The sequence below is a fragment of the Astyanax mexicanus genome, chromosome 19 (assembly GCF_023375975.1).
Source record: "Astyanax mexicanus isolate ESR-SI-001 chromosome 19, AstMex3_surface, whole genome shotgun sequence".
NCBI classification, from domain to species: Eukaryota; Metazoa; Chordata; class Actinopteri; order Characiformes; family Acestrorhamphidae; genus Astyanax; species Astyanax mexicanus.
The window spans coordinates 11557059-11701237 of record NC_064426.1 but is presented as its reverse complement, the minus strand read 5'-3'; the positions used below and the strand labels follow the sequence as shown (position 1 = coordinate 11701237).

The following is a 144179-nucleotide window of genomic DNA, read 5'->3' as shown; positions in this document are numbered from 1 at the left end:
ATTTATTATAGACAATCTTGTTGCAGGTTCCTTCTGGGGAGATTCACTGATACAAAAGTATAAATTGTATAGTGTGATAGATACAGTAAGTTGTGTAGAAAGTTGTATAGTGTAAACCTATCAAAAAAATAGCACTTGATTGCAGTGATATTTTGTTAAGGATAGGCCCGTTTCAGTAGTTTGTTTTTTAAAATCATTCTGTTAAACAATACTTCAAAAGCAATCTATAATTTACATGATTTGATTTTCAGTACATTTTTATTTTATTATTACTTTTGTTAGTTTTGACCATTGTTTTTTTTCTTTCTTTAAAGAAAGGGTACAACAATTTTGTCCACATGTGTATAAAGCCAGTTAGTTTGCCTCACCTTTTTTTCTCTGCATTGCTGCAATTGTACACAGTAAAAACATTGAGTGCTGAATTAACTCCCTAAGAGTTCATTTAAACTTTTTTCCAGGTTTTATGTATCTCCACACTCCACACAAGATTAGTTCATCAATATTTAGTAAAGTTTGTTTGAGTTGTTGGTTATTAATACTGGGTAAAACATCCCTACTTCCCCTGTACCAGTCTATTTTTCATTGCATGAGAAAAGTAATCCAGCACAATGTTACAGCATTGCAGTTCTCAGTGAATTGCCAGGATTTGAAAGTGGTTTTAAAACTTGCCAATGAGTTAAAATTACACTTTGAAAGTATAACTGTTTCTATTATTACTTCTAATTTGTTATGGTTATGTTATCGTTTTAAAAAGACAATGTCCAAAAATACTTTACATTTATAAACAATTTTATTTGAGATTTATGAAAATGTGTTATTTAAAACCCTCTAAAGCTGCTTTCAATAAAAATATTTGTTTAGATGAAGCTATCATGTACAGAATGTCAGTGTCAGTGTGGGGAAGACTTCAGATTTAGTTTATTGGAGGATTCTAATAAAGTAAAACCACTGGAAGACAGAACAAGGGAGACAGACATCAAAGTCCAATAGAATTATACAGCCTGTTTGATCTCCCTCTGTTTTCCCTTCTTTAACATCCCTCTGTACTGTTTACTCTCTGGTCTTCATCAAGCTCCTCCTCCAACACAATTTCCAGGCTGAGCAGAGAAAACTAACTATGAAACAAGGCTATGATTCTATTAAACTAACAGTACAACTCTATTTCACCAGGTAATGCTCATGCTATTGTCAAAAAATATTATTATTATTTTGTCACCTCAAAGAACATTATAACCAATTGTGTTATAATAACAGAAATACAGCTCAACTGAGCTTAGCATTCACCCTCCTTAGTTCAACATTGCTGAAAGCATATATATATAGTCCTTTGCATATTGTTATTATTTTTTTATTTTTGCAAAGGATCATTCACTGTTTTATGGCTTCTTCTACTATTAAAAGTCAACTTCAATTTTTAGAGAGTTGTATAGCATGTACTATGACAAATCATTTAGATAAAGAGATGCCCACTTTTGCCTTAAATTAAAAAAATACGTAACCATAAGATAGACAGCTATTAAAACACACTTAGAAAAACTAGAGAAAACTAGAAAAATTAGAGACTTTGGCTGCTTTATAAGGATTTTTAATGGGGCTCAAGTTACACTTGTGTGATAAATAAACTTGTAAGTCTGTATAGATCACGTTTGCTGTAGGCCAAAGACTTACAGTCACTTCTTGACTGATTTTGTAGGTACAGCCAGCTTGAGTGGGTGTGAGTGCGTTAAGTTTTATTTTTCACTTAAAATAATAATCTCTATTTTTCTTTTCTCACAACTTTCTCTATAGTTACTTCACAGGAGCAATGCTATTCTCTAGCTGTCAATTATGAATATACATAAAATAATATTCACTCAAATACAGTATGTGCAGTTCTGAACACATCTGGACATAGGGTCTTTGTGTGTGTGTGTAAGTGCAAGTGTGTGAAAGAGAGGTCAGGGGCACTCGTGCCCATGGCGTCTGGAAAGCTCGTGACTGTGCCTGTTTAACTCTGCTAACAGAGCAATCGTCCTCAAATCCCATCACGCAATCCACAGATGGCCCACAGAACACAGAGAACTAAACAACAGCGGAAGCCACAACCGGACCAGTGGAGGATCTGGACAGACGCAATACCAGGGATCTAGCACCCAGGCGTACGGGCAGCCAACTGGGAAGATCAGGTGAAAGTCTGCGTTGAGACCAGGGCACAGCACATCCAGCACAAACCTTCAAACCTGAAGACTTTAGAAGACAACCATACCTGGTCCCCTGGTGAGAACTTGGGGGTACGCACCCTTATACCTGTCTGCCTGCTCGTTGTACATCTGCAGAAAAGTGGTGATGTGGTTATTTTTTTTCTTAGGAATTTGCCCAACTCTTGGTTGGCTCTTTTGCACGGACCATTACATGTTGAGTGAAAACATGAAGTTAGATTGATGGACACACCAAGGTGTTCAAAAACGCTTATCAAACTTGGGAAGTAAACTGGGGACCGCTTTCTGTGAGGATACCGTAAAATCTAAAACACTAAACTCAGTGTACTCAGGAGGAATGGTCAAGGGGACTTGCGGAGCAGGGCTTTCTATGGTGGTGGTTGAGAGGGAGATATGGCCAAAATCTAAACAATGATCAAAACAGTAGGGGGACCAAGAGACTAATTCACGGGAAACCCAGGAAATGACGAAATTATTTGTATGTAACCATGGGAAGCCTAATGCTAGGGAATTATCAGAGACTGGTAAAACAGAAAATGTGATTTCCTCAGTGTGTGGGGAACTAGTGAGCAGGGTGACAGGGATAGTCTGTTGGGGGATATTTTGGAACGAAACCAGGACCTCCAAAGTGAGCTCACGAGAGACCAATTCTTTATTAGGGACACTCACAGCAGTAGCACGACAACTCCACGCTCTGTATAACTCCATTGGCGCAGTATAATTCTGTGGAGTCCACGGGTAGCCTTAATGTGATCAGTATCCTTGCAGTACAGGCAGATGAGATTCTGGAACCGGCTGGCGCTCCTTAGGAGAGATACGGGTGGTGTCACAGTACATGGCTTCAGCAGGTGACACAGGGCTAACTTAAGTGCTACTAGTGAGCGCACGAGAGGAAATGGAAGAACGGGGATAATGGGATAACATCAGGTCATAAACTGGTCAAGCCTAAGGTTTTTATCCGACAAGCTAGTTCAGACCTTGACAAAGAGACAATTCTGAAACACAGTGAGTAAAGCAGCCTCATTCCACCCATTACCAGCTGCTATAGTGCGAAACTTAAGAGCATACTCTGCTACTTAGCTAATGCCTTGGCTAAGAGAGAGTAAATGGTCACCACTAACTAACCCTGCATGTGCGTGATTAAAAACCAACCGGAACGGAACCAGAAAGTCAGAATAAGAAAGAGACTGAAGTGAAGACCAGCTTCAGGTGCCGTGGTGCTGAGGGGAACTTTATCCAAGACAGACAGGTAGAGAAGCTGGGAGTTTCTGTGGAGACTCTAAACACACCTCTGCTAGCCCAGGTGCTGGGTGGAAGACTTATCGACTGTGCTCCAATCCCCCAACAGGCTATCCCTGTCACCCTGCTCACTAGTTTCCTACACACTGAGGAATCACATTTTTTGTTTTACCAGTCTTTGATCATTTCCTAGCATTAGGCTTTCCATGGTTATATGCAAATAATTCCGTCATTTCCTGGGTTTCCCGTGAATTAGTCTCTTGGTCCCCCTACTGTTCAATGCCTTACCAGAAAGACAAGAAATAACAAAAGCTATCTTAGCTTGATCAGTGTAAGGCTGGGAGTTACTAAAGTAAACAGAGCATTGTAGTAAAAAAACACCACACAGGATTACCATTGTAAGGTTAAGGCTTACACACAGGAAATACTGTACTGTGAGATACTGGTGAACTAGTAGCTGGTATAGCCTGCAGATAAGAGTGAACATTAGCAGCAAGAGACGAGAAGGGAAGATGCTGGCCTGACAATATCAAACAAACAGAGGAGGAGAATGTATGTGACTAGGTCAATTTATTGACATTGAAATATAGTTATAAAAGATACACCCAGTAGCACCAAATGTAAAAACACAAACACAATGCACTGTACCAAATCTGCCAATTATAGTAATTAAATATCCAACCAGAATTCTGCTAAAAGTGTCTAAATGACATTTAACAAAAAATCCATATGCTATATTTATATATTTGATGCTGTATATTTGAGAAAGAGTATTTCATAAAAGCCTTTTAAATTGGCAACTGACAAGTAGACAAGACAACCATACTTGTGCTGGGCACATATGTCATTTGTCCTCTGCCTTTAACCCATCAACGCAGTGAACACACACACTAGTAAGTACACTTAGATGACATACACAGCAATACAGTAAACACCCACAACCCTGTTGTCAATGGCCTGGTGCTCTAAATGCTGAGCCACTACTGCTCTCGTGCAGTATTCAAATAATTGCACAAGTACATCTAAAATCATTAAGATGAGGACCAAAGTAGACATTTCAGTTTTAACCAATTTAATTCAAATACAAACAACAATTCAAATACTGAAACATATAGTAAATATTGTTTGTTAGGTCAAGTAAACATACAAAACCTGTGCAATTGGCATTAACAGGTTCATGGAACTTAACCAAGTAATTTAATACTGACAAAACCTGCACCTGTTTTTATCTTCCAATGTGGACACAGAATATGCTGACTCAAGAAAGTGAATGATCTGTAAGCCTCATCATCAGTTTCCTTTGCTTTGATGGATATAGGGGCTCTGGGGAGTCTCTGGAAGGGTGATGTGAAAGAAAGCCTGCTTGAGTTGTTGCAGTCACAGCAGTGTGAGGAGAGCCGAGTCAGGCCAACATGTAATATGGCCTCTCACTTCAAAGGACCAAAGGAAAATATATAAATACTCCATCATTAGGCAGCTTGTTTTTCTAAGTTAACATTTCAAGCTCAGATTGGGAGCCTGTGATCATGTTTTAAATAAACAGTGGGCTGTGCTGCTTTGTGGTGGTGTTTTTACCTTTTACTCTGCTAAAATCCAGCGAGCCATTACACACTACAACTACAGGAAGATCATTTAGTTAAGTTGGAAATGTGAAATATGAACTACAATGTAATGTAGTTGTAGCAGGCCATACTAAGAGGGTGACTCAAAATACTCTCATCCATTAGCTTTAAGAACAGCATTTGGGTAGTTTCTGTTGTCTTTATGATTATGATAAAAGGGAAAACACAATTGTTTGATAATACATGTCTTAGGCCAACTAATTACCATGAATAAAGAAACGTTTTCATATTATATTTATACTCTCTGAAAAATGTACGCAAGTTCTTCCAGGATATATAAATCTATGAGCACAACGGTTCACGAGAACTGCAAAAATAAAAAAGCAAGTTCTGGCAAGTTCAACCAATCACCAGCTTCCTTGTTTCTAAATGACTGCTTACATGGCTGCTCTCAAATGCTGATGTTTTGTATCTTTATCTTTTTTTTCACCAGTTTGGTGTCACCACTGCCTTTTGGCCATGGCAGGATTACTGGGAGTCTGAATGCTTGAGGGCCTGAGGTCCAAAGTATATTGTTTCCGATCAAATGATTAATATTTTGTCCAAAATTAAACGTTTTTTTTACTTTTGTATGCCTGGGTTTTCTGATAGACAAACAGCTGATATGATGGGTTTTCAGTGGTGCCATAAAATAAACACTTTAGTTTTTTCCTGTTAATTTTTTCTTTTTTTTTTATGAAACTCAATAAAAAAATCTATCAGGTGTGAGTGTGCAGAGTCCTGTCTTATTTTAAAGAACAGAGCCTTCTCTTCACAACACATGTGTAGGGAAATGTATAATGACAAAACCAAATGAGATTTTTGAGGAGTTTAGAGAAAAAAAAGTGTTGTTTATCTCATAAACCAGAAAAAGGTTAGAAAACCATCTCTAAAGTTTTTGTACTCCACCAGTCGGCAGTCGGATTGTGTACAAATGGAATAAATTCATTTTTATTATTCTACATTAACAGTTCTGCTTATGTATTATATTTAACTTTTATAACACCTGAAAATGAAATATACAGTGTTAATATAATATTTGACCCCTGCTAGATTATAAACAGCTATGTTTTTGTATTTTTATGTCTCGTGTTAATATACAGTGGCATCAAAGCATTTGGGCCCAAATATGGGTTTATTATTTATTTATATATTATTATTTATATATTATAAAAACGTAATAAAATTTATATTTTTGTTCTGGCTTTGTAAATAACACTACATGTAAAGTATATTAACATAAGTTCTGGGCAGTATGACCAAAAATGTATATCACTGTATTTTTAAAGATTCTGGTGGTTTCACTGTATATCACCATGTTTTTATTAGAAATATTTATTTACAGTTTTTTGCATGACTGGGATTTCATAAAGGTTTGTGACTGTACTTTTTGGAGTACATATAATATAAAACACTAAGGCTTTAAATTAAGGCTTTGATTAGCAGTGTTTACACATTACACAATATATGAAGAAATCAGACTTTATTAGCAGAAAAACTGAAGTATGTAAACAATAGACCTCAAAAAAAGATACACCAGCAACTTCAACACAGCTTTTACACTAACACTATAAATGGACTAATAATACTTAAAATATAAAGATTGAAATAGCTATTTCTCAAATGTTCTATTGTACAAGTTTAATATCATAAATTTCAAAATGTCAAGGTTAGTGTGCATTAATATGATCCTTCAAGCTAAAGTATTAATATATTTGAAATGGCTAAAGATACTACTTCTTTTAGAATTTTTTTTCACTTTGTATCCAGAGTTTTAGAAAGTTTTATCACTTGTGCTGAATAAATGAATTTGCACCCAGGACCGATTCTGGACTCGTCTGAGGGACGAGGGGAACTCTTTTCTGGGCTGTGGATCAATTGCATAATTCCACTCTCTTTTTGTCTGAGTGAATAATTGCAAATGCCTTGGTCATTTGCTGTTGTTTTTCTATTTTACTCGGATAAAACACTCATACAGTGAGAAACAGCAGCAGGAGCTCCTCAAGTTCTGTTCTCTCTACAGGTATGACAGAAGGAGACGAGCGTTTGACTCCAAAATGTCACTCCAGTGTATTAGCTTATTATGCTAACTGGCTAGTATTAGCTAGTGACCTGTACCAGTATGCTTCTTTGGTGGTGCTGTTCTAAACAGCGCTCCATAGCTCCTCTAGGGTATGGTGGTATGTGAAAAATGCATTCCGGAGGAGATATTAAAACCAGTATACTGAATAACCTGCTATATTGCCCAGCACTAATTCACATCATGTGTGAAAGCCAGCAGCCAAGGCACAGAGAAAACTAACTCGACAGAGCTTTACGCAGTAGCCTCACTCCCACAACTGCGGGGAGCAAGCCAGCAGTAATGTGATGACACTTCTATGGAGAAGAAACAGATCACTCTCACTTCAAAGAACACAGGATCAACCAAGATCAATCTGTCTTCTACAACATGAAAGTCTTTTCTCTTCAAACTCAAATGTGTATACCAGATCATACATCATTAATTCTAACAACGTTGTGATAATTACTCTATTACACAGATACCCAAAATAAGTACAAGCATTTGCGTTTTTTATCTGATGAAACGAGAATATTTCAGCATTTTTCAACCCAGTCTCTATTTCCTGTATAAGCATCTTACTTCAGACAATAATTTTCCTGCAATCTAGCATTTTTGTGAATAATAATTAGTACTCCAAGTTAAAGCTACTCAAAGTCCCTCCGATACTGACTTAAAAGTGAATTTCAAGTCAGTATAAAGCAAAACCATTGTCTTTGATACTCAACAATATTATGTAAATGCAGTGTAACCTCTAAGCAGTGAAATCCAGTGAACCACTGGTGTAGAAATAAACCTCTGGAAAAGATGGCCACAATTAAGGGAAGTGATAGTAAATGAATGTCAAATGCAACAAAATAGAAACAGTGCAATATCCTATTCAGAAAACAGTACAGGGTGTTTTTTTCGGAATACTTTCTGCCACTATTTCTATATTTGCTATAATGAACCCCGCCTACGCGATGCGGGGAGGGGAACTGTGATGATGTTGCTTGGGGTACAGTTCAGAACAGCTTGAGACGGTTCTCAAGCCAGGTCCCGCCAAAAAGACGAAAGTGGGAGGACCAGCGGCCGAATCTGAACTGAAAGTGAGGCAAGCCATGGTGAGAGACTGAGGTCTTCAGCAGAAAATCTTTAACAGCGTTTCAGGGGTGGTATGAGTGAAAATGTCTTTATAGTAGATGGTATACAGAGTTAGCATTGTCCTTGTGATAAGATTTGCAGACCAGTATAAGCTTGACTGAATGGGGAGTTCGACAGGTTTCGTGGCACGGTGAGTTTTCTTTTCGACAAAGGAATGTGACGACCGTGTAAATTTAAAACGACAATTAGGTTATGACACCTGCTCCCATCTGAGTTCGAGGTTTCTGGTCATTCAGCTGCCTACAGGGGTTGAACTCATGAAGTTTATGGTGGTCTGACTGTTCCTTTTGGCCTGACGTGTTTTCATATGTTCCATAAATCAAGGAAGAGAAGCCTGAAAAAGACAAGAGTCCTGCGTATTCCCCCCCAAAAATAAAATTTTGAGCAACACGCAGGACCAATCGTCGTCACAGCAGACAGGGTGGCGCCCAGACGAAGAACACGGACACCAGATGGGATGCAACCAGCAGGCGGAGAGAAGCGTTGACTGAAGAATGCAGCACAGTCCTCTCGACATATAGGACATTCTGGGGGCCCCCTCCTGGAGGCGCAAAATGGTTTAGTCCGCCCGACAGCTACCGGCTACAGGTGTACCATCAGTGAGCCCAGATTTAAAGACCTGGGGGCTAGAGACATCCTGCTGCCCAAAGCAAGAAATCAGGTTATCAAAAGAAAGAAAGAAAGAAAGAAAGAAAGAAACAAACAAAGGAAGAAAGGGAAAAAAAAGGCAGAAAGAGGGGAGGCAGCTGATTGTGGCTTTCTTTCCCGAAGGTGAACAGAGTTTTCTTGTTAAGCAAAAGTCCAATTAAAGTAAATGTAGTCCACTCCAGACATCTGCTGCTGATGTTTTATGCTCACATTAGCTTAGCTAGTTGCCAAACAGGTAAAAAGACAATTATGAGCCTCCTAACATAAGTTATCAACATTAACCAGTTTAGAAACAAACAGTTGATAACTGTTAATTGGTAAATAACTGATCTTAATATAATCAAAAATAATTGTGAACATCGTTTTAGCCATACTTTTTGCCAGAGATAGTGTAAAACTTTATTAATGCTTTTTATTTTAGGTAAATGCTTTTTTTTTTCTTCTTCTTCCTTGATGTACTGGCATTGATAGGGGCCCACGACATGGCGAGTGAACAGGGCCCAGAATTGCCGTCGCGTTCCTTTAGCAATAAATGTACATTGGTAAAGCCGTCGCAGCCCTTCATTGTAAATGTACGTAGTAATGCCGGGCGTAGGGTTCCTCCTCGCCAGCTGGGATCGAGGTAACAAAAGAATCGACGAAACAATTAATCAAATTGAGGGAAGAAAAAAAATTCAAATCGGTGAAACAATGAAATAAGATCAAAGGAACAATGAAATAAATTGGGGAAACACTAAATATAGAGGAAACAATGAATAAAAAAAGAGGAATCGAATTAAATAAAGGAAACAAGGAATTAAATAGAGGGAACAATACATTAAATTGAACGAAAAAATAGATCGAAGGAACAATAAAGTAAATAAAGGAAATAATAAATTAAATCTAATAGTGGAATAGAACGAGGGAACGATGAGTAAGTCGAGGGAAACAATAAAATAAATCGAACATTGAAATAGATAGAGGGAACAGTGGAAATGATCGAGGAAACGAATTAAATAGAGGGAACAATAAATTCAATCGAACAGAGAAATAGATCGAGCGAACTGAGAAATAGACCGAGCTAACGATGAGCAGAGGGAAACAATTAAATAGAGGGAACAATAAATTAAATCGAATGGAGAAATAGATCGATGGAACTGAGAAATAGACCGAGGTAACAATGAGCAGAGGGAAACAATTAAATAGAGGGAACAATAAATTAAATCGAACAGAGAAACAGATCAAGGGAACTAATAAATAGACCAAGGTAACAATTAAATAGAGGGAACAATAAATTTATTCTAACAGTAAAATAGATTGAGGGAACTGAAAGAACGAGGAAACAGTGAAAGATTGAGACAACAGTGAAATAAATAAAGGGAAAATTAATAAAGGGAACAATTAAATAAATAGAGGGAACGAAAAATTAAATGGAGGGAACAATAAATAAAGTTGAACAGTGAAATAGATCAAGGGAACGATGAATAAATCAAGTAAATACATTAAATAGAGGGAACAATAAAATAAATCAAGGGAAGAATACATTTAATAGATGGAATAATAAATTAAACCGAGGGAACCATGTATTAATTCGATATTAGATCGGCCTCACCGGCAGGGAGAGAGGGTGCCCGCGCTGACTGGGAGCCAAGTAATCGCGCTGGGAGACGCCTGCGCTGAACCACTGCGGTCAAGCCAGTGGTTCAGCGTTTCTCAGAGCTGTTTCTCAGAGCGCGCATACACTGAACATTGCGGCAAGCGTGAGAAGGAACACATTTCAAAATAAAAGTCCCCCCCCCTTAATATCGAGACATTATGCTGTGGAGTGGTATTAAAAGGAATCCACATGATATCACAGGTTATGTCTGATATCACATGTCAATTTCATATAGTCCTGATAGCGTCATCATATTATCTAATGACTTCACCCAATAAGAGCATGTATAGTGTATAATAAAAATGGTCCTGAGAAAGAGCCTTGTGGAGTGACTTTGCACTTTTTATTTACTTTTTTATAAGCACTGTTGATGCATTTAGATCTAAAATCACATTTTTTGTAGCCCATGTTTTTACTTGTGTTTTTAATTTAAACTGCCTTTTTATGTCTTATTTTTTAAATTATTATTATTGTCGATCATATTAAATGCAGATAGGACTACTAGGCGATTCTAATATAAGGATGTTGCACGCAATGGCAAAATGCTAGATACACCTTGGCTTAAGTAGAAAAGTAAAATTGAGCTTTTTACCTACAATTCTTAGCTGTTTGAATGACTAAAACCAGTTCAGAATGTTGTTAATGAACAGTGCAACATGAAAGAAGCATAGGCCTTTTATGTAAGTTAACTTTTACACGCAGCGCTGCAGGTTTGTTTTTTGTTTAAAAAAATTTAAGGTGTCCAAACCTTTGACTGGTATTATATATTTAGAAAAAAACATGTATTTAACCGTATATATATATATATATATATATATATATATATATATATATATATATATATATATATATATATATATATATATATATGTGTATGTGTGTGTGTGAACCCTTTGGGATTATTATGTTTTACTATGACAACTACGGACAAACACAGTCTGCTTAAACTTATAGCACACAAAAAATTACATGTTTGCATGGTTGTATTGAACACAACATGTTAACATTCACAGTGCAAGGTGGAAAAAGTATTTTAACATTTAGATTTAATAACTGGTTGATTCTCCTTTGGAAGCAATAATCTCAACGAAACCTTCCTGTAGTTGTAGATCAGTCAGAACAACAGTCAGGAGGAATTTTGGATAATTTCTCTTCAAAAACTGTTTGAGGTCAGCTATAATATTCTTGGGATATCTGGTGTGAATCACTCTCTTGAGGCCATGAGAACACACCACATCAATTGAGTTGAGGTCAGGACTCTCCAGAAGTCATATTTTCTTCTGTTGAAGTCAAACGGTTGTTGATTTACTTCTATGTTTTGGGTCCTTGTCCTGTTGCATCATCCATCCTCTGTTGAGGTTTTGATGATGGTTTGCTTTGCACTAGCGTAATTATAACGTTGTGTGTTCCATCCAAACAACTACATTTTTGTTTCATCTGTCCACAGTATATTTTACCAGTACTGCACAGTATGGAACATTTAGATGCTCTTTTGCAAACATTTTTTTGACTACAGTGGCTTCCTCTGTGGTGTCCTCCCATGAACTCCATTCTTGTTTAATGTTTTCCTTATTGTAGATTTATCAACACAAGTGTTGGCATGTGCCAGAGATTTCTGTAAGTCTTCAGCTGACACTCCAGGATTCTTCCTCACCTCATTGATCATTCGGCGCTGTGCTCTTGCAGTTATCGTTACAGGAACCCCGCCTAGGGAGAGTAGCAACAGTGCTGAACTGTGTCCACGGCTGTCTTACCGTGGACACATGATCATCAAGGCTCTTAGAGATACTTTTCTAACCCTTTCCAGCAACGTAGGTCTTCTGATAGCTCTTTTGTGTGAGGCATGATTCACATCAAGCAATGCTTCTTAAAAACAAACAAACTCAAAACTGGTGTGTTTTTATAGGGCAGAACAGCTTTAACCAACACATCCAATCACATCACATCCTGGCTCCAATTAGCTCTTAAAAAGCAATTAGCCTAGGGGTTTACATACTTTTTCCACCCCTCACTGTGAATGTTAACATGTTATGTTCAATAAATCCATGTAAACATAATTGTGTTGTATTAGTTTAAACAGACTGTGTTTGTCTATTGTTGTGACTTAGATGAAGATCAGAACCCAATTATTGACCAATTTATGCAGAAATCCAATTAATGCCAAAGAGATCACATACTTTTTCTTCCATATATATATATATATATATATATATATATATATATATATATATATATATATATATATATACAGTACAGGCCAAAAGTTAGGACACACCTTCTCATTCAATGCGCTTTCTTTTTTTTTATTTTTTATTTGTATTGTAGATTCTCACTGAAGGCATCAAAACTATGAATGAACACATGTGGAGTTTTATACTTAACAAAAAAAGGGGAAATAACTGAAAATGTTTTATATTCTAGTTTCTTCAAAATAGCCACCCTTTGCTCTGATTACTACTTTGCACACTCTTGGCATTGTCTCAATGAGCTTCAGGAGGTAGATCACCTGAAGTCTTGGCCAAATAGCCCTTACACAGCCTGAAGGTGTGTTTGGGATCATTGTCCTTTTGAAAAATAAATGATTGTCTAACTAAACGCAAACCAGGTGGGATGGCATGTCGGTGCAGGATGCTGTGGTAGCCATGCTGGTTCAGTGTGCCTTCAAATCTGAATAAATCCCCAACAGTGTCAACAGCAAAACACCCCCACACCCTCACAGCTCCTCCTACACCATGCTTCACAGTAGGAACCAGGCATGTGGAATCCATCCGTTCACCTTTTCTGCGTCTCACAAAGACACGGCTGTTGGAACCAAAGATCTCAAATTTGGACTCATCAGAACAAAGCACAGATTTCCACTGGTCCATTCCTTGTGTTTCTTGGCCCAAACAAATCTCTTCTGCTTGTTGCCTTTCCCTAGCAGTGGTTTCCTAGCAGCTATTTGACCATGAAGGCCTGATTTGTGCATTTCCTCTTAACAGTTGTTCTAAAGATTATAACTTCCTGTCGGCGGTGCGAGCAGTCGCAGCAGCCACTCCGGAAGCAAAACACTGTGCTTTTTTCAAACTCGCAACCATGCAAGAGTTTGCTATGAGAACAACTGGCACCCACATTTACGACCGACAGACCCTCCTAGACATGCAAAATCAACCGACTTACAGACGGTCTACGAGCGTAGCTACACGCGCTAGGCCTGCTAAGATTCGCTTCATTTCCTGAGCCTGCTAGCCCGGAAGAGGGCTAGATTGTGTCTACACCAACCTTCCCGGTGCGTACAGAGCAGAGCCCTGCCCCCACTAGGGCTACTCGGACCATATCACTGTGATGCTCATAACAGCATACAGACAGCTCATCAGACGTGCCAAATCAGAGAAAAAGCAAGTAACAAGGCCTCCAGGAGCCATCTCTGCTCAGAGAAGCTGCTACTTCTGATGACTCCATCAACCTGGAGTACACAGATTCAGTGACTGGCTACATCAGCAAGTGCATTGAGGATGTTACTGTCTCCAAAACTATCACAACCCGCCCCAACCAGAAGCCGTGGAGGACTGCAGAGGTGCATGTGCTGCTGAGAACCCGAGACAAGGCCTTTAAGTCAGGGGACAAGACTGACCTCAGAACAGTTAGAGCTCTCCCGTGGGATCAGAGAGGCAAAGCACACCTACGCAAAGATCGTCCTCCTCATTGGAGAGTCATACCTGCTTGACTACCACTTACTGCAGCAGCTGCTCCTCTCTGTTCCTCTGGCTCACTCTCTGTAGAGTCGGAGAAAAGAGCAGGTTCAGGCTGGTTATGGCCAAGGATATAATCTTCCAGATAGTGGGGGACACGATCATACCTTATGGGTCTCGCATAAACCTCGATAAGGGTTATTAACTGTTTCTTTTCCTAATGACATATTCTGCAGTAGACAAGAATCCGGGTCGAAGGACCTTTTGTTCTGAAGTTTTTTAGTGAACTGGTTAATGAAGTCAGCCACTGTAGCATTAATAACAGTAGCAGTTTCTGCAGATAAACACAGAAAACAAGTACATAAACAAAAGTGCAATATTTCTAACTTATCATTACATACAGTATTAGCTAAACTAATAAACTGACTGCAGAGAGGTGAATGGGCTGTTAAATATAAACCCTCGAAAGTTCCGGTAAGATCACAGCAACATGCCTCAGCAAGGATATTAGCCATGTTTTATTAGCCATTGCTCATCATTCTCATGTAATAGAGCTAACGTTACCTCCATCACCTCAAAGTCCCTGTGTAATCCTAACTTTACTAACGTTACCTCCATCACCTCAAAGTCCCTGTGTTATCCTAACTTTACTATTGTTACCTCCATCACCTCAAAGTCCCTGTGTAATCCTAACTTTACTAACATTACCTGTTTACCTGCTAAACATTCCTGCTCAGTCTGTCCCTCGGTTTCTCCATCACAAGCCTGCTCTCCCAGTCTGCTGCTGCTGTCTTCACCTACGGAGGACACGGAGGCTACAGCAGCGAACATGTCTGTGATTTTTACACATTTTGTAGCAGCCACAGTGAGTTTCTTTGCGCGTAATTTCTCCGCACAACTATTTTGTTTCTCCATACTGCCTCTCCTTTAACATACACGCTCAACATTGAACGTACCCCGCAGAGTAAGGGTGTAGAACCGGCAGACACACATGTGCTTTCACTTGTGAACACTTAGGAGTAGACTGGCAGGCCCACGCTTTCTTCTTCACACACACACAATGCAAAGTAGATAGATCTTAGGAGAAGGGCTGAGGAAAAGGATTTGCGATACAGAGAAACCTGGAATGGAGTGAAATTGAACGGCGTGGCAATTCTAATCACAATGCACTGTACATGTATTGTATGTTTGAGGCAGTCAAAGAAAATCCCGGACGATTTTGAAATTCCCCCCGGACATTTTTTTAGGTCTCAAAAGTAGGACGGGAAAAAGAGGACCTCTGGTCACCCTAACTTAGTATATTTGAGAGGGTGTCAATAGTCTCTTTTTTGCAGATTGCAGGAACTGGCAAACTTAGAAAGCTAGCTGATGAAGTAAAGGCTCTCTGAACACTGGATTACCTTTTCTCAGTTTTAGCCACACTGTCCCTCACTTTGGCACTTTTAACAAATTGTGCAGTTTCAGGCTTTTAGCTGCTTCTTCTTGTAGTTTTAGTGTGCCTTACCAGTACTTTTTGAAACATTTTCTGTTTTGCATTTGTAACTAAACTTAAAAGTATAATTTTGTGCTGGGGAGGTGGCATGTCCGTGATTAGCTCATGCACTAAAGGTATTGTGTACCAATGCACAATTCAATATTAATATCAATGACTCAATATACTTGAATCATTTTCTTTTTTTATTTCTTTCATTGGTCCACACACAGAGCAGCCCACTGAGAATTGGGGACAATTTGTAATTTATTTTTTAAGAGCGCAGAAACATAGGGATTTTACAACGTGGAAAAAAAACTTCTCATTACTTTTTATTCAACTCAACACTTCGGCAAATCAGCAAAGTGTTTACAACCTAAATATCTGTTCATCACAAACAAATTAGTAATTTCAATTTAAACCTGTTATTGCACAACCTGACAATGGCCTTTTGTGCCATGACACCCCAAGAGTCAAGTTGCCCTATTTAGAACTAGTTAGTTTATATAGAAAAGGGCATCATCTGCATCCAATAGAGGCTCTTATCTGACAAAAGCAGAGTCTGCACGACAGATATGTTCCTCCTCTTTTTTTCTTTTAGTGTAAGTGTCCTTTTCTAATTTTGCAACCAAAATAGAGTACATGGCAATGAAGGTAACACAAAAATTTCCTGCAATTAAAGATGTACTTGAAACTTCCCTTGAGGGGTATTTTAGATGCTTCAATAAAGATTGAAGTCATTCATGTTCCACATACTGCAAACTTGAAAGAAATGTCTGAGAATCATGTTTGGTCTCAGAATGTGAGTGAGAATAAAGTAGCCTGGTCAAGATTTTGAGATATTCTTCTTTCTGAGAAATTAATTATATATCCAACTATGGGTTTCAGTGTTTTTGCAGATATGTTCATATATTTCCAAATACTGCAGATATGTCCATATATCCTTTTCTTGTCAGTGATCTAATTTTAATCACTTATAACAGAAACATGTATATACATATTTATAGCTGAATTGTTCTTATGGTCATGGCCTGCACCTGTTTCTAAGGATGGAAGTTAGGAGGATTTGACCATCATTCTGGTGGGAGTAAATTACCAACAGTGAGGTTCAGAGACAGCAGGCTTAGGCAGAAGGAGGGATAGGGATGTATGATCTGAAAGAGGATAGTAGTCTTTCTCTCTGACACTCTCACTTTCTCTACAGTGTGCATGTCTGTGATGTGTCAGTAAACTAGGCATGGAAGTCACGTGGGGAAACTCGGCCAGGCCAGTGTTAACCAGTAAAACCTGTGGATCTGTGAAGGGCACATGCAACTAATCAGAGATGAAAGACAGACTTTGACTTTCACAGGGAGCTGGAGTCGGGGGGAAAGGGTGGTGATGGTGGTACAGAGATCTGCATGGTATAGAGATCTGTTTCCATTAGGGGTCACTTTCAATCTTATAATAAGATTGAAAATTTCTCAGTTAATCTCATCTCTATTTGCTTCAATTACACCAGAAAACACACGGTCAATGAGCAGGTGCCATAGGAGTGTTTTTTTCTGATTATTTGCTACAGGTGTTGCTGGAGTGCTCTTTCATTGACCTGGTTTTGCAGGTCTAACAGCTGGTGTGAAACTCAGTGAAGTGTTTTACTGAGCTTTCTGAAGTAACCCACTCTGTACCTTTACGTAAGTGTCTGGGGCTCAAAAACACGCTTTTCACAGTAGATGGTTGAACATCTAGGTGTGAAGAAGTTTCATGAACTGTATTATTGCTACTTGTTGATGGACTTCAGTGAACTTGTCAGGTTAGCATCACAAAAAAGGTTCTGTTAATGTTGTGTCTTTATAAATCATTGGTTGATTGAATCAGCAATTTCAGTTTAATTATTATGTAAACTTTTAATCAGGTTCATTTGAGTAGTTTCTGTTGTCATGATTTTAAAAAGCCGAACACAATGGCTTCATCATATTCTCTGTGAAATTACAAATTCTGACAGGATATGTAATTATGATCAAAACTGTGTCTGGCAAATGAACCCTCTACACATGGTTGCACACAGATTGCATACATACAGTGGTATGAAAAACATTTAATTTTAGTTAAATATATCATATAGCAGACAAACACAGTAATATTTGAGAAGTGAAATGAAGTTTTTAGGGTTTAGAGGCTGTTATTTCTACAAAAGGAGGATCTACTTAATATTAATGTAATTTGTCTGTTGGGTGCCCAAATTTATGCACCAGCCTAATTTTGTTTAAAGAATAATTATACACTTTCTTCAAATCCTGTAAACTTTATTTCACTTCTCAAATATCACTGTGTTTGTCTGCTATATGATACATTTAACTGAAATGTACACACACATAGCTTTTGACGGTGTGTATGAAACGTCAGTTTCTGGACTCCTGACTCCATGCTGCCACTGGCTGGATTATGAGCCATGGGGAAAGCAAGAGAATTGTTAAAGGATCTGCAGGAAAAAAAACTTCATAAAATAGGAAACTGGTATGAAAAACATTGTGAGAATTGAGAATGCCAATTAGCAGTGTTTCGTTTAAATTGTGTTTAAATTGTTCATTTCAGGCTCCAGATCTTAGTATCATTGAGACACTTAGTGAAGATCTCAAGCATGCACGTTATGCAAGACAGCCCAACATGGCATTTTTCCAAGAATAATGGACAGCTTTATCATCTGAGATTTTTTAAATGCCTCATCCGCAACTACCACAAAAGACTTTTATTGTGTAAATAATGATAAATGAGGAAATAAACAGTCCTTATGATTAAAAGGGCAAGCACAATTGTTTGATAATAAATGGCTCAAAAAAATATTTTGTTAATGGAATTAAATATTAATGGAAAGAAAAGAAAAAAAGGGCTGGAGTTTTGAACTGCCTAGCTGAAGGAGCCTGCAATCTGATTTATAGGTACATGTTTTAGTAAAATGAACATTTACTAAACCACAGACATTTCTTCCAAACTCCCAATAAAAATTGGGATTGTAATTTAAAGCATTTATTTGCAGAAAATGAGAAATGGTCAAAATAACAAAATATGCAGTGCTTTCAGACCACAATTATTCACGAAAAGGTTTATATTTATATTTATATACAAGACTTGAGCCCTGCTTCTGTTTTAGCTGCCCTTTGCCATTCTTTTTGTAGATCATTTGATGTAATTTTGCAGATGCTGACTGACATTCTAATAAGTTTGAAGGTTAGTCTCCAGATCTGAACCCACTGAAAACCTCTGGAATGTAATAAAGATGGAGATAGATGGCCACAAGCCATCAAATAAAGCTGTACTGCTAACATTTTTGCACCAGGGGGTCAGCATGCCAAGATACATGAAAGCTTTGATTATAAATCAGGAGTATTCCACTAAATATTGATTTGTTTGAGTATTACACACATCTGTGTTGTTGTTAATATGAACCAATTTGGTTGACATTACTTGAGGTCTGAAAGCACTGCATCTTTTTCATTATTTTAACCATTTCTCATTTTTTAATAAAACTCTTAATGACAATTTTTTTTATTTGGAAGAAATGTTGTCAGTAGTTTATAAAACAAAACAGCAATGTTCATTTAACTCAAACGTGTAAATAGTAAAATCATGAAACTGATCATTTTTAAGTGGTCTCTTAATTTTTTTCCAGAGCTGTATTTGTACCATTACCAGATTACCAGATTTTTTTTTAAATATCACATTGTTTTTGATTAACTGGCCACTGGGGAGCGGTGCCTTGGGGAGGGGGAGGGAGTTCGAGGGTGGCATACCCAATCACCCTCATCTTTTTTTTTTGTTCTTCAATATTGCAATGTACATTATTGCTTGTAATGTGGATAAAATGAAAATAAATAAATAATTGATCACAAAAAAGAAACTAAACTGAATTTACACAAGAAAATACACCCGCTATAATAATAATCTTAATGAGAGCAGACATGTATTTGTATTACGACTGCCTAAAGTATTTTTTCAATCTCGATCACAAATTGTCTACAACTACTCACAGCATAAAATACCGTAAAAAGCTTGTAATTCAGCAGCAGAAACCTGACTGTGCAGGCATTGTTGAACATCTGACACATTAGGCTTGAAAGTGGGAGTTGTGAATTATCCCTTGTTTATGCGTGTGAATAGAGGATGAGTGGGCTATTCTTTTCATGATTAGCATTTAAACAAAAGCAGACTCGTGGTAAGTCACTCATTGAATCAATGGGTGGGCTCCCCCGTTACCACAGAACAACATAAATGACAGTTACACTTCTCGCTTCAACCAATAGGCTGGCGTGTAAAGCGGAGTGGTTCTTTGTGCTTGCGCTCTGGCTGCTCTTTGATCTCGCCGCTTCTGTCGCGGTGAGTGTATTCACGCCCTAATGAAGGAGTTTAATGGGGCAAACGTTTCACAAAGCATCAATCTAGATCTAATGATAAACGAATTATCACTGAGATTAAAAACAGACCTGTAAGCGTCTGAACGTGAACTTCAAAAATGAGTTTAAAACGTGCAAAAGCCTCTACAGACCTAATGCAGCGTGTTCAGTCTCTGAATAAGATAAGATTTTTGTGTGCGTGTGTGTGATTTCGGGGTTGGGGAGTGGGGGTAAGCCTTTCTATCTTTCTATCTTTCTTCTATGAAGTGAGGTCCCAACGTTCTCATATGATACTTTATGTGGCACAAAGAGAATTCCCGAATTCTGCATATTTGCCATCTGCTTCTTATTATACACTATCCCATTCTGTTCAATTAGCACAACAATAGCACTTATTATATATCTGCGATACTTTTCACTTCTGCTTTTATCCGTATTTTATTGGCTTGTGCTTCTTTAAAGACAAAGTAGAACCTAATCTCAATATGCATGCTGTCCTATTCAAAAGCGAAGTCCTAGTTGCATATTGCGTTTTAGTTACTTTTTCAAAAAATACTAAGTAAATTGTCGTACAGCACTGCCATGTGCTAAATATTTTCTCGTGCGTTACTGTATATATATATATATATTTTTTTTTACAGCGCTCAAAAAATACAAGGCACAAGAGTCTCACTCTATAAAGTTGCGCGGATTAGGAAACAGACATTTCAAGGGCAATAAAAACTACCACATCCAATAAAACATCGTGGATCAAAGGAACCAAAGCATGAGCTCTTCTTTTTTCTGTATATGAAAAGAGTGAAATGACGTGTCGTTCGGCTCCGGCAACATATCCTCCCCTACGCGCCGATTGGCCCAGATAAAAGAGGAGGGGGGATTTAAATAAAATGCACGCGCAGGTATTAAAAGAACAGGGAGGGTGTTTGTAGGGCTGATTGTAGGACTGTTTTTGTAGGACTGTTTTTGTATCCTGTATCTCTGAGTCCAGAAGCCCCAGAGAGAAGCCGCTCTGCTGGCAGCGCTCCGCGGGCGAGTGTGGGGTTCAGCTCGGCTAAGTAAAGTCACCTGTTCCGCTGAGTTGTGTAAGGAGCGCCAGCCTGCGCGCTCTTTCCTCAGCCCGTTTAGTGTTTCCCCGCTCAGTCAGGCGCGTGACTTTATCCGGGGGAGATGTGCAGTCAGGAGAAGCTCACAGTGATGAGTCTGATCCGCTCGGCGCTGGTTCTGGGGCTTCTTCAGTCCGGAGCCCTAAGCGCCAAAAGGCTCCGGGGAGGGCGCAGTGAGCGGCGGGTATCCGTGCTGCCGTCAACGTCCAGCCGCCAGCGCGGCGACACCACGAGCACCGAGAGTTTCGCCCTGGACTTCACGGCTGTAGAAGACAACGTGGACAGTTTCATGGCTCAGGTGAAGAACCTGGCGCAGTCCTTGTACCCGTGTTCCGCGCAGAAGCTCGACTATGACATGAAGCTACATTTTGTGGAAAATGCATCAGTCACCTGCAACGACGGAACACCAGCTGGGTAAGTGCAAATGTGGGAGACAGAGAGAGAGACAGAGAGATCTGGTTAACAAGCTAACTTGCCCGCATTTACTTAGTTTTCAACAAAACCAACCACCAGAAAAAGTTTAAATCAAATATTTTTTTTGTATACTGCTTTTTACAACTGTTGTTGTCGCAAAGCAGCTTTACAGATATGTGATCACAAGACAAAATCAGGAAAAACATTAAACATACAATATAATACAAAAAAACAGTGAGCGCGGAGGCAAGAAAAAACTCCCTCAGCGCTGCAGGAGGAGGAAGAAACCTTGGGAGGACCAAGACTCACATTTAAGGTGATTCCATCCTACCACTGGCCAAACCGCTTTTTAAAATAAATATTAAAAAGCCTATATACTTCCACATGGGTCTAATATATTCAGGTGTATAGTAGCACCATTAATGGAAACAGTTCATGTAAATTTGTATGTAATCGGGTAGGAAGAGAGAGCAGCTACTCCCAGGCCTGTTGCAAAAAGTGGATGCTGGGTAGCTGATCTGTGGTGGGTGATAGGGAAGGCTGACTTCAGAAACTTTCCAGCTGGCCACCAACATGAATAAATGTTAATTTCAGGTTGAATGTTGGCCATAACGTCAGATAAGTCCGATATTGTTACATGCCTGCAGGGTTCTATCAGACTGGCCAGACAGGGGACAGGGGAACCTAAAGGTCCAACATCCATCGGTATCATCTCAGACAGGAGGGCAGTCAGTAACTCGGAGGATGAAATTAGTTTTAACTGAATTTATGGAGAACAGAAAATATTAAATATTATCAGAGTGTGGCTAATGACTCTGGAACATCTTAATAAAACTACCTAACTAAAGGGAGAGAGCCAGAAGGTAACAGACACGGAGGCACCGTGAAACTCTGGCAACCACTCACTCCACCGTCCATAAACCTGAGTAACCGCTTGCAGTGGGTGAGCTTGAGCTGTAGTTTTTACCACATATATAGAGACTCTATATATCAGTGACTGTCTATGCGATCCAACTAAAGGGCCACAGTTACCGGTGTGTGTAAAAACGAGGAGCAGTTACCCAGGAAAAGAGGCAGTGGTCCCCAGCCTTCTGTTATGGAGGTCTAAGCTTTAGGAGAATATGCACAAATATGGATTGAATGAACGCAGAGTACTAACAGCAGGCTGCCTCTGTCTCCTCAATTACCACTGAGCATAAAGGAGCTTTTAGTCAAACCTATTCTGAAGTAAATAAATAGATGTCGAATATAAGTAAAGTGTGCATTGATCAATTTGTTATGAAATGATTTTTAAGAATTCAGCTCTGCATGATTTTAGTATGACTTTGCCTACGAATATGTTTAAACTTACAGATTTAAAAAAAACCAAAAATGTACGCACATGATAATTCCTAACTGTTATCTTGTTGAAATTAAAATAGTATTCAATTACTATAAACTGGATTTATTTTGTCATTAGACGTAATTTACATGAGATTTACATTGGGTCCGTTTCCTCATGACAGCGAGTTGCTTTGGAAGAATATAATGCTGATTCGAATGTGGGGGTTAGTAGACGTATACGGCTTGTAAAAAAAAAAGTTCATTTTCATTGTAAAGCAAGTGTTTATCATGTACCTACTTGCTCTTCCAATATTAAATATGGATTTTTTTACACAGCCTTTATGACTTAATTATATTACTTTTGAATTGAAGATAACACATTAGGACTGTATATCATAATGCAATGATAAATATGAACTAACATTGTCATGATATGCTGTTTGATTGTGGATGTCTTTATTACTTCAAGAACACTTACCAACTGCATTTTATTACTGAGAAGGCATAATTAGTTCAACATTTTAGATTTAGTAAGGCCCAGTTCATGAAGTGGTCAATACTTATTTATACTCATGGATTAATATTATTGCATTTTTAGTTACCACTGGTTCTTTCTTAATGTGTCAGGTGCCAAAAACATAGTTTGAAATATAGTTATATAGTCTCCTAGTCATTGCTGGTATAGTTCTAGAAAATATAATGTCCTTTGCCCACTGTTAAGTTGTCCACTACTGGTACTGCTCATTGTTGGTGCCACTTGTAGCTGTAGGTAATGGGTTTATTGGAACTTGTTTCTTTTAGATACTACCTGAAAGAGTCAAGAGGAAGCAGAAGATGGCTAATATTTCTAGAGGGTGAGTAGAGGATGTAAAAATGGCATGGTTTGCATGGTGTAAGGAAAGTGTGTTTCGATATCTCGAAACATGAATAATTGTTTACTACTTTATTTATTAGAGGTTTATGAAAATAGTTTTTACATATTATGTTTTGCTGAATGTGTATATTCTCAAAACACAGGCTTGATTTTAATTAATAGTTTACATGTTAAAGATCAGTGGCAGACAGCAGTAATGTCTTCAGATCCCACTGTTCTGTTCTGATACGTGTTTTCCCACCCTAATAGCATCTCTAAACTTTAATAAAAAAAATCACAATATATGTCTTGCTTACTGTATCTTAATATACGGCTCTGGAACAAAATAAGAGACCACTTAAAAATGATGAGTTTTTTGGATTTTACCAAATTGAGAACCTCTGGAATATAATCAGGAGGAAGATAAATAATCACATGACCTCAAACCAAGCTGGGCTGCTTGAATTTATGCACCAGGAGTAAAGGCATACAGTTACCCAAAAGCAGTGTGTAAGACTGGTGGAGGAGAACATACCAAGATGCATAAGAGCTGCGATTAAAAACACCAAATATTATTCTTCCAAATATTTCTGAACTCCTAAAACATTATGAATATGAACTTGTTTTCTTTGCATTATTTGAGGTCTGATGCATCTTTTTTGTTATTTCAGCCATTTTTCATTTTCTGCAAGTCAATGATCTAAATTACAATATTTTTATTTGTAATTTGGGACAAATATATTCTGTAGTTCATAGAATAAAACAACAATGTTTAGTTTACTCAAACATATACCAATAAATAGCAAAATCACAGAAACTAGTTAAATTTTTTCAAGAGCTGTATTAAAATGTGATGAATCAGAACCCTTTTATTGATATGCATGTCGAATTGCGAAGTTCTTGAAAAAATACACAGCCCTATTATATGTACAGTCTTGTGTTTTTGATGTACTGTAGTATTGTATAGGAAGAGTATTGAGGTTTTGTTTGTTTGTTGGCAGTATCACAGTGCAATTGCCATGCAGTGGTAATACTTTTTACAAGGAATCTGTTTAACTCCTTGCAGGTGGGTGGTACTGCTTCAACAAGGAGAACTGTGACAGCAGATATGAAACAATGAGAAGGTTAATGAGCTCCTCAAAATGGCCCCAGACCAAAACAGGTTGGATCAATAATCTGAATTTTCCGCTTTATAGATCAGTATACCCATAAAGTTATTTTAAACCAATCAAATTCAATTACACATTCCCATGATGGAGTAGAAGTACTCATAACAGATGTGAGGCTGGAACAGCTTACTTTATTATGGTCTTTCTTTTCTTATACAGGCACAGGTATTCTGTCTTCTCTCCCAGAGGAAAACCCACACTGGTGGAATGCCAACATGGTGTGAGTACTTTTTTTGTTGTTTCTTCGTTATGAGCTATGTGGTTGGCAGAATGTAATTATATTTAAGAATTTTCTTTAGGTTCCTTCCGTATTGCTCTAGTGATGTGTGGAGCGGAGCCACTCCAAAAACAGATCAAAGTAATTATACTCTTTTGGTTTAATAAAAATAACATGCTTTTCCTTGTATGTAACTTCATCAGATTCTATGAGATGGTTTGATTGATTCTATGGGTTTTGTTTAGATTATGTTTATTAAAATTTAAATTGCCTGGTTTCATACAACTCTTACTCTTAGTTAGTTTTATTAAAACTAAAGCTGTAGGATGCTTATTTTAAATTTGTGATGTACAGATGATTATGCCTTCATGGGTTCCCTCATCATAAAAGAAGTGGTAAAAGATCTACTGAGTAAGGGTCTGGACAATGGCAAGATTCTGCTCTTAGCTGGAAGCAGGTTGGTCTGTTTTTTATTTATTAGAATTAGAGTTTGTATATTAGAGCTGCACAGTTTGGGAAACGTACTAGTGTTGTGATTGCTTTACAATATCTTGTGATTTAAACATGTGATATAATTTTTATTGAAATATTGCAACATACACTATATTGCCAAAAGTATTTGCTCACAACTCCAAATTATCAGGTGTTCCAATCACTTCCATGGCCAGAGGTGTATAAAAGCAAGCACCTAGGTATTCAGGCTGTCAGTGCTATTGTAACAACTAGCGACTGGAAATGCCAGCAACAACGTCAATGTAATGCTGAGAAGATCACCAACTTTCTGCCAGACTTTGGAGTCCATCGCTACAGACTAGGGCTGGGCGATATGGCCCTAAAATAATATCACGATATTTCATGGTATTTTCGCTCTAACTATACAACTATACAACTATACGATAGATATGACATCACTGAATTTAAAAAATATATAAATAAAAATTACACTAATGCAACAAAATGAAAATAACACTTTATTATTGCATACGATATGATATGGCACACCCCTAACTGAGATATTAAAAGAACAAGAATTTGATCAGATTCGTAAAAGTCAATGATCCAGAATGTCATGATACTAATAATAAAGCACTCCAAATATCTCCATATATCCAGGATTAAAGTAAAATAAATGGTACTATACAGATATAATCTGTCTCTAGTAGATATATAATGAGAAATGAGAACAGTGTGAATTTGTCTTTTGTTAAAAACAGTAAAAAAAAAAGTACTCTGATGTGATAATTAGGGCTGAGTGATATATTTCAATATTTCAAGATATAATGTCGTTCACGATATTAAAAAATGTTGACGATATTATTGTGTACGATACGATATGGCACACCCCTACTACAGAACTCCAAACTTCATGTAGCAGTAGATTAGGTCAAGAACAGTAAAGCTTAGAGAGCTTTTTGGAATGGGTTTCCATGGCCAAGCAGCTCAATCCAAGCCTTACATCACCAAATGCAATGCAGGCCAGTGGATACTTTTGGCAATATAGGGTACATACAGTACAGGCCAAAAGCTTGGACACACCTTCTCTTTTTCAATGCATTTTCTTTATTTTCATGACTATTTACATTGTAGATTCTCACTAAAGGCATCAAAACTATGAATGAACACATGTGGAGTTATGTACCTAACAAAAAAAGATGAAATAACTATAAAACATGTTTTATATTCTAGTTTCTTCAAAATAGCCACCCTTTGCTCTGATTACTTACTGCTTTGCACACTCTTGGGATTTTCTCAATGCGCTTCAAAGGTAGATCACCTGAAATGGTTTTCAGGTGATGAGAGACCAGTTGAATGCCACACAGAGTTCTAGCAGCAGACCCATCTCAAGGACAACTGTTAAGAAGAAATGCACAAATCAGGCCTTCATGGTCAAATAGCTGCTAGGAAACTACAGCTAGGGAGAGGCAACAAGCAGAAGAGATTTGTTTGGGCCAGAAAACACAAGGAATGGACATTAGACCAGTGGAAATCTGTGCTTTGGTCTGAGTCCAAATTTGAGATCTTTGGTTCCAACAGCCGTGTCTTTGTGAGACGCAGAAAAGGTGAACGGATGGATTCCACATGCCTGGTTCCCACTGTGAAGCATGGTGTAGGAGGAGCTGTGAGGGTGTGGGGGTGTTTTGCTGGTGTCACTGTTGGGTATTTATTCAAATTTGAAGGCACACTGAACCAGCATGGCTACCACAGCATCCTGCACCGACATGGTTTGCGTTTAGTTGGACGATCATATATTTTTCAACAGGACAATGACCCCAAACACACCTCCAGGCTGTGTAAGGGCTATTTGACCAAGAAGCAGAGTAATAGAGTGCTGCGGCAGATGACCTGGCCTCCACAGTCACCGGACCTGAACCCAATCCAGAGTGAAGGCAAAAGGGCAACAAGTGCTAAACACCTCTGGGAACTCCTTTAAGACTCATTGAGACAATGCCAAGAGTGTGCAAAGCAGTAATCAGAGCAAATGGTGGCTATTTTTGAAGTTATTTCACCTTTTTTTGTTAAGTACATAAAACTCCATATGTGTTCATTCATAGTTCAGTAAGAATCTACAATGTAAATAGTCATGAAAATAAAGAAAATGCATTGAATGCGAAGGTGTGTCCAAACTTTTGGCCAGTACTATAATTCTGGCCTTCATTATGGTAATAAGTGTGGTGACACTTTTGGTGAGTGGTCTTTTTAAATGAAATAAGCAATCCTCTTACTCTCTGTCTAGGTTGAGATTAAGGTGCTAGAGTGAGGGGTGGGATAAAGAATTGGTTTTACTTCTGGGTTAGAATTTAGGGCCAGACTAAGAATTAGTATGGGTGTTTGGGTTAGCATTGGGGTCAGGATGAGCATCAGGATCAGCTTTTGGGCTGAGTTTAGGACCAGGAGTTATGTTTTGCTTAATGGAAGTATCATATTAAGTGTAGATCAAGATATATATTTAAAATATTTACCCCATTGTATTTCAATGCTTTACTGCTGATACACTGATGTTGTTAATGGGTTAATGGCACAATGTTAAAGGTTTATTAAAAATTTACAAATGACCATTCAGAATAAAGCGTTACATCTTAATATGGAGCAAATAATACCTGGTTAGAGAGCTCTCTGACACTAGTACTGCAAATGCAAATATGGTGATTGTGAATAATGTAGGATCTATTCTGGAACCTGACTGCTTGGGAAGGACAGAGGCAGAACTGGCTGACTGTGTTTGGACTCACTCTGTAGTGCGGGTGGTACTGGAGTATTGCTGAATGTGGACGCTGTTGCTGAGCTACTAGAACAACTGGGCCATCCCAATATCCAAGTGAGGGGACTGTCTGACTCTGGTTGGTTTTTGGATAACAACCAGTACCGCTCCACTGTTTGTGTGGACACTATCAGCTGTGCCCCAACAGAGGCCATCAAGAGGGGCATCAAGTAAGGACATGTCTTAATGTTTCATGTGGTATGTTTAACGTAAATCTGGATGAATAAAATTTACTCCTGCTCCTGACCATGCATTAAGTGTTTATGAGATTTAAAACACAACAAAAGTGTCATATAACATGATAGACAGAGCTTTTTAGTGGTTCTACAGATTAATATCCAGAGAGTGATGACTAATTACTCAACTTGGAGATGCATTTGTTTTTTTTTCTGTAATATTTTAAAACTTTGAAAAGGAAGTCAACTAGATCCATGCTTACCTGTACCTGAACAGATGTTTGCTGTGCCTGGCATCTTGGAAACTGGAACATTACAGTGAGTGTTTGCTAACAGATCAGAATTGTTCAGTCCACAATCAGCATCAGGAGTTGTAAATGGCATAATCCTTCTAATGCCTCATTTTATCCAGTTGGTGGATATAAATGTTATTTGGTTATTTAAAATTTATGGTAATTGATTATTTTAAAAGATAGGCACATGCTCCAAATTTGCACAGCATTCATGGATCTAGTTGAAAGTTTTCTAAAAGTCCATTTTGTATTTTTTATTTACATTTTGCTTTTGTTTTTTTTATGAGGCCCAGTGAGACCATATATGACCGTATATGGCCTGTGACTGTACAGTCCTGTAGAAAAAAAATATACATACATTTTCATTTGTGAATATTCTAATTTTATGTATTTTAAGTAGCACAAAATGTGTGTTATCTTTTTAATCAAAAGAGAATTGCATTTCTATTAATTACATTTTACAAATAAGTGTTATCAAATAATAAACTTATGTCTTAAATGCTGTTTTAGTTATAACCCCTACCTTTCAATGTGACTAAAATGTGTTAGACATATTTAAAGTTTTTCTCATCATATATGTTTAAAATAATGAATATTCATGTTCAGAGACTTGTCACCCCTACAACTATATTATAACTAAAAAACTGTCTCTTCAGATATTGGGGAGGTGTTGTTCCTGAACGCTGTAGACAGGCAAATAAAGAGAGTGACTGGAAGTGTTTCTTCGGTTATCAAGTTTACCCAACAATTAGACGTGAGTCAATGACATAATTAGATAGTTTAATGCTAAATCTACATGTAATATTATATTTTTGTGCATCTATTACGTATCCTGCTATTTTATATCATGATGTATCTCACAGGGCCAGTGTTTGTGGTACAGTGGCTTTTTGATGAGGCCCAGCTGACAGTGGACAACATACATCTGACCGGTCAGCCTGTCCAAGAAGGACAGTGGCGTTACATACAGAACCTGGGCATAGAGCTCAGGAACACTCTCAAAGATGTCCCGTAAGTACAACCTTACTTTAAAACTGTTACATCTACAGATACAGTTAGTGTGCAGTGTTGGGAAGTAACGGATTACATGTAACGGCGTTACGTAATCAGATTACAAATTATGAGTAACTGTAATCCGTTACAGTTACTGCTTCAGTAAATGGTAATCAGATTACAGTTACTCTGCTAAAATAAATGGATTACATTGCGGTACTTTTCTATTTTTGGTCTTCCAATCCAACACTGACAAAACGCAAACACATTCACATAAATCACGACATCAGAATATTCTATGATTCACAACCTCCTGCTCAGAATGTTTTCACTGCAGAAGCGCCCCCTAGCCCGTCGGCGGGCCCGTTCTGACTATGTAAAGTTGAATGCTTATAAGCGTCAAATATTCTAAACACACCGACCAAATAACTGACTCATATTCTTTAGTACTAATTTAACTACCTGCATGCAAATTTACAACCATCTACATGAAACCAGTCGCCAGAAATCGCCAACTGAAAACAGCCTGTTTTTTTTACATTGTTTACATGGGGAACACGCCTCCCCAACAAAATAGCCTTATAACATATTATTAGTATATAAAATAACATCATATTACATTATAGAAAATTCACTTACTATCACAGCATCCACAATACAGCACTGACCCGCAGATAAAATATCCATAAAGTCCTTTATTCGCCTGCTCACTTCTCCTCACAAACATGCGTTTATTTTCAGCGGTCCACAAACCACTATTTTTCTTGAGTGATCGTCTTTTGAACCAATAACGTGAGCGCTGGATCAATCCAATCCAATCAAATCGGGTCATAGCCTTTCTCCAGCGTCACAAAAGTGATTGACACCTATTTCAACCAATAGTCCACCCTTAGACGAAAACATTGGTACGTAATTTTCCCTGATTGGTCTCCTAATGGCTGGGGGAGGGGCATGCCTAACCGCTGTCACCAAATTCCCTCTGCTAAACATAAGTCCGCCCACAGCGCGCATACGTGTGATTTTGTTTGTCATTTCATCAAAAAGTATTAATATTACTCTGAAATAGACTTACATGCATTTATTTTATCACAAACAAACAAAAAAATTACAAACTCTGGCTATATAGAGACAGATTTACTGGAGAGGTTTTGAACACTTTGGAGACGCCTGGTGGACACCTAATATAATGCAGTGTAACTCTTCAATGCATTGTGATATAAATTACAAATTTTGTAATTTGTTTGTCAAGACCCTACTGAATCAGGAAATGTAGAGAATGATTGACTATTCATCACCAACATCCATACACACATTGTAAACTGTAAATATAACAGGCGCTTTTTTTTTTTTTACAATTTCTTCTGCATTTGATGTTCTCAAATGGAACTTAAATAATGGAAATTAAAGTGTTGAAGTGAATTATTGTTTACTGTTTATGATTACACTGCATTTGACATTTAATAATAAAACATTCAAATTATATTTTGTTTGCATTTGTGAGTTCTTAGAAAAGGAACAGATTGTAATCGCATTAAATCCTATTGGACCAAATTGTATCGTATAAAGACATAATTTGAGGTATCGTAAATTATCGTATCGCTGACTAAAATAATCGTATTGTATCGTATCGTAATGAATCTTGTGATTTACACCCCTAGATAATCCTGGCAAAAAATCCACCTGCAGAAAGTGGCAAACCTGCAAATAGTTAGCTTACAGTTGTTGTTACATTGTTTGGTTTTTAATGATTTTATCATCAATTTATAGAAGTGTTTTATAAAATTGTTTGATTAAATGGTTTCATAAGTATTTTTATAGGGTGATTGAAAAGGCTGTTTTATTTGTCTATCTATTAACTGGAAGGAAAAATAAAAGAATAATATGCAAGATGTGGTTGCTACATTCATTCAGGCTTAAAAAAACGTCAATATTGTAAGTAATCCAAAGTAATCAGATTACGTTACTCACTTGAAGTAATGTAACTGATTACGTTACAAATTACATTTTGAGTGATGTAATCAGTAATCTGTAAGGGATTACATTTTAAAAGTAACCTTCCCAACACTGTTAGTGTGTTTGCTTGCACATGTAAACTGCACACTCCTGTTTCTTATATCATGGTAAGGTCTATAAATCTGGCAAAGAAATCTGATAAAGCTGATCTCAGCTGGATTTCTTAGTTCATGTATACTCTTAACTAAAGTATTCTTGGATTTCTTAGTTTGCGAAATCATGAAAATTTGGTACCTGAAAGATGTGAGTACAATTTAGCACAGTACAACGAGATGCAGTCAAAACACTTTCGTAGCGACATTGAAACTAAAGGATTTAAAAAATCTGGATTAATGTTCATGTAAACATGTAAAATGCATTATCGACAAACCCTGTTCTGCAGTAACTGCACTATGAGGAACTGTGAAGCATATTTGTAAAATGTGTGTGAGAAATTCTCTTTGTTTGTTTTTAGAGCCCTGTTTGCCCCTGCATGCCTCTCCCATGAGGTTATCACAAGAAAGTAAGACTTCCTGAAGATGTGTTTATTGATTTGATCTAATAAGACACTGTTGTTTCACTCTTAACTTCTGCCTTGACTTGATAATCCTCTTAGCGTATCTGGAAGTGGAAATTCCTTGAGCAACAGTGCCCTCTTCTGTCTGTTGCAGCTACTGGATCGACATTCAGGTGAAAGGAACATCTCTTCCAAGAGCTCTGCACTGCTGGGACCGCAGTCTCCATGACAACAATAAAAACAACAAGACAACCCACCACAAGGGTTGCCCCATGCACTTGATTGACAGCTGCCCATGGCCCCACTGCAACCCAACGTGCCCTACTATCCGAGACCAGGCCACGGGACAGGAGATGAATGTAATTCAGTTTCTCATGCATATGGGCTTTGACGTGCAGAAGATGGCTCAGCAGCAGGGCATGGACCCCAGCAAGCTACTGGGAATGCTTAGCAGTGACAGTTAAGCGTCCTGGCCGCAGATGGACATCCTCACTTCTCAGGCGGCACTTCCTGCGTCTGGCTGTTAAGATACCTCTGAATTCTGACCTCCTACCCTAAAGTGTTCCCTGACCTCACCGGTACTCCCACCTCCTGGATCATGTTCTGGTTTCCACTGGAGGACTTTTTCTTTCCCCTTTTCGGCACTGACCTTAAGTAACGCTGGACTATGTTATCATTAACATCTTGCAAATTAAATTATGCTTAAGAACATTAGTATTCCACTCAGGCCTGTTTTAAGCATCACAATTGCAAATCCTTTGATTTTACACATGTATTTAGTATACAGCACTGACAAGGTAGATATTCAGATGTTTGCAGTAGTAGTGGTTAATGGAAATTCTAATTTGTGTTTCTTGTTGTTGATTTGTTAGGCCTAACCAGCCTACTGTTAACTAGTGTTCATTTATTAGATACGTTAGTTTCGGGTTAAGCATTGTTTAACTTAATCTTCTGGTTGTAAATATACGACGAATGTAATTTAGCTGGATTATGACCGATTATGAAGTTGGATAATAAATGTTGCCAGTTAATTGTTTTTAAAACAAAATATATATCTATATTACACATTATTAAACACGTGTGTCAATCCAAAGTAAATATGTGTAGAATAGCAGTTAACCTTTGGTGATTAACTCTATTGTGTCAAAGGCCAAGTTTAGTGGGAAATATTAGTCAAGAAGTGCATTCTTACAGCAGCTGTTTTTAGAAAAGTAGGAAAATATTAAGGTAAATGTATTTTTGTATTGTCATGCAAACTCTGGTTGGACATACAATTAAACAAAACATGGGATGCTGTGTTTAAGACCTGCTAATTAATTTTTAAGTACATGCTGCTTCCTCACCATTGTGACCAGAATGAGCTGTAAATGTTTGAACATTAGTTTAAACATGTCTTTTTTACTCAGGTTGGCTTACTCATTTTTATATATATCACGAGTGATTTAAAAAAACTTCTGACCACAATTGCGCTACTACAATAGTTATATGCAAATTAACCTACGTTTAAAATGTACTTTTAGAGACGGCAGGAAAGAGAAGAAGAATCTTATATTTACATCATTATCTTATTGATATTTGCAAACTGGTCAAACGTTTCTTTTAACTTGAACTTGTGATATGATTTATTTTTTTTATAACATTTGACTCACTTGAGAATTTGTTTCTTAAAAGTGTCACACTGTTTTTAACTATTTAAAAGAATTTAAATTCACCTTTTCATAAAAGTAGTTTTTTAAACATTTGTGCAGAAAATAAAGATCTTTTAACAAAAGCTGAGGTAAAAAATGTATTGCAAACTATTTTCCTCTGTAACATTTTATATTAAACTCAAAGCTATGGTGTTTCTTTACAATGTAAATCAAATTTTATAAGCTATATTTACAAAGAGAAATAATTCTTTGTATATTTGTATATTCTTTTTTTGTCATCTGTATGTACATCTTTACATCATTACAGTTATTCCAAAGAACTGTGTCATTGACTCATTACTGTTTTAAGAAGCTCCCCAAGAATATATGAAATGTGTGTTCATAAAAATAGTTCAACTCATCATATTCATTTATTCTTGTGAATTTCTTCTTATTTGTAAAATATGGTTGATCATTAAATATCACAGTGAACAAATTGAAAGTGCTGCGATTAAATTGTGAATAACAGTGAACTAAATTTGCTACCTGCATGCAGCAACAGGGGGACTGTGTTCATGTGACATAACTAGCAGTGTGAGGTAAATGTGCAGAGTGAATGCACACACCAAGCTACTTAATCAGGGGAAAAAGAGTACAGCTAAGCCATGTACTGAGAAACCTTTGTAGTAGTCCTTTATGGTGTTTCACATTTTGGAACATCCAACAACACAAGAGGCTCATAAATGTCATTTAAAAAATAGCTTAAAACAGCTTTTGTCTCTGAGCAGTTGTGTTGTGTAAGGCTTTATACAGTTTTCATATAGTGTTTTCCACTCTATATAATTCAGATGTAATGTTATGATTCTACTCCAATTAAAACTGATGTTCGAAAAAAAAATCAACTTTAAGGCCTACTTTTTCTAAAAGTTCAAAACATCCCTACGGTCCTCCACCCTTTGCACCAACATTCACATACGTAATTATACGTAAAATGTCTTTAGGGTTCTTTACCGATCTGGACCATAAATTAGGACCTTTTCATCATGCTCTGTCATTACTGCCCAACCCCTGAAACATGACTCCCCACATGGTTGCCTGACACAGACATGTGGACACCCACCCCATTCCACTGTGGAATATAGGCACCTATTTATAGAGATGGTGTGGCCTCTGGCCCTGAGCTCAGTATAAACTTCTCCAGCTCCAGTCTCCTGCTCTTTCAGAGGCGAGAACACCATGCTGTGGAGTGTGCAGTAACAGAATGCGAAAGAGAGCTGAATTTACGGCCTGAACGCACTTTTTTATTCATCAACAGAATTAAATTTATGGATTTTTTTAATGGAAAAGGAATTCTCAACTTTCCCTGTGGAATTATATCGTGGCATGGTTGGGGAAACTTCTGGAACTCTTTTTTGAAAGGACTGCACTGACAAGACCTTGGATGTGGCATGTATCTTTCTCTAGATGGAACTTTCTGTTTGAATCCGTGTGAGGTAAAGTTTGTCTAGCACATACTGAGTACAAGTGCTTAAAACAGTACGAGAAATAGACATTTGGTCTATCTAGGTTTGTACTAAATAAAAAACTTGGATTAAAATTAGAATAGAATATAAAACTATTGAAATATATTAATGCTAAGGACATATAAAATATTGTAAAATCAGACACAAGTTGGTTCTGTAATCTGATCCCTCACACGCATACACACACGGGCATAATTATAATGCATGGTGGGAAAGCACTGAAGGAGATTTGTAATTAAGGACATCTATAAAAAGAGTAAAGCACAGGGTCATTTTTTTGTGGAACTGGGTGTGGAGGAGTAGACACCCAGTCTACTGCCAGAGGTGCTTAGACCCATTCTGAGTGCACTAGAATCAGGGCCTGCGTGCCTGTCGAATGGATCCTCACGGAGGCCACTACCTAAACCGGGATGCGGTTCTGTCGGGTCTAGGCGTTGCCCGAATCTGCCAGCTGGTGTTGGGTTGCACCATCATGGCTCTGGTGGCACACAGTGCGGGCTTCAGTGCAACCTATGGAACTTTCTGCATGTTCGTATGGTGCTTCTGCTTTGCTGTGACATTGGTCATCTTCATCCTAGATGTGGTGCGGCTGCACAGCTGTATGCCCATCTCTTGGGACAACTTTACCGTGGCCTACGCCATGCTGGCCACACTCATGTACATCACGGCTTCTGTGGTGTACCCTGTGTATTTCCTCAGCAACGAGTGTCCATCAGAAGGCTGTGAGGTTCGCAATTATCGTATCGCAGTTACCGTCTGTTCCAGCGTCTGCTGCTTCCCCTACGGGGCCGAAGTCTTCCTGACAAGGGCCAAGCCAGGACACGTTGTGGGCTATATGGCCACCATGTCCGGCCTGCTCAAGGTGGTCCAGGCCTTTAACGCCTGCATTATCTTTGGTGCCCTTGCAAACGACAGTGAGTACAACCGCCACATTCCCACACAGTACTGCGTGGTGGTCTACAGCCTGTGCTTCGCTGTCACTGTGGTGGTGGTGATCTTGACCGTCTCAGGAAGGACGTCGGCGCTCAGGTTACCCTTCGACCGTTTTGTCATCATCTACACCTTCCTGGCGGTGCTGCTGTACATGAGCGCTGCAGTGGTGTGGCCTGTCTTCAGTTTTGACAAGAAGTACGGCAGCCCTGGACGCCCAGAAGACTGCCCCCGGGGGAAGTGCCCTTGGGATAGCAAACTGGTGGTGACTGTGTTCACGTTTGCCAACCTGCTGCTGTACTTTACTGATCTGGTGTACTCTCAGAGAATCCGCTTCGTCTCACAGTCTGCAGCATGACATAGCTTGTCTTCTGTTTGCATCGATATAGAAACATACCTCAATAGAAACAATTTTCATACAATTATGACTGCTGTAAAATGAACCTTTCTGAAACCCTGAACAATGGTTTGCTTTCTTGGCTATTATCAGTTAGTAACAGAGGAGAAATTTCAAAATTTTCTTTATTATAAACAACCATAAAAGCCACACCTTTAATTAGCTTAATGTGCAGATATGTACAGAATGTCACCTGCTGGCTGTTGTAAAGTCACTATAACAGTTACTGTTTTGTTGCACTGGACATCAATTTAAACAATTTTAAAACCACAACAAGGGCTAAGAACAACATTTTAGATGCAGAATTTTTCAAAACAAGATTTTATATCAATGCTTGTAAGCAATATTATATTAATATTTATTAATTATTATTAATATAAATATTAAATACTTCTTAGTCTGTATAAAACCTTTTAAACCTTTACTGTGTCCCCAAATCATTTCCTCATTCCTGATTATGATTTTAAAGAAATTGCCATTCAGATCGATTTTACTACTCTAAGGTATTGCATATATGCAAGTAAAATGTGTTGTTTTATATATGTGTATAAATCTTAAACATAGCATAAATAGTTTATAGGTTAAAGTGTACAAAATTCCTCATCCTCAAATTTAAAGATATTTTATCAATTATTTAAATGTTATGTCTTGCCCACACATGATGAAAACTCCAATTACGTTTTAAAATGTAAGAGATGCCACACAGAGTGTTTTGGAAAATTCAAATTTTAATTCTTCCTCAGGACAGCTCTCTGATTAATGATCTCTTTGATTATTTATTACACCAACACTTATCAGTGCTCACTTTCTACTATACAAACTTAATTAGTAACACTGAGCAGTCAGTGTGCCCAATACTAAACAGGTTTTAACTTTGTTTTTTAGAGTTTACCTATAAACCAAATAGTGATGTGTTATATATCTTTATGACTGATTCAAATGTTATATTACTTCATTTATATATATATATATATGTGTGTGTGTGTTCAATTGTATTTTAAAATTAGTATTGTTTGAAACAATGTCATGCTGTGCAAATCTATTGTTTCTGTGGTTCTGCCTTACTGTCTCTGTATGAGGAACCCAGAAATGTGCATTTGATCTAATATATGGATACAGTAGTTGTAAATAAAGCATACGAAGTATCTTTATTTTAATTCATGAAAATGCGGAATTTTTATTTAGGACAGTATTGATTGTTATTTTTGTTGTTTCTGTTAAACCTTATTTTTGTTTTTATTTCTCTTGTTTTATTTTTCAATTAAAGTTTTTGATGTTACTTTCCTTGACTGCTTTATTGTAAATAGTAAAATGCTCAGAGCAGTTTTTTTTAAACAAAAAACTTACAAGTTTACTTGTCTTAAGTATTTTATAAATATAGAACATGATTTTATTGTAAATGTATAACTATAAACGTAGACCAATAAGAAGTTCCAGTGGCATAACTACTGCAACCCCTATCAATCTACAGCACAGACCTGACATTGGGATATTTGTATTGTATTTTGTATTGTAATATAAACATATTACATTTTGCATGCTGTGGGTCCAGCGGTCTAAAGCGCTGCCACTATGAGCAGGAGGTCACAGGTCAAGCTGCCGGCACTCAGAGGGAGCAAAATTGGCCCTACCCCCAAAGGGTAAGTAGATGGAGCTCTCTCCCCACATCACTCCTAGGGTGATGTCCACAGCACATGAGGGCATCTATGAGCTGATGTATCAGAACCGAGTCACTGCGCTTTCCTCCGAGCACGCTGTGATGCTACTCAGCAACGCTGCATCAGCAGCAGCTCAAAAAGAATCTGTGGCTGACTTCACATGTATTGGAGGAAGCATGTGCTAGTCTTCACCCTCCTGATGTGTTGGGGCATTACTAGTGATAGGGGGAGTCCTAATGAGTGGGTTGGGTAATTGGCTGTGCTAAATTGGGGGAAAAATGGGAAAAATTTAAAATATTTATATATTTTTTTAATTGCATGCTGCACAGCAAGCATCTACTTTAAAATCTTATTTGGGCAGTGATTTGACATATGATCCCAAGATTCTATTCTAACTGTCTGGATGGCTTTGTGTATGCCAGACAGTTGGGGCAAAATTCTGGCATGGATATTTACATTCTGAACATAGATTACCCACTTCTACATAGTTGTGATCATAAATTTACATACCCTTGCTGAATTGAGACTTTTTTCAGTGCTGTATGAATGCTGATAGAAAAATCTTTCTTTCTTTAATGGTAAGCGGTTGGGTGAAGCCATTTCATATCAAACAATTGTATTATATCTTTTAAAACCATAATGACACAGCAGGAACTACCCAAATAGCCTTGATCAAAAGTTTACATACCCTAGTTCTTCATACCGTGTATTTTTTTTTTACTTCAAGTTACAGCTTGAAGTCTTTTGTGGTTGTTGTAGCTGTGGATGGGGCATTGAATTTTCTTAGATGGTGAAGCTGCTCAGTCTTCGTGGAAAGGTCTCCACACAGTGGCTAAATGATACTCAGGTCAGGAGACGGCAATTCTAGTACCTTCACCTTTTTGGGCTGTATCCAATGACAGGTTAACCTGGCTTTGTGTTTTGTATCAGTGTCATGTTGGGACATCTAAGAGCATCCCATGTGCAACTTGCAACTTGCTTTGATAAAATGCTGCATTCATCTTGCCATCAATCAGTTTTGACCACGTTCCTTGTAGGTGCGTCGCTCACACCTACCCTAAACAACATCCACCTCTGTGTTTCACAGCAGCTGCACTTTTTGTCATAGGTCTTGACTCATCTCCAAAAGTAGCATTTATGGTTCTAGCCAAAAAGTTACATTTTGGTCTCATCACAATGTAGAGGCTTGTCTCTGTGCTACCTGGCATATTGTAGTATCATTGTATTTTTCTTTTTCTCCTTATTGTGCATCTTGAAACAGTCACACTTCTATTTGGGGGGGGGGGGGGTTCTTTGCATCATGAACAATTTTCTTAGCAGTTGTGACTGAATTGTTGAGGGTGTGCTTGACCTTGGCTTGGTTTTAAGAGAATCCCTCATTTTCCACTTCTTAATTAGAGTATAAACACTGCTGATTGGCATTCTCCCACAACACTGTCAGTGGCAGCACTGGATGAAACATGCAGGGATCTGTCAGGTGTCCAGAAACTGACATTTACACATTTATTTATACAGCACTGTTTTACAACTGCTGTTGTAGCAAAACAACTTTACAGAAATGTGGTAGCAGAACAGAGAATCAGACAGAACACTGAACAAACAACACAGAAATCCCAAAGAGCAACGGAGGCAAGAAAAAAAATCCCTCAGAGGTGGAGAAGGAAGAAACCTTTTATAAAGAAACAACACTTACATGTATCTTGAACTATAACATGTACTACCAAGGATAATTTTTATAGAGGGTCTATCCTTCTCTGGACAACTTCTTCTAGGGTATGTAAACTTTTCATCAGGGTCATTTGGGTAGGGGATAAAACAATTGTTTGAGAATAAATGGCTTTACCCAACCCCTTACCCTGAATAAAAAAAAAAAAATTGGATTGTTTATTCATTCATGAAAAAAAAAAAAACTTCTGCCAGGGTATGTAAACATATGAGGACAACTGTATAATATTATTATAATATTCATAATATTAACAATGAAAGACATATAGTCAGTGGTGCATAAAGAGTAGAGGAGGAGAGAAAGCAACACCCCTGTTAAACACCAGTTCAGAAAGGGAGGGCATCAATTAAAGGGTGGTCACCCACCATGATTTACTGTATCCTGTTTGTTAAAGATGGGGATTTTGAGCTGCCACAGTTTAAGCAGTAGAAGGTAGGAATTATGGTGTTAAATGAGAATGTGGCATAAACTGAATGCAATCCAGATGTTGCAAGATATAGAAAAGGGCCAAATTAATGTCATTATTTACAAAGTTTCTCAAAACTCTTTAAAATAACTGGATGAGGCAATGGTAAAAGATGCTGGTCAGACACATAATTATACATTTTTAGCTCCCGTATTTGGAATAAATTGTGCATCTGGTTCTGATTCTTTCACACTGCGGTAGCCTTAACTAAGAAAGTTTTGAATAATAGTGATTTGTATCGTTGTTGTCTACAAAAAATATAACTTAAAATAATATAATAGCAACTATACATCTCATGTCCTCTCACAACATGTCCTCTGTTCTTGAGTTACTGCACTTGTTCTTGCGAGGTAACTTGTCAACTACATACACTAAAATTCCAATAGTATTCACTCACCTATATAAATCACTTATTGATTCCAATCACTTCCATGGCTACAGGTACATAAAACCAAGCACATAGCCATGCAGACTGCTTCTACAAACAGCTCAGTGAATTCTAGTGTGGTACTGTGATAGGATGCAGCACCTGTGCAACAAGTAGTTGTGAAATTACCAAGTGAAAGCCACTGAGACTGACGTTGATAGTCTTCACTCTTGATTAATATTACTAATTTTAGCCTGATGTTATTAGGCTAGATGCAATCTTTAAAGCTACAGAGAAAGCCTACTGTTTCACCTCCTTACACATTGCTGCAGGGCTCAGATTCAGAAGCCCCCTGGCATCTAAACACTCTAGAAGTGTGTGGCTAAGATTAAAAACGTACATGGATGGAATGAAGACATGTTTAACAACTGGAATTATTTTTGCCATCACTAACAACTTCAACTTACTTTATCTTTTACCATTAGTAAAATCTTTTTTTCCAAAATAAGGGCAACACACATTTTCTCCATTGACGGGGAAACAATTAGGACATGTTTTACACCTTTTACAGCACTGCATCACATTTTATTTTTGTAGAGAACTTCTTATGTTTTCTCACCTGTAGCTGATCTCTATACATCACAACATACTACACCATTTACTCTACTGAAAAAGGCAATTTTATGAACACTGTCTCGTGGTTGTTGCATTGAAGGCACATCTTAATAGCACCCTTTTATTTGACGAGCAGAAGGGCACCCATAGATGGGTGCTTATTAAGAATTATTATAAAATTTTCCACATGCACACTAGCAGGCACTCAATCCATTTTCCTTTTAAAAGGGCAGACAGTGAGTATTTTTTTGCCACTATAGTACACTTTAGAGCATGGAAGCCCTTGAGTCAGTTGTGGCTTTAGATAAGCTCAAGAACAGTAGAGCATATAAAGCTTAATGAAATAGGTTTACATGGCCGAGGAACTCCCTCCGAGCCTTACATCACCAAACACAAAGCAGATGAGTGGAGGTATCAAACATATGCCATATTTTTTTAACTATAGGGCTATACAGGACTTTTAGTTTACTCCTCAGCACCGGGGCTGGAGCAGCATAAGCCTTAGTTGCTAACTGCAGGTTCGCCTGTGTAAGTGCTGCTAACAGTGGCTAGCGCTGTTGCTAACTGTTGTAAAATATTGAAAAACTAACCTTACTGTAAATAAACAAAAGCACTTTACTTACCAAAATAAACATATTACAGGAGTGAAATCTGTGTAGATCAGCATCAAACTGATTTGACTTCGAAAGAAAATGTTTTTTTTTTGTTCTTCAAGAATTACAGGTTTAGGCACCCCCCTCCCAGTGACCAGACCGGCTGAATTAGAAGGGACATGGCAACACCCCTGTTCATTACTAGTGTCGCTTAAAATGCACCTTATAATCCAGTGCGCCCTATGTATGAAAATAGTCTAGAAAATATATGTTTATTGATAGTCTGCTTTATAACACTGAATCCAAATCAGTATTATTTAAGTGTTTTTTTGTCTTTGCATCTTTGAATGGAAGATTTTGATATTTTTCAATATTTTTTGCCATAAAGATGTGTTATGCAGTCTTATGTCAGAAAATAGGGATTTATTGATTTTTAACACATTATTGTTGATTAAAAAAATATTAATATGACAAAAATTGTCTGACTAATAATTAAGATACTGTTTATAATATTTTATGTTTTATGCAAAGTAATGGCCTAAAAGGTTTGACATGTATCAATGCTTCCAACAGGTCACAATTATTTTTACAACTGTGTGTAGATTTCAGGCAGTGTTATATACATAAACAATATTTTAAATATCTCTCTCTATATATATATATAATATTGTTATTGTTAGTTAGCTAACAAAACTGAAAGTTATACTTAATCCTTTCATGTAAGATGTAAGGTAACTTAACTTAAATTATGAGGTTGAGCCCATCAATAATGTTTAGTGGGAATTATTTAGTTAATATATTGTACATAAATTGTGCCTTGAAAATGCATAAAGCAATGAAAATCATTTACATAATTAGTATTTAAAATGCTTCTAGAAGAATGACTCCTGTGCACAAGTGTAGCATTTCATGGTCAAAGTTTAAGAAGCAGTAATTTTCAACATTAGGTGGAGACATTTACTAACAAGTCCATGTGACTTTTAAAGCCTGAACAGAAGGCTACAATGTAACACTTTTTAAAATATATGATAAATATTCATAATTTAACTTTTACAACTAAGTATTATTGTACTCAATATGCATTTCTGCACCACTGACAAGTTAGTCTATATATATTATTGTTACACACAAGAGGGGGACACAACAATCAATTAATCAACCTTTATTTTGACTCGAAAGTACATTGAGAGCAGCCCTCATTTTCAGTGTAGCCAAGCATTCACAAAAACAGGGATTGACATGACAAAGAAAATAATTACTGCATTTAATCATTTTAAAATAACAGTAAAATAAAATAAAATAATTTTTTTTTTTAGAATAAAGAATAAATAAGAATAAAAATAATAATTAAATACAACTTCATTAAGAGATTACATTTTCATTTATCAATATGTGTGATGTATTGTGGAAAAAAAAACAGAGAGTTTTATTTTTATAAATAAAAATCAACCAGTTTGTCTCTTTGTACCGTTAATGATGGCCAACCAACAGCTTACAGTAATTCAATACAAAATATAACTCAAATATAACTCGGTTCAAATGCTTTCTAGGATATGAATGCAGTGCGGTGCATGAGTGGATGTATGTGTGCATCAGTAGATGATAAATGTAGAGACAAAAAGAAAGAAGGGGAGTGAGAAGAAGAGAAGCCTAAGAAAATAAGAAGGTGCCCAACCGAAAAAGACAACCCCCACCTTATAAGCTATACCACCTAAACAAGTGCACTTAATGTTTTAATCTGACCAATCAGGCCCAGCCTTGCCCCAGAACTAGTGCCTTAAGAGGGACAGAGGGTCTTCACACCATATAGAAAATACTAACCTGCTAAAAAAAAATCCGGCAGGTCATGCAGAGAATACAATCCCTCTGCTGGTTAAAAGCCAGATAAGGAGCAGAGCTAGGCTACAATCATAGTGTATGATCTTTCTGGATGAAAAGCTGGTCCTGAGCAGGACAGTCAGGTTGAGAATCATACAATGACAAATAGGAGGGTTAAGTTTTTCTTCAGAGAAACCAGTCTAGAAGGATATCCTATCTAACTCAGTACTGTATGACAAATGGGAGCCATTTGCTTGTTGTAACTCTTCCAAATTAAACTTATTTATTAAATATTTTTTAACTCTTAATCTAATAACACGCATTTAACTATTCAAAACATGTACTGGTCAAAATCAGGCAGCTTTACTTAATGATTTACAAGGTTTCTAAGCTAAAGATGGTTACAAAAACTCATTTAAAAAGCATGTTTAAAAGCAAGTCCACTAATTCCTTCATTTGTTTTTCTCAAGAAAGTGTTAAATGCATGTTCAAATAATGATATTTATGACAAAAAAAAATCACTCCTGTTAATGGCACCAATGGTTTTTAATAACAGGAATTTAAGTAACAGGAATGAGCTTTTAGCATAGAATTGGTGAAAACATGAAAAATAGCTGTATGGCGGCTATGCTAATAGCAAAAAGATACTGAGCACATTCTAGTGATTTTCCCAAAATGTGTATTTTAAAAATAAACAAATAAGATTTAAGAATTAATTTAGGTAACAGGAATGAGTGTTGAGATTGACGTCTCAGTCATCGTTACAATAATATACAAAAAAACAAATCAACAAAAGAGAACTTAATTTTGGTCTATGGTTTTGATGTCATTCCTGTTGTAGATGTGACTGGTAGAATGTTCCAGATGTTTCAGATGAGGTGATGTGTTATGGTAACAGGACTGAGTGAAACACATATACATATCTTACTTTTGCCATTAGGTCAATGTACAAGACACTATGCTTAATAGTAAAGTGTATTTTAAAGTTATTTTGTTTGCACACTTATACATGTAATTTCCTGGGGACTCTCTGCACCTCACTCGCTGGGTGGTACTCAAGCGTGGCCACTCCTCCTCTCTCTCCCTTCAATGCTTTCTTTGCCTTCGGGCTTGTTTTCCTCTCTCTCTCTCTCTCTTCCACCCGGCCGGCCGGAACCTGTGGTGGCTCCGCTCCATGCGGCGCTGCTCTCTCACAATGCATGTCCACTAGCGTTTTTCTTAAACGCCCGTTTGCCGTGCCGGATCTCTCGGTTCGCCGTGCGTGGGCGTGTCCGTGACATTTTTGAATTTATCGTCACAGCTGCCCTTGGCTTCCCCTCCTTAGCCCTGTGCCCCCTGCCGGTTCGGCGTTCCTCGCACGCGGCCGGCCCCTGGCACCCCCTTCCCCCGGTTTCTCTTTCTCTTCCGGGCGGTCTTCATCTTACCTCTCTCTCTCCTTCCTGCTCCTGTGGGTTTTCAGCCCTCCTTTTTCTCCCTCTTCCCTCTTCTTCTCTCCTTTCTGTTCTCGCTCCTCCGTCATCCCAACCCCTCCCTCCGTCATCCCAGCTCCTCACACTGTCATCCCAACCCCTCCCATCATCATCCCAGCCCCTCCCGCCGTCATCCCAACCCCTCCCTCCGTCATCCCAGCTCCTCCCGCCGTCATCCCAACCCCTCCCTCCGTCATCCCAGCTCCTCCCGCCGTCATCCCAACCCCTCCCTCCGTCATCCCAGCTCCTCCCGCCGTCATCCCAACCCCTCCCTCCGTCATCCCAGCTCCTCACATTGTCATCCTAACCCCTCCCATCGTCATCCCAGCCCCTCCGGCCGTCATCCCAACCCCTCCCGCCGTCATCCCAACCCCTCCCTCCGTCATCCCATCTCCTCCTTCGGTCTTCCCGAACCTTCCCGCCATCATCCCAACCCCTCCCACCGTCATCCCAGCCCCTCCCTCCGTCATCCCATCTCCTCCTTCGGTCTTTCCGACCCTCCCGCATCATCCCAACCCCTCCCTTTTTCGGCATTATCTTCGCCACTATCACTGTAATTTCGTCATAATGGCCACCTTCGCCGTCGTCCTTTGCGGTCATCTGCCGGTCATCGCCGCCTCCATTGCCTCGTCGCCTTGTTCATCTTCGCCATGACCTTCATCCGCCGAACCATCATCGACCTGCTTCTCTTCACTTCCCCGGGTCGTGTTGGACCGCCGTGGGCACCCTTTCTAGCTTCATTGGTTGCTCCTGCTCTGTGATGTGGAGCGGAGCCTTCTCTTTGGGGCACACATCCCAAATTCTCCAACTAGAGATCCCGAGCTTACAGCTACAGACTTGCTCACAATCTTCTTCCGTACTCGATCTTCTGATCAAACCTTTTGGGGCTTCAGCTTCACGCTTTTCCAGCGAAGCTCCCCGAACTGCTGCCCAATCATTCTCCCCCTCTCTTTTCCTTCTCTTTCAGTTAAGGGCGTGGGGAAATACTAGCAAATTGGAGTTAATAACGTAATTTTGGGAGTTTGATCCACGCCCTTACTCCTCCCACCCTCTGACTTATATAACCGTCACTTCCTTTCTACCTTCGTGTCGAACAACCTCGCACCCACCTCCTCCCAATCTTCCTCCTTCATTTATTTCTCCCTTTCTCTTCCTGTTTCTCTTTGTGTGGGGGGTTCAGCTTCACGCTTTTCCAGCGAAGCTGCCCCGAACTTCTGCCCAACCATCTGAGTTCGTCCCTCTCTTTTCCTTCTCTTTCAGTTAAGGGCGTGGGGAAATATACTAGCAAATATCAGTTTAACTGGCTATTAGCTATTTGCTACTGAAAAACCTTCTGGCGTGGGCTTTTGGTACAATGTTAGCTGCTAAACAGTGCCCTCTAGCAGTCAGGATAATTTCCGGTGTGGCAAATGTATTTGCTTTCCCTTAATGAAGCGTTTCTGAAATGCTGCATTTTCTTAATGTAGTTGCGTTGTCAACTTTTTGTTTGATCCATGTTTTAATGTAGTTGTGTTGACATCTTTTTGATTGTTGCATTTTTTTTAACGTAGTTGCATTGTCATCTTTTTGTTTGCTTTGTAAATTATGTTGTAATGTGCCTTTTCTGGGCCATCGTAGATTATGCTTCTGAAATAAAAATGAATTTATTTTAAGGCTTTTAACAAAATGTAACTAGGGGTGCCAATAATTACAGAGGGTGCATCTTCAAATAAAATATTTACTGAAAGCATATTTAAGAAAACTAGATAGCAGCTACTTACACACTGTCGTTGTGCTACCTTAATGAAGACGCAAGCCACGTGACCAATAAGATGAGCAAGGCAGACAAAAGGAATAATAACTACCATAGAATGGCATGGTTTACTTTAGGGCTTTTCAGCCAAGCTTGTTTTATAACAATGCAGAAAAAAAACTTAAATAATTACTATTCTTGCGCTTGAAATAGCAAATAGCAAATTATTGTCACTTCCCTGCACAATTTTTACTCTTCATTTCTTTAGGAAACCAGTCAGGAGGTCAGGTTTCGACTTTTCCCCCACTACCATGCCCATGGGTGGGAGTCCTAAGCATAAAAACTGAGACTGAGAGTACAGTTATGTTCACACTATTCAGTACATTTACTTAATTGTAAATGTTTTTCAAATATGAGAACCATTAATAATGGATGTAACTTGACCGGAGCGGTTTTGCCAAAAATCAGATTTAGACAACTTTTCTCTTAGCTGTCACATAAGCTGATGAAACTAGTTCTTAAACTTTACTTGAAAAATCAAATCCTAATGAAAGCTTAAGGTTATTATTGGCGAATAGTGTCAGACAATTCTACTGCATTCTATTTGAAATATTCTCAATAAATAATAAAGTTTACATTATGATTTAGATGTAATATCACTACCATCACTTCAGAGCTCCAAACTTCATGTGGCCTTCAGATTAGTTCAAGAGCTCAAGAACAGGTTCCATGGCCGAGCAGATTCATCCAAACATTACATCAATACTAGTTATGCCAGGTTCACACTGGTCCGTGTACATTTTGACCGTTTGATTCTTGAACTGAAGAATTGAATGAATGGCTCGTTTTTTGGTTTAAACACACAAAAACAGAAACAGGAATTCAGTCTGAATATTCCTTGTCTCATTTGTGTCTATAAAACAAACATACCGCTCATTATTTTATTTGCAAAGACTGAATGGGCTTTAATCGCGGCTCCTACCACATTGATTAGTCTGAGAAATCACCTGTTATCAGCAGCTACGTTCCGATATAATAAAAGTCCCAAATTGTCAGACCTCACTAATAATGACAGCAGGAATATTATTAGTGGCTAGGTTTACATGCAAAGATGTTCTCCAATTAGAGTGAATAATTCCGACTACACAATTTGACTAAAGTGTTTGTACATGCTAACAATCTGAGGAAAAACTATTTACATGTAAGAGGAATGTACGCAATACGGCTCAAAATAACACACATGTAGATTACTACTGATTTTTCTATGAGATATTTTATTTGGTTATTTAACTACGTTCCAGTCCCATTTATGGTGGAGGTAAAATCTAGCTCAAGACCAGCTGTCATCCAGAAAAAACATCCCCTATACTGGTCAATAGCTAGTTAATGGGAGCCAATAGATTATGCTTTTTTTCTGGATAAACAGGTGGTCTTGAGTTGGATTTTTAAATATATATTTTTTAAAGATTAGCCCAATCCCCACTTATGTTTTGTAAAACCTGGATAGTAAGACAGTTAGGCTTGTTAGAAAAACTGAAGTGTTGCTAGAAAAAGTTTTATATTATATTATATTATATTATATTATGTCAGGTAGAAATACCTTTCTACGGTGGACTGGCCAGTAGATGGAGCTGCTCAGCATAAATTCCTTGCAAAATATGTATTATACATATGTTTATGTATTTATATAGTTGTCATATATAATATATTATGTATGCTTATTTAACATTGCATAATAAGCATAGGGTGTTCCCACCACTTTCGTCAGGTTGGGCTCAGGAAAATAGTCTGCGACGTAGGCGTCTGTTTTTATTTTATATACAGCAATGAGCTAATAATCACAATATAACAAAGTAACAAATTGTGTAACAAACTGTGTTTTAAAAAAGGTTGCACAAGTGCACAGTGCACACTCCACTTGTCTGTATTACACACTTGACTTGCAGCGCTGCGCAGTGCAGTGCAGACTTATTACTGTTTTTTGTGTTTTTGCACATAGACTATAAACTCAATTTAAAAATTAACTTAAACCATGTTTAATTATAGTAAATTAGAGAAAAGTCATTCAGACATCATTCTTTACTGATGTTTAGGCTGTGGATCATTGTGCACATTGTTTGTGTTTAATCTGTCAGAGATCGGTTCTTAATAAACATTTTTTCTTAAATAATAGGTATTCTTCAGTGTTTCAATGTTAACATCATTCTAAACAGGTTTCCCTCATTCAAAGAGCCCCAAAATGTTTTTAAAAAACTTAGTTTTAACCAGTTTTCTCAAGTGTCACGCTTTGAGCGTGTGACACACACACCTCAGCGAGTTCACACGCTCACACGGTATTTCTCAGCTTGCCAATCCATCGGCTGTATATTATAATGTACTCTCATTGAGCTAATCAGAATATAGATCGCCTTGTTGTTAGGCAGAACTAGTCAAAGAGGGTGGAGTTTCAGCCAGAGCGTCAATATGTGCTGGAATTACTGAACTTACCAAAGAAACCACTGCAACTTGTACAAAACATGGCAGCACAAATTTTAACAAAGTAATGGGTAATGAAAAACATCAAGTTATTACAACTAAAGGGTATGCTGATTTAACTTTTTTATTTTTGTTATACTGTAAGAGGATAAGTTAAGTTTACTTTAAAGCAGCTGGTTTGCTCAATTTTTTTTCAGTAATGGGGAATGAAAACTTGAGTTTGCATAAATTAAATTATCAAGTTATTACAACTAAAGGGGAAGTAGATTTATTTCTAAGGTAGCCCAGGGGGAATCACTACACACTGATGGTGAGTGTCAGAAACTTTTGGACACACCCAGTATGCAAATGTGTATTAATGTGTTTTAAGGATGTATTGTAATCTGTAGTTCCTTAATACAGTTCTGTTAAATGGTTTCATATAAATGTTCATGTGTCCGGAATGTTTTAAAAAGCAATATCTAGAAATCTCGCTGCTACAACTTTATTGTACTTAATATAAAGTGCTCTGTCGTCCATCTGTATTTTTTTTCTCCTTTTTTTCTCAGCCCTAATCTGGAATCCAACACCTTAGATATCATCTTTAAGGACAATGAGGAAATGACACTGCACTTTACTCTTGAAGGACAGACAGAAAATAGCAAATGTCAACTTTTGACCTAAATTCTTAATTATTTATTGTCCGATTGGGATAGGTGCAATATTTCCACTGAATATGAATAAATGATCATTGTTTAGGGGAAAACAAGCCCTGTGTGGCAGGGCGAACAGGGAGAAGACCCAGATGCAGAAAAGTCTCTGATACCTTGTTTAAAATTCTACTGGTTTCAATTTCCCAAACAAACACAACTGCTATTCCATAATAAATATTTTTTAAATAAGAGTTAGACCATTAATTATTTGTAATTACTAACAAAAAAGGCAGTCACAGATTATATCTCAGTGGTTCATCGTTCATCTGTACAATGATGTGTAGGAATTCCCTTGCTAACATTAGTATGTTGCATAGCAAGACACTTGACAAGACAAATGTATGGAACTGTAAAAGAATTACCATAGTAAATGCAGTGTAGAATACTAAATACAGCGGCATGATTGAAAATACTTAAACAATGACAATGTATCTGGTTATTACAGTCCACGACTGTTTTTAAAGCCCAGTTCAGAAGCACAAACACAAACCTTGCAATTCAACGGTCAAAGTTTGGGACTTTTATTATATCTGAACATAACTGCTGATAACAGGTGATCTCTCAGACTAACCAATGTGGTAAGAGGCGCGATTAAATCCCGCCCATTCTTCTTAATTAAAATAATGAGCTGTATGTTAGGTTCGTTTTTCAGACACAAAAGAGAAAACGTGCATTCAGATTGAATTCCGTTTCTGTTTTCGTGCGTTTAAATGAAAAAAATGAGCCGTTTTTTTTATTTCTTCCGCTCTCTATTCAGTTCAAGAATCAAACGGACCCACACTACTCTACACTACACGATTTTAGCCCAATGTATTACTCTGCTCAGTGGCAAATCGGGGATCTCTCAGCGCTCGCCCAGTCCTGTAGTGTGAACTGCTGAAAGACGTTTGAGCCGTCGCTGACTGATCACCGACCAGTTGGAGAAGCCTAGCAAATATTTGGCATGTTAACAAACTGACCCAATCTTAGACTGGGAGTGAGGAGCAGCGGATACCCACACCGAAAAGGATTACAAGAAACACATCTCCTGCTTTACCAGAGCTGTTCATGAAGAGTCTGAAAACTTTCTTTTCCTGTTATATCATTATTAAACTCTAGAGGGAGCCCTCTATGAATGGGAGTGAATGAAGCTGAAAGCTAAAAAATAAAAATTAAAAACATTTAATATACAACTCTGGCTATTAAATGTTGTTAAAAGAGACCACTGAAAAAGGATGAGTTTCTTTGATTTTACCAAATTGAAAACATCTAGTATACATTTAGGAGGAAGATGGATGATCAAAACAACATATCAAAACAAGGTTTATTCCACCAAATATTGATTTCTAACTTCTTCTCATATTCTGCAAATAAATGCTCTAACTGACAATATTTTTATTTGAAATTTGGGAGAAATATTGTGCGTAGTTTATAGAATAAAACAACAATGTTTATTTTACTCAAACATATACCTATGAATAGTAAAATCAGAGAAACTAATTCAGAAACTGAAGTGGTCTCTTATTTTTTTCCAAAGCTGTAGTTCTGTATTGAGGACATAAGTACATATTGCAGTCTAAAACTGATCAGACATTTATAAATTCTGATTTTGCTTAGTTGTATATATGGACCCAATTATGTTGGACTTATTGAAAGTGCGTATTCTCCTCTATGGAAATTCTCTGTGTGGTATTGTTAGTTCTTATGTGTGTTTAGTTCTGCCGTGTTCTCGTGACAAATGTGTTTTTGGAGAGCTGAGAGTTGTGAGGTTAGTCGATTTCCCACAGCCAGAAAATGTGTAATTTGTGACCCCATGTCGCTGATCAGTCATGTAGAGTGAAAGTCTTAATAAAAGAAGGACTTGCAATTACAGCATAACCAGTCATGTAGTGATACACAACTCAATGACTAACCGCTCACAAAGTCGAGTAGTGTGAACCTGGCATTAGGCGAGTGGACTTACTTTTGTCAATAAACAAGTATCTACAATGCGTTTAAAGTGTACAATAACATAAAAACTAAATATTGCCGAACACATATTTTATTTGGTATTTAATATTTAAACAATAAAATTGATCAATAAAACCATAAAAAAAATATTTAACATGTATTATCTAATCTCATCGATGTATATTTCAGTCAAACAACAAAGGAATTAGGTGGAATAAAATCATTAAATGGCTGTGATGCAGTTATTTCAGTATTGGCTAGATCCAAATAAATTAAATAACTATGAAAACCAAGCCTGCCACATTTGTTGCAAAAACAACATGACACCATTAACATATATAACAGTGAAAGTCTTGTCTATCACTTCTGCCACTTTTGTCCACCACAGAGTCTGCTGCTGTTTTTCTGCACTCAGGAGATGATGAGCTTTCTGGAGCTGTGAGAGAATCTGCTGAAGGACAGCGATGCTGCTCGTCTCTCCACTCGTTTCTCCTGTAAGGTCTGGCGGGCTGTGTGAAGCTCTCTCTCCAGCTGTGAACAAACAGTTAATAAGGCTTCAAGAGGCTGTTTTTAAAGGATTTTTAGCACAAAAACCTAGCCACTAAAATCTATTTCAATTAATTTCTACCCTCTATTAATTCTTACCCTCTATAAAACAGTTGTGTTAAAAAAACAGTTGAGGATCATTAGAAATTATACTGTAATTTTTTTTTATTTTACACAAAGAAATTAATGATTTCTAGGTATAGAAGAGTAATAGAAAAACACAGACCCAACAATTAGGCCTATTTAGAATAACAATCATTAATTTAAAATAACATTATTCAAAAAAATAGCAGTGAGGATTTTAGTTCAGAAGTCATTCCTTCTCTGGAATAACAGGTAGAAGGGTGGAAAATGTTGCACATGTTGGTTATATTGCATGTCCTTATGAAATGCTGAGGAATATGGGTTGTTCCAGACATTGTTCTGATGAACATACAATCGTATAAAAATTAGAATTGTCATGATTTTCATTTATAAATCATTGGTTGTTCAGATCAGCAATTTCAGTTAAAAATATCACACAGCAGACGAACACAGTGATAATTGAGAAGCTTATAGGATTTACAGAAAGTGTGCAATAATTATTTAAACTAAATTAAGCAGGTGCATAAATTTGGGCACCCTTCTCATTTTATTGATTTAAATACAGTAAACTAATTATTGGAACTCCAAATTAGTTTGGTAAGCTCATTGACTCTTGTTTTTCTCTTCTTTGTATCTTTTCTGAAGAGTGGCAACATGGGAGCCTCCAAACACAACTCTCAAATGACCTGAAAACAAAAAGCTAAAATCTCAGAGATTTGAGAAGTTTCCCTTGGGAGGAACAGAGTGAGGAAATGGAAGAACCACAGACACAGTTCTAGTTAGGACCCGAAGTGGCAGAACAAGAAAAATCTCAGATAAACAGAGGAGAAGGATGGTGAAAACAGTCATAGTGCTTCAGTGGATTGGCTTTACTGCTCCTTTCAACCTGACTGGTATAATTTATTCATAAAGTGCCCTAGATTATAAGGCCCACTGACATTTTTTGGGAAAATTAAAGGACTTTAAGTTTTTTTGTTTTTAAAAAACAATTATGGCCTCATATTCCTTTAAAAACTAACACAAAAGGTTTGGATGTTTGGATTTGGAATTGAATATATTGTATGTCCAGTGCTTTTACATATATGGAAATAAAACATATTATAATTGTTAGATTATTTTTTCAACTCACTGAAAAGTTGAAAATAAGAGTGAAAGTCTTCTTTTTTGGGTATGTATATTTAAAAAAACAATCTAGAAAAGGATTTCCCCCAATACACCAATTAGGGAAGCTAGACTGTGACAACAGACAACAGAAAAATATTTACTATTTGAACAAAAAATATGGCTACGGAATAATTATCTGTAAGGAAGAATGAGATGAGATGAGAAAAAGCATGAAGTTGCCTTCCAAGCACGTACAGTAAACATCACACCCTGGGCATGTTTTGCTAAGTGCAAATGGTGATTTGTTATCATTTGGTAAGCCTGCCCAGCCACACAGTAGTAGATTCAAAAGAATGTGTGGGCAGAACGCCTTTTCATGCAGGAACTTACTGTCCAGAGGAGCAGCTGCAGCTTCCTTAAACCATTTAGGGATGGCCTGAACGCTTCGAGTCTTTAGAAAATTCACGAGGATGGTCTCCAGAACGCTTACAGCTGTGAAGGTGAATATAACACTGCAGTAGACCCCTACGGTAAAGCAATGATGTCATGTTATTTTGGTATAGTCTACCAAAGGGGTCATCAATCTTATCTGTAATGGCGCAGTGTGGCTGTTGTCAAGTGTTCAGTTCAACCAAGTCTAAGCACCAATCACCAAACTGATTTAAAGACTGAGATCTACTGATCACACAATCTGAGCAGTGCTTTTACTTGTTGGAGAGAAAACCTGCAGTCACACTGGCACCTTATGAATAGTAGTAGTAACCCCGAGTAAACACACTGACAGAACGACTGATATAGTAGCATGCAAAAGGTTTGGGAGCTCTTGATCAAAACATCTGTTACTGAGAATGAAGTTTACTGTTCTTTAAACATTTCAAACAAGATTACTTTTTATATATTTTTCTTTTACAGATTCTTAACAGAGTTGAAAATAACACTTGAGTATTTCTGAGTTAATTCTACACGGCTCAAAAAACACACATAAAAGACAACATCAACACAACTTCCCAAAAAGGGAATGGTTTTGCAGGGGTGGCTACAGACATATACTCTCTCCTCATATCCTTCCTGCTAGTGTCCTTGTCACTACTGGTAGCAAAAGGCGGTAGCTCTGGGACTTTATGTACCAGTGCATCTGACACAGCCAGGTCAAGCCAAAGACTGTCCAGGAGCTCACTGATGTCCTGATCCAGGTCTAGGAGGACACCCCCTAGGATACACAGTACCACAGTACACAGTACTGAATATTGAGTTGCAGTGACACAAAATCACAAAAAAGGTAGGAGTCTATGATTTCAGTGTTTTGCTTTAATTTTTAGTTTTTTAATTTGAGTTCAGCCATCCATGGGTTAATGCTTTTGCTTATTGACTGTTGACAAGTGATCCTCAAATAATTAATCATTTTAACTTCAATACAATGTGGCATTCCCTTAATTTTTTGAGCAGTGTATTGATATACTGAGATGAGAGTTAATACATATTTGGGTGCCAAACTTTTGCATGGTTTTCTTGTATTTATGTTTTGCACAAAATTGCTTAAATTGTTGAAAAGGCTCTTTCCTCTTCATAGCCATACCTTTCTGATATTAGTGCCTTTACTCTAGTAATAGAAGTCTTGATCAGAGGTGCCCAAAATTACACAAGCTTTATTTTATTATGATGAGAATGCAGACATGCCTATTAGTGGAAGGTCATCAGAAGTGGAGGGTAACATGTCGTGGAGAATCAGCAGCAGGACAGAAATTGCCAAGAGTAACGTCACCTTAAAGCTCAGCTTCTCTCCTCCATCATCTGAGATGAAAAAGGAGGCCAGATCCAACACCAGGAAGTACAAAATTGGCAGCAGGAAGATGACTACATATAGTAGAGGTCTCCTCTTTATGGTAATCTATATGTTGAGAATATAATTTTAATACATTTACAAACATTTATTACATCATTAGTAGGATTAGATAGTTACATTGTAAGGAGTTCAGGTTAATACATGTAAAGGTCAGGGCATACTGACATAACACCAACATTTACATTCTCATTTCTTTCTTTATTTAGCACCATTTTCTCCTTGTACTGTGATAGGATGCATCGCCTGTGCAAAAAATACAGTCCTAAAATTTCATCACTACTAAATATTTCACAGGCAGCTGTCAGTGATGGTATAACAAAATGGAAGCAACTCAAATTAAAAGCAATTTGTTCTGCTGAGACACATTGTTTGCAGAGTCAGTCCCTACAGACCTGCAAACATAATGTGGCCTTTAGATCAGCTCAGTAACAGTGTATTAAGCATCATGGAATGGATTTTCCATGGCCGAGTAGCTCCATCCAAGTTACATCAACAAACACAATGCAGATCATTTTAGCAAATACAGTGCAGTTGTCTTTTGCTGTAGTTGGCAGCAGATTGAGTAGTTTTAGCTAATACTTTTTAGTGTAATTTTAGTTTATTTAATCATTGTTAGATTTTTTTTTTCATGTTTCAGCTCTTTAATAACTTTTAATTCTAAAGATCTTCTGACACTTTGGCATTACTTATTTTATTCTCCTTCATTTCTAACCACCTCCATTCAGACTGACTTTCTTGCATTTTCTTTGTATATTTTATTTTACTCTATTTTATTATAATTGTTTTCCCGCTGTGCTTTTTTATAAACTTTATTTTAATAATCAGTTTTATTTTTTGTGCATCAATCTTATAATCAGATGTATGGTCTTGTTATTGTTTACCTGTTACACTTCTGAATATTCTTTTTTTTATTCTCAATCCTACATTGTAAATGAGGGTCAGCATCAATTGATTTATTAAAACATGTATTAATTGATAAAGCTATTAATTAAGATGCTTGTTGCCCACAAGTGGATCTCAATCTTTAAACCTGAGTGAAGGCGGCCACACACTAACCACATTGCAGCATTCATAATGGATAATGAGCTTACACTGAAGACCTTTAGGTGAAGAAATAATTAATAACAAATAAATGAATATGACTTAACAAATGATAAGTTCAGTTTGTTGAGCAGCCATCAGCTACAAGGAAGAATCTTGTGAGGAGAAGATAATGTTCATTTGTCTGTTCCACAAGAACATTCTACAGTTTGCCATGTTGGTGTTTGTTGGGTCGATGTGTAAACCTTGGGTTTAGTGGTTTCACTGATTGTGCTATATCATGAGATTAGTACCGTATATAAAAGCTGATCCCACACTCTTCCACCAGCGTGTAACTGATTGTTGGACATGTTAATGCTGATGAGGTCCCATTCTCCTTGGGTTTTGAAGAACAGCTTTGAGCCATCAGTCAGCATGGAAGCGTTGGAGTAGGCTTTAATTCTAAACTCGTCAACTGTGGAGTATAAGTCACAGACACAACAGCAAGTTAAGAAATAGGCTGATTGTTTGGGGGTCACACTCCCTTTTCTGGTATTTGTATGTGCGCACACTTTCGCTCCAAAAGGTACGCATATTTTTATAAATGAGGCCCAGGACTTTAGACAGTACCCAATTCTACTTACTGTAATGCAAAAAAGACTGGAGTGTAAGGGTGCAACTCTGGGTGTCAAAAGGAAACTTGTATAGATTCATTTTGCATGCTGAAGTCATGGTGTAGGAGTATACAACAGTTACAATGCCTTCAGACATCATTTTTAGTACTGGAGGTTCCTGTGTGGAAAACTCTGTCCTGATGCTAAACAGACAGGAACAAAATATCAAAATAAATACAACTGCATTCACTGCAATAAGCAGCTGTTGATAAAAAATGATTGAAATGCTTTGTAGTTACTTTTCAATGATATTTATATCTGGAATCCACAGCATTTCTTTAGCCACACACATGTGATGTATTCCACAAAAGTCTACAGGGTTCCATTTAGTAAACTCATTGACCCAGCCCTGGAGAAAACATATTAATTCAAACCAACCAATCAGGATCAAAACAGTTTCTAAAATGAATACTGCTGTGTCAGATGAAAAAGCAGATGCATACCATTTCCATATACACATGGGGAGAGAAGCTTTGGGCTTTTTCATTCTGAAAGACAACAAGAAAAAAACTTTTTAGGAGCAGACTTTCAACATGGCACCAATAGCTAAACAAATAAAAAGGTTGTGCAAATTTTCCATATTACTGTTTCAGGTCTTTAGAGAAACAAAAATATTATATATTTATATATTTTACAGTGGTATGAAATGAAGTTTGTTCGGATCAGCAATTTTAGATAAATATATCATGTAGCAGTCAAACACAGTGATATTTGAAAAGTGAAATTAAGTTTCTAGGATTTACAAAAAGTGTTCAATAATTATTAAAACAAAATTAGGCAGGTACATAAATTTGAACAACCCAACAAAAAACTTTCATCTATATTTTGTAGATCCTTTTGCAGAAATAACAGCCTCTAAATGAGAGTCTGGCTTCTGGTTGAAAGTATTTTGGACCATTATTTTTTTACAAAACATCTCCAGTTCAGTCAGGTTTGATGTTTCTGAGAATGAACAACCCTCTTCCAGAATGCTGTACGTGTTCCTCTGCATGAATGCTTTAGTAGATTTTGAGCAGTGTTTAGGGTCATGGTCTTGTTGAAGTATCCATCCCCGGTGCAACTTTAACCTTTTCTCAAGAATCTGCTGATATTGAGTGAAATCCATGAGACCCCCAACCTTAATAAGATTTACAGCACATGTGTTCTTATTCTGCCCCTGTTATGTCTAAATAACTCAATTTTAGATTCATCAGGCCACAGCACCTTATTCCAAAATGAAGCTGGCTTGTTCACATGTGCTTTAGCATACCTCAAGCGACTCTGTTTGTGGCGTGTGCTCAGAAAAGGCTTCTTCTGCATTTCTCTCTCATACAGCCTCTCCTTGTGTAAAGTGCACTGAATAGCTAAATGATGCACAGTGACTACATCTGCAGCAAGAAAATGATGTAGGTGTTTGGAGCTGATCTGTAGGTTGCCTATGACTGTTCTCACCGTCCTTCTCTGCTTATCTTGATTTTTCTTGTTATGCCACTTCTTAACAGGTCTTAACTAGAACTGTGTCTGTTGTCTTCCATTTCCTCACTTTGTTCCTCACAGTGGAAACTGGCCTCAAAACTATAATGTTAAACAAATCTTTGTTTTTAGCTCATTTGAGAGTTTTGTTTTAAGGCTCTCATGTTGCCACTCTTCAGAGAAGATGCAAAGAGGAGAAAAACTTGGCTCCTCCAAATTCTGTTGTCCAATAATTAGTGCTAAAGGTATTCAAATCAATAAAACGATAAGGGTGCGCAAATTTATGCACCTGCCTAATTTTGTTTAAAGAGTTATTGCACACTTTCTGTAAGTCCTATAAACTTTATTTCACTTTTCACTGTGATCATCTGCTACATCATATATATTTAACTGAAACTGCTGATCCAAACAACCAATGATTAATAAAGGAAACATATTAAAATTACTCAGGGTTCCCAAACTGTTTTATACCACTGTACATTGCTCATAACATCCGTCAAAAACTCATTAACTGTTTGTAACCGTTGGCTGAAAAATGTACAAAAAACTGTTTTTCCTGATTGTTATTGCTAGTACACCTGCTGCTCTGGGTTGCTATGGTTATTAGGTACCGCACTGTACTGCTCCTCTCACCAGAGTGGACTGTTCCACCAGGTACATTTTTTTTTTTTTTTTTGGTGGAGCACTGACACGTCAATTATTAATCTTCAATATTAGAATGAACAGATATAATAAATGTACTCATTCCCCTGTTGTGTTCACAGGTAAACTGCTTTACTAATGAAACCAATAATATCAAATTCTTAATATACCTGAAACACTGCAAAAAAAAAAAAAAAAAAAAAAAAAAAAAGACATTTGCCCTGGAGATAAATAGCTGACAGACACATACCACTTCTGAGATGGAGGAAACATATAGATCCACCAAAAGCAAAGTAGGAGTTTTCCAGTGAAGAACAGGGCGTAATGAGGTCATCTTAATATTGTCTTTGTCCAGTCCAAGGTACTCTTGAATAGCCTGGTAACTACAGTTGGACACAGCATGCACCAACCCTGTAGATGCAGAGATGACTGTAACAATCTCCAACCAGTGGTTTTATTTGGTATACATTACCAATAGGTGTCAGTCCTATTAGTTGGTAATAATTTATGAACCTTATTCATCAAGATTGTTCAGTGGTGGATCATCCGGTAACACAAACATTGGTAGGGGCATGTTAAATGATCTAGTCTAGTGTCACTGTTCATTAAGGGTGTAGTGGGTGAAGCTATACAAAGTTCATTCATATAAAGCTCAGGAAAAAAAATAAGAGACCACCTAAAAATGCTAAGTTTCTTAGATTTTACCAAATTGAAAAACTACGAAATATAATCAAAAAGAAGATGGTTGATCACAAGTCATCAAACCAAGCTGAACTGCTTGAATTTTTGCACCAGGCGTGTTATAAAGTTATCCAAAAGCAGTGTGTAAGACTGGTGGAGGAGAACATGCAAACTGTGATTAAAATCCAGGGTTATTCCAACAAATACTGATTTGTGAACTCTTAAAACTTTATGAATACGAACTTGTTTTCTTTTGCATTATGTGAGGTCTGAAAGCTCTGCATCTTTTTTGTTATTTCAGCCATTTCTTATTTTCTGCAAATAAATGCTCTAAATTACTATTTTTATTTGGAATTTGGGAGAAATGTTGTCTGTAGTTTATAGAATAAAACAACAATGCTCATTTAACTAAAACATATACCTATAAATAGCAAACTCACAGAAACCGAAGTGGTCTCCTACATTTTTCCAGAGCTGTATAACTGTATAACTGTCTAAATGGAAGTTTTTCTCTTTGTTATTATCACACCAGTATAGTTTCACACTTTGTCTTGTTTTCTCATTACATCTAATTTAGCTCATTTTCAAGCTCTTTATAGGTTGGGTTAACTATGTGGATGAGGGAAAATACCACTGCCCTGCAAGTTTTAAAATTTCAATGCACCTGATCTAGCTAATCTAACTGATAAGCTCTCGCCAAAACAAACTGAGTCTGTATAAGCAGGAAACCTTTAAGGCTATGATTTTTGGCACATATAACCTGTTTCCAGATTGAGATTTGTTAGTCGGGACAGCCAGGATTTTTGCAAATTAAATCCAAACCACATTTGAATGTGCTTCGCACCAGAAGTGACAGAGGTCCAGGGGTCCATGAAAAGTGGGTAAGGGTAATCTCAACAGATCAGTTTTTAGAAACAAATTGGGTTTGCCTGCAGTCTGAACATAGTCTAAAACAAACAGGGCAGTAATACTCCAGGACCAGTACTGAGAACCACTGTCTTAGTCAGAAAATGATGAATCAACTTACCGCATAAGGCAGTGAAGAACCAAAAAAAGTAGATTTTAAAAATCATTTCCCTCTGCCAAAGATTCACAACACATTCACAATAATTCTGCAGATCGGTTCTGACATTTATGCTTTTGGAAAGTGGATTTTGCTCCACCTCTTTCACAAAGCTCTGTTTGCTAAGCTGACAAGCAGATTCTTTACTCACAGCAAACATCCCTGATATTCTCTTAGTGAAGCTTTGTACCTTTTGATATGTATTAGCATCATTAGATTAATGATTAAATACACACATACACTTGAATATGACCTATAAATAATCACATCAATTTGAGTTCAAAGTTTTAATCACTTAACCAGCTGTGATTCACTGATAAGCATAAATGCTGCTGTTGATGCTGAAACACTGGGTAAGTCGCATAATTCCAGCTTGAAGATCTGTGTCATGGCACCGTAACCAAATTAGCTAATTATTGCAATTAAGCTCCAATAAAACCAAATCAGTGAGTTTCGATCACTGAAAATAAGTAATGTTGTGCAGCCAGTATGTGTCTCTTATTGGATGATCAAGAGTCCTCAGTAGAAATCACTGGGCAGCTTAAACTCCTTGAAGCAGTAGAAGGAGATATCTCCATGGTCCACAACTGCAAATGTTACAGGGATGTCTGCGCTCTGGAACGACAGCTGCTTCATAACACGCAGGTCAGGCACTGGACCGTCAAAGCTATGTGAAGACAAAAAGCCCAAGGCAAACATTACAAAGCAAAAGCAAATTCAAATCACAATTCACTCTTAGAACACAGACAATGAACTCCTGTCATCCATATTTAACTTAAGCACAAAGACAGCATGACACTGCAAAACATAGCCAATACACAAACCAAACACCTGCTCTGAATATCTTACGCAACACAGTATGTGCTCAGCGTACTGCGTCTCTGTTTACCTGCAAACACACATGCGAGTATAGGGATTTCCAGGGTGACTCTTCTTGAAGTCAGCCACTGTGTCAGGCTGGTAAACATTGAAAATGATCCTCCACTGGTCTAACTGAGGTAACCTAAGAGCACAGAGAGACAAAAGTGAGACATCAGATAGTGCTGTTTAAACATCCAAACATACAAACGTGTGAAGCATCTTTACTTCATTGAAACCTTCCTAGAAAGATGAGTAAAATGGACAGTAGTTGTCTTTGTAGATGTGAGTGGACTCTAGCTGTTGAAGGCAACCCACATCCTTCTATGCACACAAAGATCGCTTGCTGGCTTTTAGCCATGGTTGCCAGAATTCCCCATCAGGGAACTGAACCTTAGTTACAAGCCATGCAGTTTTGCTTCCTACTAAACTACACATACAGCTCACCACTAAACATTTCTAATATTCTAATGAACGTTGCTGACATGCAGTCGCATAAAACATCACTGTTTTCGAGCTGATCTAAAGGTTACATGTAGTTTGGAGGTATCTAGTGAAATATGCTCCTCAGCATCCGCTGACCTCGCTCTGTTATTTTTATTTAGTAGTGAGTAGTGAAGTTTCACAACTGGACTTGCTGCACAGGTGGTGCATTCCGTCACTGTACCACACTGGAATTTACTGAGCTCACTGATTGAACTGATTGATTGAACCTGAGTTCAATTATTTGAATGGGTGAGTAAATACTTTGAAAACTTTACTACATCCTGACCTCATCACCTATGCACGGGGGCTGTATCTCCCTATATTTAACTTTGACTGGTTTGTAGAGTCAGGCAGAGGCATACTTTTAGTTTGGAGAGCTGCCAAAACCTGCCTAACCGCTTGAATCTTACCCTCAAATTATTTTTTTTGTTTATCATTATGGATTATTATACGATTACAATACATAAAGGAATTCTCTATTGTTCAATGGGCAATCATAGACATCCTGTACTTAGTCTGACAGTCTAAACCATTAAAAAGTGTTTTGCAAACAAACTAAACTATGACTAAACTATAAACTTAACCATTCAGTTAAACTCTTGTAGTAGGGTTAATCTGCATCTTTCTCACCTGCTCATTTGCTTTAGCCCAACTGAAAGACTGAGGATTCAGACCAAACAAGGCAAGTGTGAAAACACCCTATAGCTAAATATCTGGGCTAGGTTTTGGTAAATGGAATGCTATATACGTGTCTGCTTGTGAGTGGAAGGAAAGAGCTCTATTTAAGTAGAGGCAAAAAAGCAATAAACGCTGCATACTTGGACGCTTCTTCCAGCAAATGAGAAGACTGGATAATGCTGACCTCCTCCAGCAGTTCACCTATCAAACAAAAGATTTAATGAACGAAACATGAACATTTAAATAAATAAGAAATAAGTATTTCATTCTTTGCTTTTGGCTCAAATTTAGTTTTTTCATAAAGCAACAATGCATGCAGTTTGGGTGTTTGTTTTAGTTGGAACATCAATGAACTAATGCTCTTTTCAATTAATCACTAATGATGCAGTACAGTAGCATCAGCACCTCATAACCAAAGCACGAAAGTTTAACTGAAAAACTGTTTTTAAACTTATGAACAGGGAGTAGAAGAACACTATAACTTACGGTGTGAAGTGCACAGTCCAGGCTGACTGAGAGGTGTTACATCCTTTTCCCAAAGGTGGGCGGGTCTTTCCTTACACCGTTGTCTCCTCCTCTTCTTCATTAGCTCTAAATACTCGGCCCAGTTCGTGCAGCGACGCACCTCTCGGTCATCATTAACGCTGCGCTTGTACCGATCCCTCTCCCTCTGCCTCTCTCGCTCCCGCCGGGACAATTTCTCTTCTTTCAGATTTAGTTTGGTCAGCCAGGAGGCCATCTTGCACTCTCCCACTTGCAGAGCTCCGGGGAGTAACTCGGGGTCAGGAGCCGCCAGGCAGGTACGGGCTGCCCGGGACGAGCCAAGGTCAGGAAAAGAGATTAACCTGAAGTCCCACGGTAGGGCTGCAGGCAGGCCTGTCATAGACCTGGATTGGCTTGATGCAGCTGTCCACCAGTTCCTTTCAGGAGCTCTATCCACATGTGAGCCGGAGTCCATTGGCTCGTCTTGCTCTTTTTTTGACTGGATTGTCTGGTGTGGCTCTCCAGTCAGAACATCTTCACATGGACCCACAGCTGTATCCTCTTGGGGTATACTGGTTTGTTTTTCACATGACCTAAATGACACAATCTACCATTACTGCTGTTTACATGTAAAGTATAGTGCTGTGCGATATGACGATATGACTTTTTATTTCATAAAGTATTCATTTTTGGTGCATCAGTTATACAATTATACATTAGTGTCGGATTAGGCGCTAAACGTTGGTCTACAAATTCCAAAGAAGTTGGGACAGGGACAACAAAAGACAGAGAAATTTGAGGAATGCTCAAAAAACACATTTAAAAGGTGACGAGGTTCATTGGAAATAGGTGATTGTCATGATTGGGTATAAAGGGAGCAAGTAAGGATGGGGCGAGGTTCAACGCTTTGTAAACAACTGCATCAGCAAATTGTCCGTCAGTTTAAGAACATTTGGTGAACGCTGATCGTTTGTATTTAGCTGCATTAAAACCCCACATCATTCTGTAACGAATATTAATTAAAAGAACCACATGGGCTCAGGAACACTTTAGAAAACTATCATCAATGAACACAGTTCATCACTCCATCTACAAGTGCAAGTTAAAACTCCAAAACGAAAGCCAATTATCAACACGCCCTAAAAACTGCTGAAGAGTGTAGATGTGTCCTGTGGTCTGACAAGATCAATTTATTTTTTTTTGTTGACCCTTCGTTTTTATGATTTTCTTTTTCAAACTACCACCCACAATCCCCAGCCCCCTTCCTGACAGATTCACCCAGATGTGTACATCTGAAGGTATAAATAAATAAATAAATAAATAAATCAATTATAATATTCCTGCCATCGGCCACAATAATTGTGAAAGTTCCCTTATGTACGAGAAGCAGCTTCACCTTTTCACAAGTGTCCCGGCCTTTTCACCATGTGTATGAGCTGTTGATGAAGTAGGGTCTTTGTGCTTCTTTAGAAGCACAGATATATCAGCCATGTTAACTTGTTGACGGAAAAAGCCTTTTCTAATGAAATGCTGTATCATTTCCAATAGGAGCGGGCCCAATTCAGTCCAAAAGGTTAAGTAGAATTTACTGGGCATTCCATCTAAACCGGGAGCCTTTATTCACTGAAGTGCAGATTTTAATTCATCAAGCGTTATTGGTCCAGGTAAGGCTTCTGTGATATGTGGTAAATTAAAAGAGGAAGTGAAAGATAAGGTGGATAAGTTTTGGAGTTCCTCAGATGTATACAGTTCTGAATAAAAAGAACGAAATGTATGATCAATATCAATTTCTTTAGTCAATTTCTTTATCACTTTGTTCCCAAAGTATGCGTGGATGTTTCACCGAACCCAGATTAAGTTTAATAAACTCCTTTAATTCAGTTTTGAACTGTGCACGGTAAGCTTTGTCTCGTAATAATCTGGTGTTAAAATGTCCTTGTGCCCGTGGTGGCTTAGTCATAGACCAAGTATCTGCCATGGGTCCTAATAATAGAAGAGATCTAGATATAAATACATAACCAATTTGAGAGTATGTTCTGTGTCTGGATGAAAAAAAAAATATTTCTTCAAGGACAGATTTAGAGAATGTCAGATCTATTAATGAAGATATGCATGGTCTGAGTTTTGTTTGCACACTGTTTCTGTCCATGAGATTCATTCTCTCTGATCTAAAGTATGAGACGTAACTGCATTCATATCTGCCCCTAGAACCACCTCATAGTCTGACATATCCAAAAGATCGGTAGATAAAGTAGAGCAAAAGCTCGGTACTCTGTTAGAGGGGGCATAAACAGCCCTTTTCAAAATAGAAATCTGTGTTTCCTCAGTGCCATAATCATTGGAACCCACCTAAGAGTCAAGTCAAGTAGTTTTTGTAAGAGAGAAAAAAAGTGAGTAAAAAACACTCTAAAAATGTTAGAAATGATACAAATGAACAACTTCTGTTGCTTTTTAAGTAGGCAGTCACGTCTCAAAATAACATTATTTTTACGTAAATTACATAAATCAGCTTTTTGCCGTGTTGTTAAATGCAGAGCAGTTTTTTATTTTATTACATTTTTTGCTTTCTTAAGTTTTCTTTATTTTCAAACCTATTATAGACAAATTGTTGAATAGCTTTTTACAAAGAGTCAGACACTGTGGACAAGGTGAGCGACAGGCTACGTGGTGAACGAAGTGAGTGAGAGACTGTGTGAGTTAAATTCAGTGATTTTTTTTTTCGTGTCACACTTAAGACACTTTTATATTTATATTTCTGCTCTGTAAATATGGGGCGGGGTCAGTCAGCACGCACAGTGTGTTCGTAGAGCGGTGTGTGTGTGCTAAGTGTGAGGCTGCACTGTGAGTGGTGTGGGGCGGGGCTCACGGCAGCAATCCGCTGCAGCGCGGAGGTCAGTAACTGAAGAGCATGTGTTGATCGGTAACACCGCAAAAACTCGCTAGATTTGTCGCTAGTCGCTTTTTTACAAAAAAAAGTCGCTAGAGGGTCTGAAAAGTAGCTAAATATAGTAGCAAAGTTGGCAACACTGCTCCGCCGTCATGTTGTGTGGAATTAAGGTTGTAATAAATTTACACAAAAGCAGACATTTAATTGCCAATCAAAGTTCATGTCTTCTAAAGGATGTGGTGAGCTTTGTGATTACTTGGCTGGCCTAGATGGTTTTTGGTCTAATTTGCGCTTTTTATTAATTATTTGAACTCTCTGCATTTGCACTCTTCAAGTCTTCTCTTTATGGTAGACTGAGATACTGATACACCTTCTTACTGGAGAGTATTCTTCACTTGTAAAAGGGATACTGTTTCCATTATTATATTTAGTAAGCAAAATTATTATCATTTACAAAGTGCAGGCTAGTACAATATACAACATTATTTAAACACATTTTTGAATAGTGCAAAATATTGTTTATTTTCTTTATTTTCAAAGTTATAAAACTAATTTGAGATTGTTTTGTCAATATCGCACATCCCTAATGTCAAATCAGACTGCTTATGTGGATTCTGCAACTATACGACAAATTAACTATATAGATAAAACAGACATAGTAGATATCTTAAAGAATGTACGGATGCAAAAAAAAAAAAAAAAAAAAAAAACTAAACTAAACAAAAGGCAGTTTTGAACCAGTTTTTGAGTACATTCAAGCAAAGTGTGGATACCTAGAGCCAGGGCTGTGGCTGCGCTTCCTCTTCAGCTGCTTATTCTGCCTGTCACGGGAAAGTGGCAAATTCAGCTGTCGTTCATACAGAGACGGCACTGTGCTACAAGAGAAAAAACTTCTTAGGGGAAACTAAAATACTCAAAATTATTAAAACATGTATGAGAAAAAAAAATGCCAATTTACCTAGGATCAAATCTGTTTACCACATATCCCAGTCTCTTCAAATGGCCAAACACCTACAGAAAGGGAAAAATGATGCGTGAGAACAGTAGCAAGTTGCCTTCTTGGACAGTGGAGTTCAAATGTATTTTTGTAAGATGTTAAAAAATGTGAAAACAAGTAAGAATTAGTTGTTAGATAACATTAGCAAACAGAATTCTCATTGCTACTATGTTTTATCAAACTGTTGCTGATTGCACGATTAGTGAAGGCTTTAATTAACTATAAACTGTGTTCAAAGGAAGTATTTATCCAGATGTAAATAATATAATACTGTCTTACTACAAAAGTTTACAAAACATTCTGTAACTTATTAGTTTAGAAGACCCAGATATCCTAAATATATAGCCACAGTCACAAGTTCAGCTTTGCTGTCCTTTTGCATAACCTCTCAAATAACTCCTTACCAACCTGGTACTGATGGAGAGTCACAGTTTCAGGAGAAAGGAAGCGTTCATACCCCTCCTGAATAGACAGGGGAAGATCCTGGTAGAACACCTGCACATTGCCCTGTTATGTTTGACAAAGAAAAATTACATGCAGTTTTATTTAGCATATTAATAAACAGATGGAAAAAATGAATAAAATGAAAATAAACAAATGAATACAATAAATAAAATAAATAAATGAAACAATGGTATTATTATATAACATCCTATCCAGGCCTGGAGTGGCTAATCGAGAGATTCGGGAGGATTCCCGATGGACCGGCTCATGTCAATCTCGAGTTTGGGCCGGTTGGGCGGAAAAAAATATTTTGACACTTATCTGTCAATTATCTAATCTTATTCTTGCATTAATTTCCATTCAACTACGTATGCGTTCTCTATTCATCTGACAGCACAGCCCTTACTTCACAGTAGATTAGATGGGTTCAACCATCTCAGGGAAATCTCCCCTCCCAAATGTTTGAGTTGGTTGCACCCACAAGTGGTCTTTTCTGGAGCAATAAAATTAAATACAGCAACGGAATAGCACGAAGTGTCAGTCGACTGTGATGGAGGGTAAAAAAGAGGCCAGGTGGAGCCGAAAAGGCCAGATTGAAAATAAATAAATAAATAAAAAAAATAATAATAAATAAAAATAAGTAAATTAAAAAAAAAGGAAAGAAGATGGAAGAAGAAGCTGCCAAATGTACAAAATTAACAAGCTTGTTTTCCAGAGGACAGACTCCAGCTGCAGCCGGTAAACAGAGATATGGAAATAATCTTGAATTGTCAGCTATAGCGCAACGTTTGCAATGTCGACTTAGCGTAGTTTATTTTGTAGAGCCCAATACACATCATCAACCTCTTAACACGCACTCTTAACATAGAGTGAATGTTATAATTAATATCTGGCTGTGTTTATGAATAATTATAGACACCCAATATACCATTTTAAAGCTTAGAATCTCTGCTTTTCAGTCTACCGTATTTTTCGGGCTATAAGGCGCACTTAAAATACTTATTTTTTCCCAAAAATCTTCATTGCGCCTTATAATGCAGTGCGCCTTGTGTATGGATTTTGCTTGTGTTTACTGACCTCGATTTTATGTGGTACACGGCGCTCTGTTGTGCAGAATTCCTCACCCACGCCAGAAAAAGATGGTGGCCAGAACAAGGTGCCGGTAAACTTTCCTTTCCACCCGTTCTGGGGTAATAGCACAAACTGTTTCTTTTTAGCGCCCACTTCTAAGTAAAGTTAACCTCTTAACATGCGCTGGCCCACCGGCGGGCCAGAAATATTTAATATTTCATAACTGGCTGTGTTTCTGAATAGTTATGAACAGTTACAGGTTAAATATAGACATCCAATATACCATTTTAAAGCTTAGAATCTCTGCTTTTGAGCTATTTAGCCTATTTAGCGGAATATCCTTTCAGAAAATAAACATTTAGGGCGAAATATGCCTTGGTTATGATTTTAATAATTCATAACTCTCATATTTGCGTTTATCGTTCGTCCATATTTCATCGAATGCGGTCATGTCATACACCATTCGAACCGTCTGGCTCTCCGGATTCCAGAACTGTGCTTTTACTGTAGGATGTATGTTTCATGAATTAGAGCTGCGTCAGAGCGCATGTTTCCAGTAATAAAAGGCTCTCCTTTTGTCCTGGGGTAACCTCCGGTCACTGCCGCCACCCCCCGAACACACACCCGCGCTCAGCCACAGGTCCTACCTTCAAAACGCGTCCAGACTAAAGAGAATCCATCAATCCAGTCTCCTGTAATCCACAGTTATATCCAAACAGCGCTGGAAATCACTTCATCCAGAAATGAAACTTATCCAATCTTTATCTCTGTTTTAAAACCGTTTTATTCATCGAATTCGGCACAACACGCTATTATAGTCAGAAGCCTCGCGGAGTAATACGTACTTGCTGTGCTTCAACATAATATTATGGTCTGTCGGAGCGTTGCGGCTACCGTTGTCAGGAGCGTCGCGGAGTAATACGTACTTGCTGTGCTTGTTGATTTATTGCTCAGAGATGTTGTTATTTTTCACAGATATTGTGAAGGATTTATTGCTCAGAGTTATTGTTACTGATATAAATAAAGTTTCATTTAGTGCGCCTTATAATCCAGTGCGCCTTGTGTATGGACTAACACTAAAAATAGACCGTTCACTCATCGTGCGCCTTATAATACGGTGCGCCTTATAGTCCGAAAAATACGGTAATCTAATCTATTTAGCTGTATATCTTTCAGAAAATAAACAATTAGGGTGAAATAAGCCTTGTTTATTAGAATTATGATTCATAATTTCCATTTTTGTGTTTTTGGTACATATTATATTTGATCCAATTCGGACATCAAACCACCTTAAACCTTTTTACTGTAGGATGTACGGTTCCTGAATTGTAGCCGAAAAAGTGCTTATACTATTTAGCGCAGCTTTAAAAACAGGCTCTTTGATTAGCCGGGCTCATATGCCCAGCCCCCACCCCACGCTCACCTCAGACTCCTGCCTTAAACTCCGCTCCACAAACCAGCAGATCCAACAAACCAGTCTCCAGTAATCCTCATTTATATCCAAACAGTGCTTGAAGAAATTTGAGCCATAAAAAATAACTTCCCTTTAAGCGACCCGTATATAACATATGGACGGAAATCTTAGTCTCGTCTGATCAAATATGTGTCGGGCGTATATAGGTGGCGAGTAGAATATACAAAAACACCTTCTTTACTGCAAAATAATTTATAAAATAAGTAGTTTTTATTCTTATAAAGTTTCCAGTCCTTTGGACACAGAAAGTACCATTCCAAGTTTAAATCTCTATAATATCTAACCAGTGAAAGGGAGCAGTTTATAATTTTACATGGTGATTCTAAACACTTTTGGCTAATGCTAATGCTTAACTGACTGGACAACTAACAACTAACTAATCAGCTCATCAACTAACTACCTGCCCTCACTAAGGCGGCAACCAACCAGAAACACCCATTTATTTCACTGCATAATAAAGACCGTAAAAGTTAAAGGTTAGTGATTTTATGCTGTGACACCCTCAGCTCTCCACACTAATGGCAGTTAGTTCATTAGTTGGCTCAGCTGTGTTTATAACGCTGTATAGTTATGGCTGGAGTTTGCTGGTGTTGCGCCAAAAATAGTCCCCGGCTGATCTCTGCAGCTGCGCTGGGAGGTCAGTTCACTCCGCTGTAGCATTAGCTTAAAGTTAGCATTTTTCTCATTAGGACTCTTCAGAGGATCCAGTGATGTTCAGGATTAAAATGTACACAAAATAAAATGTTCACGGGGTCTGAACAGATTTATTTACCAAAGAATGTGATAGAGGCGAGTTTCTGAAAACTCTTTTCATTTTTTTCTCATAGGGAAAAAACGCTTAGACACGGAAGCTGTACGAGGACTACAGAATGACGCAGGACTTCAGTGGTCTATTGGCTAGAATCTCCAGGGTTGTAACAGACCGCCTACCTCCACGAGCCGTTCCCTTTTTTTTGCTTGTTAGTTTTACATTTGTGCTCACGAGAAGTTAATTTACACACGCAAAATGTTAAAACACGCTGGTTAATTTTTTCCACATGGTATTTTTTCGCCCTCTACTTTTGACATTGATGTGATGCCATAACTTTCAGTCTCTGTTATCAGGGTTGGGTTTTAATTGAGTTTCCATTACGGAAAAAAATTCACAAATATATTCTAACAACAGAATGGATGACGTTAAACCCAGGCAGAGGGAGTCAGAGAGGCGTAGAGTTTACTCATTACGCTTTAACAGAATGTACTAAGCTTAAATTTGGATAAAAAATATAAGCACTCTATTTCTCTACATAATTCCTGATTTTTGCCATAGTTAAAACAAGAACAATAAACCCATAAGTAGGGCTGAATGATATTGGAAAAATTTGATGTTGCATTTTTTTTTTTTTTTTCTGGCGATAAATATAGCTTGTGCTGGGCGATATGGTAAAAATCATATATCACGATAACGATATATATATTTGAGTATGTTTTCATTTATTCTTCAAAAAATCTGACAAAATAATATCATTGCTTACTTGCTTACTTATTATATTTATTTATAAAAAAAAAAAAAACAAACACGAAAATGACAGTATTCGATCTGTAATTTGGTAATACTACAAGAATAAAGTCATAATGCTACGAGAATAAAGTCGTAGTATTTTAAGTGAAATGTGGTTCTAACTTCGTGGGTTGCCATTTAAGAGCGGGGCACTGAAAGGGGCATTTTCCGCTCATTATCTGTTACAGGGCTAATCGCCATTTATCTATTTATTATCTACATTTATAAACTGCAGATTATTGAAGTAGTTAATAATGTAGTTAATGTAGTTACAGTTAGATAATACAGTGTCCAGATTTTCCCATGGTGGCGTAGCCGAGCCTTCAGCACCCCTGCCCTCCTGTGTGGGGAGAGCCTGCGCTGCTGCGCAGACATTTCCTGCCTTTAAGTTTGTTTTTTGTGACCAAAGGAACAGAAATACAGTAAATTATAGTCATTAATAAAGGAAATAAACATTTTACTGATGCAGGATGACTGTATTATAAACTATATCAAGATCAAATATACTGTGAAACATGATATGCGTGTCAAAGTTGTGATCTATGATCTCTACAATGTGGAAATGTGTTTATTAGTTTCTCAATAACTATTTAGTAATATAGGGCTGAGATGTATTAATTAAATAGACATAATTCATATTTAAATATTCCTAAAATTTCCCAGCAGACAGTCTACCTTACAAAACACCTGCTATAACTTTACACCCAACCATGTAATACTTTAAGTATAAGACACTCAGTCAGCCTCAAGGAAATGCACCCTGTTTTAAACCTGGTTACATAATTAAATAAACACATAATTCAGAAAATATAGATTTAACAAATGTTATGTCTTTTATTTGAGGCCTGTGAAATGTTTCTTAAGCAGGACACTGTGATTTGACAATATCAGATATAGAAACATAGCATAGCATATGTTATACATGAAATGCTATTTTGTGTTTCCATCATAATATACCTGTGAAAGGTGACCATATGTGAAGCTTAAAGACCTTGGTCCCGCCGTATCACTAAAATATGCACAAGAAATAGTATCTGTGATTACACTGTTTATGTACAGTTTGTTTCTGAGCTCATTAACCTGCATTATTGTTTTGATTTTTAATGATGTATCAGAAACTAATATATTTAAAGCTCACCTTCCGCGAAAATCCGATTTTTCTTGTTTTTTGTGGAATACAGTAGGTCTCTCCGAGTTGAATGTGTACACCTGCACATTAAACTGTTTTGCAGCCCCCATTGTCTGCAGGAGCTAAGCAAAGAAATCCCCCCTCCCCCCCTCCGAAAAACGGGTGAATTTTGAATGATCTTTCTGCCTACGTAGGCAGAAACTCACAGACCAGCCCGCCTTGGCTCGAGAAACTCCCAGAGGCGGAGCTGAAGCGACGCAACATCACCGCTCATCAGTTAGGAGGTGGGAGGCAGTGAGCGGCAGAGCGGTGGAGGGGCGTCGCAGTGCTCCTAGCCAATCAGAGGAGAGATATTTGCATGCTGTTTGCATGTATGAATATTCATGAGCAAAGCTGGAATCCGGTCATTTTGGACACACCCCTAAAACAGTCCATTAAAAAAGAGCTATACAGAGACACCTGAGCACTTTTTTTTTTTACAAAAACGGCTCACATGTCATTCATTCATACTAGAGACCACAACTAGACATTTTAAAATGAAAGAAAAAACGACGGAAGGTGACCTTTAAATGGTTTAATTTACATTTAATTTGCATTCAAGTGTAATTTATATTAGACATACAAATTAGTTGTATGACTGTATAACTGTCTTTAGTGTAATTTCTTGATATTAATGTCTACATCTACATCTTACAATTATATTTGGTCACTTCTAAAGCACGTTTTTAGGTATTGGAATAAAAGATCAAATTGATCCGAGTTATATTATAAACTGCCCATTCAAATAAACATCTTAAAACATTGTAATATTATTTTAAGCCAGTTTATTTGACCAATTCATATGTCATATACTGCAATACATATATATTTTTTAATTATCTTTATTTCCTAATTGTTACAGTGTACAGTTGGACCTAAGTCTTATAATTGTATATTTATAAAAGATATACTCCTTTACATTATATTTTTGTTGAAAATAAGAAATCAATTAACATAATTCCACATTGTTGAGATAATTGACGTGTATCTCATGTTTCACAGTATATTTGATCTTGATATAGTTTATAATACACAGTCATCCTGCATCAGTAAAATGTTTATTTCCTTTATTAATGAGTGGAATTTACTTTATTCTTTATTTAGTTACTTTATTTAGTCGAAATATTACGAGAATAAAGTCATAATATTACGAGAAATAAAGTCTTAATATTGTGAGAATAAAGTCGTAATATTACGAATAAAGTTGTTATATTACGACTTTATTCTCGCAATATTACAACTTTATTCTCGTAACATTTCGACTTTATTCTCGTAATATCACGACTTTAATCTCGAAGTGAACTTTCTTTTTGTATGGCCCTAAAATACCGTTGTATAAAATAGTTAGTTAAAAAGATCATAGAAGCTAATAAGCTAATAAGAACATTTAATAAAAACAGAACAATAGATATGAAATACGAAAATAACCAACTAAACTAAGCTCAAAATGCTAAAAGAAATATAATCTAACAAATTCTAAAAAAGCAAAAATACAAAAATAAATATTAGTTAATAAAACAAACGTAAAAGTAAATAAACTTTGTCTGGGCGACAACACCAAACAAACAAATAACAAAAAAAAAAAAAGAAATGAACAAAAACAACAATTTAAGAGCCAAGTTGTACTAATCTTAAAGCAGTAACTTAACAGACAGTATATACAGCTTTACCAGTGCTGTGAGACGCAACACCTATAAAATAGATTATTATTATATGGCGGTAATACTTCATACCGCCATATAATCTGACGGTGTATGACGGTATGAAATTAAGCATTTAAATGGCTTTTTAAAAGGCAAATAATAGTGTTTTTATGGGATTAAAAGCGTGATTACGGCTTTAACTTAAAATTTCTATGCAGAACTATGCAGAACTGAGGTGCACAGCTTTGGACAGGCTGTCTGAGCTGCGTTGACATTGTGTGTTCAACCATGTGGAGGTCATTTTAAATGACTCAGGATGTAAATATTACTAACAAATTTTGAGCAAGTGAGTTTTAGGTTAGAAACTACTCAGCAAAACAGTTATTGGTCCCTATTAATCTTTTTCATTAGCAAAACTAGCAGAAATCATATCAAATCAAACTTATTTGTATAGCGCTTTTTACAACTGATATTGTCACAAAGCAGCTTTGTCTTTACTTACACACTCCATGAGGTATAGAGCCTCTTCTGGAAGTAAGCACTGTTTTCCACAATGTGAAAAGCCCATAGTCTGCCAGAATTTCCCCTGAAAACAAACACAAAAAAAAACTTGGACCTGGAAACCCTTATGTACTATTGAATAGCTTTAATAAGTTTCAAACACTTCTACCTAAACTCTTAACACCGGAGTATCTTAGTGCAATGATTCAACAAAAAATGCCTCCACTGTAGATAGTGAAGTCTCTGGTGTCTAACTGCTACTTTATCTAAGAATACAGTTTGAGCACTCCTGACCATTTTTTTTCCTTTAGACATCATTGGTTGCTTGATCAGCAATTTCAGTTAAATATATCATATAGCAGACAAACACAGTGATATTTGAGTGTAATTAAGTTTATACGATTTACAGAAAATGTGTAATAATTCTTTAACAAAATTAGGAAGGTGCATAAACGTAAGCTCCCCGACAGAAAAATTACATCAATATATATAGTAGATCCTCCTTTTGCAGAAATAACAGCCTCTAAACTCTTTCTATAGTTTCCAATGAGAGTCTGGCTTCTGGTTGAAGGTATTTTGGATCATTCTTCTTTATAAAACATCTCCAGTTCAGTCAGGTTTGATGGTTTCTGAGCATGAACAGCCTGCTTTAAATCACACCACAGATTTTTAATAATATTCAGGTCTGGGGACTGAGATGATCATTCCAGAATGTTGTACTTGTTCCTCTGCATGAATGCTTTAGTAGATTTTGAGCAGTGGAATCCATAAGACCCTTAACTTTAATTAGGTTCCCAGCACCTGCACTGGTCCCACAGCCCCACAGCATGATGAACCAACACCAAATTTTACTATGGGTATCAAGCGTTTGTCTTGGAATGCTGTGTTCTTTTTCTGCCATGCATACCGACCTCCAAATAACTTTTAAATTTTAGATACATCATGCCACAGCACTTTATTCCAAAATGAAGCTGGCTTGTTCAAATGTGCTTTAGCAAACCTCAAGTGACTCTGTTTGTGGCGTGTGCTCAGAAAAGGCTTCTTCTGCATTACTCTCCTATACAGAGTAGTTCAACGATGTACAGTGATGCCATCTGCAGCAGGATGATGTAAGTGTTTGGAGCGGCTCAGTCATAGTAGGTTGACTATAACTGACATTGTTACCTCTCTGTGACAATGTGCAGATAGAAGTTAAAATGGCTGCTTGTATCCATGCAACATTATTTTGCTCATATTTAGCAAGGTGTCACAGTGTCAGAAGCCACATGAGCCAAAAATGTAAATCAGATTTGTGCCTGAATCATTGCTTTGATTAGTAGCTTACTTATGTGTTTTCCACCTTTAGTTCCTGATGCCACTCTCCCTTAATCTAAATGATTCAGAAGTATTTGATCATTAGCTAATGGAGTAAGTGCTCTGCAGAGGAGTCTTCAGGACTGAAGCTGGGAAAGCGATATGGAAAATGCGCTCAGTGGGAAACTCACTGCTGGTGACTGCAGCTTCACAAGCTTTTCCTCTGGAATCCATTCTGCATTTACAAGGTTCCCACTACACAGGAGGGAAATCAAAGAGAAAAATTACTATGCATATTTGCTTGGTTATCATGTCTAATTTAGAATTAGATTTCTGTATTAATCACTTTCTAAATTGAAATAACTATGAACAAAGAGCCTATTAAATTGCAGGATTCATTATGGATCATTACAGATACTTTACTTTAAAAGTACAAAGTACTCGTGCAATGAGGAGAAAGAAATCCAGTATAGAAGAAAAAAATGAATCAAGATGCATCAATAATCATTTTATAATCCCACCGCAGACCTCTGATTTGTCATAAAATCGAATCATAGGGTGCTAGAGAACACAGTCCTAAATGGATGGGGATGTTTAATTTGATATAGAGATTCTAGGGTCCTAGTCTGCAGTTTAGGTAGCACAGGTTCTTTGTACGACTGTACCATGAAGACTCCTTCCCTGTAGCCTGTTGGTCACACCTACGTAACAGTCTAACAAAGCTTTGCAGGGACATGTGTAGATTCTAGACTGAGGTGTGTAAGATCTGAAATCTTCAGGATGGTAGACCACCAGGAATGAGCACCCCGGTCGAGCGCATCAAAGTTGAATTAAAAAAGGGAAAAGGGCTCCACCTACTGGCCACCAACAGGGATACCTCTGGTAAAAGAATTGTGCTCTCTCTCTCTCTCTGGTGCAAAGGCTCTTTATTTAAACACAAATGTGTCAAAAAGAAGGAAAAGGTAACTGACTGTAGGAAGAAGCCTCTGAACAAAGGTATTTACAGAATCACCTAACACATATGTACCGAGGGCCAAAGCAATGTAGTTCTGAGAAACACTTCCTTAGAAATGTTGTTGTTGATAATTGGGTTTGGCAGTGACTCACAGTCTCTCCACACGTTCCTCTGCCACCAGAGTCCAGTGCTCCTGAAGACTCTTCTGAAGGTGTGTCTTCTGCTGCTCAGAGCCAGTGGGCAAGAACTCCTTCTGCCCTCTCACAGGAATCTTATGACTTCGTGACCGAGCATGAAACAGCTCTGATGGGCTTTGGGTAAAAAGACAGAAAAAGGCAGAACATACTGAAGAAATATGTGAAGAGGAGAAGAAATACTGTAGCTAAACAAGCTGCCTGCAAAACATTAAGACAGGATCTTCCTGTACAACAACTTCCAGTCATTCACAAACTAGTTCCTCAGAAACCTGATGGAAAAGAACATTGTATAGAATTTATAATTTAGGTTGCACTACATGTTGGTGATGGTAAAGAACCTTTGTTTAACACCGCCTCACAGGCATTGTTGGTTGATTTTAAAATTCTGATATTGGCCTGACATTCATTTAAAGGCATTTGAAGGGTTGGGGCTCTTCTACTCTCACAATGCTTTTAGGAGTATGATGAACTAATCATTATAATACTTATTATTATTATTATTATTATTATTACTATTATAATTCACTTTCTCTCACAATGCTGTGCTAATGAGGGATGACGTTCCATCTCCTAAAATACCTAGCTAACATTACATATAAGCAATGTTTTGAATTAGCCATGTCTATAGTGTAATATATCAGTAAATGCTTGGGTAATTGGGAGAAAAATGTAGTACTCTACAAACTCTCTAGCAGAAAGTTATTACACCAAATTAATTATGAATAAACTGTTGATTCTAAGATACCTGCTTTACCATATTTGAGAATATTTTGGGTCTGAAAGCAGTTTTTGTTCAAGAAATAGTTCTCAAAGACATAGTATTTGTTCAAGCCATCCACATGTATGCAGATATTTTATAAACTGTTCAGGCTGCAGTGCTATAAGCACAAGTTTCACTGATTACAGCAGCTTATCTTTACTGTTAGAAAAGTCAGGCTGTGCTGATTTGTTTTTTTTTTTTGCTGAAATCGGAAGAAGTGGGTTTTAAAGCCTAGTTTTAGAAGTGTTCACAGGTGTAAAATTTTGTGCTGTAAATAAGATAATATCTGTAATAGTCAGGTAATGTTACAAGTCTGGATGCAGCAGAAATAGCAGTTTAGCTTGTTGTAATTAGGTTGTATTCAACAGTGATGTTAACAGAGGACAATGAACTATCCTTACTGAGCTCATCTGAATACAAGTAATATATAAATATTTAATATTAGTAATTTAAATAAAGCAAAACAATAAAAACACAACGTTAAATCATTAGAGATACAAACGTGTCATATCTAGGGAAATTCCTCTGAGTTACAGTGTGCTGGATGGATATGAAACCTGCTCCATATATTGCTTTTATAGATCACTACACCGGCCAGAAGAAGGTGTGACAACGTGTCTTATACTGAGCGGATCTTCTAGCTGTGTTAGCTAGGTTGGGTCAGTTAGTTGTGGAATCAGCTGTGCTAGATGTGTCTGAAACGCATGAAATGCTGACTTGATTCCTTGTTGCTGTTCTGACAATTCACTGTTAGATACAGTTCTGTAAAAAACAATCACTTAAAAATGATGAGTTTCTTAGATTTTACCAAATTGAAAACCTCTGGAATATAATCAAGAAGAAGATGGATGATCACAAGCCATCAAACCAAGCTGAACTGCTTGAATTTTTGCACCAAGACATAAAGATATCTAAAAGCAGTGTGTAAGACTGTTGGAGGAGAACATGCCAAGATGCATTAAAACAGTGTTTTAAAATCAGTTATTCCACCAAATATTAATTTATGAACTCTAACTATAAATAACCCTAACCCTAACTATAAATATGAACTTGTTTTCTTTGCATTATTTGAGGTCTGAAAGCTCGGCATCTTTCTGTTATTTCAGCTATTTCTCATTTTCTGTAAATAAATGCTCTAAATGAAAATATTTCTATTTGGAATTTGGGAGAAATGCTGTCCGTAGTTTATAGAATAAAACAGCAATGTTCACTTTACTTAAACATATTTAAATAGCAAACTCACAGAAACGGAAGTAACGTTAGTCTCAATTTTTTTCCAGTGCTGTATCAGTGTTTATCTGTGTTCTCATTAGCTGTTAGCATTTACACAGGGCTGGAGTGGGAATGTTGGACTCAGGCATGTCGGTGTGCCTGTTCTCAGGATCCGGCCTCAGTAGGCAGCATGTTTTATTGTTCAGACGCATCAGAAAGTTTGCTGTTAGCGCTCAGACGGCAGCTCAGCCCACACATGCTCCACAGACACAAGTCTACAGCACTAGCCCTGCTAATGTGTGGCTACAAACTCTGAATTTAGACTAACCAACTAACGGGACAGAGCGGATACCTATCGGAATCTCAGAAAGCTGTAATCCCTCGCGTTTACCTTAATAACTCCTCACTGCGTTCCGCGCGTGCAGCTTCCGCGTGAGCTTGTTTCGTGGCCATGTTTACAGCTGGTCTGTGAGCGCTGGGTCCTAGTGCCGGAAGGGTTAGGGGTGTAGTGCAGCAACTGCTCCTCTAGGGGCAGCATGGTACTGTGCTGAATATAAAATATAAAATATTATACAAAACATAAAACATACTGAATGGGAAGAGGTGTGTCCATACTTTTGACAGTGAACGCTGCATTAGAGATCAGTGTTTTTGGTGCCAATTTCGATCGCTGATCATCTTTCATCTCGAGGCAAACATGGTACATATTCCCCTAATTACATCCACGCCCAAGATAACACTGGTAATTTACTCTGATAATAAATAAACAGAAGAGTTTTACTGACCAAAATAAACACTTTTCAGGAGAGATATAAGTTTGTGTAAATATTTATAAGACAACAATTTATATTTTTATATGCCAATCACCAGAGTCAGCATACTTCTTAAAATAGCTCATATTTACTGTTAATATATAACTAATAATATATTATTTTAATAGGAGCAACAGTAATCTAACACTCCAGCTAGAGCTTAGAATGGGCTAAAAATTTAGCCTGACTCTGTCTGCCCACATAACCTGTTATAACAAGCGCTGACCTGATTTAAACTTAGCATTTTTAGTAATTAACATTACAGCAATAAACCAGAGCTTTTAACTAAATTTCCAAATACTTGGAATGAGCGAATATGTTTTAGAAATCTGTTAATCCTACTGTTGTTAGCTGCTGCTGTTAGCTTGTGAGCTAACTAACCCTGTTAATTCTGCTGTTGTTAGCTGCTGCTGTTAGCTTGTGAGCTAACTAACCCTGTTAATCCTGCTGTTGTTAGCTGCTGCTGTTAGCTTGTGAGCTAACTAACGCCGTTATTCCTGCTGTTGTTAGCTGCTGCTGTTAGCTTGTGAGCTAACTAACGCTGTTATTCCTGCTGCTGTTAGCTTGTGAGCTAACTAACACCGTTATTCCTGCTGTTGTTAGCTGCTGCTGTTAGCTTGTGAGCTAACTAACGCCGTTATTCCTGCTGTTGTTAGCTGCTGCTGTTAGCTTGTGAGCTAACTAACGCCGTTATTCCTGCTGTTGTTAGCTTGTGAGCTAACTAACGCCGTTATTCCTGCTGTTGTTAGCTTGTGAGCTAACTAACTCCGTTAATCCTGCTGTTGTTAGCTGCTGCGTGTTGTGTGTATTTATGTGTATATATTTTATATAAGTGAATTCATTCATAAACATATTTGGAGTCACACAACAATGACAAAAAAAACTCAAGGATTTTAATATTTGAATTGCATGGTAAAGTTTATAGTTAAGAGAGTGAAGACAGATAACATGCAATTTTAAATATAAATATACATATATATTGTGTGTGTATATGTGTATTGTGTGTATTTATGTGTATATACGTCAATATATATATATATATATATATATATATATATATATATATATATATATATATATATAATTAATTTATAAACCTTATTAATATGCTATACCATATATCTGTCTTTGTTAAAGAGCATAATATAAAGTATTTCAGCATGAAAGCAGGTATTTGTAATGTGTGACAGCTTCCTGTATCATAACTACATCTCTGCTGTTTGAAACAAACCAAACCGTGTGAAAATGGTAGAGTTGTGATTATTATTGGTGTATTTTACTCCTTCCTCAGTGTAAATTAATGCACTCGGGGCGCAGGGTTGCCTCCTCCAATATGGCTACGGCCATGCAGACACGTCAGCTCCAATAGGTGAAGATGTATGTACATTTTCACGTAGCCCCTTTCCTAACAAATAAACCACATATCTGAAGTGGGGGGTGGGGGCGTTGTTGCTCACCAACGCGTGTTTCAGAACTTTTGAATAGGACAGTTCTTCGCCTGACACTCTGGCTGAAACTCCACCCTCTTTGACTAGGTCTGCCTAACAACAGAGCGATCTATATTCTAATTGGCTCAACGAGAGTACATTATAATTTACAGCTGATGGATTGGCAAGCGTGAGAAATACCATGTGTGGCGTGTGAGCGTGTAAACTCGCTGAGGTGCGTGTGTCACACGCTCAAAGCATGAGACTTGAGAACACTGCCGATACACAGCCGATCGATTGTTCCATCTCTAGACTGCAGGTTTAGCGTGTAAAGAGCATGGAGATGCAGAGACAGCATTTGTTCATAGCAGTGTATTTTCTGACTAATATATCAGATTAAACTGAGCCAGTTTAGCTCAGTTATAAAGTAATATATTTGATAGCTCAGATGGGTCTGATCGTTACCAGATCGTTACCAGATCGTTCTCACCACAAGCAAACCACTCTAGAAAAAATATCTGCGCATTGGGCGGGGCAGATTACAGTTGAAATTAGGGTCAAACTTGATGGCGTAATTAATTTTCGTTAACAAAATAATTACTCATTAATCCATCCAAATGAATCGTGTACGCTAATGTAACCTTGACAGCCCTGTAGGCAACAAAGCCCGGCAGTCTATTATGGAGTTTTTACCTTTGTACAGTTCATTACCCACAACAGATGCTGTTTGTTGTCTGCCATCAGTTTGATGTAGGAATAAATTTAATTTTCTCTGCAAGAAATATCCTTTTCTAAAATATTTTATGAAGTCAGATGAAGCAAGCAAGTTTCCCAAGTTGAGAACAGAGAAACATTTAATGTGACCCACCCATAATACTCTGTTCATCATTATCATTTTGGATATGTTTACTGTACTGTACTATAACTTTATACTGTGTGTAAAATCTGAACAATTGATATTTTACATCAGGAGGCTGTAGAACACACCTTAAATCTGAAGGCTAACGCTTGAGGTTTAGAAACGCCTAATGTACCACTAAAAATTTAAAAAAGGTGGTGCTGAACTTAATAATACTAGTTGAGTATGTTCAAACTGGGTGGACCATTGCTGTCACTGTCTCATCTATTTACATTGTTGGTTTCTGAGAGACACCAAAGTGGAAGATGACACCAGAGCCCATTACACATCCAGTAAGCACCATGTGAATGTGTAAATGGCCTTTGTTTTAAAAGCTTTTGACTGCACTTCAAGGCAATTGATGAAGTGTTCTGTAAGGTGTTATTAGGGGTGTCAGGTGGACAGTGGACGGTGACGTGTGTGGCCACTGTGCTCAGGCTCTCCTTTGTTTGGCCACAAAACAAGACCAACTGACCCCAGAGGTGAGGGATGCATATCAAATGAAAGAGTACCTCACAAACCAAAACATGGACACACACCACAAGGAAGGGAGCAGTCACTCCTTCCACGGCTCCCCCGCCACCCCCCACCTCCTGACAGAAAGTCAACAATGCAGCCACATTTCCAGTAAGCCAGATAGCTTCCCAAGACCTCCTCATCACCATAGAAACAAACGCCTCAAGCTGACAGTGAGGCCACCCATGCACCAAAAATGCAACATGTTCTGGCTTTACTTCACCACCTTTTGAGTTTTTACCCCAAAAGCTGAGACTTGTGTCTGTTTTTCCTTCGTAAAAAAAAACATTAAACAGAAGACAGGGGAAAAAAACTGTTAGGTAATAATACAGTTGTACTTTGGTGGATCATTATCCGAATATTGGTAATTGGGTCTTATAACTTTAAAAAAATGATTTAAACATTTGACATTCTTTTGACAATTTATTATATTTATAAGACTGCAGATAAATATTCTTTCCCAGCTTAATGACTTTATTTTCACTTTTATTTCACTTCATTCATGCATTCACCGTGTCATGGTATGCCCCCCTAAATGGCAGCAATTTACATTTTTTAGGAATTGCTATTTAATAACAATGTGGTTGACCTAGAATTACAATTATGACCTTGATTCTCTAAAATAAGTTTAAATACAGTGAACAGCTTGAGCTTCACCTCAAATATTAGGTGAAATTACTATTATAAATTCCTGAAAATGAAGCATTGTGTTTTTTTCTGCCACATGTTACTATGGCTGTTTTCTTTCAGTCAGAATATATAAGTACACCATCTTAGTAAACATATTGTACTATTACAACATTACTACCTAAACTAAACTAAACTATTCATGACTATAATCATGATTAATCCGGATTTATCATTTACATGGATTAACAATGATGTCAAACTTTTGTTCTAGAAACATTTCAAATGGAAAAATCTGCACAGAAACATTATATTGTCTTTGGCAGCACAAAGACAAAAAATGCTAATAATGGGTTGTAAGATTTTAGCTTGTGAAATCATATAGCCCATTGTCAAATGTGACAGTGACACGGCAGCTTGGTGTGCCATTCTCCATGTCTTTTTCAACCGTACTTAACTCTTTCGTCTAGAGTTCTGTGGAAGCCTTTCACAGTATGTGACTCTTTAATCCCCTGATGCAAATGCAATGAATTGGGCTTCTGCATTTAAAATCAGCAGAGCTGGTTGACCATTTACTTGCAAACCATGCTTGACCAAATTTGGCAGAGCATGCCAACAGGGTCATCTTAAAATGTTAGCCTGAATAATAACACTGCTACATTTTTGTAGAAAGCTGGTACTGAGCTTATCTTACATTTTGCCATACTTAAATATGATAAAAATGGTTTTGTGCCCTTTTTGTGTGAACATTTTAGTCTCTGTAGGAAAGGTCTCTGGGTTTCCTGTTCAAAATAAACAAACTTTAGACATTTTCCACGAATGTGAAAAGGACAGACTTCAGCTTTCTGGTGCCCAGTTCAGATTATCTCACTAAAGAATCTTGTGCAAACACTTCTGAAGAGTGTGAGAAACGCCGACACCAACAAATCCATTAGCAAACAAAGCCACACTGAGGACTCCGCCACAGTTTCCTACAACACTAATCTGTTAAATCTTTTCTTTTTTACCTCCACTTTCACTGATACTGTATCTGACAGTGAGTCGAATCCCCCAGTCATCCTAAGCCCACCCTGAAGATTTCTGACAGCTGCTGTATGCTAGGGCAGCAATGTTATTACACCTGTTTAATTTCATATGTAATAAAAACAGATTCCAACCACGCGATTATTTGTACACTCATTTATCACCTTCCTGTAGAACCGCACACACTGATTAAAGATAAAAATATAATACAGATAGAAAGATAATGTTAAGACGTTATTGATTTTTAGATAGAATCATTTTTTGTTTTTTATATAAGTAACTATGTTGGGGTAAAATACTGTAAAATACTGATAAAAGTTAATGTTGGCAGTAATAACATGAGTACACCCTTCATGTTTTTGCATGCATTTAATGTTTTTGTAAATATTAATATTTTATCTTTTCATGGGACAACGCTAAAGATATGACATTTTGATACAATGTAAAGTATTGATGTTTCATGAAAATAACTTTATTACATTAATGTAATAAATCACAGGCAATAAAAGTGAAAATTTACATTTTTGTTTCATTGAGTTTACTAGCGCTTTCTATGTTGTCACTGGAATCCTCATTCATTCCTCCACAATGACATCACAGAGAGGGTGGATGTTAGAGACCCTGCACCACAGGTATAGAGACATACTTGGCCATCACCTTTATCTTCATCTTCCTCAGCAAGGCAGTTTCATCTTGGAGTTGTGTTTGGTGTCATTATCATGTTTGGAAAACTGCCATGCGGGCCAGTGTCTGAAGGGAGGGGGTCATGCACTGCTTCAGAATGTCACAGTACGTGTTGGAGTTGATGCAGTGTGTGTTGCATCGTGCTGTATTTCAATTATAGAGTGTTAGCAATCTTCTGATAGCCCAGGCAATCTTTGTGAAGAGCAATAATTATGTGTATAGTGTCATATCTTAAATGTCCCATGAAAGAACATAATAAAACATTTACAAAAAGGTGAGGTGTGTATGGGCTTTTGTGAGATACTGTATAGACCTACATTGAGATCCACAAGCTCACTTTGGTATAGACTCCTTACTAAGGTAAAGAGAAAATTACGTACATAACACAGTGCTAACATTAGTTAGCTAACACACAGTAAGTCATGTTATCTAATTGAAAAAAGAAGAATGCAACAGAAATAGACATTTATTTCCTGATACTTTGTCTTTTTGTGCTGTGTTCCAAAAATATAATTGCCACTTTTGAAAAATCTGTTATATTTCTGTTCTGCTCTACGTTAAATTAGCCTTGTTGTATATCATACTTAAATCAGTTGATTTTAGACATTTTACTGTGGTAAAATGATTTTAAAAGATTTATAGATGATGAATGTATTGTTGGTTTTCTGATACACATAGTTCTAATAAGTATTATGAGCAATACAACCCTCAGTTTGATGCTTTGTATGTCTTGCATATGGTCACCATGGTTCTCCCTTGTAACACTTCCATTCTTCTAGATTGTTCTAACTTCTTCCTCTGTAGAAATGTGTGTGGTTGAGGTGGTGATAGTGGGTGAGGGGACAGACCCCTCCTTTACTTTTTCTTCTTTTTCACTGTGTCCAGCCTTTAAGCTCTGGCTTGTTTGCATTCCTCTCAGTTAATAAGTGTTTGTCTGATCCCTGGCAGGGGCTAAAGATCACCCCATGCAAGCACACTGGGCTCCTCCCATACAACGCAAGAAAGGAAGGAACGAGAGTGACGCTAGGCTAATGAGCGTTGTAAATTTCATGGGCGTCCAGCTCACCTATTAAACATGCTAATAACGAGCAGACCAGTTCACATCTAAAACAATTGCATCAGGTGGCTCAACTGCATGCTAACACATGCTTAAGTTAGGTTAAGGAGTGTATGGCCTAAAAAACTAATATCCTTCAATGGGAATTTCCATGTTGCTACTGTTCAGTGGACCAGTTGCCACTTTCAATAAATGTGTAAATTATAACCAAATATTGATTGTTTGCAAAGAGCAAGACATGCATCATGAGCATGTTCTAAAGTGTTCTAGAGTTGCCACTTTCTAGAGAACCCAACACCATATGAGGATTCCACTATGCTCTGCTGGCCACAGGACAAGTCATGCTGCTGAAACCGTGCCCATAACTTACAAATTCATTTCAGCACAGAGAGCAAGAGGGCTGTGGGAAATAGCTGTTGAAGTCTGTTTCACTTCATCCCCCATCTGTTCAAATTAAGGCCTTTAAATGCAAGCGCCCGGCAGAAACGACGGGTCCCACTGCACTGTTTGCTGGCCTGAGAATGCGTGGCTGCCGTGTTCAAATTAGCAGGAGAAAGCCCTGGCTGGGCTGGTCTATGAGGGGGTCCCACTTTGGGTCCAACATTTGGGCCTTTTGTTGTGTTTTGTGTCCCCCCCCGGCAGCTTACCTATTGAATGGAAAACCTAAGATATGTAAAGCAGCATCATTTCAAAGCGTTCACTTTGCTGGGGAACAAACAAAGAAATAAAGAAATCAAATTAAAACTTTTTTAGAGAATGGGAGTCTGAGTGTGTGTGGAGTGGAAGACAAAGAGAATAAAGACTGAGTATCTTCTGAAGAAAGAATTTAAATAGGCTCCTGGCAGCCGTTGTATGGAAAGCCAGTGACGGTTTGGTTCTGAGGCAAATAAATATATAAATAAATGAAGGAACAACATAGAAAATATGGAGAAGGGTGCAAACAGCTCACTACGGTCTTGTTTGCTCAAAATGGGCAGCTCTTTTCTTCTTATCATCGAGGCCTGGCGGTATCCTGCAAGCAGCTTGGTATGCCTCCCGCCCAGCATTGAAAGGCAGGCCCGGGCTTGCCCATCCAAGGTCATGCCACGGCCAGCAGGACCTCACTATAAGCCTTAACCTTGCTGCCATGGCCTTTGTTTGTGTTTGTTTTCTTTTTCTTTCTTTTTTTCCGCTTCTCTCAGTCCTTGTAATTCTCCCTCGTCATGGCACCCTTAGAGACAGTCTGCAGGGTTCACACTCACTCAAGGTTAAGATCAGGTGTCAGCTGGGTGCTCCTCTTCCTACTGAGGTATGTGATAAATAGCTCATGTCCAGGGCTGCATTGTATCTTCGTCTCCATAACAGTAGACACTTGCATCTCAGGCTGGACACACCTGTCCTGAGAGGTAACAATTCTAAAGTGGGAATTATTCCACTACTTCCTCTGTAGTTCTAATGGGTGCTTTGAATTCGTCAGACTTTGTGTCAGACCAACAGTTAATATTTATACAACAATTATTGTTATTATTATTATAGCAGGCCTAAGGTTGCAGGATAGCACCTGACAAACACTGAGTTGCTATTTTACCAGATAGACCCTCCATATCGGCCCTGTCCCAATTCTCACCCGAAGCCATGAGCCACTTTTATGAAGTTGTAGAAAGGTGGGTAAAATGTGTAATTGTTTAACCTGGAGCTTTGGATGGTTTCTTTTGTTGGCCACTGATGGAACGAGATAAATGAATACAAATATATTGCTTAAATGTGTCTTCTCAAATGGGTACATATTGATAGAGGTTTGTCAGCATTGCATGGTATAAAGTGATGATTCTCCCTGTCCAGTCAGTGCTCATCATTGTTTACAGATCATACGTTAGTCTAGAGAAGCTAGGGTAATGTATATGTGCAGATATTCTATTTGGAAAAATAAATTTGAACAGAACATAGACTAATAAAGCCTACCATCAAAAATCAAAACTTTTGAGGAGTTCATTTGCAAAAACAAGTCCTGTTTTTTAATGTACCTTTCATCTGTTTTTGCAGATTAATGCTTTATTTTTTGTTCTCTAGCTTGTTTTTAGACTGGCCAGTCCAAGAAGGTCCAGACAATCTTGTGGCATTACACTGTGATTTGGGACTGTGCTCACAAAGAACGTAATACAAATGGCTCTGGAGCAAAGCTTATCACTACCAGACACAACAATCCCCATTAATTAGTGACGATGGGAAACAGTTTTGTCATGGCAATCGTTTGCAGTCTCATCGCCCCCTCCCAAAAACACCTACAAAAGAGCGTCACAGCTTTGTGTAATGAATAAGAGGCCTCCCACCGTTTCACTGAGCATTGTTCCTTTTGCGGCTGCTCACCGTGTGTATTGCTCACTAAGCTGGTGATGAATGTTGGATTACTACTAGTATCTCACCCACAAAAAGGCACTGGTGGCTTACGGAACACACACACACACACACACACACTTATACATACATACATACACGCTAACATAAAACCACTACCAGCAACTCTGCATACAATAGCCAACAGCTTTTTCTGACCCCTGCTTTTCGGATGTGTCTGTGTTCATCTGAAAAGAATTGTATATGCTTCACAATTTCTTTTGAATGTATTTTGCCAGTAAGTATCTAACCGATATAAAACAATTACATTACATTTTTATTATTTGATAAACTTTTAGCTCATTTACCAACAACATATTTTAGATGTTGTTAGAATGAATGAAGTTACATTACAAAGTGCTTTAGAATCCGAAATTTAAAAAATGTGTAACATTTAAAGTTGACCAGGTAAATAGGCTATCTTGGTTTCATACTACCTGTGATTAAACAGAAGGCCAAGTAAATGTAAGAAACACTGCTTTTATTGGTTTGCATTTTTCTCACTATCCCAGTGTTATCTGATTTAGGGTAGTACATAAGCAGAATCAATTAGCGTAATAAAGTAAAGATATGATGATGATAAGTAAACAATTATGATAATGGTAATTGTTCAGGGTAATGAGCAGTGTCACTTTTCTGCCACACATGCTTTGAATTCAGGCCAAACAGTTCAACTTTGGTCTAATCTGACCAGAGGATCTTTGTCTACAAAAGAATAATTTGGAGTGCATGACGAATAGTTGTCCTGTGGACAGATTCTCCCAACTGTGGATCTCTGCAGCTCATCCAGAGTGACTATGGACCTCTTGGCAATTTCTATAACTACTGTTCTCTTTGCCTGGATTGTCAGTTTATTGTCATCGAAATTGGTAGGTTTGCATTTTTGAAATACTTCTTTTATTTTCATGTGATGTATTGATCAGTGCTCCTTGAGATGTTCATATTGGGATATGCTTTTATATACCTTCCCTGCTTTACACTTTTCCACAGAATTATCTCTGACCTGTCTGTGTTCCTTGGTTGTCATGGAATTGTTATACTCCATTCTTCTTTACGAATCATCTCCAGTTCAGTCAGGTTTGATGGTTTCTGATCATGAACAGCACACTTTAAATCACAGCACAGATTTTCAATAATATTCAGGTCCGGGGACTTAGATGATCATTCCAGAACATTGTACTTGTTCCTCCGCATAAATACCTGAGCAGATTTTGAGCAGTGTTTAGGGTCATGGTCTTGTTAAAGTATGAATCAATAAAATGACAAGGGTGCCCAAATGTATGCACCTGCCTAATTTAGTTTCAAGAATTATTGCACACTTTCTGTAAATCATATAAACTTCACTTCACTTATTAAATATCTCTGTGTTCGTCTGCTATATGATATATTTATGTCATAGTGGGGACAGGACTCAGACACTCGCGGATACAAAAATAAGACTTTATTTGAAAAATCTGAGATACAGGGGTAGTCAAAAGCAAAAAGAGTAATACACCGGAAAACAGTAGCCACGTTAAAAAAAAACGGGAGACAGTCCAGAGAATTATACACGGGGAAACACCAGCAGAGGTAGACAAAAAGGCAAAAAAAGTAAACAGTCCAGGTCAAACACGGTAAATCCAAACACCTAGGAGAAGGCAAAAATCGGTGTCGAAAAAACAAAGAGTTATGTCATACACGGAGTAACAGAGACAGGATAACAATAATGCTTCGTAATGAGGGAGAAACACCAGGTGTCTGTGTGATGTCAGCATGTTGTGCGTTCTGGGTAGTGTTGTTAGAGCTGAGTGTGGGAGAAACAGGAGCGCTTTCAGAACCAGGCCTGACAATTTGACTGAAATTGCTGATCTGAACAACCAAACTTTTTCATACCAGTGTGTCTTTATTCTTCATTAGTACCTGAACTGCTTGGTAAAACAAAGAGAGCAACCTAATGTATTTTTACCAGGAACATTCTGTGCTGGCATGAATGTGCGATAAGTCAGGAACCCTGTACCCACATCACTACAGCAGTAGGGGGCTGTTGATGATAAAATCATCTGTGTCTACAAGTCTAAGAGCATCATTGGCCTCTTCCTGGTTAATCAGTCTCCCCTTTCACACTACAGTTCTAACCTAATGTGGTCTCCTGTTTTAAAATTGACACTTACCATTTTTCTCCAAGTGTGTTGAGATTTCTAATGGCCCAGACGGTGGGGGGGTCCTAGCTAGAGTGGTATTCTAGTTAGTGGGTGGCAACTGGCATTTACTAAATTTGGGAGAATCTAAGAAATACACTTTTTTTTTGTCTAATGCTATTGAAAAGGAATAACCAGGTCACTAAGAACAAAAAATGATTGATTATTAGATAATTATAAAATTATTAAAGTGTAATGGCCTGTTTAGAAAAAATACGACCACTGGTTGCATCATTAATGGGCTCCATTAATGTAACGTTGGGCCGTCAAAGTACCTGAAGTGAAGACCAAAGGTGAAAGACGACCGCTGCCATTCAGTGAATGATAATAAAATATAGCGTCAGAGCTGCATGATTATGTTGTTTATACAATGTTTTTGTTTAGACAATAATGATTGTCTGAATATACCCTCTCTTACTGACAGTGAAAAGGAAAGACATACATACTGACTACCTATAACTGTAGAGCATACAAAATCTATTGTGTGCAGTTAGTGTAGGTTGTCACACTGTATATGTTGTTTTTTATCTGTTCTCTTTGCTGAGGAGCACTTTCTCCATTGAAGACGCTCTCTCTCCATTGAGCAGCTAAAGAGGCTCCAACAAACAGTAAACCTTTGAGCAAAAAACAAAGTTCCCCCTTCAGTGTCTTTAGGAGTTCACATTGGCTAGATAAGTGTAGTGACAAAGCCCTACAGCATCACTGTAATAAATCTGGGTTAACACCAGGCTCTTTCTCTCTCTGTGTTCCGGGGACTGTTATGGGCTCTTTTGCATTTTGTGTCCTGCCTTCATGACAATAGCACCCGCAGTTACCCAGGAGACTGGGCCTATGGGGAGGGGCATGTCATGAAAAAAAAGATGTATTCCACCTCTCCTTCCACTTTTACTTTTTCAGGAGGGGGGTAAGTTAGGCTTTGAGGGACTGCCTGAAGCAGTGGTCAGTCTGTGCTTTCCTCATATGGTGCGCAGCACTAGAAATACCACTGGAGTTGTGAAGGCAACGCTAAAAAAAATATATCCTTAATCTTTTTCCAGCCTGCCCGAATGCCTGGTTCATTCATTAGTGTATTATTTAGGCAAAACGTTCATTAAAAACCATAAAAGAGCACAAATAGTTCCTGTTTGAATCATTTAGTATTTGATTACTGGACATTTATGAATTGCTCTTCTATGTATTATTTGTTATACATTCGTAAGGAAATTGGGACACCCGGGGCCAGATGATATTGCCTGTTCAGAAGTATTTCTCCCTGTGAACAGTTTTTTTTTTTAATGGAATCTTGGTCGACATAATTTGGATTTCTTTACACAAATTCACAAAATAACTCTTTATTGTAATATCAATTAATTAAACAGTACAGAATGTAAAATTAATGATTCCATAAATCATTTGTAGTGTAATTTAGGGCCTGGTGTCAAAAAGGTGGGTCTCACTCTGAGGCCATGGGTCTTCCAGTAGGACAATGACCCAAATCATACTCCAAAAAAAAACAGAAATGAAATGGCCAAGCAATTCACCCAGATCTAAATCCTACAGAACACCTAAATAAAGAATAAAAAAAACGAAGCCTGGAAAAGATATTTTATTGATTCAAAAAATGAGTAGGACATCCTGAAGGACAATCTGTTTCAGTCTGCTAGAGCTTGTTACATCCCTGTACACAGACACAATTGATTGACCTCTATTCCAGATTCAGATTGTGACTAAAGGCACGTCTCCTAAATACAGGTTTAAAGTGAATATTATTAGTATTTTTGCGATTACTTATTTAAGATACTAGATACTAGTTTTTACTTTGACATGATAATTTGAGTACAGTTGTCAAAGGAATAACCAAAAATATATATTTTATTTAATATTGACATTGATTACAATTATAAATGCAATAAAATGGTAACATATTCAAGAGGGCACTGTACTTTATTTTATACTTTAGTTTATGTATTTTATTAAATGATATACTACATCAGCGCATTATGTTTTTTGTAGCTGAAAATGTTCAACAAGTTTTACCCACACATTTCTAATGATGTTCATAATTGTTTCCAGAATTTGTGGATTCTTCTCTCTATTCCTACATCTTATCCCTTTCTTGCTCCACAGGCTGCCATACAACCACAAAGCACCAAAGTATCCCCACACAGCTGTTTTTTAAATCAAACAATGCTCCATTCTCTCTCCAAACACATGTTTGGTAATCCAGGCCAACACGTTTCATTTTAACTGCATTAGTCCACAGCACTAGAGTAAGTTTTCCCTCTGATGACGCTTTCATGCAGATCATGTTTGTGTAAGCTGTGCTGCATCAACACCCCTGTGTCAGCTAGGCCTTCCAGTAGGTCTGAGAACTGTATTTGGTTGTTTAGATCTTGCCTTTCACAGTCTTTCACAGCTTCCCTTAACTACTAATATCTAATGATTTAGTTGAATGTCAGACAGCTGTGTAGTCCAGAATGTATTGAACTTGGGGACTGTCATCAGATCACAATTTCTATTCTATTAACCTGCTTCACTCATCCTAACGAGTCAGTTGGGGCCTAAAAAGGCATTTAAGCTGTAACACAGGTCGAAAGGTGTCCAAACATTTGCACCTGTCATAAATTATTTATGTATTATTTAGTTTTATTGTTGTGATACATGGATGATGCACTGAAATTTGTCGAAAAATGTGTTTAAGTGAATAAATACATATAGCTATAAAGATACTATAGCTATTTTGGGGGGTATTTTTACTTAATAAAAATTTTTTTTGTTATTTTTTATGCCACATTTTCATTATAACATTATAACAAAAAAAACAAAAAGCAGAAACAGATTGGTTGCAATTTATATGCAGTTCCAATTTGTGGCAGATGTCAGTAGCTTATTCTAAAACACAGATCTTGGCATGTATAAGAAAAAGAAAAGAAAAGTAAGGATTATAAATTAGCAATAAGCCATTCCTTTCTATTCCTGATGTTTAACGTGTCAGTGTATATATACTCTCCCATATCAAGGCAGATCCAGTAACAGTGTAACTAGTGAGGCCTGTCAACTAATCCAACTCGGCCCAGTGTTCACAGCTTCCACAGACAGTTCTACATCTCCGCACTGTTCATCATTTGCTGAAAAAGAGATTTGAAATGCTGTTGTAGCTGGTTTTGGTTTTGAGCATTGCTGGACTGGGGGAAAAATGGTGTGGTTAACATTTCATCAGGGAGCTCTTCTTACATGCAGCCATCAGCAGGGATGGAGAATAATGCCTGCATCAGGTTACCAAGGCATTCTCATCTGACCAAGCCACAACATTATAATTACCAGCCACGCACACTACCCGGAAAGAAAACGACATTCCAGCATGCATTGCTCATCCCAGAATGAGGAGATAATCAAGCCAAAGGCATATCAGCCTGCCTAAAGAAAAAAGGGGGAGTTTCATTTATTTACTCAAAAAGTAATTAAAAAACATTGAGCTACATATTTTGTGTAAAGTGGGTTTTTGTGAGCCTCCTAAAGATTTTTTTATATACTGTTAAGTAGAGTTATCTTTTTTATTTAATTCTAATACATGTAAAAGAGGCAATACAACTCAAGTGATATCAATACCAACAAAATAATGTATTTGTTATTAATAACAGCAGTACAATTTTTTTCTTTATTGAGTGTACATTAACAGTCAGATCTAAAACAAAGACATCTGAGCTTAGATCTACAGATGTGGCTAAAGCTTTATTTTTAGGTGTGTGATGCAGTGGCAAACAAAATGTGGTTTAGTTCTTACTGAAAGACAGATTAGCAAAGTATGGCAAGATTGTGGATATACAGTACCACTCAAAAGTTTGGACACACCTGTTCTCATTCAGTGTGTTTTCTTTTTTTTCTTTTTTTTTTACATTGTACGTTGTAACATTGAATGGAACACATGCATGTATCACATTTACCTTTGAGGACAAACTGCACACTCTTGTTTTTTTATTTTTATTTAGCGTCTTCATGAGGAAGAGTCTCCTGGAATAGTTTTCTCAGCATCTTGAGTTCCTGGATGCTGAGAACAATAGTTGCTGCTTTTTCTATACAAAAAATGCTATTCAATAAACTGGTAAAATATCATTCTTAGCAACAATGCTAACAGATGTGTAAAAAGTATATTTTCCTCTCAGAAATGTAGCATTCAGTATTCTATTTTTATTAAACACAAGTAGAATCATACAGAGTAATAGGTTCTACATTGAGTCTTACTTTAGTTTTAATGCGTAAGTATTTAATTTTTAACACATGCATGTTAAGTAAAACCTAAATGTTTTAACAAGTAAAATGGCTTTTTGTTTGTGCATAATTCTGAGTATTTGAGGGTGCATTGCTTTACAGTTTGACTGGGTGTTTAAAAAAAAAGCACAGCTCAGCATATCAGCAAGACAAATGTTCCTTTTCTTGAATAGTTTGAGCAATTTATAGGGCAAAAACACATCCGACAGGTAACTGAGTAAATGCATTTAGTTTCAATATTGTATAAGAAGTGTTTGAAATATATATCTTTCCCCCTGAGCCCTGAACTTTGGAATCCTAATAATTCAGAGCATTGTGCTGTTGCAGTGAGAATGGTGTTGGGGGTCACTCGCATATGCTAACAACATGCTGTTCAACAATGTCAAAATACCATTTTATGAGGTACAAACTGCATGTATGCATGAGTAGATCCATTAGGCCAATTGCTCTTCACCCAAACCCCCAATCCCTTCTCAACTTGACAGAGCTAGTGTGGTGTAGAAACGCAGTGATATATGAGGGCGTGGGATGCTCGTCCCCATCAGACCCCACATGGCCCCACTGAGGGGATGACTGACTGCAGCTCCAGGGGGTGCAAGAATTTGACTGAACACAGACAAAGCACTCACAGCCTCCCTACTTACAGCCAGTAGAAACAGTCACCTAAGAGGACAAGCTAAAACAAGCTTGTGTAAATCACTCACACACGATTCCCAGCATAATAAAAGCACTGCCTAGACAGAATCACGCGCAGACACACAGAGAGGAAAAGAGATTACAGCCAGAGCACTCACAAGACACAGTGGATATTGCTTTAACAGCATGAAAACCATGTGTAATATTCTGTCTATTAAAAGATTACTAAAATACTCATCATAAAGAAGCTTACTATCAGAATTGTTAACAGAAATACTAATGATAACTAGTCAGAATCTATTAAGGCCATGATCAGACCTCCGACTCAAATTCGGATTGATTCTGATAGTGTGGACTGCCAGAAACTGCCTGAAGTAGACTTTTGCGTCACTCTCTGACAAACAATGACATCATCAAATTCAGAATGACAGAACTATGCTGATTCAAGAAGAGTGCCAAAGGTAAGTTACTGACACCGACCTCGATACCACAGTAAATCATGCAGATATATATAGTTTTGTGATAGTTTTAAGAAGCACAAAGAATATTTTTTATTCCCTTATACAACATATACAGTGTTTTAAAAGAAAAAAAAAAATTTCCCTGATGTACCAATATTTTAGCAATATAATTTTGCACCTGTCTGAAAGCTCCAGTCACTGGATAGTCAGTATTCATGGCTATGAATATACCAGGAAGTCAAAAGAACACTCTGTGGAAGTTGATGCAAAAGTCCATGTCACTTAACATCTCCTGAAATAAAAGGAATATGGCACATGTGTGAATTTGCCAAGAGCAGCCGACCTCACAAACTGAGTGACCAAACAAAAAGGAGACTAGTGAGGGAGACCACCAAGACCCCTAAAGACTACTCAGAAGGACTCCAATGTCAACTGGAGGAAGGTTAAGATTGAATCAGACCTATCCACATCTACTGAATCATTTGAAATAAAAGTTTACAATTTATATTGTATTTCATTGACATTTTATAAAAGCAGTGAACGGCTACTAATGGTTTTGGATATTAAATAAAATGGCTGCATTAGCATTGTAGACATCAGGGTCCTCTCACTAAGACTGGAAAGAAGTGTTGGTAGACTTCTCTACCATAGACCAGTATGGTCCTTTAAAAAAACATTTTTTGTTGTTCCTGCTATAGTCCTATAAGCAGGTCCCAAATCACATTAACTTACTTATTAGTAACTGGATATTAATACAGAAATTCTGTAAAAACAACCCATGGAATGTGTAAATGTTCATTTTAAATCTCAGTATCTGTTTACCTGGTAATCAGACGCGACCATCCTGGATACGGTTTCCCAAAAACCTTGTAGAGCTCTGATTATCTTAATTGGTAGACAAAGTGTGATACTCGCTTGACCATTTACAAAACAGTTTTGAAACATGATGCTTTATTTATATGAAGACACTGGATTTTGAAGCACTGATGAGGATTTAATTGCCTGAGGTTTAGTGAGGTCAAAATGTTGAGTGAGCCCACCTCACCTTCTATACAGTATATGATAAGAGAGATCCACAAAGAATGGCCAAACTGGTACTAGTGTAAATAGTTACAAGAAAAATAATTCCAGATAAATTCCAGATTCAAATTCAAAAGAGTGAAAAAAGATTCCATCTTTTTATGTGACAATAGCAATATGGATTGGTTTCTCAGGCAGGGACTAAACCTAGTTGAAAACTAGTTTTCCCTTACAAATGAAAATCATAACTTAAATTGCTGTGTACTTCAAGACTAGGTTTAATCGCAGTTTGGCAAACTGCTCCTGTATGTCTGCCACCGTTCACTCAGGTTACATGACCAGCTCATATCTTGACTAACCAAATATTGATTTATTAGTAGTTCAAGCTCCTATTTATCTTTCAGTGTAAGATATATTTCCTGAACATTGGTATGCACCTCTAAATGCTAAAAACCTAAAAGTGGTTGATGAAATCACTTTGTAGACTCTGATAGTACTCACAGTACAATTACACAGCAAAGTAAGCAAAGAAGAACTGGAGCCAGACAGCTTTTGAATTGGGACAGGACATTTTGCCACTTAGTTTTACACAGTATAAGGTAATTATTCCCTCTTCACAAAATCACATTCTAGGATTCTTGAATCCATTGTGTATGTACAACAGCACTACTACAACAAGTTTATCAGTATAGTGGAATTAAGAGCATAAACGAAAAAACAAAAAACAGTTCATCCACTATAGCTATAAGAACTGGTTTGTATGAATCCTCTTATTAGAAACACAGGGAATGTTACTGATATTAGTTATTCTTCAAATAGGTTAACATGGACAAGTCTCCTAAAAACAATGTAGCACAAAAGTAAGTATATGATGCTAGAGACCCACTTTACAATACTATGAAAACTGGATACATTCAGAACACTTACCAGAAGCCCCTACTACTGAAGGTTCATTCTATATTGTAGTACATACATATGTATAGTAATAGCAATTCAGCACTATATTTGTGATGCATGTTTATTTGCATATTTAGTTTTGTGATAAAATTACAATAAAACATTAGACATGTACATTTAATCTTGTTTTCTGTCAGTCTTGTTAAGAATGTTAAGAAGTTTGTTTATTGCTGGATCTTTAAATGCAATTATAACATGAGCATCCAAGCTGTGAACGAACACAATCCTGTTTCTCGTTTTCTACCTGTGCTGTCTTCATTTGTAATTCCATGGCTGGTCATTGTCTAGTGGCCTTTGATCAGTGGTGCTTAGTTTAATAAAAGTAGGCAACTTGGTGTGCCAAATATAAAAAACATAATCATAAAAATCAAAGTAAGAAACAGACACATATTTAAAATGCTATCTTTGAGATGAAACCAAAGTTCTTTGGGATAAACCATTATTTAACCCTCTCTGTCCATGAAAACATTTCCTGGGAATGGTTCGACAAGAGCCACTCTTTACAGAAGAGACTCAATCTTACAGTTAATGTCAAGTGAGTCTCCGAGATCAAACAACTGATCAAGGCTAATGGTGGAACTGGAGAGGAAGTCTGGACGATTCACTGCGTCATCCTCTGTCCATGGACTCTGAAGAAATTCTGTGGCTAAGAATGTTTCCTCGTCGAAGTCTACATCGCTGCTTCTTTGCGTTTCTATCAGCACACTGCTCTCTGCAGTGCCATTGGTGGCCTCAAGGGGGCTGATATGAATGCCATGTATGGTGAGGTCCTCTTCTCTTGTGATTGGACTCAGTGGGCCACCTTCATTCAGGCTCAACTCCCCATTCAGTGCTGAATCGAGCAGGGCATCCCAGTCAAAGTTGCTCTTGAGGGAGTCTAGATCCTTTGGTTCCTCTATGGCCAGAAATGGCGAGCTAGAGCGGCGCAAGGCTTTGGGACCACCAGTTCTATGCCCATATGGCTGTTTTCTTTTGTGGCCCTTTGCAGGGCCCCAGCAACCAAACATTGTGGCTTCGGCAAGACGAGGGTCCCAGTTCTGGTCAACACCAGTGGCTTCCTCAAACTCTTTCAGGAGCTGCTGGGACTCAGCGCTAACACAGAGTCCTCCTGGGACACTTGTTGGCACAGTTGGTTGTGAGTTCATCCTGAGGTGGTTTTGAAGAGCTGGGTTAATCTGTACCGGAGGTGTCCTCCGCTTCTTATAGGCCCCACTGAGTAGACGCTCAGCATACTGGGGGTCGATCTTCCAGAAACCTCCCTTTCCTGGCTCGTCTTTCTGCCTCGGAACCTTAATGAAGCACTTGTTCAGTGAGAGGTTGTGTCGGATTGAATTCTGCAATAATACATTAAGATAGAAGACAAAAGCACCATAATGTTAGTCTTAGTCTTATAGTTAGTCTTAGTCTTATATGAATAAATGTGCTAATCAATGCATTCAGTATCAGCTTCTCTTCTTTAGAGCAAGAACTGCACACTTGAGATCCATTCTAAAAGGCTTTTGCACATCCTGAACCTCATAAATACCACAATAGACTGGCCAAATACCACAAAGCACTTATATTTAAATGAAGCACTGACCCTTTGACCTTGGTTAAACATTGTTTGTTAAGGTTGCGGGTTAAAATAACTGAAACTGGAGGAAACGTCTCAGTTGTCCTCAGAAAGGCTACAGGGTTAATTAATCATTTACCAACCATTTTCCTTAAAACCACCCTTTTTACTGTAAATAAACTTTATACACATTATATATGTTTATATCAGAAAACATCCCATTCTCTTCTTTTCACTGTCTATCTGTCTATTAGGGTAGGTTAAAACATGTAATTGTAGTCATTTCAGTGTAGTTACATACCCCGTGTGCTGCCATCCCTAACCTCTAGCTCTCATAATTAACTATACTGCTTAGTTGCTAATACTATTTCACTGTGTGGCAGCTATCCAATAATTTCCCAAATACAAAGTCTCAGAATAAAAGAAAACAAGCTCTCTGGAGGGTTCCTGTAGAGGAAAATCATTGTGCTAAGCAGAAGTTGTTTACTCTCCAACACAGAGAGTCCTCCAGGAAGATGTAGAGGGTTTCTCCCTCGAATGTACACTACTCTAACTCTAATGAACATTTAGTTTCATTCTAGTGTGTCAAAATTAAAGGGTCTTATATTTTACTGCTCATACTTTAGAGTTCATGTGTGACATTCATGTGAGATTATGTATGAAAGTAATATTAACTCCATTTTACAAAACCATTTACCTTCTTTCTTTATCCTTGTTTTTGACATTATACCTTCAAGTACTACACATTTAATATCATTAATATCACATTTAAATATCTCTGTTAAAATTTGATTGTAAAGTTTGTTAAGAACGAGATTTAAGGAGCAATAACTCACCTGCCAGGTGGGGTCAGCATGGCGGAAGTAGCAGAAGTTGTCAGTTATCCATTTATAGATGCATGAGAGAGTGATTTTGCTTTTCTTGCTTGCTTGCATGGCCATGCAGATCAGGGTTGCGTATGAGTAAGGTGGCTTAATGTGAGGGTTGGTCTTGTAGTCTACCTCGTCTGGGCAGTGGCCATGTGCCACCAAGCTGGGCAAAGCCGACAGGGAGGGCACCCGGCAAAAGGACGCCGCAATGGGCTTACCTGGGGTCAGCGGCATGCCTATGGATGCAGGGTCGCCTGCTAGAGGAGAGGCAGGGGCTTCTGCTCCCAGCTGCTGCCCAAAGAAAGGGCTGTGGTGCTGGCTGCTGGTAGACACATGTTGCCCTCCACTAGCATTGAGGATAGAGAACTCCTGCAGCCACTGGAGGCTGGTGAGGCTATCATCCAGGTTGTCTGAGCTGGTGCAGTTGCTATAAGCCAAAGAGCTCTCGTCCAGATCTTCGACCTGAGCAGCAGCTGTCACCACCTGCTCCTCCAGCCCCACAGAGCCCTCGGGCCAAGAGTCTGCGCAGCTCATGGACAGCATAGCCCTCTGTTAACCTCTCCCCGCACCTCCCCAGCCAAAACCTGCACAAGGACAAAATAGCAGCGGCAGTCAGTCAGTCCACAGCCTGCTTTAATCATGCATGAGGTAGGATGTCATTGCAAGGATGAGCTGCAACACGCCAAAGCAGCATAGATGAAACTATAAAATAGTAGTATAAGTAGTAGATTATATGGGGGTGGGTGGGTTAGAGCCATTTAGCTGCCAAAAAAGCTCCCCCTTTAAATTCCACAGCTGACTGGCCTTCAGAGAATGTTCCTGAAAAAGGCTCAACTCGCCGTGCCATCTTTCACTGTGGCAGGTGGATTTTACTACACTTAAACAGGGATACTGATACTGTTGGCCATAAATGATCAATTTAACAGACTGGCCTAAATTAGATGTATGACAGAAATAACAGTAACTTTATGAGTATATATATAGATATGCCTTAAATATATATAGAGCCTTATAATATAAACATTAGACAAGCACAAAATACCCCAAGACACCACCTTTACATCACTATAAGAGCTAACAGACACCTGTGATCGTTTCTGTGATATTTATTAATGATGTATTCTTAGTGATGGAGAATGTTAATTATAACAATTCGGAATTTCAAAACAGAAAACCCCTTTTTATAGCAATAAACTCTAATGCCCGAAATCCCACTCATCCTGAAGCTCACCTGTTTTGATTAACTGGAAATTACCGAAAAAATCATCCAAAAGGCCGCAGATGGTGTTTTTATCCGTGTTAGCTTGAGTTAACGACTCGCTGAAATTCCGTGAGATGACGTCGCTGCGCAGTTTCAGGTCTCCGGGGCCCTCTGACCGGGGGGCACTTTAATACCTGCTGCACGAGGGCTGTCCGGTAACCGTTAGCAACGGAACACCCCCTTGTAAACATCTTGCCGTTCTTCCATTGGCTGCGCGGTTGCTATAGGGCTTCATTTTCAATCAACCCCTCTCCGCGGTCTGCTCACCACGCTGGTGAATCCAGAATAAAACACAAAAATGAGGAACAGATAAAACAGAGGATGATTTTATTCCTTTATGCAGCTCTTCTTTATAGAGACTCCATTAATGCTTATAGTTATTATTCTATCTGGAATATTTACTACAAAACATTAGCTAGCTTTTAAAGCATTTAAATTAGCACAAGATAAAAGTCTTCTTTTTTGTATTTTTTACCCTTTAGATAACACAGTGCATAAACCAGCAAAGCCTACACAGCACACACACAAACTGTAGCACAGAGTTTACATCCAATTTTTACTATTTTACAGTAAAATCCTACTCGAGTCACTGCACACCAGCAGAGATCTGACTGATTCATCTTGCTCAATCCTAGCCAGCTAACCAAATGAAAAGTCTTGTCTTTTTATTTCTATACACTTGCTTTTGTGCAGTTCTTCAGAAAGCCACTCAGCCACACTAATGGAGTGTTTAAGAGGCTAACCCGTCTGTGCGGGTCTTTCCCCTTCTTTTTTTTTCTTTTTGGTTCCACTGTCTCACTGAGAACAGCTTGTGCATTCCTTCAAACACCTCGCTCTGAAGTCCTGGATATTCATCCTGTCTTTTCATTTCGATCGCCACTCTGAGAGTAACATCCTTTCCCAGTTTGTTTAATAGCATTTTTTCTTCATCTGAAATGAGTCTCCTGTTGTCACTGAACCTCTTTAGTGAAGAATGTGACAATGAAGGTGAGAGAAAAGGAGCAGCAGACAGTGCTTGGAGTACTTTCACCTCTCGCCTTGTTGTTAGCCATCCGTGAAATGCCCATCAAAACCTTCCCCTGTGTCCGCCTTGTCAGTCTCCTTTTTTCTGCGGTTGCTATAAGTAGACACATATAGTATACTAATTTACTATAAAGCCTCGCTCATGGGATGTTAGATACTGTAAGCATGTCCATTTATAATATTGAGTTTAAAATAGTAGAAACGTTAATTTTCTACAAACTCACATTTTCATAAACTAACACAGCGGCTTGTATTTTCTACATCATTTTTATATAGCAGATACCCTTTACCCTTTATCATGATCTTCAGATTTTACCTTCTACATTAAAGTTTAAACTTTAAAGCTTTGAACTTTAAATATGCCGATTTTGTTACTTTTAATTATTATTTTTTATATTTTGGTGCATTACATTATTTTAAATCAAACATATTTACTTCCATGATCAGAAAGCTAGTTTTTATCAGAAACGCCTACAGCTTTGAAGGAAATTTTCCTCTGCCGCTGTTGGTTTTGGATTGTTCACATGAAGCATGAAGTTGCTATGTGAAAGCATTAGATTAAAATAGACTAGACAGCCACTCTAAATGACTTTTTACAAAATATGATTCTGTAGAATTGTAGAAATATTGCGATACTAATATTGTGGAATATTTAAATAATGATTTGATAATGATGCTTTCATGTGTAATCATTCAGATCTGAAGTCTAGTGTATTTGTGTCAGTATATGAGGCTGAACAGCAGAGGGCGGAAGTGGATAACTTGTGGACGGATCCTGGGCCACATCTGGCATTTTCTAATGGTCCACATACCACTTGAAGTGATGGATTAGAAGTGGGACAAATGTGCTTCTATGGCCCAGATGCAGCACGCATTGATATTTTTCAATCCTTTTGCTTTACATTTGCTGAATGTAAATAAGATTGTTTATGGTACACTACATGTAAATCCCATTATCTGCTTCTATATTCAGGTTAATTTGGTTTCATCTGGCCAAATGGTCTGGTTTTTAGCATTTAAATCTGTTGTTTAACATATGTCTGTTGCTGAGTATGACTTGTGGTTTACAATTTCAATCAACCTTTATTTTGACTGGTAGATTGATTTGTGTAGATTGACCCCCATTTTCAGTGTAATTGAGCATTTACAGTAAACTGAAAGAGATAAAAAGTAGTATTTAATCACCATAGATATGCACAACAGAGGAAAATGAGCAGGCTCAGAACATTTAGAAAAGTATGAAAATTAATTACGACATCTCCTGATTTTAGTCTTTGACAGTGATTTGCCTTGCTTCTTGACCTGGCAGGATGTAGTGAGGAGGGCCTGAGAGTTGAAAGGAGTTCTGCTTCATCTACATTACTTTATAAATATTACGTGGTCTACCAGGTGTTGCTAAGGTCACCGGTGCATTCTATTTTCTACCTTTACAACTAGTTTCTGTTGTTTGATAGATTACTGTTTTACTGTTTCAGCTGAATGGTGGCTTACTTCATTTGCATCAACAACTCGTTAGCTGTCAGATTGAGAGTTTCCCTGCACAGCTTCTAAATGCAAATTCATCACTTGGAATCAACTCCACTCCTTTCATGTCCTTAACCTGTCATTAAACTACTTGTTGTCCAATTACTTTTTGGCTATAGTCTACACTTTTGAATCTACTGCTGTGGTCTGTATCTGACTGTATATTGCGCAGAAACTCCAGCCCTACAGGATCACAACTAAAATACCTAACCATTTTATTTTAGCATTTTATGTACAGCTACAAATATAAATTTACATCAAATTAAGTATAAATAACTCTAACCGTGATAAAGTGTATAAGTACACAGCAAGCTTTGTTAACCGTTAACATCTTGATTGACTAAATTACTAAAGCATATAGAGAAAATATCATTATGTATGAAAGCAGTCCAAAGTCCTCTATACTGACCAGTAATTAAGAAAAGAACAAAAATGTATGTCCTACATAAAATTACATATTACTGTTAAGGATTTGCGGCCTGTGATGATAAATGTGAAACATGTAATGCGTAGGAAGTGTTCTCTGTGTAAATTGAAAATCATTTTGCCATATACTTTGTGCATTTGCTGCTTAATACTGCCATATACTACAGTAAGGCTTGTGTATCTTTACTCTCCAACAGTCAGGGATCCTGTCTAAGTCTTTATATTAAGGAAATATCTTTTTTTATATTGGCCTTAAAGTGAAGAGATCACTCAAAATGATTTGTGTTGTAATTAGATGGTGTTTTTCTTATGTGCTCTTACTGGTCATAGCTGATCAGTCAACTATACAAGAGATTTTAAACATTTTTAAATGTTTTTCCTTCTTCTGAGTGATTTGAGTGGTTACAATATTAATGTTCTTTAAACTATCTGGGATGTCATATCTCCAAAGTGCTACAGCTTTGTTTATATATTTACACATCCAAATAAAACATAATTTACCCAGGGAAGTAAGTAAAAAAAAAAAACGAGTAAGATAACTTTAATACAGTATATGTGAGTACACAGCTGCTGATATTCATTTTATGTAAGTAGAGATTATGAAACTGATTTCACTTATTTTACTTTTTTTTACAGTTATGCTATTGTATATGCCCTACATTTAACTTAATATGCCACCATTCAATACTGAATACAAAGCAAATGCCCAACCCCAATACATTATAGATAACCTTCTCTGTAATAGGCTTTCTCCTACATCCAATCTGAATTATTCAGTTTTACAGCTGGGAAGGCTGACACTCCTGAGCTGGTCTCAAAATACTAGGCCTGTCAACACACTCTCTGATTACACTCTGTTCAACAGAAGTAAGGCACATTTGCACCTGTAGATAATTGGATAAAGGACATATGAAGTAAACCTAAAAAAGCAATATAACTTTATTCTCTGTTTATATAATTATAATGAACAATGGTGGCGTTTTTAATTGTATAAATAAAACTGTACATTGTAGGCCTATTTTAGCTAGAGAGCAACTATAATAGGCAAAACCATCCAATGAGACACTGTTTAGCAATATTTGTTGTTTTTCATTTCCCATTCTGACTTTAACCGTTTAACATCTGCTCAGCTTTTTGTATCTTTGTTTAGAAGGTGTTAAACTTAACCCAACCTGATTGTGCCGTCTCTATCAATCAGCAGAGCTATGCTAGAGTAAAACATTTGCTAGAGTTCACTGTACAGTTCAATAGTATGCCTTTTAAGTTCATCCATAAATCACTTCATTCATGCAGTTTGTTTTTGGTCAAAATTTGGAAGGTCATCAGATATCATTATATATCAGTATATCATCGGTTCAAACAATTTGATTAATGGAATTCATCAATGTTTAAACATTATACACCATAAATAAATATAATAAAAAATGTAATATATAAATGAGAGTTCTGAATTTGCTTCAACATATTGTCTCATTTGGCAGAAGTGCATAATTAAAAAAACTGGGATCTCTTTTGGGTCATTTTTATCACTGCCCTAAACCAGCAATACTCAGACTTTCGCTGGAAACCATCTTTTTGGGTGATAAGTTTCACCAAAATAAAATAAACAAAATATTTCATTGCTATATGCTTGAGGAGGAGGTTAAAGATAAGATAAGTGGGGAAATTTACAATAATACAGCAGCGAAAAGATCAAATAAACATTATATACAATATAAAAAATAAAAAGTAAATAACACTTAGGACTGTATTTACAAATAATTGTAAATTGCCTCTTAGTTGCACAGGGGTAACAGAGAAATATCTTACAAAATCTATATTCTTTGAGTGTGTAGCGGGAGTAAGCTGGAATGCAGTGCAGGATGTAGAGTCGAATAGCAGCAGGAGGAAGCAGCCTGAAGGAGCTGCCCAGTGCTGCCTTAGGGAGTCTGATGCATGGAATGGGAGTCATTCTTCAGCATCTATGTCAACTTGGCTAACATCCTCCTACCACCTGCACTGGGTCTAGTGAGCTTCCCAGTAGGGCTGTATACTGCAAAATTTGGTATCGATCCAATACCGAGTAAATACAGGGCCAGTACTGCCAATACCGATACAAATACAGATAGTTTTTACTACTAAATTATACATTTATTAAGTGAATGCATCATGAGTATTCAAATTTTAATGAAAACTTGAATTTTCATGATTATTTAATTGTTTTGTAAGTTTTCCTTTAACTAATCATGTTTTTGATGATAATAAAACACAGCACAAAGTTTTCAGCCAATTAAAAAATATTTTATTAGGTAACTCAAAAATGTTTATAGAAACTTCAAACTTAAATTTTGCTTTTCTGCATTTGCAATTACCAATTTTTTTTTCATAATGTTCCTTTGATATCCATATTCATATTTCAGGTTTGAGGCATAACTATATCTTTTTGTTGGTAGCATATCTATTTTTTCAGTTCTAGTGAAATATTTAATTTAGTTTTATAAAAGGGAGGCAGGGGGTGGCGGGCTAATTGAGCATAAATGAAGTAGAAGAGAAGAGCGGTGTTGTAAGGCCAGTTGGTCACTGGTTGAAATTTTACAGAAGATTAGAATGTTTTACATTTTTCTTTTAGATTTCATTTCACAAACAATCCCTCAAGAGGTTAATTATTTGTTCTGAATCACATAACATTATTTTAAATTAGCTATCTTTTTTGTGTCTCTTTGGCTCTAGTGCTTCATGGCCTAATGCTAAAAAGTGTTTTTCCATTGCAGTGGGTGGAATATGCATTACATTCTGGTATTTGACATACTGTTGTCTTTACCTAACAGATCCATTTAACCACCCCTCTCACAGATAGTCTGCCCAAAGCAGCTAGCCACATTTTGTCCCTTTGTTTTCCTGAAAGAAATTTACAATTCAACATTTTCAACATCAGAGCAATCTTAAAACATTATTTTTCCTTTAAACAGCTACTGCTTTATAGAATATTTTGCTGGATTGTGTATTCCAATTCAACTTTAAGGTTTAATATTTTTCAATAAAATCTTAAAAAAAGAATTTATAATACAGAATCTTACGTCTTTTGGCTCCTTTTTCTTTTTCCAATCAGAATTATTTCCAAACCATTTTGTTTTTCTTTCAATACTCATACTAACATGTTTACAGTAGCTGATTTTAAGTTTATCACCGATTTTGAATGCACCTAATCCACTTGTTTCATTGGCTGGTTCTTTTTCTATTCTAATGGACAACAGGGGGCTGTTCCACGTAGCAAGCTAACTCAGTAAGCCAGGCTTTTTAAGACAAGCCTGGTTCATTTTGCTCAAATTTAGGTTCTACAAAAGAGGCTAGACTTAAGCCTTGTTTAGTTACTACAGCAACATATACGTTTGTACAAACCTGCTCTGTACCAGGCTAGAGTTGAGGCTTAGCTGCAGTGCTTCTATTGGATGAGCCGTCATAGCCTTGCGGGTGGAAAACTAAATCAAGGAATGAGGTCCCGCCACGGTTTTATCCAATAAATTGCAGTGGATGGAGCATATTATATAATGTTTGTTTATATTTATTTGAGTATTGTACTGAATTGGAAATGTGTCTGCACATTGCAATTTATTGGTTCAATCTTAATAATTCAGGCCAGTGTAAAATGAAATACAGTATTTAATCGCAGTTATTTTCCACAAAGATATATTTGCATAAACTTACCAATATTTGCATACAGGTGATATAAATTAGCAAAAAATGTAGGCTATTAAAAGAGCAGCCAACATTAAAGGCTGTAGGCAGTGATTGATAATGGCGCCCATTTGAAGACAATCCAGTAGATGAGCTTTCAGGCTACCAGCTCCAAGGTCATTCCGGGACAGAACAGAGCCACTGTGAAATATAAAGCCATCAAATATACAATAAAGATTCTAATGAATTCTATAATAATAAAATGTAATATCTGAGAAACAATTGAACCTATCCTGAACATAAGGCTCTGTTGCATGGGGACAGGCAGGATCAGATGATGTCCCTCCTTCAATTCCTGCAATGATGGAACATCTGAGGTTTTGTTCTAAAGCTAGGTCTTCTGCAGGAGTGAAGGCTGCTAGAGGAGGTCCACCACCAGTAGCAACAATAGCTGTTTTCTTTCTGGTTGCAGTATTTCATGCAGTTAATTTATATTATAATATACACTAGAGTATGTAGTTTAACATTTTTCTGCACAACACACTAACTAATTTGTTTTGCACTTATCATTCTGGTATATTTTTATATTTAACCTTGACCTGCTGCCATTTTTTTTACTCCCCCCATGTTGCTTCTAAATCAGGATATAATTATAAATTTTCTTCATTTAATAACATTTTGGAATGCCAATGAGTGGATTAATATGCTAACGCATTTAATAAGTCTGCAATTTTTTGCCAGGCAGCTTCTCTGGGTTTATTAACAAAAGAAGTGTTCACTTTCCTTGTAATTATCTCTTTAAATGCATCTAATAGACATGTAAGTAACTCCTGTTCAGCAGGAGAGAAAAAAGCAGTGCGTTCCTTCACCCTTTTCAACATTTTTCTTGGCTTTTCAGAGCTCGATTACTGAGGAAGTACCGTGTGCACGTGTGGGAGCCTTGATAACAGGTTGAGTCTGGATTTCGTTAGTGGAAGGGAACTAGCTGGAAGTGAATTGTGTGGCTAACTCAAGTGAGGCTTAATCAAATAAGGGCCGCTTTTTTAAGCTCGCTTCGTGGAACAGCCCCTGGTCTCACAAAACAACAACAAAAATAAAATATGTGCTGCCCATAGTAATGGACGCAGGGTCTGAAAGGGTTAACCAGTCCTCATACTCTACTCAGCTCCAATACTGTCCTTAATTATTAATAAATCGCTCCAATACTTCTGAACTGGCCAATGGGGGCTTTTGTTGCGATTTTCCAGTATCCAATCACTGGAGGCGTGTGGTTCACGATTACGTCACTCGAACCTATTGAAACTGTGCCGAGTAGCCAATGGGACGCCGGTATGTAGCAGTTCCTTTGCGCTACGGTCCAATCAGACGGCGAGTTTGCCTTGTTGTTAGTGATGACAAAATATTTGTTGTTAGTGAGGCAGAGGACGGAGAGAGGGGGAAGCGAGGGCCCGGACGACGATCCGACCTGAGAACTGCAGCTCGCTGAGATCCGCTTATATCTGTTATATCTAAACAGCGGCCATGTCGGTGAATATGGACGAACTGCGGCATCAAGTGATGATTAACCAGTTTGTGTTGACTGCTGGCTGCGCTGCGGACCAAGCAAAGCAGCTTCTCCAAGCGGCGCACTGGCAGTTCGAGGTATAGCTGAGTTATAAACCTGTGTTTATAATTCCTCAATACTTTCCTCCTAACGGCAGCTTTAGCTTCTTACATCACAACTGTATTATTTTTATTATTACTAACGTTCCTGCGGTCTCGTGAAACACATAGCCTTTACAATTCTATTTTTACACGTGTACCTAACTAACCAAATCACAAACGAGAGGGACGAGTGATTAAAGCAAATCCGGTGTTCTGTCGAGTTGTGCTACTGCCCTGTCAAACCATGCTACCCTAGTGTTTAACGTTTAACTGTAAAAAATACAAATTATTAGAACATGCTGCATGCAGTGAAAGTGTCGGTATGATCAAATTTGAATAGCCTTAATCGCTGTATCAGTATAAAGTTAACGCAATATAGGTAACGTTAATTAAAAAAATAATTTATTGTTATATTTGTATTACTTTTTTTTACACGGGTGTAACACTCAAGTAAACGATGATTGTAAATCCAGGTTGTACAATGCACCCGGGAGGGGAAAAAATACTAAATTACCAGGGAAAACTAGAGGTGGATAACCCAGGTCCAGAAAGTAAAAATCCACTCCAGGGTTTTTTTACCAGCTACCTAAGCTGCAGCAGAGCCACCCAGGCAGTTGGTACAAACCCTGGGTTGGATTTTTAATTTCTGGACCTGGGTTATCCACCTCTAGTAAAAAAAAAAAAAAACATGAAAACAGTAAATATGAGAATTTTGCGCATGCGCAGAGCCGCTAAGCAGCATATACCGATGGGTAGTACAACTTGATAGAACACCGGAAGACGGACTAAGAGTTAGAGTTAGATTAATGTATTTACGGGAAGCTGGGGTAAATATTGCGAATTAAAACAGGAGATGGGTAAGGTTAGCTGGACTAGCTAGGATAGAACAGGCAGTTCAACAGCAAAAAAACGCACCTATTGTCTTCTTAGTAATCTGTGTAAAGATAAGCTGGTTAATTAGATAATATGCTTGGTATTTATTTATTTCAGCTATATTATTTTATTATGTGCTAAATAGCACGAAACAACAGAAAGCTATGATAAGAGAGGGGTAAAATCCAGGTCCTGAAATTAGGTTAGTAAGATTTCCCTGCTGGCCTTAAGCTTTAGCTGGCAACCTTTAGCTTTAGCTAACGAGCTTTAATACTTTACACTGATCTTCAACACTTTAGTCGATTTCTGTGTCTAATTAATTAATCTCCAGCTAGCTAACCTAGTTATATTTATTTATTTTAGCTTGCTTGCTAATAGCTGTATTCTTTATGAGGCTTGTTACAGACGTCCCAAGTCTCCCGGAAGTTGCGGGAGTCTACCGCATATCAATAAGGGCTCCTTGATGCCTACAAGTCAGATAAAATCTCCCGGAATCTAAAACGAGAGGCCCAAGTGTGAACCCAACGAGCACGCAGGTGTCACAGACTTTTGCCAATCAGGTTTTACTGGGGCCGAGCAGGGTTTTTTTTTTTTCTCTTTTCTTTCTTCTTTCTCCATCCAGGACGGGATGTGTTCAGGAGCATTATGAATCCTATCAAAACTCATTTCACCTCTGACTACTTTAAAGTATATCCATGTCTGGTAGACGTGGGGATATCTCCCTGAAATTAATTTTTGCAACTTTGGATGTTTGTTGTTGGGCAGCGAGTGACTACAACCTTCAGTTTAATTGTCCAACCCCTGTAATTCCTTCTTTTTTGATGGTGGTACTTTTATTTTCTTTAATAATACATTTATTTATCATTATTTATTTGTTAACGTTCTAGTGTCTCAAAATAATGAGATGCCTTCTCATAATAATTGCTTAGCATTTCAGAACAGAGGATAAGTATCTCAAAATATAGACTAAAGCCAGGCGGACACTGTGCGATTTTTTTAATCGGATGCGTTCTGGAGAGCTCAAACAGCACGTTTGAATCGTTTGTCGTGTATGAACAACGCCTGCGATTCATCTGCACACACTGTACGGTCCGACTGACCTGCTGCGACGGGGGAGCTTACACTGCACGTCTAAACGCAGCCCGTAGGCGGAGCTTTCTTTGCGTACAAACTCTCGCTTCAACACAACGCCTTGCAAAAGAAAGCGCTTAGCTTTGCTTATTTGTGCCCTGTTGTGCGCTGAAAGTCCACGGAAGAGACGTACATGGACTCGCAGGTGGCTGAGGCGACGTGGACTCTACGGGTTGTCCGTTTTACAGAAGGAGAGCGCATAGAAAAATGACTGCGCGTCAGGCTGCGAAAGAAACACCAGCAGCTTAAATAAAATAAAATAATTTTATTTTTTATTCTGTTTATTGTTTATGTAAAAACTGGTTTTGCACCACTGAATATTAAACAAGCAATCGGTTATTCACACTGGATAGGGACCCTCATTTACAGTGCCGCTGAGCATTAACAGTTTAAAAGGGATTAATAATATATATAAAAAATAGGAATAAAAACTGACATTTATTATAGACGAATAAAATATATACGTAAAAAAGGAAAAATAGGACCTTAAAAAAAGATCATAAAAATTGACATAAAAGGGAAAAAAAATTATATCTTATGAAGATATATATTTAATGGTTTGATTAATAAAAGAAGAAAAATAATTTAAATGAATAAATAAAAAATATAAAATATAAACTCATTAAAAATTCGTTTAAAATAACCCAGGCTTTCTGCAGAATAATCAAAGTTTCAGTTAGTTTCAGTTTCAAATCATGAAAACAGCTCACCAAAACCTCAAACTATACTTTATATTTGACTATATTTACTTACAGGTCCTTTGCTTGTACTTACAGGCCCTTACTTATTTTTATTCAACTGAACTGAGTTCCTGTAGCCTCGCGCTGAATTCAGCTCCGCGCTGCGAAAGAGAGCGAGAGAGAGGCGCAGCGCATTTTGTCTGATTTATCTTGATTAATTATCAGTACATTTATTAGCTTTAGTAAGTTTAATAGCACTAATTTTACTACACTTCTCCGACCTTATTTATTAAAACGTTTATTTTAGAAGACAGAGGTTATTATGCGGGCAATGCCGCGCGCAATGCCACGCGCTGCGCTAAGCTGGCTTTGCGTGGCTAATATTCTGGAGCACTGGACGAGATTTTAATTAATAAATTAACATATTTATAATTTTAATAAATTTGCCCTGGCGAAAAGAAACGAATTATAAAATATAGCTTTATATTTCTGTGCATGTTTTAAGTTTTACATAATTGACGGGCAGCACCAGAGGCTGACAATGTGCTTTATTTTTCAGATATAATAGCAAAGTGAAATAAAATAAATTTATGTTTGTCAAAGATATTTTCTCTTTTAATTTTTCTTTTCAAAAACTCCAGCTATTGACTGAGAATAAGCATCTGTTGAAATTCTTAAACAGCAGAATGCCTGTGTCTGCTATATTAAGCTATAAGTCTGTGTACCGAACATAAATATAAATCCTTATAACTGACAGAAATAAATATGACTAATAATTATTTATAGTTACTGTGCAGATTTTTGGGAAAACAGGTCGTGACGTTAAGAAATCGGCCCGCAAAACAGCTCACACTGTGAGACAAGCGACCAAAATTTCTGGCATGTCAGAAATCCCTGGTCGCGTCCGACTGCTCATTCGCAGCTCCTATGGGCAATTAATCGGACATCGCTTCCCCTCTCACACTGCACGACAAACGACGCACGATCAAGCTAAAATTCGGCCCGATCATGAAATTCAGTCGCATCCGACCAGATCGGGCTTAAAATCTGGCTAAAATCGCACAGTGTCCGCCTGGCTTAAGCAATTCAGTTACTAAAAAATAGATTTTGTTTGGTTTAAATGGTAGAAATAGGCTAAACATGTGAAAAGGTGGCACATACTGTATTGTGGTGTTTGGCCACTATAGGGTGTTTTTTTTTTTTTTTTTTTTTTTTTTTTACATTCCGTTTAGTTCAGTCAAATCCAGTGAGACGGGCTTTTCAGTTTTAGGCTCAGGTTACTGCCTTCACTCTGCTGTGCGTGTATAAAAGACAGTTCTGAATCGATGGTTACAACTGCAGTAACCCGATTTACCAGCGCTGACGGTGTATTCTTTGTTTTTGCTGTTCAGGCAGGTATGATGACTCCCATTGAAACTTGATACTAGTGCATTTAAAAGAATCAGAATATTAATAAAAAGTTACTTTATTTCAGTAATTTAGTTCAAGATGTGAAACTCAAATTATATGGATGTAGTAGACACAGAATGATCTATTTTAAGCATTTATTTCTTTTATTGTTGATGATTATGGCTTACAGCCAATCATCAGTGTCTCAGAAACTTAGTATATTATATAAGACCAATTGGTACTTTTGGTAGTGTGCCAAGTCCTGCTGGAAAATGAAATCTGCATTTCCATAGAAGTTGTCAGCAAAAGGAAGCAAGAATAAATTTAGCATTTTATTTCAAGGGGCCATTCATTTGTTTTTTCTTTTAACTGTCTCTTATGGTCTATATTAAGTGTAGTCGGCCATGTTTGTAGGTCAGACAGTGCTTTTCTTATAGTTGTTTGCAACATTCTTGGCTTGACCACAATTTGTGAAAGTTTATCTGAGTGAGAGGGAAGTAAGTAAACCACACCTTATTACCAGCACACAGTCGGGGCATTGCTGCTTTAGTGTTGCTTCATTCTCAGGTCACCTCAGTAAATGACTGATCTTTAGATGTAGTGGTTCTCAGAGGGGTCTGCAGAGAGGCAGCCACTACACCCGGCCTCGTTGTCCAGATGGTTCCTGTAACACCTTCTAATGAGCAGCTGAAGGAGCAGTAATTTTTGTTTTTTGACCTGTTTCTGTATTTGTCTGTTTCTCATAATGAGTGCAGGATTGAACAGGCCTTTTAGTTCTAAAAAAGCCACATGCAAGCTGTTGCGTTTAGCCTTACACTCTTCCTGAATTACTGGGTGTACTTAGCACTTAGTAATCCCCAATCCAAAAGTCTACAGCTGGGCTTTTTTCATCTGAATGTTTGTTGACACTTTTTTGTTTAAAAGTACAAAACATCAGAAAAAATACAAAATATTGTCATTCCGATGTAACCCATTTGGTCAATGGGGTGATTCCCTTAGTGGTTTGTCTTCAGTATCTTTACTTAATGAACATTTTTGTAATATTCATTTGCAGTTCTTTCCCTTTACTTTTAAGAGGAACAACTGGAATGGAAAGATCATGGTTACATAATGATGTGTAGTTGGTTTCTTACAAATGCAGAATAACGTATAGCATTACAAAGAATACATCTTACAATTTTAGTTGCCAATGTATATATTTCATAGTTCCAGTGTCATTGTGTAGCTTTATTGCTTGCACTATATTGTATTATGTTTTATTGAAGTTAATACACTTTATTGTAAGTAAACGAGCAAGTAAATAGAGATGTGATCTTCAAAAGAGTACTGTTATAGGATATATAAATCATGCTGTAAAATAAGATTGAGGGGTTCATTGGGTGGAATTACTACTATTGAATTATGTGGGTCATAATATACTTTGTGGGTCAGAAAACAGCACTGTAAAAAAACATCAATAAATTAGCATAACCTAGAAGAATACTGCAGTACTGAACACAGATATGTAACAGAGACCTGGTAACACATGCAGGCAACATACAGCTTATTTTAACTTGATCCTCCCTAAGTATGGGTTTCATTTCAGTGGCAGGTTTGTACATGCTTGCTGTCCTCCATTTTCAGAGACCTGTGTCATGTTTAATGGCTGCTGTTGGGCTTTCATTCACAGTTTGTGCTCCTGCATAGAGGCGGGCTCTGTGTTTTACTGGCGGGGGACATTTAAAAGCTGTTGTGACCCAGAGCCCCATGTGTTTGTGTGTTGCGTATGGTGATAGGAAATGAGAGGCTGACTAGCACTTGAATGCAAACAATTCACATAAACAAAACTGACTGTGGGGTGAACGGGGACACGAGAGAGAAAATATTTGATGACAAAGAGGCTCTGTGGTCCTGTTAGTGCAGGAGACAATAGCGGTTTCTGCGCGTTTGCGTTGATATGTGTGTCACGTCAAGCAGCAGACATTCCTGCACTAGCCACTGCTGTTGTCAAACAACGAGTGGAGGGGAGTGAGTAAGGCTGGGGGAAGGGGGCCTGCAGGGAACAGAGAGAGAGAGAGAGAGACAGACAGACAGACACCATACACTGCAGGAAGTGCTGGCAGTGAGGGGGGGATTCTAGAGTGAGAAAGCCAGGCATTTGCTTGAAAGCCAGTAATCACAACCACAACCTCCACCAGGAAGGCAGGCAATGACACTGCTGTTGATGTTTTATAGACAATGAGAAGCATCTTGCTTATGTCTGGCTCTGAGTATGAATCATCACCTATGACCCAGAAAGTCTTTATTTCTCAAAATACTGTCAGGTTTTATGGCTGAGTAATGTCCCAAGTGTTGTTCATTGTGATACCAGAACACATTTTACCAGCTGTAACAAGTAACATAAAAAAGCAAATATATGCTGTTAAAGAAAGGAAAAGAGAAAGTTTAAGAGAAGAGAAATTTTGTTAATATGTTGATTTATTGTTGTTGATTTAGATCGATTGGTTTTCGGGTTTGGTGTTCTGGAAATATGTACACACATGACAGTTTTCCACTTACACACAAGCCCTTTACTCATACGTTTTCAGGGAATTAAAGATGTAGTGAGCCGGCATATTACTTTCACAAGCCCAAGTTCCAGGATATTTTCCAGAAAGCTCTTGTCAGAAGCTGGAATGTTCCTAGTAAACAGTGGTGTTAATAACAGCTGCCAAAGTGAATAATTTCTGTGCCATGATGTGCTTTTTACATTTGTAAACCTGGACCTGGACACAGTTTATCATTCTACTCACACTAATTAACACCCCTCACCAGCAGATTCCTCACTTTTTCACACTTGTTCTGAATACAGAAGTCTGCACCCAGTATCGAGTCTGGGCTTATTTGGAGGAAGGGCTTGTTATTGCTGGTTTGCTTGCATACATAGGAATTCAAACAATGGATTGATTGCACAATTTTACACATCATGTAGTGGAAAAGCCTAGGTTCAGTAATTTTTAAATTCTATTATGTTCTTTATGTGATCATAACATTCGACTGTGCAGAAACACCTGCAAATGAGGAGCTGCTCTCAAAAGAGGAAGTTCTTAGCCAGTGACTGTAGAAATCAAATACATTACAACATCCACAGGTTTAGTGCCTCTACTGAAAGTTTCAGTCTTGTTTTCTCCTCAAAACTATCTCTATATATATTATATCAGTGTTTCCATTAGTTTTCTTTGTGCTAATATTGGCACATTTTTATGCCCCATAAATAAGTTTTTTTTTTTTTAAACCCCCAGACAGCGGGTTTACACTTCAGAATGATGGATGGACAGCCTTGGCTGGTGCAGAACCTTTCTGTTGGTGACATTAAGTAGATGGGTTATAGTCAAGTGCACATGTAGTCACAAATAGTCTTTAAATTGTACCAGATAAACTGTCTCTCCTGTGGGAAAACTCTGCTTATGTGCTGTTAGGACAACTTTTGCTTAATTTCCATTGAACCAAAGGCACTAAAACAGTGGCATCCATGTCAAAGTATTCCTGTAACAAAATGCACCAAACAGCATCAACACTCGCAGCAGATGGCTTCAGAGACAAGAGGACCAGAGATTGCTTCTCTAGAGAGTTTTTTTTTAACAAGAGATCATGTTAAAAATGGCTAGTAAAAACATCATTACTAGATAATCATTTTTCTTTTTTCAAATTTTGGAGAATATAGAATCATGAACAAAGTTGAGTCCTTGATCAGTTATGTGGAGTTTGGAAACTTGAGGGACTTATGTGTACATCATTCTAAAACACTATGTTTTCTGCTTTTAACCCAATGACATACATTAACCGTGGAACCAGTTTCCGTGCTTCAGTCTTTCTCTAATTGTGTTTTTCTCTCTCCTCTCCGCACAGACTGCCCTAAGCTCCTTTTTCCAAGAGGCCAACATCCCAAGTCACCATCACCAGATGGTAAGCACATTTGCATCTGTCAGAAATACCAATTTAAGGCTAAGACTAGTTTAATTCCCACATCCTTCCATTGTTATTAAATAAATGGCATGTGAGCCTTTTTTGTAAAAAAAAATGCTCTGTTTTTTTTTTTTTTATTTAGCCCTGCTTTATTTCACTGAAGTGTTCTCTGAAAAAAGAACATTCATACATGCAAACATATTGTCTCTGATTGGCTAACAGCACTGCAGCAGAGACTGCCTTCCTGACTTCCCACCACAGTCAATTTTACAGCTCTAAAACTCAAAGGACAAACTGTTTTCAGAGATACAGCCTTTATAAAGCTATAGCTCTTAAACTTCACTTAACGTCAGACTTCGTACCCCCTCACCGCGGCTCCAACACCACTCGCCCCACAGCAGCGGGAATAATCTAATGCTAAGGCTAATAACTCTTACCTCAGACTTAATTCTCCAGTAGTTGCTACTTTAGTTAACTTTGGTGAAGTATGCAGGACAACAATACAGAGAACTGCATAACTGCGTAGACGGAGCCAAGTGTGTTTAGTATGTTATGCCGTATGATGCATTTCTGGACAAGATAAGAGATGTGAAAATTGACGGTATTTTTCCAAAATAGGGGGTAGGGCCAAGAGCAAAAGTGTTGAATGTTGCGTAATGCTGCTTTTACATCAATGAGAAATAAAAAACAATGCATTTTTTATTTATATTTATTTATTTATTATTATTATTATTATTATTATTATTATTATTATTATTATTATTATTATTTTATTATTATTATTTTTTTTTATACTAAAACATGGAGTCTGAAAATTTGTATAATTTAAAAGTTAACTGAAGCTAAAATGTAATTAAAACGGCAAATATATTGTTTTATTTCAGTCATGTCTGGGACACTGTAGTGTTCACAAAAAAGTTACATTGCAGCTCCAGAAGGAAAATAATATAGCATTTATGAAAGCTTGATACAAAAGAAAATTTGGTATCATTATCACTATCAATTGTGCTTGACATTGCTTAAAGCTGCTACTTACTAAATGTAGTTTCACTATTGCTACGTTACATTTTGTGAAGGTGATATTCTTATGCATGATCTGGATGGTAGAGCTGTTTGCTAGCGTTTGTTATGAACAGGTGGGGTGTTTTTAAAGCTGTGTTCTGTGCACACATTGTAACTGTACATGCCCAGATTTTGAAAGCCATGCTGTTAGCTGCTAGAAATGTCCACTGTGTATTATACCTTCACACACACAAGAGAAAGGTTTGTTTTTGTTGTCAGTATTCACACCCCCTCCCCCTCTTCTTTTGAGTGTACGTGCATGTTTGCTGTAGTGGGAGGAGCATAGTTGAGCAAGGCAGTGGCAGGAAATGTGTTTATGTTGGTGTGTGTGTGTGTGTTGGTTGGGGGAGGAAAAGCACTGGTTGATTTGTTTTTATTTTGGAAGCAGCCATTACATCATGCTGCCAGAGGCTGGGAGGTGGAGCAACGCAGGGCAACAAAAGCTGGGATTGGTTGGAGGGGTGTAGAGCTGATTTATTGGGGAGGCGGTTCACATGCAGGCTATAGAAGTAGCTGCTGTTGTAAACTGGTTACAAATGTACTCTGTTTTGACTGTCTTATTGTCTCATAGAAGCACTGTATTCACTGTATAGAGCTGATATTCACTGAGTATCACTGTGTCACCCTGACCAGTGACTGTTGGCTGATTAGCTTTTTGGTGTGTATTAAGCTTTTTAACTTGAGCTTTACTGAGTCATAAATTAGCTGTGTTGCAGTATAAACTACAAGCCTATAATGCGATCAGCACACCTACACTGATTTAATGAAATCTATGCAAAATAAAAGACATCACAGTTTAAAACTTTGCATAAAATCAATTACAACACACATAAAAAAAAATGTTTTATTTATTTAAATTAGAAATAATGCGCAGTATTTTATTATAGGGGATAGTGAAATTAAATTGTTTCCAGGTTTTCTTTAAGTATTATGATGGTAGTGTGTTTTTTTCTGTAGATTCACTCTAAACCCAACACCCCCTCCTCAAAAAAGTCACCATTAAATATATATTAATTTTATTCATGTTTAGTCAATGAATTTACACATGTATTACTGTATTTACACTGTATGTGCTTATAACTGTAAGATTATTTTAACATGATTATAGCCATATATTAAACTCATATAATTAATTGAAATAATTTTGTTTTATTTTTGTTTCTGGTATTCAGCAAATATATACCATACATGATAACCAGTAAACCTATCCACTGTATACCACTGCAGCCCTAGTGGAGACGCACATTCAGTGTCTGAATACTGGAGTACAGTACAGGCTGACTACATTACATGTGCTTGGCTTGCTTTTTATAGCTGCAGATGTGCTCACTCCACACTCAGTGTGACAGATTAAGGAGGGTCTGCAGCTGGAGCAGTAATAGAATCTCTGATGGATTCAGGAGGTGGATATGTGTAATATAGTTGGGAATGGAGGACAGCACTGTCTTGTTTTGTATGCTTTACTGATTTGATTGAATGTGTGTGAGAGTTTAAGAAAGACATGAGCAGCTTGTCATTAGGCCACTAGAACCTTGAGTCACATGGCTGGATGTGTATCCTTCCAGAAAAACCTGCTGAACTCTACTTTCTTTCACTCTTGCTTTTTACTATTCTTCCTACCTACTCCCCACTGTTCTTCCTCCAGCACAGGGGCTGTTATTGTCACAGACGTGCTCCCCAGGGTTGAGTCGAGCTCCATTGAGAGGGCCCTCGTGTTTAAAGGCTCCTCTGAGAGCCGGTGTGCAGGTTATGTTAAGGCTAGCTCAGACGCAGGTTGTTGTGACTGCCCGAGGAACAAAAAAAAGCTTTAACTGAAACAATCCTCTGTGTGCCAGACAAGCCAGTACATTTCCATTCCTTAAGCTCTGCTTGTTTTGGATCGCTGCAGCTGGCAACCAGCTTTGTTTGCCACCATCCAGATTCTGAAATTGTATATGTTCTACACAGAATGGCCTCTTTTATGTAGAATAGATTTCCTGTGTTTCATAATTAAGTCAGTTTGTTAAAAGCCAAACAACACCTTGAATTGTGTAAAAAATATATTTCACAATCTGTGTAACTGTGTGTGTAATGAATACATACAGATACTTTAAACTGCTTCCACTGCTGACACAGAAGTGCACTCAAAGTTTGTCAAGTTCCATGTAAAGAAGTATCGGCAATAAAATAATAGGTCTCTCTGGAGCAGGTAAGGATTAACCTATTGGCACCAGTGGTTCTAAAGCCTCCCAGCATTGAGCTGTGAAACTGTGTTCTCTAGTGTCACACAATTCTATTACAAATTCAGTGGACTTGCCCACTCTATAATGATAACACATCGTTTTAGGGTCATATTAGTTATAAACATTAAGCATTGTGCGTGGTCCAGCACTACAGTGTGTGCCATCTACTTCATGCTATAAACCAGACTTTCGCCTGGTGCTACTGCGAGTATCAGTTTATTTCTCTCAGTGATTGGAACCCAGGAAACAAAATTAGATCATATGAAGGTTTAGTGGTTTGGAGAGTTTTTTTTTTTTTTTTTTTTTTAATACTTTGTTAGCAATACAATTCTCTGGGTCAGAATCTGTCTAAGAATCTGTTTCATCCTATATCTGTCTTTATAATCCTACAGTTTTACTGTAGCCTCTCTGTCAGCTTGAACCCGACTGTATTTTCGATGTCCTCATGACAACAAGACTTTTGTTTTGTCTGCTGAACTGCCCCTCACCTTTATTTTTTTTTTTTTAAACGCCCGAGACTGCTGTGCATTAAATTCTCATACTCTACATTTAAACAATTGTATCTAAATGAAAGAATGTGCATAACAGATTAAGATGTTCTAAGAATACTAATAGTAAGTTTATATAAGTACAGTTTATATTTACATTTTTTATTTACCCCACTGATGTAAACGGCTTTTTGTGTGTATGTATAAATGGATTAAGAGATTTACTTTGTGTGTGCAACCACTTTTGCATTTACAAGGTCAGTTTACTACAACTGCTACAGAGACTTTATCCATTGCACTTGAAGTAAATCTACAGTGATGTTGACGAACTGACACCAGCAATCATGGTCACCATGGTGTTCTAAATAAAGCTCTCTCTCGGTGTGTGTGTGTGTGTGTGTGCGTGTGTGTGTGTGGTATATGTAAATGCAAAATATCAGTCCCTGAATAATTGGCTATTGCTGAGGTGGTCTACTTTTCTCAGTAGCACATGGACAGCTGTGTAAAGTTGTGGTGCATAGTAAGGCTGGATTTACTGGCAGTGCAAACAAACCTTGGTTTAATTGAGAGATCATGGGACTAATACTCATGAGTTGAGCATGACTCTGATCACATACATACTGACCTCAGTGTGAAGACAAACAGAAGAGGAACAATTGACCCTGGTAATGTTGGGGGAGTTAGTGAAGTAAAAGTCAGTACAAGGCCTTAAATTTTGTATGTTGTGCAACTTTGTTACATAATTAAAAACCTCTTAATCCATAGATTGTATAATGTACTGATGGTGGGATATCCAAAGTCTTTGGAATGTTGAAGGTGATTTTTTTTTTTTAATTGCTGTATTTGTTTCTTGTATTAGCTGAAAGCACTGCACTATGGTACTTTTGTTAATTAATGTAAAAAGTTGACGTTATTAAATAGTTTTTCCTCTCTTTACAACAGATGTGCACTCCACGCAACACTCCAGCCACGCCTCCCAACTTTCCAGACGCCATCACCATGTTCTCCAAGCTGCGCGCATCCGAGTGCACGAGTGGAGGCAACAGTGGTCCAGGCCAGGTCCCCATGGCTTGCTCCCCTCCCCCCACCTCTATGTCAAGCTTTGGCTCCTTCTGGGCTTCGTCGCCGCCCAGCCACCAACCTGCATGGCTGCCCCCCTCCTCCCCCACGGGCCACCATATGCACCACCATCACCATCATCTTCACCACCACCACCACCAACACACAAATCAGACACCCACGTGGCCTCCTGTGTCTCAGCCTGGCGGCACCCAGCAAACCCCTTTTATTTCAGCCCTGCACGGTCAGAGATGAGACTTTACTAATGGAGGCGGGGCTAAAGAATTGGGATGGGCAGTGGAGGAGATTACGTTGTGTTTTTTTTTATTTTTTTATTTTGTAAACAGGGATGTTTAAGGAGAACTGAATTGGACCACGAGGGAGGATAAGAGACATGGTACTGTTTTCCTTTTTGTTTGTTTTTCCTAAAATTATGAACAGTGTTTTTTTTTTTTTTTTCTTTTTTTTTTTCTTTTTTTTTTTTTTTTTTCCATCATTGATGTTATAACTGCCGAAGCCTAGGAAGAACCACTATTAAAAATCATGGACTTTTGGCATTAGGGTAACAGACTTTGCAGCTACTGAGGAGCATGGGTGATGGAGTTTAACCAGAGCATGGGGCCATTGGAAGCCAAGCAGGAAAGTTAGAGAGAGTGCGTGTGCGTGAATCTTGAATGCTTTTGGATGCTCGGTCCCTGCTTTTGCACTGCATCAACAACAAGCACTCACCATGGACCACGGAAGTTGAGCATCATTCTGCGATACTCATTGCGCTCATATTTAGCAAGCCGGGTTGAACTAATTACTTTCTTTGGTTAAAATTGTTATTGCCATGTTTGACACTCAAATATGTTTAGGACCCTATGTTTTGTGTATATTTTTCTCCTGTAAATCACTGAATCCTTTAGTTTATTTTAAGATTATATCAATTATAAGATATCAATATTGGGAAATCCAACACATTTGCTCCTTTTTGTACATATAGTACATCCCTATTATTAACCACAGGGTTACATTTTATTTAAAACTCATTTCTGAATCCCAGAGTTGGACCCACAGTGTCAAATACGGCAATAATGACAAAGCTCTGACTACAAAATGATGGCATGACCTCAGTGGACTATGTAGAAGCTGGCAAGAATTTTAGGTTGAAACACTCGTGATCGTGTTCATGCTCTTCTCCTCAAAGGCATCATTTTTTTTTATGCAAATTTACTGTAGTTTTTCAATTATCAGACTCTATTCTCCCTGTCAGTCAAACAAACCCTTGTTGGTTCAGTCTAAGGAAGCTGAAATAGTAAGTGAAGATTTGATATAATCTGCAATAATTTTGATGTAAACTGGCCTTTTTAGATGCCACAGTTCTGATGTGTCCATCATGTCCATGTGATTTTGTTTAAGAATGTTGCATTTAAATACAAATTTCAAGCAGACTGTTTCTACTTTACTGTTGGTTGTGTTTTGCTAAAGACAACACTGAGTCATAAGAAAGTTTCTAGGTTTATCTTCCTTAAAGCAATATTCTGCACTTCTTATCTCTTATCTGCTGCATCTGGAGCACAGTGTGGATTAATAGAAGCCAGTGTGCAGTTGCTAAACTTTTTTGAAATGTCTGACTGCATAAAATGAATCTACATTTATTACACAAACTGCTGTTGTGCAGAGTTATATAGCTTGTACATGATGTAAGACATGTTTTGTCAAAGCTGTTCTTGTGTTAAACAGATGCAGTACACTGAGACTAGGTTAGAAAAGCCAGAATATTCATATAGAGCGAACAACCACTCAAGAAATATGGACTGCCTCTACCTCTACTAACCCATACCTCTCACTGTCGGCTGCTGATTTAAGGATGTTTCCACACAGCGATAAAATTGGCCCAAATCTGATATTTTTCTTCATGTGACACAGACGTGTTGTTTGTGAGTCTGACATTTTCAATACCAACTTGGGTCACTTCAGTATGTGGTCTTGAAATCCGATTACATATTGAATTTGCAGTAATGCGAGCCTGTCTGAAGAGAAGGCTGAGAAAAAGGCTGTGAAATGAGGGACAATGGATGTCAGTACATGGGAAAACACAGCAGTAGTTAGTGAGCGTTGACAGAATAATGAGGTATCATGCCTCGTAAACATTTGAACTGATGTCTCTCTTTCAATAATATTTGAAGCCTTGTGTTGCAGCACCTCAGTGTTTCTAATGAAATGGCTGAAAGTCTCATAAAGAGTAAAAAAAAAAAAGTTTAAATAAAGGCTGTATCTCAAAGCTGTGTTTATAGACGAATATTGTGCTCTTTTTACAGCGAGCTCGAGTGCCTTCTTGTTGAGGAGCCCAGCTTCATCTTCATCAACTTCCTCATAGCTCCTATGATTCTGCCAAGGATGAAACCGAAACTTAATGTGAAGCAATTCTTTTTTGCACATGCAGATCATATATACTGTACAGATGAATGTCAGATCTTCTTTAATTGGTCACATGCTGTGTAAACGTAGCTTAAGGCTTTGCGAGGTACCTCCCCACCCAAATGTGCTGAACTAAAACTAGAGCAGTACAAGCAACCTTATGCTGAGCAAAGAGAGAGCCTACTCACACAGAGAACTATGATGAACTATGCTTAGGTGACTGTGGCATCACTTGGTTTAGATCTATGAAATAAGGAAATATCTCTCCTCGGGTTTTATACTGCAGTGTCTTATTTTAAGTTTTGAATCCCCCTTCTTTTTTCTTTTTCTTTTTTTTTTCCTGTGAATGTGGGGGAGACAGTTTTGACCCTTTTATTAGGCGTTCTCCTTTTCAGTACAGTATGGACAGTGCAGCCTGCTGATGTGGTTTATGTTCTGTGGAGAATTGGGTAAGCTGTAAAACGAGAGTGAGTGTCTCAAGCCATCTGGAGTCACTGAGGTCATTTCCTGTCGGGATGATCAGCAGCCCAATACTATTTTGGCAGCACACAAACCCAGCAGTGGAGCTGCAATCCGCTTGTCTACATCTAATCTTGCCAGCAGGCCAGTCAGCAGAGGAAACGTGCACTCAGCATCTGCTGCTGCAACTCTGATTCCACCGCTCATGGAGGGCTGTTTAAAACGAGATATTAAATTCATGTGAAATGCATCAATCAAAGAGCAACTTGCCAAGTTAAATTTACCAGAATTCTGGAGAAATCAAAGGCTATAGTTCAGGATAGCTTTGAGGTTGTATCATATAAAAACTCAAACGATGTGTATGTTCACTGTTGGTTTTAAATAGTAAATACAATTGTGAGATTTAAGCTCTGGGTCCTGTCACCAGTAGTAAAAACTATAGTCCGTTTCACATAGAACACTGTTTTCATATTTCAATCATTTTATTTTGCAGTAATTTAGAATATATATATATATAATCTACTATATACAGCAAATTAAGCATAGCATTAAGACTACATCCCTTTCATAGAGCGTGAAGTAACATTTGTTTATTCCTTTTCCTCTGTTCTTCAGTGGTCAGGACCCTGCAGGACCACCCCAGAGCAGCTACTATTTGGGTGATGGATTATTCTCAGCATTGTAATGATGGCTGGTTGGCAGGGTTGTGGTGTGTTAGTAGTGTGTGTTGTGCTGATATGAATAAATCAGACACAGAATAAATCAGACTCAGCCCACCTACCCATCTGTTTCTGTACAATTTATAACTTATCCTTTACCACGTTCATCAATGAAGAGACCATTAAAGGACCATGAAATGAAATGATTCTATAAAATAAACCAAAAATGTCAAGTTGCAGTGCAGTCTAATTAGCAACCAGAGTTTGTGGGATAAAGACCAAAGGAAGAGTTAGACTCATTTACCATATTTTTCGCATTGTTAGGTGCACCGGATTATAATACACTAACAATAAACGTCTATTTTCATACATATATTTGGATAAGTAAAGCACTTTTGTTTATTTACAGTAAGCTTAGATTTCCACAAAGGCTGGGTGCAGCACAGTGTTGGGAGTAACGGCGTTAAAACTAACGCCGTTACTTTTTTCAGTAACTAGTAATCTAACTAATTACTCTGACTGTAACTATAACGCCGTTACCATTTCCGACACCCCGTTACTGCACGTTACTTTAGCAGCTCTATGAACTTTTTTTTTTTTTTAACTTCGCTTTGCCCTCGTTAACCCCTCCTTCGGTGAACTTGAGCTTCTGGCCGCTGTGCCTGTGGTTTGGCGTGGTGAAGTGAGGCACAATTGTGACTATTTGCGTGCTCTAATCAATTCAGTGATTGCCGTGGATAGCCCAATTTCCGAGTAAAAGGACGTTAAACTCTTTTTAGCTGCTCCAGTTTTTGTGGTGCTGCTGCTTTCTCTTTTAGAGCTCAGATTCTCTGCCCGAACCTGACCTGACCCGAGGACCGACCCGAAATCGGGCTCCTATTTTTATTTCATATAAAGCTCTGGTGTGATAATCACAATGTTGCTAAGTAACCAATTATTATTGTTTACTGAAGCTAACAAAATAGCGAAAACTGAAAGTGAAAAACATTTGTGTTAACTGAATCTAATAAAAACGGTAATTAAAAGGAAAAAACATAACTAACTATCTCGAACTGTATTTTGTGTTTATAAAACTAACTAAAACGAACTGAAATTACTGATAGAATACCCTCATTTTCGTGTTTAATTTATTTATAAGCTCTGTTGTACAGCGGGCGGTGTTGTGCCGAGTGCGCTGCACCTCGTGGTCCGTTAGTTCTTGTGTAAAGCGCTCGCGCTCGCCGCAAAATACAACGGAAAACACTGAGAAACTTCAGAATTATGTATGGGATTACAATATGAGCGCCAGGCAGATGAAAGAGAAACAGGAGATACAGTATGTGAGAACATTTACCTGTGAGTAGCTCACACCAAAACATGCAAATCTCTTTCTTTCTCTTTTTCTCTCTGTCATGCATTGTTATAGTTGTTTAGTAAAAAAGTCTGCTTATTTAGTGCTATACCTACACTGAGTTTCTATTGGACTGTTGAGGTGACGTCAGATGAGTAGGAGGAGGGAGCTGGGGTAAGGGATGGAAAAACCGGGTGTAAGCGTAGGGTGTGCCTCGTGAAAAGGTCTGTTAAGAGAACTCCAATAAAAGGTCAAGTTGTGGACGATACTAACTCACCGTGCCTCATTACATGGTGTCAGAAGCGGCGAATTCTCATGCCTCGGGAGAGAAAAGGACTAACGGGCTGCAATGTCGAAGTTTCACGCACCTGAATCCTTTGATTTCACCCAGCCGGCTTCATGGCCAGTCTGGAGACAGCGTTTCACCCGCTTTCGGATTGCAACGAAGCTTGACCACGAAGACGATGATGTACAAGTTAATTCACTTCTCTATGCAATGGGCAAAGAAGCAGAGCCTATTTTCAGTACATTTACATTTACTGCAGAGGAAGAGGCTAACTATTATGAAGCTGTGGTGAGAAAGTTTGACGACCATTTTGTGCCGCGTCGCAATATAATACACCAGCGCGCATGCTTTCACAAACGCATACAGCGGAGTGGAGAGAGTGTTGAGGCATTTGTTAGGGGTTTGTATGAGATGGCGGAGCACTGCGAGTTTGGGGCAGTCAAAGATGAGCACATACGCGATCGTATAGTGATCGGTGTGTCTGACAGCGATGTGTCTGAAAAGCTCCAGCTAGAACCCGAGCTCACCCTGGAGAAGGCAATACAGGTGGCACGCCAAGCAGAGCTGGTTAAAATGCAAAATGCAGGCATGAGAGCACAGTGCATTGAGAAGCTGTTCCAGGTGTGCCCGTATGCATGAGTCTGGAGCATGCCCTGCATGGGGAAAAAGGTGCCGCAAGTGCAATAAAACTGGTCATTTTGAAGCAGTGTGCAAAACAAAAATTGTTAAAGAGGTCACTGTTACCCAGGAGGTAAACAACAGTCAAGATTCCTGGTTTTTAGGCCACATCTCAGACTGTGCTGATGTCAAAGACGAATGGCAAGTTGAGCTGCAACTAAATGGCACTGCTGTGAATTTCAAAATTGATACTGGAGCAGACATTACTGTTATGTCTGAGGACGAATTTACCAGGTTACCACAACAACCTACGCTAGAGAAAATCAGTGCTAGAGTGTGCAGTCCTGGTGGAGAGCTGAACTGTCTGGGCAAATTTCAGGCTTCCACTCAAAGAAAAGGGCAGACTTTCACCTTTTGGATCTATGTGTTAAAGGGCCCATACACAAACAATCTGCTCAGTCGTAAAGTTGCTTGCAGCATGGGCCTAGTGCAGAGACTGAATGAAATTGAAATAGAAGATGATTTGTTTGGGGATATAGGACTGTTAAACTGTGAACCAATTAAGATTGAGCTAAAACCTGATGCCAAACCCTACAGCCTCACCAGCCCCCGCCGTGTGCCCTTTCCATTGCTACCAAAGGTGGAAGAAGAGTTGGAACGCATGCAAAAGCTGGACATTATTGAAGAAGTTACAGAGGCAACAGATTGGTGCGCACCTATGGTGCCTGTGATGAAGCGGAACGGGAATGTGAGGATATGTGTGGATCTGAAAAGGCTTAATGAAGCCGTGAAAAGAGAGCGATTCATGCTTCCTACATTAGAGGACATAGCACCAAAACTGTCAGGTGCTAAGGTTTTCTCCACACTTGACGCATCGAGTGGGTTCTGGCAAATACCCCTTGAAGCTTCCTGCCGGAAGTTGACCACATTCATTACACCAGTGGGCAGGTTTTGTTTTAAGAGGCTCCCTTTTGGGATAACGTCGGCCCCAGAAATTTTTCAAAGAGAAATGAGCATGCTTCTGAGGGGTCACTCAGGTACAGTGGCAGTGATGGACGACATCTTAATTTATGGGAAAGACAAACAGGAACATGACCAAAATCTCAGGGCTGTTCTTCAAACAATAAAGGCCCACTAAACAAAGAGATGTTGAAACGACGTCTTTTCTAGGTCATTTTTGCACGTCCAATTTTGGTCTCCTGAAGGTGCAGACTGTGACGCCAGACGACGTCTTTTTTCTGACGTCTTCTGCACGTCCAGTATTGACGTCCCCCAGACCTCCGGATAAGGGCTAATTCTAGTTTAAATTAAGTCGTTGTGGACGTCTTTCTACGTGAAATTTACATGTATACGTTTTTATAGACCAACTACTTTGAGGCTCCCTGCATAACTGTAGTGCCATTTCAGACGGTGGCAACTGTTCCATTGTTCCAGCTTCAGCAGTTAACTGGAAACGCATACAAAGCTAAGCCAAACAATTACTGGAACAGGTTCACAACCTTCTGGAACTAGTTATGCACGTTAGTTATACACAATATGCTTTACAAATAAATTAAATTTCAACCCTCTCACTTTTTCCAAAACATGTCAACCTGCAAAGAACCAGTAAAAGCAAGGGATAAATTAATTACCCCCATCTTACCACTGTTGATTTTAAATTGACCCTTTTTGTTTGGGGAAACATTAATATAATAATAAAAATAATGAGTAAATCTCATTTGGGGTTAATGCCTTTATTTTACATCAACATAACATACACCTTAGATTCACACCATAACAATTTCACTAAACATTTACCTTCCCTTAAAACTATTACAGCTTTACATTACACCTTCCCTTAACAATATTATACCTTCCCTTAACACTATTACACCTTTAACATTACACCTTCCCTCAACACTATTACACCTTCCCTCAAAACTATTACACCTTTAACATTACACCTTCCCTTAACAATATTATACCTTCCCTCAACACTATTACACCTTTACATTACACCAGGGGTACCGGCCCACGCGGTTTCATACGGCCCCTCACGGGTTAACAAAATAAACATACATCTGGCCCGCAATTCAATTTAATTATTTATGCTTTATTATGTTCGTTTTCATATTTTATCTTAACTTGTATTTTGGTGTGTGTGTGGTTTTTGTTTTTTTTTTGCTTACGCTGCGTTGCCTGCTTTAGTAGTCTTCAGTAGCCTTCAACAGTCTAACCTTGCAGCCGTGGTGTGTCCACTAAACTCCGTAGTTATAAACATCCTGAGGTTAGCAGCGCTTTAACTGACCTGTTTATAATGTAATCCCAGCAGTGCATCCGTGACGCTGCTCTAAACTGCTGCTGTTAGCTGCTTGGGCTGAAAGATGAACTGTAGAGAGCTGTATTATCCGGTTAGTGGGGTTATTTTATTTCATACACAGAAGAACTTAAAAAATTTCAAAACGCTCCAGACAGGCTCAGCTGAGTCCTGTAGCCCGTGGCTGGGCTGCAGCTCTGACTAAGCAAAGACTGCGGGCTTGTGGTGCTGCAGCTGCAGCTCCGACTAGTGGTTGGATGAGGAACTGCTAAATCTGAGGAAATGCTAAATCTGTCACAGCTCACAATTTTTGATTTTATATTTATTAAGCCTTATTTCAGTATCAAACGTTTTGATCAAAGTTAATATAACTTGTACTTGATGTAATTTCTATTCACTTGAATAGTTTGGTTCTTGATTGATGGAGTTTTTGGATTTCATAACATGACAAATTAAAAGGATTTATGTTAATAGATCAACAAGCAAACATTTTTCCATGCAACTGTAATATTTGATTGAATAAATAGTATATTGAGAGTTATTTAACATTAAGGAGTAATTACATTCATTTTATATTACATCTGGTTACATTTTCTTATATTTATAAGTTACATCTGGCCCTCAGAGGACAGCCAATATGTCAATGTGGCCCTCGGCAAAAATGAGTTTGAGACCCCTGCATTACACCTTCCCTTAACAATATTATACCTTCCCTTAACACTATTACACCTTTAACATTACCCCTTCCCTCAACACTATTACACCTTCCCTCAACACTATTACACCTTCCCTCAACACTATTACACCTTCCCTCAACACTATTACACCTTTAACATTACACCTTCCCTTAACAATATTATACCTTCCCTTAACACTATTACACCTTTACATTACACCTTCCCTTAACACCATTACAACTTTACATTACACCTTTCCATTACACCTTCCCTTAACATCATTATACTTTCATTAAGATTCTAGGTCCTGAGAGACAGCGGTGTGTCCTCCACGTCTTTGTGGTGCATGTTTGAGATGCTCCGAAGTATGAAGTCCTCGGTGGCTGTCCCGTCACATTTCATGACTCCATCTGCACAAGTAGAAAAAGACAAATTAGAAATCTCAGAAAATGTTGAAGATGGCCATTTATTTTTGTCCCACAACAAACTATTTTAAATTGCCTTATTTATGTAATATTCACATAAACTTACTTCTTCACACTATGGCTTAGCTAACGCTAAGCTAACGCTAAGCTAAAGGCGGGAATACACATTTAACACCTGACCAGAATTATCGTGCCGTTTTAATTCTCACACATTATATTAAGCTATTTTAATAATTTTTTTCCCACAACAAACTATTTTAAATTGCCTTATTTATGTAATATTAACATAAACTTACTTCTTCATGCTATGGCTTAGCTAACGCTAAGCTAACGCTAAGCTAAAGGCGGGAATACACATTTAACACCTGACCAGAATTATCGTGCTGTTTTAATTCTCACACATCATATTAAGCTATTTTAATAAATGTTTTCCCACAACAAACTATTTTAAATTGCCTTATTTATGTAATATTCACATAAACTTACTTCTTCATGCTATGGCTTAACTAACGCTAAGCTAACGATAAGCTAACGCTAAGCTAAAGGCGGGAATACACATTTAACACCTGACCAGAATTATCGTGTCGTTTTAATTCTCACACATCATATTAAGCTATTTTAATAAATGTTTTCCCACAACAAACTATTTTAAATTGCCTTATTTATGTAATATTAACATAAACTTAGTTCTTCAGGCTATTCAAAATGCATTTGATATTGCCCCCAGTTGCCTAGGTTAATTGTGGGTGCCACAAACTTATATAACTTAACGCTAGCTTAGCGAATTTAGCCAAAGACGGTTCTTTGATTTAGCTTAGATTGGCTTATCAGCCTAGCTCTGGTTAGTGCATTGACTTAATGACCGGACAATGCTTCTACGTTAAAGCTTCGGTTACAGTAAATATTATTTGCATTACGGTCGTTCTCAAAAGTAATTCCAATTCCATTTTAACTGGCCACTGTTTAGCTATCGTTAGCTAGCTAGCTAGTTAGCTAACTGCCTGGGAAGAGAGGCAACGCCAGCAGGTTCAGATGATTTAAGACCACAGAGCTAAAACAACTAACACTACAAATACATTAACTTATACATATCGTCTTACCTTATAGCTTAGTGGCAGCTGAGTCCGGTCCGGAGCGGAGCTGAGCTGAGCTGAACTGAACGAGCTGAGCTGAGCTGAGCTACTGCAGCAGCCAAAAAATGTTTAGCGTGTTTTGCCTCGGCATATCAGAGTGGAGTTTATGATGACGTGCGGTCTCAGCAAATCAGAGTGGCGTTGACTGGTTGAAATCAACTTAACAATTTTCCACATAAATTGCATTTCCAAATAAAAATAAAAACATACGTAAATAAATACCTACATTCGTTAATTAATTAAATAGATAAAAAATATAATACTCAAATAAATAATTAGAAATAAATGATGCTTAATCATAAATAATCTATATTCATAGTGATTAACAATATTGATAACAACAATTTTGACATACATTTAAAAATAAATATATTCTTAAATAATGTTAATTTCCTGCACCTGTATTAGACGTCCCCATGACGTCCAAAAAAGTGACCTAGTCCGACGTTCAAATGTTTAACTGCATATTGACGTCCAAGTGGGGTCATAGTTAGACGTCCAAATAGCGGACCTAGTTTGCACGTCGTGTAGACGTACAGAATTGGTCTTGGACCGACCGACGCAATATAGACATGATCTTCACGTCCATAAGACGTCTAATGTTTAGTGGGGGAGTCTGGGCTGAAGTTAAATCGAGAAAAATGCCAGTTTGGTAAATCAGACATTCAGTACTTTGGACATGTCATTGGGAAAAAGGGCATCAGACCAGATCCTGGCAAAGTCAAGGCCATAACTGATCTTCCCAGTCCAACAAACATCACTGAACTTTGCCAAGTGCTAGGGATGATCAACTACCTGGGCAGGTTCCTTCCAGGATTGTCTGCAGTCCTGCACCCCATCACTGAACTGCTCAGGAGTGACACAGCTTGGATGTGGGGTGACGCGCAAAAACAAGCATTTAACCATGTTAAGGACATGCTTGTCTCAGCACCTTCGTTGGTGTTCTACGACAGCAGTAAGCCTACTGTGGTGAGTGCAGACGCGAGTAGCTATGGCCTTGGGGCTGCCCTGCTGCAAGAGCAGGAAGGAGAACTGCATCCAGTGGCCTTTTGCTCTCGAACATTGACCCCAACAGAGCAGCGGTACTCTCAGATTGAGAAGGAGTGCCTGGCCGCGGTGTGGGCTTGCGAACGGTTTGCACGGTTTCTACAAGGTATGGGAAGATTTTGCCTCCAGACAGATCACAAGCCGCTTGTCCCCCTAATCAATTCATATGATCTTGACAAAGCACCACTTCGATGCCAGCGCCTGTTAATGCGTTTGATGAGATTCAGTGTAACGGCAGTCCATGTTCCAGGAAAGCAGCTTGTAGTAGCAGACACACTGTAAAGAAACCCACTCACAGAAAGTAATACGTCTGACACGGAAGAGGATGTGAAAGCATATGTACAAGCCATCGTGTCTACCAAGCCAGTGACGGGAGACAGACTTGATGCACTTCGTGCTGCCACCCAGAAGGATACTGATCTAACTTTAGTGCGCAAGTATATCCTGGAAGGATGGCCCAGGACGACATATCGTCTGTCACCCACAGTGCGTGAGTTTCATGCTGCACGGGCTCACCTGACAGTTGTGGATGGACTTTTGCTGTATGGTGATAGAATTATTGTCCCAGCATCACAGAGGACAGAGGTGCTACACAAGATCCATGAAGGTCATCAGGGCCTCACAAAGTGCAGAGCACGAGCCAACATGTCAGTGTGGTGGCCAGGAATAGGACGTGGAATCACCAGGACAGTTGAAAAATGCAAATTCTGCCAACAAAATAGACCTACACAAAGAAGAGAGCCATTGATCACTACTCTACTGCCAGAAGGCCCTTGGCAGAAAATAGCAGCAGACATATGTGAACAGGATGGGAAAAAGTTCCTGGTTGTCGTAGACTACTACTCACGCGACATTGAAATAGCTCACCTGCCAACACTCACCAGCCAGCAGGTGATAGGCCGTCTAAAGAGCATGTTTGTCAGATGGGGAATCCCATACGAACTGATGACTGACAATGGAACTCAATTTACTTCTGCAGAGTTTGTGAGCTTCACAAAGGCATACAATTTCACTCACACAACCTCCAGCCCACATTACCCGTAGAGTAACGGTGCCGCTGAGAGAAGTGTTGCCACTGCAACGCGAATTTTGCGACAGCCTGACCCACAACTTGCACTCATGAGCTACCGGGCCACTCCAATTAATGCCACAGGGCGAAGTCCTGCAGAGCTGATGACTGGACGGCAGATCAGAACGACCATTCCATTGCTCCCCCAACATCTGAAGCCAAATGCCATTGATTATGAACAGGTGCGCAAGAAAGATAAGCAAACTAAGCAGGCATACAGACTTTTCTATAACAGACGCCACTCTGTACGCACTCTGCCTATTCTGCAGCCAGGTCAGTGTGTTAGTGTCAAACTAGATGGAGAAAAGGGTTGGCACATGCCTGCAACAGTACTTGCTAAGGCATCTGAGCCCAGATCATATCTGGTGAAAACGGACAATGGCACCGTAACACGCAGAAATCGAAGACATCTGCAAAGTGCCCCGAGTTCTTCTGATGGTGACTCCGATCCCACAGGAGACAGCGATGAAACTCTGCCTGCTGCAAGTCCAACTGTGGCTCCTGGTGCACCACCGTGGAAAGACCTTTCTTCAACACCACCAACCACTGAGCAACCTGCACCACTGCCTCCTGTCTCTGATTCTGCTGTGGCCAAGAGACAGGTCAAGCCACCCAGTTGGCTGAAAGACTATGTTTGTTCATAAATCACTTTTCCTGCCTATGGAAGAAAAAAAAGAAAGGGACGACCAACTTATATGTTCAAGAGGAACAGCTTTCATGTTTTCTGAAAGACTATTCTTTGCAATGCACACTATGCAGTTTGTTTTGTATTATTATTCTCTTGTTCAGTGCTGTTGATAGAGCTGTAAAATCCCTTTGTTTGTTTGTTTTTTAGAAGGGGAGGAAGAAGCAGTTTAAGGGGGGAGATGTCATGCATTGTTATAGTTGTTTAGTAAAAAAGTCTGCTTATTTAGTGCTATACCTACACTGAGTTTCTATTGGACTGTTGAGGTGACGTCAGATGAGTAGGAGGAGGGAGCTGGGGTAAGGGATGGAAAAACCGGGTGTAAGCGTAGGGTGTGCCTCGTGAAAAGGTCTGTTAAGAGAACTCCAATAAAAGGTCAAGTTGTGGACGATACTAACTCACCGTGCCTCATTACACTCTCTCTCTCTCTCTCTCTCTCTCTCTCTCACGTTTATTAGATTGATCTCTCTGATGAGATGTGTGAAAACTAATATAAACTAGCAAGCCCAGTCTAAAAACAAATTAAAACTTACTGAACAGAAAAAAATAAAACAAAATAAAATTAAACTATAATAAAAATGAAAAATGTAATCACGTAGCTCTGGGCGCACGTGAACGCCTCCGCGTTTGACTTGCAGCATTGTGTGTAGCTGTTCTTAAAAAACATTTTAATAAAAAAATAGTTCTGTGCTTTTATGTTAGTGTTAATTAACATAATTCTGATTATATTTTGCTTGGCTTGGTTTGTTTAATTTCATCCCCAGACGCGTTTTTCCGTTTTTTTCAGTATTACAAGTTTTAGTAATTTTCTTTGGTTGTGTGGAGAATTTCGTTGTTTTTTTTTTAATTCGTTAGATTATATTTTTGTCAACATTTTGGGTATATTTTCGTTTGTTATTTTTCTAATAATAATAGTAAATACATAATAGATTTTTTTTTTTTTTGACGGGCGAATAATAAAAAGTAACGCGATAGTTACTTTTACTGGTAATGAGTTACTTTTATAGTGAAGTAACTCAGTTACTTTTTTGGAGAAGTAACGAGTAACTATAACTAATTACTTTTTCAAAGTAACATGCCCAACACTGGTGCAGCAGCATTAGCATTAGCGTCTAACTGCTAGCACTAGCCGTGGTTAGCAGCTAATGCCACCGACAGCACTACACTGTCGTTAGCTAACGCTAAGCAAGGTTAGCAGCTAATGCCAATGCTGCTCCAGCAGTGCTAGCCGTGGTTAGCAGCAGATTACAGGCCAATAATACTCACCTCTAAAGGATGAAAGAGCTAGTGCTTAGCAGCTAATGCTAATGCTGCTCAAGTCTCCGTGCTGGAGAATCTTCATCATATAACGCTGTTTTTCAGCGCTGTATTTGGCTTTACTGGTCTTTACTACCTGACTGGTAAAATGTATACATAAGGTGCACTGTCAATTTAAAATGTTAAAATTAAAAGAGTTTAAGTGCGAAACATACGGTACTCATTTGGTAGACCCAAACCTATTTCACTAAGTTAAAATTTAAAGAGAGCACTGGCCATGACCAGGTACAAATACTACAAATATAGTACAGCATGTATACACTAATGTAAGCTGGCTGTCTAACAGCTAATTATATCATAATTTAAATTTGATCAAACTGAAAATCATTAGTCTCATTGTCAATTAGTCTCAGTGGAAAATGATAGTCATTTAAAACCAACTAAAAGCATATTTGTTAAAATATTGCATACAATCTGTATACACTACTCACAAAAAAATTGGGATTTGATTAAATTTATGGAAATGTAAAAAAGGTCACGCTACAGTGATTTTACATCATAAAAGTAGGGCATTTAATTAGAAGCATTCAATGGGCATTTCCTCATCATACCCCAACACAAACTGTCTCAATAACTTGCAATGTGCCGTTGAGCATCAATAACAGCTTGACAGCAAGGTCTCTTGCTGTTTACAGATCAACTTATTGTTTGCAGAGGCATCCCACCCTTCTTTAATGGTGGTCCTTAAGTGAGGTTCCTTTTTTTCACATTTGTAACCCATTTTCTCCCCAGTTTACAAGTCCAATTAACCAACCCACTCATTAGGACTCAACACCAGGAGGGTGAAGACTAACACATGCCTCCTCCAATAAATGTGAAGTCAGCCACCGCTTCTTTTCGAACTGTACCAAGTAGCCTGCACGCTGGAGAAAAGCGCAGCATCTCGGTTATGATACATCAGCTACCAGATGTCTTGTTCTGATCAACATCACCCTTTGGAGTGATGTAGGGAAAGAGCATCCTCTACACACCCAGAACTCAGGGCTCCTGATCATAGTGGCAGCGATTTGAACCGATGAACTGCGATTAAACTCCTGTTGTGAATCTTGCCGTTAAGCTCCTGGTTAGAGAACAGCAAATTTCGCAAAATATACTGAGACTTGAAACAATTGGACATGTATATTTAAACTTAAGAGAAAGTCATATTAGATTCACCTGTAAAGGTTTGAGTGCATTTTAGGTTTGTCCAGAAATTTCACCAGAAAGCCAAATATCCCTTTTTGTGAGAAGTATGCTTCCTTTTGGAGTCTACTTTTTAATAAATATTTTAGTTTATATGTAAAAAAAATATTATATTTTTGATGGCACTGAGTCAATAACAAGCATGAGGCTGATGTCATGTTGTTAGAGGTGCATCACTTCCTGTGAAATACTAAGGTGTAGAGCTACTTTTAGATCTGCATTTATCGTAAAGCTTACTAGTTATATTAGGGTGACCAAACGTCCATATTTCCCGGGACATGTCCGTATTTCACGTCCTGTCCCGGGCATCCCGTTTTTTTTTTCAGAAAGTGAGGAAATGTCCCGGTTTTTAAATTACCTTCATTGGACGAGAGCAGTAGACAGCTTGACTGTCAGCGTGGAGCCCTCCCTCCCATCGTTCCAGTGTCTCACAGTAAGAGCACACACACAACGCCCCCCCCCCCCAATACCAGGTGTCCTGGTTTACCCAAATGAAAATATGGTCACCCTAAGTTATTTATTTTATATTCAGGTCTACTTACATTTACATGGCTTTATATATTTGCAATAGGGCAATGGAAAATGAGTGGGGCTAAATTATTGTAGACAAAATAGGCAGATATATGTGAATTAGTTGTTTTTTTGCTACACAAAGAAACCATGAATGTGATTATATGCACTTCATAATCTGATTGTAGCAAATTTCTGAGTTTGAGAGGCATCGCATCTTAGGGCCAGCACCATTAGTGCCAGCACCATTGGCAGACAGTTGTAGAATGCAAAAGTACATGCATGCAGAGCATTATGATGACTGGCTGCACTTAACACCATGATTCTGAATGGCAGCAGATTCAGGTTCTTTAGGGTCCTTGAATCTTGTTGAAGACAAGAAATGATTTAGTATGTGGAGGTATTAAATTCAGTGCCAAGATGAACAGTTTGCTGTCACACATCCAGAAAGCCTGGTGTAATGGTGTGAGCTGCAGTTTTGTATGAAGACAGATCAACTGCATGGGATGGAAAACCCACAACTGCATACCGAGACGTTGAGTTACACATGTGTTACACTTTATTTCTGCATGTGTTCTGTACTTCTGTTCCGTATGTATGTGTCTATGTTTCTAACCATTTATTGCTCCTGGTAACAAGACCTGGTAACCGCTATACTTCCAAAAAAAGTCTTTGCCATCCCACACTTCTTTAAAAGTGCAACTATTTTTTGGACGAAGACTTTATTATGCAAAATACTTCAGCGATGAGCTAAAGTTAGACAAAACTCTGTGTACATTTACACCACAACACCGTGCTGATGGTGTCAAATTGATGGCCACTGCCATTATCACCTGCGCCATGTCATTCTGAGAACACACACCAGCGGCGCTCCACCCCCACACCACAGAGACTGCACTTGATAGAACACTGTGTCCTTCACAGTATATTTAAACCATACATCCTGCCACAACCTCAAACTCCTCTGAACAGTGTGTACACTTCTCCTCTCAGGGTGTCAGGCATCAGCAGGCTGCAGCTCAGGGCGACTGACGTTTCAGCACCGCTGTGAGACTGCATCTGTCACAACCATCCAAAGCAATAAAATCATTTGTGAGGAACTTGTGCAATTGTTTGGCTCTAAACAAACTGAAGGCCCTGATTGGTCACTGGTTGGTCTGGACAGTGTAGGACTTATAAGCAACATATACAGTCATATACAAAAAGTTTTGAATTTTTTTTGTTAATATTCAAAGTAAAGAATTTAGATTGTATTAGTAGTCCACCTGCTTACAGCTATACTGAAATTTACATGGACTCTGATTGGTCATTTTCTAATTACTGACACTGTTGCTGTTACTTTTATTATTATTTTTAAATCAACAATCATTATTTCTGTGCTAAAGTGAATTATCACTTAATACACTGCCTGTCTCCAAGTCTCCACCTGGATTTAAGTAGGTAAATGATGTGGGGTTGATGCTGCAGTTGGTCTGCAGGTTTAGGTTCAGTAACAGTATGTGCTGAAAGAATGAGGTCAGCTGACTACCTGAATATACTAAATATAGACCAGCTTATTCCATCAATGTATTTTTTCTTCCCTTTTCTTCTTATTCCCTAAAGCACGGGAATATTCCAAGATGTCCGTGATAATTCAATGTCAGGATTAATGGGGCTGGAATTGTGAAAGAGAGATTCAGGGAGCATAAGATCACAGACATCCCAAGTTGCAAAAGTTGCCACTACCGAAATGTGGGAGACTCCCGCAGCTTCAGGGAGACTTGGTTTGTCTGAGATCATCATTTTCACACATGGATTGTTCACCACAGAGTCCAGATCTTAACCTCATTGAGAATCATTGGGATGTGTGTGGGAGAAGACTTTGTGCAGTGGTCAGACTCTACCATCATCAATGCTGCTGCAAGATCTTGGTGAAAAATTAAAGCAACACTGGATTGAAATAAATCTTGTGACATTGCAGAAGCTTATTGAAACAATGCCACAGTGAATGTGTGCTGCAATCAAAGCTAATGGTGGATGAACGAAATATTAGAGTGTGACCATTTTTTTGTTTGCATGGTTTTACTCAACACAACATGTTAACATTCACAGTAAGGGGGGAAAAGTATGTGAACCTTTGGATTTAAGAACTGGTTGACCCTCCTTTGGAAGCAATAATCTCTACCAAACGTTTCCTGTAGTTGCAGATCAGATACGGTTGTTGATTTACTTCTATGTTTTGGGTCGTTGTCCTGTTGCATCATCAATCCTCTGTTGAACTTCAGTTGGTGGACAGGTGGTCTTAAGTTTTCCTGCAAAATGTCTTGGTTAACTTGGGAATTCATTTTTCCTTTGATGACGGCAATCTGTCCAGGACCTGAGGCAGCAAAGCAGCCCAAACCATGATGCCCCCTTCACCATGTTTCACAGATGGAATGAGGTTTTGATGATGGTGTGCTGTGCGTTAGTGTTGTTATAACGTTGTGTGTTTCTTCCAAACAACTTATTTTTGGTTTCATCTGTCCACAGTATATTTAGCCAGTACTGCTGTGGAACATCCAGGTGCTCTTTTGCAAACTTCAAACGTGTAGCAATGTTTTTTTTGGACAGCAGTGGCTTCCTCTGTGGGTTCCTCCCATGAACTCCATTCTTGTTTCATTTTTTCCTTATTGTAGATTTGTCAACAAAAATGTTAGCATGTGCCAGAGATTTCTGTAAGTCTTCAGCTGACACTCTAGGATTCTTCCTCACCTCATTGATCATTCTGTGCTGTGCTCTTGCAGTCATCTTTACAGGACGACCACGCCTAGAGAGAGTTGGATCAGTGCTGAACTGAGACCGTCTGTCTTACCATGGACACATGAACATTAGCTCTTAGAAAAGTCATTTTCTAAAATGAAAATGTTGTTTTCGTGTTTTTTGACCCATAAGAGGAAGTGTTTTTGTTAGTTTTTGTCGTGCATTTACGTCTTACAACACACATACAGCCATAAGTTCAGTACAGTTTGAAAAGGAGTATTACAGTTTGGAAGGGTGTAACAGTTTGGAAGTGTAGTACACTTTGATAAAATGTAGTTTAAAAGAGTGTAGAACAGTTAGGAAGAGTGTAGTACAGTTTAAAATGGTGTAGTAAAGTTTGGAAAAGGTGTAGTACAGTTTGGTAAAATGTAGATTGAAATGGTGTAGAAGAGTTTAAAAGGGTGTAGTACAATCAGAAAGAGTGTAGACCAGTTTGGTAAAATGTAGTTTGAAAGGGTGTAAAACTGTTTAAAGGGGTGTAGAACCGTTTAAAAGGGTATAGTACAGTTGAAAGGATGTAGTACAGTTTGGTAAAATGTAGTTTGAAAGGGTGTAGAACAGTTTAAAAGGGTGTAGTACAGTTTGAAAGGATGTAGTACCGTTTAAAAGGGTGTAGTACAGTTTGAAAGGATGTAGTACCGTTTAAAAGGGTGTAGTACAGTTTGAAAGGATGTAGTACTGTTTAAAAGGGTGTAGTACAGTTTGAAAGGATGTAGTACAGTTTGAAAAAGTGTAGTACAGTTTGGTAAAATGTAGCTTGAAAAGATGTAGAACAGTTTAAAAGGGTGTAGTACAGTTTGAAAAAGTGTAGTACAGTTTGGTAAAATGTAGTTTGAAAGGGTGTAGAACAGTTTAAAAGGGTGTAGTACAGTTTGAAAGGGTGTAGTACAGTTTGAAAGGGTGTAATACAGTTTGAAAGGGTGTAGCACAATTAGAAAGAGTGTAGAACATTTTGGTAAAATGTGGTCTGAAAGGCTGTAGAACAGTTTGAAAGAGTGTAGTAAAGTTTGAAAGGGTGTAGTAAAGTATGGAAGAGTGTAGTACAGTTCTGATCCCTCTGGTAGATGTATCCACATGTATGTGTATGGAAGATGTAGTATCAACTTTGTTGATGAAATGGAAAATGCAATCCTTTAGTTCATATTTCATGTAGAATTTTTCTCAGCTAGTATTGTGTAAATAAAGGTCTGCCGCCTGGAACCAGTCTGACCTCTGTCAGTTCTGTTTTCAGTGTACACTAATGTTTTAAGGCGTAACACAGAGGGCTAAATGAAGTAGGTTTGTAAATCATGCTAGTACTGTAACACAAACACAAGAAAGGTAACTGGAGGCTGAGCCCAGATCCTAAAAAAGATAACCCCACAACATCTCCCCTCCACCAAACTTTGAACTGTGCACAATGCAGTCAGACAACTAGTGTTCTCCTGACAACTGCCAAACCCAGACTCTAAAGATTCTGATTACCCGAGAACACGTACCTACTGCTCGG

General features: G+C 38.0%; 6 protein-coding genes and 1 long non-coding RNA gene across 8 annotated transcripts; 3 read left to right on the top strand and 4 right to left on the bottom strand.

The window, feature by feature from the left end:
* Positions 1-20700: 20700 nt before the first annotated feature.
* notum1a (notum, palmitoleoyl-protein carboxylesterase a) lies at positions 20701-34510 on the top strand. The gene is made up of 11 exons (XM_007237312.4): positions 20701-21553; positions 23678-23730; positions 24796-24891; positions 25058-25118; positions 25198-25256; positions 25470-25572; positions 28353-28544; positions 29500-29597; positions 29707-29854; positions 32304-32351; positions 32500-34510. The coding sequence occupies exons 1-11, from the start codon at positions 21204-21206 to the stop codon at positions 32807-32809; spliced, it is 1518 nt and encodes a 505-aa protein (XP_007237374.2). The 5' UTR covers positions 20701-21203; the 3' UTR covers positions 32810-34510.
* Positions 34511-35170: 660 nt separating this feature from the next.
* On the top strand, positions 35171-38102 carry LOC103027436 (myeloid-associated differentiation marker-like protein 2). Its single transcript, XM_007237313.4, has one exon. It carries the CDS (start codon positions 35873-35875, stop codon positions 36782-36784), a length of 912 nt encoding a protein of 303 aa, XP_007237375.1. The 5' UTR covers positions 35171-35872; the 3' UTR covers positions 36785-38102.
* Positions 38103-52436: 14334 nt separating this feature from the next.
* LOC103027756 (5-hydroxytryptamine receptor 3A) lies at positions 52437-61613 on the bottom strand. Its single transcript, XM_007237314.3, has 8 exons — positions 59979-61613; positions 58078-58122; positions 57874-57983; positions 57605-57777; positions 57275-57435; positions 55775-55985; positions 54488-54622; positions 52437-52894 (listed from the first exon to the last, which is right to left on the bottom strand). Exons 1-8 carry the CDS (start codon positions 60060-60062, stop codon positions 52644-52646), a joined length of 1170 nt encoding a protein of 389 aa, XP_007237376.2. The 5' UTR covers positions 60063-61613; the 3' UTR covers positions 52437-52643.
* A 131-nt stretch (positions 61614-61744) lies between these two features.
* tsen54 (TSEN54 tRNA splicing endonuclease subunit) lies at positions 61745-80619 on the bottom strand. 2 transcript variants are annotated; one of them, XM_022666206.2, is made up of 11 exons: positions 80511-80619; positions 78103-78261; positions 77187-77250; positions 75704-75787; positions 68270-68368; positions 67823-67875; positions 67638-67739; positions 63981-64570; positions 63635-63695; positions 62362-62475; positions 61745-62139 (listed from the first exon to the last, which is right to left on the bottom strand). In XM_022666206.2, the coding sequence occupies exons 1-11, from the start codon at positions 80570-80572 to the stop codon at positions 61992-61994; spliced, it is 1536 nt and encodes a 511-aa protein (XP_022521927.1). In that variant the 5' UTR covers positions 80573-80619; the 3' UTR covers positions 61745-61991. The 2 variants fall into 2 exon arrangements, with proteins under 2 accessions (XP_022521927.1, XP_022521928.1); XM_022666207.2 differs by having other exon boundaries at positions 67638-67685.
* Positions 80620-95860: 15241 nt separating this feature from the next.
* Positions 95861-102870, bottom strand: foxj1a (forkhead box J1a). Its single transcript, XM_007237315.4, has 3 exons — positions 102688-102870; positions 101424-102040; positions 95861-100369 (listed from the first exon to the last, which is right to left on the bottom strand). Exons 2-3 carry the CDS (start codon positions 101997-101999, stop codon positions 99536-99538), a joined length of 1410 nt encoding a protein of 469 aa, XP_007237377.2. The 5' UTR covers positions 102000-102040; positions 102688-102870; the 3' UTR covers positions 95861-99535.
* A 7867-nt stretch (positions 102871-110737) lies between these two features.
* Positions 110738-125249, top strand: ubald2 (UBA-like domain containing 2). The gene is made up of 3 exons (XM_007237318.3): positions 110738-110985; positions 118929-118985; positions 123700-125249. The coding sequence occupies exons 1-3, from the start codon at positions 110866-110868 to the stop codon at positions 124069-124071; spliced, it is 549 nt and encodes a 182-aa protein (XP_007237380.1). The 5' UTR covers positions 110738-110865; the 3' UTR covers positions 124072-125249.
* A 6036-nt stretch (positions 125250-131285) lies between these two features.
* LOC125784436 (uncharacterized) lies at positions 131286-134816 on the bottom strand. Its single transcript, XR_007427236.1, has 3 exons — positions 134070-134816; positions 132576-132954; positions 131286-131535 (listed from the first exon to the last, which is right to left on the bottom strand). It is a non-coding gene; the product is annotated as an uncharacterized LOC125784436 (long non-coding RNA).
* Between the last annotated feature and the right edge of the window lie 9363 nt (positions 134817-144179).

Coding starts and splice junctions, on each gene's coding strand:
- notum1a (XM_007237312.4), top strand. CDS start 21,204: ATGTGCAGTCAGGAGAAGCTCACAGTGATGAGTCTGATCCGCTCGGCG. Junction 21,554..23,677: donor AACGACGGAACACCAGCTGG/GTAAGTGCAAAT, acceptor TGTTTCTTTTAG/ATACTACCTGAAAGAGTCAA. Junction 28,545..29,499: donor GCCATCAAGAGGGGCATCAA/GTAAGGACATGT, acceptor CTGTCTCTTCAG/ATATTGGGGAGGTGTTGTTC.
- LOC103027436 (XM_007237313.4), top strand. CDS start 35,873: ATGGATCCTCACGGAGGCCACTACCTAAACCGGGATGCGGTTCTGTCG.
- LOC103027756 (XM_007237314.3), bottom strand. CDS start 60,062: ATGACCTCATTACGCCCTGTTCTTCACTGGAAAACTCCTACTTTGCTT. Junction 57,778..57,873: donor GATATAAATATCATTGAAAA/GTAACTACAAAG, acceptor CTGTCTGTTTAG/CATCAGGACAGAGTTTTCCA. Junction 52,895..54,487: donor TGCAGCTGCTCCTCTGGACA/GTAAGTTCCTGC, acceptor GTTTGTTCACAG/CTGGAGAGAGAGCTTCACAC.
- tsen54 (XM_022666206.2), bottom strand. CDS start 80,572: ATGGCCACGAAACAAGCTCACGCGGAAGCTGCACGCGCGGAACGCAGT. Junction 77,251..78,102: donor GAGGAACGTGTGGAGAGACT/GTGAGTCACTGC, acceptor CCTCCTGTGTAG/TGGGAACCTTGTAAATGCAG. Junction 62,140..62,361: donor ACTCGCATGTGTGTTTGCAG/GTAAACAGAGAC, acceptor GTCTTCACATAG/CTTTGACGGTCCAGTGCCTG.
- foxj1a (XM_007237315.4), bottom strand. CDS start 101,999: ATGCTGTCCATGAGCTGCGCAGACTCTTGGCCCGAGGGCTCTGTGGGG. Junction 100,370..101,423: donor ATGCTGACCCCACCTGGCAG/GTGAGTTATTGC, acceptor GTATTATTGCAG/AATTCAATCCGACACAACCT.
- ubald2 (XM_007237318.3), top strand. CDS start 110,866: ATGTCGGTGAATATGGACGAACTGCGGCATCAAGTGATGATTAACCAG. Junction 110,986..118,928: donor CGGCGCACTGGCAGTTCGAG/GTATAGCTGAGT, acceptor CTCTCCGCACAG/ACTGCCCTAAGCTCCTTTTT. Junction 118,986..123,699: donor CAAGTCACCATCACCAGATG/GTAAGCACATTT, acceptor TCTTTACAACAG/ATGTGCACTCCACGCAACAC.